At 45.9% G+C, this 144,179-nt stretch overlaps 1 protein-coding gene across 2 annotated transcripts; it reads left to right on the top strand.

Moving 5' to 3' along the window:
- The first annotated feature begins 57,289 nt into the window (after nucleotides 1-57,289).
- Nucleotides 57,290-130,646, top strand: SLC1A3 (solute carrier family 1 member 3). Of its 2 annotated transcripts, none has more exons than XM_059694925.1 (10): nucleotides 57,290-57,436; nucleotides 59,018-59,290; nucleotides 78,995-79,132; nucleotides 114,620-114,824; nucleotides 118,094-118,136; nucleotides 121,337-121,629; nucleotides 124,199-124,432; nucleotides 124,976-125,170; nucleotides 126,738-126,872; nucleotides 128,397-130,646. In XM_059694925.1, the coding sequence occupies exons 2-10, from the start codon at nucleotides 59,110-59,112 to the stop codon at nucleotides 128,599-128,601; spliced, it is 1,629 nt and encodes a 542-aa protein (XP_059550908.1). In that variant the 5' UTR covers nucleotides 57,290-57,436; nucleotides 59,018-59,109; the 3' UTR covers nucleotides 128,602-130,646. The 2 variants fall into 2 exon arrangements, with proteins under 2 accessions (XP_059550908.1, XP_059550909.1); XM_059694926.1 differs by lacking the exon at nucleotides 57,290-57,436 and adding an exon at nucleotides 57,961-57,980.
- The last annotated feature ends 13,533 nt before the right edge of the window (nucleotides 130,647-144,179 follow it).

The following is a 144,179-nucleotide window of genomic DNA, read 5'->3' as shown; positions in this document are numbered from 1 at the left end:
CTTACCCTGAATCTTATAATGGCCAACAAGCAAACCTGCCTGGCCTTGACTCCAGTGGGAAACACATTTTTTTATACCAGACAACAGGCAAACTTCACTTTGCTCTCGAAGGAGATGCTACCTCTATATGTTCTTATTGATACCAGAGAGGAAGGGAGAGGAAGAGAGAGAGAGAAACATCAATGACTGAGAGTGCAACATAGATCAGCTGCTTCTTGCATGCCCCCTACTGGGGATCAAGTCTGCAACCTGGGCATGTCCCTGACTGGGAACTGAACTGGCAACCTTTCAGTGAATAGGATGCTACCCAACCAACTGACCCACACCAGCCAGGGCTAGAAAGTGTTTTTAAGTGAAAAAAATATCAAAATGTGTGAGATGCAGCTAAAGCAGTACTTAAAGTTAAATGTATAGCAGTAACTGCCTATCCTATATAATAAAAGGCTAATATGCAAATAGACTGAACAGCCGAACAACCGAAAAACCAGTCGCTATGACATGCGCTGACCACCAGGGGGCATGTGCAAAACATGGCAGGAGTTGGCAGTGGTGGGATGGTGGAGCAGGTGAGCAAGGGCGCCAGACCAAGGCAGGGCACCGGTTGCTGTCATTGGGGTGAGCCTCTGGTGGTTACTGAAAATTCTTTGCTCCTGCGTGCTGCGGTCCTGCCCGGCGCTCGAACCTGCTGCCAGTGCCGGCCCTACTTGCACCCACTTATGGCGCAGGAGCTGCTGCTCGCACCCGCTGCCGATAACCAGCACCGGTCCTGATCACTTGGCGCCATCAGCAGGTGTGAGCAGTGGCTGCTGGCTCTGATTGCCCAAGGACTTCTCCACCTTGCCCTGCTCCTGAGAAGCAATTGGGGTAGCAGCTGCCACTCACACACTTGATGGTGCTGGCCCTGCTGGCACCAGCTGCTGGCGCTGGCCCCAATCACTCCACGCTGTCAGCTGGTGCGAACAGCGGAGGTGGGAGCAGAGCTACTGGCAGACAGGGGGGCCACAGTGGGAGGGGGCGGGCGGGGGCACGGAGGATGGGCCGAGACCCACCCCTGTGCCTACCGCAGCCTCGTGGCCCACCGTTCCTTTCAAGGTGCACGAATTCGTGCTCTGGGCCCCTAGTATTAGAAATAAGGAAGTTCTCAAATCAATGACTTCAGCTTCCACCTTAAGAAACAACAAAAATGAAAAGCAAATTAAACCAAGGAAATACAGTAAAGCAGTGGGAAGGAAGTAATAAATACCAGAGCAAAAATCAATGAATAGAAGAACATAAAAGCAATACCAAAATCAATGAAATCAAAACCTGCTTACTTGAGAAGATCAATAAAATTGATGCAACTCTAGGCACAGTTATCAGGAAAAACACCAGAGAAAACAAAAATTAATATTAAGAATGAGAGAGGTGACTGCATTTTAAATTTTACAGACATCAAAAGAATAATAAAGAAATATTATGAACAACTTCAGGCCAATAAATTCAAAACTTAGATAAAATGGACAATTCTTTAAAAGATACAAACCAATAAAGTTCATTCAACATAGATGAATCTAAAAATAATTATGCTTAGAGAAAGAAGACAGACAAAAGAATACATATGTGTGATTCCATGTATATAAATTTCCAGAAGATGAAAACAAATCTAATAAGAGTAGCTGCCTGAGGAGTAGAGGTGGGGGTGGGTGGGTAGGAGACAGGAAGAGGGTAGAGGGATGGATTACAAAGGGGCAAGAGGAAACTTTTTGCGGTGACAAATATGCTCACTATCTTGATTGCAGTGATGATTCTGTGTGTATATACGTATGTCTAGGCTTATGAAACTGTACACTTTATTTTATGTCAATTGGTAAACCAAATTTCATCAATCAAACTGGCTTGGTTGTGGGTTTTTTTGTTTGTTTGTTTTTGTTTCGGTTTGAAGGGTTGTTCTAGAAATCTCACCTCAACATACATGTTTTTAAAGTTTGAATTTGAAGGACCATCCAGCTATATTTAAAAATCCGAGGCCCATTTGAAACAAGGAGCGAAGTGCCTACTGTATGCATATATGTGTGCAGAAACAGAGTTCTGTTCTAAAGAGAAAACAGGGAGGGAGGCTGGATGGAAGAGAGAGGGAGGGTGTAGGCAGCAAGTTTTGCTGGAGCTGCCATAGTGCTACCAACACAGCAAACTGTTTACTTGCCCACCCTCTCCCTAGGCGATACACCGAGTACCGAGTCAGTGAAATCCATTTCCTTTACTCCTGGCTGGAAGCAGGAGGGCTTGTTCAGCGAGCTTGCTAGTTACACCATCCTGGCCAGGCCACACGCTCAGCAAACTCTAATTCAAGTCTGTGTCCCGGGGGCACTGCTTGGGATCTTGCTGTAGGCAGTCCAAAGATTTGCTTCTTTTTTTTTTTTTAATCTGGGGGAGTCCACTGAGGGGATCAGTTCCGGTGTCTGGAGCACACAATGAAGTTTCGTTTGATCTACTAAGGCAATTGAGATGTTGTAATTCATTTATAAGTGATTTGATTTTACTCCAAAAGTATTTCCCTCCAGCCTAGACTTGGCTTAGGTGTCCTGGAAAGTAGTAGGACTGTACGTGGATAAAAAGTAAAGAGGTTCGATGGGTGACAAGAACCTAAGGAATATTTTAATTGCTTGGGAAATCACGCCTCCCTCCATTATGGTCCGAGAAGATGTTTCCTTCCCCTGGGGTGGGGAACGGAGCTGCTGGGAGAGCTGCCGGGGCTCCCAGAAATGCCACCCTGGTTGCCGTTGGCAATCCCTCATTGTGCAAAGGCCTTTCTCAGGAAGATGAATACAAGCTGTACATACCAAGCGTCAGTCAAGCACTCAGCAACCACCCATCTCATTAAGCAGAAACTGAAAGGACACAGGAAAGAAAATACGACTGAGTCTGGAGTTCAGGGGACAAGGGAGTAAGGAAAAGAAACTTCTTGCAATGTGGGGGCCATTTCCAGGCAGAAACCCCAAGCTGGGCAGAGTGCATTGTCCCCTTCCAAGGGCAAAGGATTGTTTTCACACCCCCTCGCTGCGGCCAGGGCAGCAGTTGCTGCTGCTGGTTGAGAACACTGACTAGAAAACCCCTGCTTTGGGGCAAGTCCTTCTCAGCAACTCAGGGACACAGGGATCAGCTCAAGTCAAGAGCATAATACATTAAAGAAACGGAAACAGCGGAGAGAATATTTTATATTGTTTTCCAGGTGCTTATTCTATATTTTATATTTTTATACATATGTATAGACCATAATAATTTGACATTATACATTTATGCTCCTTTATGCTTTATAGCAACACTAAAGGCCCGGTGCACATATTCGTGCACCGGTGGGGTCCCTCGGCCTGGCTTGCAGGGATCAGGCAAAAACCAGCTCTCCAACATCCCCTGAGGGGTTCCAAATTGGGAGAGGGCACAGGCCAGGCCGAGGGACCCCACCGGTGCACAGTTGGGGCTGGCGAGGGACTGCGGGAGGGCTTCAGAGAATTCCAGCCCGTCTCGCCCAGTCCCCATCGGCTGGACCCCAGCAGCTAGCTAACCTACTGGTCAGAGCATCTGCCCCCTGGTGGTCAGTGCACATCATAGCGACTGGTCGAACGGTCAAACGAACGGTCGGACACTTAGCATATTAGGCTTTTATGATATAGGATGACATGACAGCCACTTCATAGATTTTAATTGCACAGTTTATTAGGAGATTTTTTTTAATCTCCCATATCTTATCTACCATTCCTAACAGCTCTGGAATAATAATAATAATAGTGGTAATGGTAATCACTTTTCCATCCTTATAGAGGTAACATATAGCATGGTGGAGGAGCACAATGCTCTGGAGTCAGACTGCCTAGGTTGGTTGGTTGGTTGGTTGTTTGGTTGTTTGGTTGGTTGATTTCCCAAAAAAACAAATAATTTACTTCTATAGCTTACTCTTTTCTTCCTTTTCACCCCCATCTCCCTCCCCTTGACAACCATCAGCTTGCTCTCTGTATCTGTGGGTCTGTTTCTGTTTTGTTTATGCATTTGTTTTGTTTTCTTAGATTACACAAATAAGTGAACTCATATAATACTTGTCTTTCAGCCTGACTTATTTCATTTAGCACAATGCCCTCTAACATCATCCATGTTGTCACAAATGGCAAGGTCTCATTCTTTTCATGGCTGAGTAATACTCTATTATATGTGTACATCACTTCTTCTTTATCCATTCATCTATGGACACTTAGGTTGCTTTCATACTTTGGCTGTTGTAATTAATGCTACAATGAACATAGGAGTACAAAGATCTTTTCAAATTAATGTTTTAATTTTTTCCCAAAAAATACACACAAGTGGTATTACTGGGTCATATCATTGGCTCTATTTTTAATTTTTTGAGGAAACTCCATACTGTTTTCCATTGTGGCTGCACCAATTTACAATCTCACTAACAGTGTACAAGTGTTCCCTTTTCTCCACATCCTCACTAGCACATGTTATTTGTTGGTTTTTTAATGATAGGCTTTCTGACAGGTATAACATGGTATCTCATTGTGGTTTTAATTTAAATTTCCCTGATGATTAGTGATGTTGAGCATATTTTCATGTATGTTGGCCATTTTTGGAGAAATGTCTATTCAGGTCCTCTGTCCATTGTTTTTTGGAATTAAGTTGTATGAGTTTCTTATACATTTTAAATATTAACCCCTTATTGGATATATCATTTATGAATACGACATAATGATGAATCTAAAAATAATTATGCTTAGAGAAAGCAGACAAAAAAGAGTACATATGTATGATTCCGTGTATATAAATTTCCAGAAGGTGAAAACAAATCTAATATGAGATAAAGAAGATACGTGGTTGCCCGGGGAGTGGCAGTGGGGGTGGGTGGGTAGGGAACAGGAAGAGGGTAGAGGGATGGATTACGAAGGGGCAGGAGGAAACTTTTTAAGGTGACAAATATGCTATGTGCCTACATGTCTTTTTCTGGCAGTACCATAGTGGTTTGGTCTCTTTCATTGTTCTTTCCCCAGGCTTTTTTTTTTTTTTTTTTTTTTTTTGGATACTCAAGGTCTTTTGTGGTTTCATACAAATTTTAGATTTAGCTGTTCTAGTTCTGAGTAGAATACCATTGATATTTTAATAGGGATCGAATTGAATCTGTCTACTGCTTTAGGCAGTAAGGACGTTTTAACAGTATTAATCCTTTCAATCCATGAGCATAGTATATCCTTCCAAAGGCCGTTTTTAATTCTCTTTGTCAACCTGTTTCCTTGGTAAAACTCCTCATTTGGGAGCTACAGGTAGAAAGACTTGCCATAGGGAAAGGTCCCCTATGCTGAACAGGACAGCAATTGCTTCTCTTAGAACAGAAGATGTTTCTGTGGAAAGAATGATGCACCAGGGTTTTTCTAAACTAGATCTGCCTTGTAGGGTACAAGGTCGTTTTCCCTCTATCCTGAGCTCTTAGCTGAGATCCCTGTAATCAAAGACAGATTCACAAGAAAAGAAACACAGAAGTTTATTCACATATATACCTCATGCATTCATGGGAGATACCCAGGGAAAATAAGTAAATCAAAGAGACGGCTTTAGAATTCCAGATTAAATACCATCTTAATACGGGAATGGGAGAGGGAATGCAGGCCTCTTAGGGGAAAGTAAATGAATTTGGGGAAAGGTGAATGGGCCCTTGGAAGAAGAGCTGAGAGGTATGAGAGTCTGTGACAAAGCTTGTCGGAGTGTCGGGTGGACTCCTCGTCTCAGCTCCTGTAATAAGAGCCCATCCCTCCTGGTTGATGGGACTCCCCCAAGGAGAGGATTTATGAAGACGGAGTTCCTTCTGGGGGATCTGCCTCCTGGCAAATAGGGGGTATCAGAGAAAGCCTCTTCCTGCATGTCCTGCTCTTCAAATGCCTACAGTTTAAAGTAATCAATATTCTAAAGCAGCATGTTTTGGAGTGGGGTGTCCTGGACTCCTGCAGTCACATTTGGGGTGGCATGGTCTGCTGCCCTTCAGCCTTGAATCAGCTGTGAAACCTCAAGCAAGTCACTGTACTTCCCTGGAGCTCTGTTTCTCCATCTGCAAAACGAGGTTGCACTCTCGTGTTCAATGGGTAAGTTTCTATAATCAAAGATTCAATAATAAAACCCACTTCTGGTTGCTCTCTGGAACCCTGAACTCTTAGAAAAGGAGCCAGAATTCAGCAGAAAATGAAAGTCCTCTAAGGAGAGCCATTGTGCCTTGATTTGTTTTTGAAGCATTTCACCTTTTGTGTAATGTACTTGGCACATACCAACAAGTGAAACAATCAACCTGAGCTACAAGGAGCCAAAATTGTGAGAGCAGAAATGATTTAATAGGAAAGACTTTTCTTGGGCCTGTGTCCTAAGAACTCCTTCCAGTGATCAATCAGGCCGCCTTTTCAGACTCTTAGTAGAAGGAAAGAAACACTTATTGTGAATGCTTCATGCAGTACTCAATTACTATTATGAGGCCCTATTCATAATCTTAAAAGTTGATTGATATAGCATTGATTGATCTGGTTTCTTGTAATAACGTAAGCCAAGTATCATATAGCAAAGCATCACTTACCCAGCGTCATGGACGTTCTATCACTCAATGTTTTCAGTCACACACCACAGAGCCAACTCAAGCTAGTTTGAGCTACAGAGGAATGTCATCCTCGAAGGATATCACTGTGGGAAGGATTTTTTACCTGTGACCTTGTGATCAGGGACATTATCCAAATTATACCACCAGCCTTCTGCTGCTGCTACCTGGGTAACCCAGTCAGTGGCACATCAGTTAACCTTCCCTCTTTTTAATTTATTTTTTCCAATTTTATTAAGATATAACATGGACATACCACATCTACGCTGAAGGTAGACAACAATTTGACATAAGTATATACATATAGTAAAATGAGTGTCACAATAAGCTTAGTTAACATTCATCACCCTCTGCTTCTCTTCTTTCCTTTTCAGAACCACTGTAACTACACTGGGTTCATCCAGATAATCTAGGCTAATCTCCCTACCTCAACGCCATCTGCAGTTTTAATCCCTCTTTACCATTTAAGGTAACATTCAAAGGTTCTGAATATTTGCACAGGGGTGCTTTGGGGGATCTTTATTCTGTCTACCACATGTCCGCAGGCTCCCAAACCACTTGATCTAATGTACATCATAGTCCTCACCACCATCCAAGTCACTCTTAATTCCCTCCATATGATTTATCATTTTCTGAGATAATTCCCATCAATTTTTGGTCTGCCTCCCCCTAGGAGGTCATGAGGACGGGAGCCTTTTCCAGCTTATCACTAATGGGCCGAATGTTAGCTTAGCACATAACGGGGACTCCATAAGTATGGAATGAATGAATTAGAAATATGAGGTTTCCTTCAGTAATATTAAAATAATAATATCTAGCAAATAAGTACTTCATACACACCTTCTTATGTAAAATTCACAACCATTGTATTGCTTAAGTTTTAGAATCAGAGCTGGTGAGAGAAACCACACTCCTTAACTCACAAGTTGTAAAACTTTCAGCAGGTTACTTAACTCCCACTAAGCCTCAATTTCTTCATCAACAAAATTAGTGTATAACAGTACTTACCTCCGAATTTTTATAAAGATCAAATGAGATGTGTAAAGTGCATGACACAGTGCCTTACATAGCTCGCTACTTTTTTTTTTTACTATTTTTTCCTTGCAGATGAGGAAACTCAGTGGTAGAAATGGGAATTTCATCCTTCTGTTTGACAAAAAACAACAACCTAAAGGCATTTTAGCTCCTGTTTGTCCACACTGTCCTGCTGGAATAGGGCCCAGAGTTGGGTCCCTGGAAGGGGGCACAGTTTGTCCCCAGAGCTGTAGGGACAATTCAACAAAATCTAAAAGTGTCTTTGGTTTGGATCAGTTTGTGGAAAATACTAAACATGTAGGGAGCTAATATAAGATAAAGGTCAGCAAAAAAGGGTGGAGGAAATATAACATTGGCAAACTGAGCTGTAACAATCCCAAGAAAACTCTACAAAACCAATTTGAGACAAGTACAGAGAGAGGCCTGGAGACATCAGTGTGCTGAGGACAAAGTCCTTCACAGAAAGCTAGGCCTGCACCCAGGGCGGGGAGGAAGCTGAGAAGGGCACTAACGCAATGTAGACTCTGTTCTGGCCCAACCTCCCCACCATCTGGACCATCATGCCCTTGGAAGTCACACCACCCCCTGCAGACGGAACTTCCTCCCGGCCTACGGGATTGGGTCTCCTGCCTCAGTGTCTGTCTCATCCTGAGGCTCAGGGCCTCTCAGCCCCCAGAATCCTGACCATAATGGATGACAACCCTTTTCCAATAATAATTCCAATGTAAGAGCTTCCTGATATTTCGCATTAACAGTGCTTGGCTTATATTTTCCTTCAGGTGTTTATTGAGTGGCACCTCTCAAGCTAGACAACCTGGTGCCGGCTTAGAATACGCACAGACGAAGAGAAACCCATGTGTGCCCTCAAATATTAAATTCTGGAATAGGTACACCTTTTTATGGCTTGAGTCATGCAGTGTTTTTCTTCTTACCGAGGAATCTGAAGCAGATATTGTCCACTGTGGCAGGAACATAAAAAGGGCTTTGGAAGAACCCCGGCTTCTTTTAGTAGACACCCGCCACGCCACTGCCTGGATAAAATTCCTCAGCCCCTTCCCTGTTGCATGCCTCTAATCCTTCTTTCTTCAACTGTATCAAAAGAACTGCACTTTTCAGCATCTCCACTCTACTCTTGGCATCACTTCTTTCTTTTCCTTTTATTTTTGGTTGAAGAAAATTTCTGATACAAATGTGCATCGACTCTTTAAGAGTTCGAATAAAGATTCTCCTTCTCTAAAAGATGGCCAGGCTATGGCCACTGAGGAGCACCTTGTCTTATGTTTTGTGAAGTAAAAACAAAATAGGATATCATCACCCATGTCAAAGAAAAGTGGCAGATTTTCTAAAGGACTCACTCATTTGTTCATTCGTTCAACAATGATCATGTGCCTCCATGCTCCATTTACTATTCTAGATACTGAACATAGTAGTGAGTACAGCAGACACCCAGTCCTGGCAGATGTAAAGTTTAAAATCTAGTTGGACAAATGCATATTGTGAAGAGAGCTTCCAAAAACACCATGAGAGCATGAAACAGTGAAATTAATCAACATAGATAATTCAGAATTTCAATTTCAAAAAGAAAAAAAATGCTGCCTGGTTTGTGTGGCTCAGTGGATTGAGCGTCACCCCATGAACCAGAAGGTCCCAGATCTGCCTCCCAGTCAGGGCACATGCCCGGGTTGCAGGCTCCACTCCCAGTAGGGGGTGCGCAGGAGGCAGATAATTAAAGTGAGTCTCTCACTGATTTCTCTCTCCCGCTCCCTTCCTCTCTAAAATCAATAAAAATATTTTTTTTTAAATGCTGCATTTCCGAAGGACAACTTTGCAGCCAGAAACCATAGCAGTCCTATTAGAGGCATGAGTCAGAGGCTCTTCGGGGAATGAACTGCTTCTGGCAGGAGGACTGTTCTGGAAGCAGGTCCAGTGCCATGCACAGCCTCACTCTTTGGGGCTATAACACGAAACCTGTCCCCAATCTCTCCCAACCCTTCCTAGCCATCCCTTCAGCTGCCATTCTAACTGAATGCGCATACACCTTTCTTTGTGCAACTGGGGAAAGGTGTGGCTAGCTGAGGGGGTTGGATTTGCATCCACAGCCGCTGCACAGGGCTGGAGGAAGGTGCCGTGACACAGGCTTCCCCTGCAAGGGGTTGTGGGAGTCAGCCAGGGAGCCTGCTTTCAAGAGCAAACAAAGCGGGAGAGAGAGGCACAGAGCCCTTTCTGAACGCTTTCAGATTTGAAGACACAGAAAAGAAAGAGAAGTATGAACATTTGCATGAGGTGAGTATCACGGTCACTGGTAGAAACATCAAGTTTGCCATTTAGTTTAGGAAAATCTGAAGCAGTATTTCTATTCTTCTTTCCTTACAGTTCTGAATTTTGTGCCAGCAAAGTGAAGGGCCCTAGTCCCCGACCCCAGCACCTCCCCAAACCTCCCACTTTGTGTTTATTTGTGAAAAGAATAGAAGTTGGCTGTCTCTAAGGACTCTTGACAGTAAGCAGTGCAATGGTCTCTAAATTACTTAAAACTTTTTTAAAATCTGGAAAAACATTTAACAAGCTGGCTGGTGGTTTCTGATGTGTTTCAAAATGAGAGGATTTAAAAAGAAGGCTGGCCCTCTCTGCTTCCTATTCAAGAAGGAACTCAAGATATCAAATCCCAAACCAGGGCCCCCAGAGCACTAAGATGAGGTCACTGCTGACCACATGAGTGGACCGCATCCAAGAAAAGTTTTTGAAGGTATCCCTTCTGGTGACTGCTGAACAGACTGTCCCCTGAGGTTGAAGCAAACACAGACTTTTTTAAAAAGAAAGAAAAGAAAACACTCGGGAAAAGCCACTGGGCATGGCACAGGGATGATAACATGCCTGCTGATGTCAGCCGCTGACCGCAGGCTCCAGGTCATATCTCGTTAACTAATTCCTACGCTTACCCCAAACTCCAGAACCTTCCATGAAGAAGCTGATGAATGTCATCTGAGTTGGCTTATCAGAAAAATGATATGAAAGCTTCCTTCCACGTCATAAGAACCCAGGAGTTGAAAATGTATATACATAATCAAACACTCCCAGGTCTCCATCCATCAGAATATTTCCTAAGTCACTTCCACTACCAATGCTCAGAAGCCTACAGTGTCTACACACACACACACTGGATATAAGTGCTTTATAAGTGGCCTTTCTGACATGAGCTTGTGCTGAACATAAAGTTCTGTTCATCAGAGGCCAGTTTCACGCTCTCCCACCAAAGCATCTTGTTGGTGTTGACACCTGTGCCTGAACATGAACGTTCTCTGCTCCTCCCTACTTATTCTCAAGGTGAACTGGGGTCCGATCTTTTTCTTGAGGTCCTCTCTCCCACAAATGACAAACACTTTATTTCTACCCAGTGTTTCCTGGGTACTTTACTGCAGCAGGGAGCTGGGAACCTCTGAGGCCCACGAACACCAAAGTCATGGTGTCTGTGACCTAGCAACCCGTAGGAAGCCAGTTGCCTGAAGCCCTGTCCAAACTCCAGGGTCAGGAGAAAAGGAGGGTATTCACTTCCAAACTCTTCACTCATATCTAATATTCTCACCCCTCCCAGAATCTGTGGGACATAAGAGATCATTTACAAGGCTAGGGCCGCACAGGTGTCAGCAATCCAGATGATCCTACCACTGAATGAGGCAGTCTGTGAGTTCCCTCCCTTGCCCAGCCTCCCTGGCCTGTCTTTGACAAGTTTCCATAGGGATGGTGATAATGTCCATCTTTCCACCTGGGTCTCCTTCTATGAGGGGTTTAACCTTGGTGACATCTTTTACACCAACATATATCCATGCTGTTACCTGATGTTACCTGATATATCCAAGCTTTTGTTCTCGCTCTTCCAATACTTGGAACCTCTTTGCCTCCTTTCCTACCTGGGGAAGGTCTCCTTAGCCTTTTCAAGTTTCAGCTCAAATGCAAAGCCTTTCTTCATCTTCTCTTTACTGAACTCTTAGACAATATTAACTATTCTTTCTGCCCTATACCCAAGGCATATTATTCTTTACTTTGTTTTTAAATTAACAGGTGTGTATACAGTAGTCACCCCTTATTGTGGGGGATATGTTCCAGGATCTACAATGGATGCCTGAAACCACAGTCAGTACCCAACCCTATATATGCTGTGCTTTTCCCCATACACACATCCCTTCTCACTTAAAGGAAGCAGTTTACAGTTTCTCTTTGGCATATCTGAATTACTCTTGCCATGATTAAGTAAAATGAAAGTTACTTGTGTGCCAAGCCAGCTCAGCCAGGTTCCATGAGCCTGAGAAGGGGCGGTGAAGGATTGAGAAAAGACAGACAAGAGAAGAAAGCTGGGTCTGGGTGGGACGCTGTCCTCTCTGATGCAGAGCTAGTGACCCGCGCCACAGCCTGTAAGCCGTCTCTATTTTATAGCCAGATTCCATGAGGCAAAGTAAGGGCATGGTTACAATGTTCGCACGGGTTCCAAATCTACTCAATTACATGCACCTGATCAAGCTTTGTTTACTTGCTGCACCTCCCACAGCCCACATCACTCAGCCACGTGGGACCACAGGTTCGGACCATAGGTTCAAGCTCAGCCTTTGTCCAAACACTGTAGCCGCTGTCCCACATACTTGAACACAAGCACTGTGGTACTGCAATAGTTGTTCTGATAACCAAGACAGCTACTAGGTAACTAATGGGTTGGGGGATGTATATGGTGTGGAGATGCTGGAAAAAGGGGTGATTCACATCCTGGGCAGGATGGAGCAGGACTGTGTGAGATTTCATCACCTACTCAGAATGGCATGCAATTTACAATTTCTGAATTGTTGCCTGGCCAGCATGGTTGAGCACTGACCTATGAACCAGGAGATCATAGATCAATTCCCACTCAGGGCACATGCCCAGGTTATGGGCTCGATCCCCAGTGTGGGGCACGCTGGAGGCAGCAGATCAATGATTATCTCCCATCATTGATGTTTCTATATCTCTCTCCCTCCCCCTTCCTCTCTGAAATCAATTTTAAAAAAATTTGTTTATTATTTTCTGAATTGTTATGTAAATGTACCACAGCTTTTTTATCCACTCATCTACTGATGAACATGTGGGCTGCTTCCAAATCCTGGCTACTGTAAATAATGCTGCAATGAACGTAGAGGTGGAGGGAGACTCCACTTGGAGTAGTGAACACATAATACAGTGTACAGATGATGTGTTGTATAACTGTGCACTTGAAACCTATATAACATTGTTGACCAGTGTCACCCCAATACATTTAATAAAAAAGAAAATAAAATAAATTTATGAATTGTTCATTTTTGGAATTTCCCATTTAATATGTTCAGACCAAGGTTGACCATGGCTAAGTAAAACCACACAAAGTGAAACTACGGCTAAGAGGGGGCTACTGTAGTCAAATGCTTAGACATATGTCCTTCCCAGCCCCTGGCGGGGAAGGTCTGTCTCATGTAGCCTACAGAGCCCTGGTTTCTAGCCAAACACAGAGGACACGTTCCATTCATATGTGGGAGTGAATGTGAACAGCCAAGAGGTTGTCAAAATGGACCCAGTGCCACACAGTCCCACGCAGTCCCACAGTCCCCCACAGGTAGAAGTCCAGCCTGGGGCAATACTCTGATGCTTCTGACGCTTACTAGTGAGCCCATATCAATAGGCTATTCTTCCTCTTAGCTCTGATAGTCACTCTGCTATGTTTACTCTGCAGGCCTGTTGCAGGCCCACTTCCCTGGCTTTATTTATTTATTTTTTTAACTCTGCACAAGCCTAAATATTTGCCTGCTCCCTCTGAGCCTCAGTTTCTTCATCTGAGCATCGCTGTACAAAGGAAAATGAGATGTGTATATACTAGTAAAAAGTGTTTTGTATTGAAATATCAATAATGCAAACAAGCCCTGGCCGATTTGGCTCAGTGGATGGAGCGTCAGCCTGCGGACTGAGGGGTCCTGGGTTCGATTCCGGTCAAGGGCATGTGCCTTGGTTGCGGGCACATCCCCAGTAGGGGATGTGCAAGAGGCAGCTGATCAATGTTTCTCTCTCATCGATGTTCCTGGCTAGCTATCCCTCTCCCTTCCTCTCTGTAAAAAAATCAATAAAATATATATTTTTTAAAAATAATGCAAACAAAAGAAACTTTAAGTGTGTATTTTAAAGTAAAATACATTTCCATACAGGCAGCCAGTCTCCCCAACAGGACCACTAGAAAAAGCAACTGACTAGATAAGCTTGCTTGATGGGTATGGATTAATTTCAAAGCACAAATGTTTCGTCAATTGCCTTGACCACATGCCAACAGGTGATTGCATTTAAAGAACCACACAGGTTTTTAAAGAGTTTCTTAAAATGCTCTCATCACTGAAATCTCCAAGGGCAGATAAACATTTCAAAATCAACACACTGACCCAAACAGAGTAAAAACAGATCACAAAAACAACTCCTAGTAAATGTAACTATTAAATTTAGTTCTCAGTGTTCCTCTCTACACACAACCATCCTTATCATTGGTGGCAACATCTAACCAAGTCCAAATTTATACCAGGAAAAATAAGGCATTTTAAAACTCTACCTTCTTCAAGAAGACTTATACAAATGAAATGAGAATTGCATCCACTTGGTAAGTATATTCTCAACAAAACTTTCTGCCCTAAAATCACCAAAATTGAGAGAGCACATAACATAGGCAATAGTGCTAGTGTTCCCGTTGACTCTGTTGCCTGCAGTGTGGGGAAAATCTCTTAGCTTTTTTTGTGTGATTGATATGTTCTTCTTTCCCAACATGGGGTATAAAATTGGGCTGTCTTTTTTAACATTCACATTAAACAACTATGCCTCTCCTGTGAGAAAGTATGCCTCCACCTTCAGAATGTCTCACCTCCCACTCGAAGAGAGAAAAAACCAACGAGTCTGACTCACCCAAGGGGTTGGTCCTGGTTATTATCCTCGCGATGGAAGAAAGCTGGGAACTATGAGGAGTCCATCCACTGACAGGTGCCAGGATCTGTGGCAGTTGCTGCTGACCGAGTATCTGTGGAAAGCGGGTGGTTTGATAGTTAAGCCATAATACTTGGTCACTGTTGTGAGAACAGTGGTAACGTGTGACACCTGTGCTGGCCAGCAATCGGTCCACTGAAGAAAAGTACCTGGATAGCAATCCACAGCTATGCCACTAGTCTGGCAGGAGTTCTGCAAGGTAGAACATGGAAAAATAGAAATGTTAAGGTCGGCAGTACTCAACTACACAGCAAGGGCACACCTGTCGGTTACCTGGCTTGTTCTACATGACTGTACACAGCTGTTTTGTGGAGGTATGTCATGGTGCCAGGAAGGCTGCATCGGGAAGAACCTGCAGCCTTGACCACATGCTGTGCTCCAAGCCAACCCTTTTCCTGACTTTGGTTCCTGTCCCTCACGGTGAATGTCCCTACCCACCAGTTGACCCCCTCAATTTACCAGAGAAGTGGTCTATTAACATTAACCTGTGAAACAGAAGGCCCTGGAAGTCTCCATTATAATTCTCCTAGAAGACTCCTTGGATCTTTGCAACTTGCTCACTATTACAACCCATACACACATCCTAACTGAGAAGGGTGTCTCTGTCAGAGTCCTGACAGCAAAGAGATGGCACACAGGTCACTTGAAAACAGTCAATAAAGGGACTATTTGAAGTTTTATAGGCAAGAAAATGCAATACCATAAGAGTAACAGCGGCCTAAAGGGCAAGGAAATGGAGTAGATACCAGAACCTAAAGAAAGTCTCCGAATGAGAGGGCTACCCACCAGGAGCTGTGGCCTTTGGTAGAGAGCAATCCTCAGTGTCCCATTAAGAAAGAGCTGCAGGAATAAATGCCCCAACCTCACTCTTCTCCTGCCCTTCCACTTCCTGCTGGTTATACCCATCAGCCAAATGCCACAAGAAGCCAGAGGCTAGAGGCCTTGTTAAATGTATCCCTAGGTATTTTATGTATTTTGATGCTAATAAGTGGGACAGAGCGGAGTGGAAAGGATGAAGAATAGCACTGAGGTGGGGCAGGGGAGAGATCCAGCCCCAAGAGCTAGGGGGAGAATGTCACATGTATCGGTGTCTTCATAGTGCTTTTGGGGACTGGTGCCAGTCTGTGAAATGCTTGTGGCTGAACTGCCATGAGCTAAGTACAGACGTGGGAGAGCATGCATTTGGAAGCCTTGAGAGCAATTTGGTGTTGCCACAACATTCAAGTACATAATCGTAGACTCCGCTCATTAAGTAGCAAAGAGAACAGTTCAGGGCTGTTGACTCAGGAGTTGCACTGCATGTGGCAGGAGCTACATTCTCATGATGCACAAATAGGCTCAGGCCAACACATGAGATATTTTAGATATGTTTGTCAACTGGTACCCAAATATTTATTTAAAATATTTTAAATGTTTTTATTTTTACAACTTATTATTCTATCATTTTAATTGTTAAATATAACATATATTTCCCCTAAATTAGGTAAACTAAGAAATAGTATCTGTTAACATTTTCATATCTGATGTTGGTAAAGTAGCTTGTATTTTCTGCAGACAATGCTGGGAAAGTATTTTAAAACATCCATTTGAAGGCTCTGGAGAGCAATCAAAAGCAACAGAAACTGGAGTTGTCAATCTCTGAAAGAAAATTATATTGGATGAAATATTTATATATAGGGTGTCCCCAAAAATGTACATACACACTCTGAATAATTATAAAGGCAGTGTTTATTAAAATACATTTCATTTTCAAAATTGAGCTGGTAGCTGTTAAAATATGTATACATTTTTGCGGCCACTCGATATACTGTTCGTTTGTCTAAGGGTACTCCCCAGTCCACACAAGCATAAGGCAACTAGACCTTAAGCAGAAAGTCCCCGTCTTACTGGTTTGAGGTTTACTCCAAGTATGGCTTTGAAGAAAGCATCAATGAGTTTATTAATACATCAATAGGCATTATCCAACATAAAAGGATAAAAAGATTGAAAGAAAATGAACAATACACTTATAATTAGAGTTCCAGCAGAAGAGAAAGAATAAGAAAGAAAAACTATTTGAAAAAATAGTAGCCAAACATTTTCCAAATTTTGTGAAAAACAACATACAGATTCAAAAATCTCAGCCAATCCCCAACAAAATAAATACAAAGAAAAATCACATGCAGGTACATCATAATCCAACAACTGGAAACCAAAACCAAAAAGAAACTCTTGAAAACATTAGGAGAAAAGAGACATAAAACTCAAAGGAGAACAATGACATGGATGATAGTGAACTATTCATCAAAACAATAAAGATAATAATATCAGCTCTACACACGTTCTATCAAAAACTATATAATCATCTAGCAGCTGCAATAAGGCAAATAAAAGAAATAAAAGGCAAGAGATTAAAAAATAGAAATAAAACTAAGACCATCCATCACCAATCACAGACATCATAAATGTTAAGTTGGAAATCCTTAGGAATTAATACAATTATAGAACTAACTAGAGGTCCAGTGCACAAAATTCATGAATCGGGGGTGGCCCTCAGCACAGCCTCCACCCTCTTCAATCCAGGACCCCTCGTCTCACAATCCAAGACCGCTGGCTCCTAACTGCTCACCTGCCTGCCTGTCTGATCACCCCTAACTGCCTCTGCCTGCTGGCCTGATTGCTCTTAACTGGCCCCTCTGCCGGCCTGGTTGCCCCCAATTGCCCCCCCTGCCAGCCTGGTCGCCCCCTAACTGCCCTCCTGCTGGCCTGATCACCTCATGCAGCCTGCTGTTCAGTCATTTGGTCGTTCCTCACTAACCCTCCTGCCAGCCTTGTCGTCCCAGGCAGCCTGCTGGTGGTTACTGTGACGGCATCCCAGACAATTTGCATATTCCTCTATTATTAGTATAGACAAGTGATTTTCTCAAAACCACAGGATAAAAAGTCAATATAAAAAATTATTATATAGCATTCTGATATACTAGGAGCAAACAATTGAAAAATAACATTTAAAAATAATTTAATTTACAATGGTATCAAAAAACATAAAATACCTAGGAATGCATTTAACAAAAATGTACAAGGCCTCTACAGTCAAAACTACAAAATGCTAGGATAAAAATGAAAGGCCTAAGTAAATGCAAAGATATGCCATGTCAATGGATGAGAAAACTCAATACTGTTAAAATGTCAACTTTCCACAAATTGATAATTCCTGCAGTTATTTTTACAGACACTGACGAGATGATTCTAAATGTGTATGAGGGAGAAATGACCCTCAATTTCTATCTCACCATTCACAAAAACTAATTTTATACAGATCACAGACCTAGCAATAAAAGCTAAAACTGTGAAGCATCCAGGAGAATATCTTCATGACCTGCATATGAAGTTCTAAAACAGGTCAAACTAAATTAAGGTGGGTTTTTTTTTTTAAAAAAAAAAAAATCAGAAATAAAAAGAAAACGTTGAGTATGCATACAGTAAATCCTCACTTAACATTGTTGATAGGTTCTGTGACTTTAATAAATGGCATATAATGAAACCAGTTTTACCATAGGCTAATCGATATAAACAAGAGTTAAATTCCTAGGGCATTTCATCGACATTTGAATGAAGCAGAGAATGAAACAACATTATTAGAGGACTTGCTGTATTGTAGGAGGGACTTAGGGAGTGCAAGGAACTTGCTGCAGTGACAGAAATGCTGTCTTGATAAGGGCTGTGTCACACAGGTATACCCATTTGAAAAGTCCCTTCACATTGTACACTTAAGATTCTACAATTCACTATACACTGAGTGGCCAGATTATTATGACCACACCATCAGTACTTCATTGGGCCACCTTTTGCCTTCAATACTACAACGATTCTTCTTGGCATTGACTCCACGAGATGTTGAAAGGTGATGCGAGGAATCTGACACCATGCCTGATGAATAGCACTGTCCAGTTCTGTGAAATTTGATGGTTGTGGAACCAGCTGCCTGATGGCTCTTTTAACTTCATCCCACAAATGCTCAATTGGATTGAAATCTGGTGATTGTGGGGGCCACCTAAGCAAGGTAAAGTCTCCTTCACGTTCTTGAAACCACTCCTGTACAATATGAGCGCCGTGGCATGGCGTATTGTCTTGTTGGAAGAAGCCATCTCCATTGGGATACGCCATCGACATGATAGGATGAACTTGATCAGCAACAATACTTAGGTATGTTGTGCTATTCAGACGTTGTTCCACATGAATTAAAGGGTCCAAATCATGCCAGGAAAACATGCCCCAAACCAAAACACTGCCCCCACCAGCTTGAAGGGTTGTACTCACTCTGCCATCTGCATGATGCAACTGGAAACATGATTCATCGGACCACATGACTTTTTTCCAATGCTCGACTGTCCAATCCTTGTGTTCCTATGCAAATTGGAGACTTTTTATCTTGGTAACTGCAGACAGCAAAGGTGTTCAAACAGGCCTTTGGCTTCCATATCCCATACGACGCAATGTACGGCTAATTTGCCTACAAATGTCAGGTGGTCATAATAATCTGGCCACTCAGTGTATGTCATTTTTAACTAATGAAACTGCAAATATAGGTTAAACTCTAGTAAGTTTGTTTTTCACAGTAGTATGATTGAACAATTCTGAAGCTACTTTCTGTATGTTGTAGGCATGGGCAAATGAGTAATTATCCTATTAATAAAAGCCTATGTGGTCGTCACATTCTCACACCATGAGGCCACAATGAGTGATCACCAGTAGGCTGCGTGCACAGCGGGCGCACACGGGTGGGCGGGGGCTTGACGCTGTGTGCACGGTGCAGAGGCAGGGCCCGTGGTGCGGAGGCGGGACCCCCAGCTCCGGCCTACCTCTTTGGGGCAATCCATCAAGGAGCCCCAGATGGGTGGGCGGGGCCTACCCCTTTGGGGCGATCGATCGCAGGGCTCCCACACTGTGAGAGGGCACAGGCCAGGCTGGGGGACCCCCCAACCCCTAGTGCATGAATTTCATGCACCGGGCCTCTAGTGTATTATAGAGGAGGCACTAAAATGTATCCTGTGGTGTTGGATTGAACTGGATATATCTGCATAATTCTTAGAGATAGAGAGAGCTTTGTTGTTTCTTTTTAAGAGCTACAAATTTTATTTTTATTTTTTAATTTTAATTTATTTTTTAATCTTTATTGTTGACAATATTACATAAGTCCCCTTTTTCCCCCATTTTCCTCCTCCCGCCCACCCCTGCACCCCACCCCATCATCTGTGTCCAGGGGTTATGCAAATATGCATACAAGTTCATTGGTTGATCTCTTCCCACCCACCCTCCCCAAGCCTTCCTCTGAGGCTGGACAGAGAGAGAGCTTCATATATGTACATGTGTGTATGAGTGTGAGTTAGCGCTACCACTAAGAAGGCCTACAAACAATGACACGTATGTAACAGCAAGCACACTTGGATCTTAGATCTTGGTTTATAAATACCTTTATTTACTAAAAAGCCAGGGTTGCTTAGAGAAAAGGCCGATTCCAGGCTTGGAGCAATAAGATTACAAAAGGATTTTGTAATATACCTTGTGATGAAAATTAAGGAAATGCTTAAAGAATAAGAGATCATATCAAAAGAACAAAGACCAGTTTGAAGGAATTTCCATCCGTCGATATTTAAGGCAAATGATAAAAATCAGCTGATGTTAAATATAATGGGTAAAAATTTGATTTACATAATCTCCAAGTAATTCTCACAAAATGTGTCTCCCCCTTTCAGGGGAGAGAGCTGGTGAACACACCTGCCAGCAGATCTAAGTCAACATCACTAATATTGGGACAAACTGTACCCTGGGCCTGCAGTGTGATGCACTGAGAGGGACCTATCACTTCACCCCTGCCGACAGGGCAGGGCCTGAAATTAATCATCCCCCACGATGATTCTACCGAACAACTGCCTGTCCTCTTAAGAAATGTCAAGGTGAAGCGACACAGGACAAACCGAGGAGCCCTTTCAGGTCGCAGGGACCAAAGGGACCTGGCAAGTACTGCTCCCGGTGAGGGCGGGACGGGCCCTGAACATCGCTGCGGAGAGAGGAGATCTGGATATGAGCTACGGATTAGTCCTAGTGTCACAGCAACGTTACGTTTTCTGAACTTCATATCCGTCTTTTCAGATAACCCCCATGAAATGATTTAGTACAAAAGGGGCTGTGTTGTCTTGAACTCATGCTCAACTGGTCCAGAAAAAAAGAAAAACTGTTTATACATAAGCACATTGATCTGAGCGAGAGAAGGGAAAATGCTAAAGTAAATGAACCAAGGCAGTGCCCTCGGCGGGCCCGGCTCTGTCCCTGCTTCCAGGTTCGGACGGAACCGACCAGGGGCCCCGGCCTCCAGCCCCAACCACGCCTGCGTCTCGTCCCGTCTCCACCTGCAGAGCCACCTGGGAGAGCGGCCACACGCGGGTTTCCTGCCTCCACGCCTATTGCCCGACAACCACGAGCTCCCACGCGGGTCACAGTCACCCCGCCTGGCCCGCCCCTGCGCCCCACACCCACCTCTCTCGGGGCTGCCATTGCCCCCCAGGACCGGGCTCTGCAGGGCGGGCCGCTTCCTCCCCTCGGAGGAGGAGCTGGAAGGTTCTGGGCGAAGGTTCTGCTCCTGGAGGCGCCAAGCAGCGCGTGGCCGGTTCCCTCCAGGACGCGTGGAGCCTCCCCGGTGAGTGGGCGACGCTGGGCCGCCAGGGGGCCGCCCCGGCCTGGGAGGAAGCCCGACCCGGGCCTCCTGGAGCTGCCGCCCTGGTTCCCCGCCGACCCTCAGGGCCGTGACTTCCGGGAGAACCACTTCCGGGGCAGGAGGTGACCCTCATCCAGAAGACCGGCGACACCTGCCTCCCCTCTGCAGACCCCTGCCCGGCTGGGCTGGCCGAGCGTCTCCTCCAAAGGCGCCCCCCAAGCGGACCAGGCGCCTTTCGGGGCCCAGAGGCCTGTGCGGGGCCCTCTGCACCCCCTGGTGTCTGGCTCTTACCCGGGCTTCTCCCCAAAACGCCCGCCATTCTTCTAGCCACCCGAGCCCTCTCCCGTGCATCGGGCCAAATGCAACAATAAAGCTGTTTGCAGAAAAAAAACACAAAAAATAAATACATAAAATAAAGTAAGTGGACCCCAAATGAAAACTGGTGAAGGAATATGGAGGCTTCTTATAAAATTCTTGAAACGTTTCTCTAAGTTTGAAATTGTATAAAAGTAAAAACTGAACACGAATGACTAAAATTATAAAATCTTTTAAATATGTATTAAGTGACCAACAAATCAGTGTCACTTTACTGGAGAACTTGTAAATTATTTTATCAAAAATTATTTTCAAAAATAAAATTCTTCTTGAGAAGTTAAAATGATAAATCTGAGTATTTTATGACAAAACTTTTAAATCTTTATATTAGTTATCTGAATATTAAAATAAAAGTGAATTATTCATGGCACAAATTCAATTATTGAATAATTTTTATCTTTGTTTATAATACCACTAAGGGCCTGGTGCACAAAATTCATGCACTGGGGCAGGGGGGGGTGGGGGGGAGTGGGGTGTCCCTCAGCCCAGCCTTCACCCACCTGTGCCCTCTCGCAGTCCAGGAGCCTTCGAGGGATGTGCGACTGATGGCTTATGCCCACTCAGACCTAAGCCGGCAGTCAGACATCCTTAGTGCTGCCATGGAGGCGGGAGAGGCTCCCGCGCTTGTCAACCATGAGCCTGGCTTCTGGCTGAGTAGTACTTCCCCTGTGGGAGCACACTGACCACCAGGGGGGCAGCTCCTGCATTAAGCGTCTGCCCCCTGGTGGTCAGTGTGCATCATAGTGACTGGTCATTCCACCATTTGGTCTATTTTCATATTAGCCTTTTATTATATAGGATGTCACTGGTGTTTTTGTGAAGAATTTTTAAAATATGAAATTATTATTTTTAATTTTCTCATAAAATTGCCCAAAATGTCTTCATTGTTGAATTATATGATTAATAAATTTGAAATTCATGACAGCTTCAATTGACCCTCTTTCTTTTGACCATAATATTTTTATTCAAGAAATCACTTTCTCTCTAGAGGTGCTGGAGGCTCTGAGCAAAGTCTGCTACACAGAGCCTACCCCAAATTTTAATTTTTAAATTGAGATCTGGAAATTTTTCAATCCAAATACTTTTACAGGCATTTTCTTTTACCCCAGAGTGCTTTTTTCAACAAATATTTTTATGAGGTAAAATTTATTTTAAAAGTTGTCCTTTATAATTCTTCTGTTTCATTAAATTTAGATTATGCAATATCACAGACCTTCTCAATTTCAATCCATTCCAAAATGGAATATAAAAGTATCAAATTAAAAATAAAATCTTGCCCTGACTGGTTTGGCTCGGTGGATAGAGCGTCGGCCTGCGGACTGGAGGGTCCCAGGTTCGATTCCAGTCAAGGGCATGTACCTGGGTTGCGGGCACATCCCCAGTCGGGGTTGTGCAGGATGCACCTGATCGATGTTTCTCTCTCATCGATGTTTCTAACTCTCTATCCCTCTCCCTTCCTCTCTGTAAAAAATCAATAAAATATCCTATCTAAAAGAGAAACATGGTAATTGGCGTATGACCGCTACCCTTCCCATTGGCTAATCAGGGCGATATGCAAATTAACTGCCAGCCAAGATGGCGGCCGGCAGCCAGGCAGCTTGAAACTAACACGAGGCTTGCTTGCTTCAGTGACGGAGGAAACCAACATTCCCCGCCTGCCGCTGCAGGCCTCTGAGCTACAACTCTAAGCAACTATGTAACAAATATAGAAGCTAAACAAAACCCCAGAAACCTGCTTTAGTCCACCGGGCTTCAGCCAGCAGGATCGCAACATTGTAAGCAAAGGCCAGAAACCTACTTTCAGCAGTGGAGGCCTAAGAGCTGGAGCCAGGCCTCAAAGCTAAAGCTGGCCCAGAATAAAAAAAAAAAAAAGAAAGAAAGAAAGAAAGAAAAAAAAGGAGCGGTTGGGAACTTCAGTCACGCCCAGCCTGAAAACAGCCCTCAGCCCCTCACCCAGACTGGCCAGGCACCCCAGTGGGGACCCCCACCCTGAAGGGTGTGTGACCAGCTGCAAACAGCCATCATCCCCTCACCCAGGCTGGCCAGGCACCCCAGTGGGGACCCCCACCCTGATCCAGGACACCCTTCAGGGCAAACCAGCCGGCCCCCACCCGTGCACCAGGCCTCTACCCTATATAGTAAAAGGGTAATATGCCTCCCGGCACCAGGATCAGCATGATAGGGGGCAGCGCCCAAACCCCCTGATCGCCCTGCAGCTCTGTGTGTGACAGGGTGTGGCGCCCCAACCCTCCCCCCCGCATGGGCCCTGCTCTGTGTGTGACAGGGTAGAGCCATAACCTCCCCATCGGCCCTGCTCTGAGTGTGAGAGTGGCGGCGCCCCAACCCCCTGATTGGCCCTGCTCTGTGCATGACAGGGTACAGAGCCCCAACCTCCCTGATGGGCCCTGCTCTGTGAGTGACAGGGGGCAGTGCCCCAACCCCTGATTGGCCCTGCTCTGTGCGTGACAGGGGGTGGCACCGCAACCTCCCCATTGACCCTGCCTTGAGTGTGACAGGGGACGGTGCCCCAACCCCCCAATCGGCCCTACCCTGAGCGTGACTAAGGGTGGCATCACAACCTCCCGATCGCCCTGCTCTGTGCATGACAGGGGGCGGTGCCCCAACTCCCCAATCAGCCCTGCTCTGAGCCCGACCAGGGGCTACACCTAGGGATTGGGCCTGCCCTCTGCCACCTGGGAGCAGGCCTAAGCCAGCAGGTCGTTATCTCCCAAGGGGTCCCAGACTGTGAGAAGGCACAGGCCGTGCTGAGGGACCCCCCTCACCCCCGAGTGCACAAATTTTTGTGCACCGGGCCTCTAGTATTTAAAATAAAATCTTTAGGGGAAAAGGAGACATATGTAAAACTTTAGACAATAAAAAAATAAAAAGTAAATAAAAATCTTTATCGAAAGTTTTTTTTTCCACATGTTGAGCTGTTTCACCATTTGAGTTCTCATTAATTTTGTTCACTTCTTCCCTTGCTTTTATATGGATAACTATCATTTAGCCAAAAATATTTATTTTTTATTTTTTTAATTGTTGAAAGTATTACAGATGTCTCCAATTTTCTCTTCCTTTACCCCCCTCTACTAACCCCTACCCACCTCCACCCCCAGGTCTTCACCACCCTACTGTTCATGTCCATGGGCTATGTGCCATAAACTCTAAAGGCTAAAGAATTTGGTTGTTTCCTTTATTGAATAATTTGACTGAATATTTCCAACTAACTTTTAACAAAATGCAATAAAAATGTAGAGGATTTATTTCCCATGGTTGGTGTTTTTGATTTTCCATATAATTCTTCAAAAAGCTCAGACATTTATAAGATTTAATTGATGATGCAGACTAAGAGAAAGTACATGCTGTCGTGCTAGAGTTTTTGTTTGCTTTTTAACATCAGCTTCATCACACATACACACACAAAATTATAATGCAGTTATTCTGTGTACATACAAAAATATTTGCAATATTAAACCACTCTCAGTTTCTATTTCAATTGATAAAAATACAGAAATTTGTTTGGATGCAATTAGGAGTTGTATGTGCAACAAAATTAACTCTAAGTATATATAGGGTGTCCCCAAAAATTGTACATTCACTTTTTTTCTGATATTTCAATTGATGTTTTTTTTCTTTTCAGATTTAAACTACTGGAAATAATAATTATTCAAAGTGTGTATACATTTTTGGGGACACCCCCTATAATTCTGCCCCAGTTATGATTAGAACATAGTTTTTACCATGTATCCAGGCTCTGTCAAAATTTATATTCATAATATCATCACAGCAGCAAATAATTTCATCGTCAATGTTGCGTTTTAACTGAATTTATCACAGTATTACAATGATGTCAGATGTTTCACCATCAACAGATGTTCTGAAAGCTTTACTTTGACTTCATGAATTGTCAGATGGAAAAAGAATTGAATCATTCACTGGAATTAACTTGACTGATTTCTTATTTGAAGTATCTGATGACCTTGACATAAAACTGGAATTATTTAACTCTTTGCAAAATTATTCTATTGCTAATGAAGGCAACACTATATATTGCTTGGGACATGCGCAAGAAATCTTGAAATGGAAAACGACTGTAATTAATTTAGAAGAACAGACACTCGATCTAAATGAAAAGTCACACTTCAAAGAGTGAAGTGTAAATGGTACCTTTCCACGGCTGCACATGTGGTTTCCTTTGGCCACAATCCTCTTAAAATAATGCTTAACTTTGAAGTAGCTGCTGTTGCTTCTTCGGCAGATGTGTGTCTCTGCTTTTTATATGTTTGGTGATATCACTAAAACCTGGGGTGTCAACAAACATTTGTGCAAGTTTTGTATTTGTTACCAACTTTCTTGAGAAAGGAACATTCGGGACCTTATTTTTCAGTAAATATGCTCTTTCAAGTCTTTGGCTTTACTTTGTTGCCGTGGCTTTCCTTTTGAGCTTGTTGATGCTAAAAGTACTTGTTGCACAATTTTTAAGTAGCATTACCATTACTTCTTTCTGCATATCGATCTGTCTCAGGCCTGATCAACCTTCAAATCCAACACCTAACCTGTAATTTCCTGTGTTCACTAATGAACAGCCTCATGGCTTTGTGACTCTCTCTGTCCATGGTACATGCCTGGGCACCACTGGCTGGTTGACCAAGTGGCCAGCAGAGGCAGCCACTTGTCAAAGACCAAAAGGAGTTAGCTCAAGTGGGATGCATTTCCTTTTAACAGCTACCCCTCGGCATGCTATTCTTGAAAACGAGGGGTTAATAATACATTGCACCTGGAAACATCTCGGAAAGAGTTATCCGTTATCATTAGTCCTCTTTTAGATGTAACCACATGTTAACATAAAAACTGTCCACCGTGCATGTCTTACAATATGACAGATGCTAAAAGCACAAGGTAAAGGGTTACTACACTTGTTAGCTATGCTGCATAACAAATGTTCCTCATCTATAAAATGGGGGAAATAACAGATCTATGTGCCGGGAGTCGGTCCATGCTTGCTGTTTCAAGGGACCTGGCATATATAGCATACGGTTCTTAATATGTTTGCTCACCTTCTTGGCGCTGTGTTTTAACCAAGGTCACCTCTCCGAGAAAGGTTGAATCCCCAGGTAGGGATTTTCCCCTGAAGTTAGGGAGGGAATAAAACCCCTTAACTAAGTGCCAGGCGGGTAATTAATCACTTTAACTACGAACAATCATGCTTAAGCTACATAATCTTTACTCCCTGGAATGGAGATAAGAAACGCCCTAACCTTTGGAATAGAAATTGATGGGATTGAATCAACTGGTATAAATACAGATGTAACAAGACAGAAAGAGACAGAGCTTAGAAGAGAACCAAGAAGACAGAACCTACACAGAACCTACAGACAGAAGAACTTCGCTGGAGAGAACATGGCAAAAGATCCTGGACTGAACCTGACTACAGAAATTGGCAAGAGAACCTGACTAGAACCTGGTGACTGAACCTGGCTGGAGAACCTGGACAGAACCTGGCTGGAGAACCTAGCGAGGGAACATGGCCACAGAACCTGGCTGGAGATCCGAAGCAGAACCTCTCTGGAGATCCAGACCAGAACTTGGCTGGAGATCCGGGCTAGAGATCCTGGCTAGGCTGCTGATCAACTGAACGCTGTCTCCATGTCATTCCTTCTTCGCCGACTCCGTCCACACCTTTGGGGACCCCTGGACCTGCTGGGGTTGGACCCCGGCATCTATGCATGAAGGTGTTTGTAAGAAATAAAAGAGTTAATACGTATAAACATGCCTGGATCAAGGGAACTGTTTTACCAGAATTAGATATAATTATTATGATTATTACTGCTTTCCAGGAAAAACAAAAACAACACTATGATCTCTTCAACAATTCCTCATTGTTGAAATAGTTAGAAACCAACATATTTCCAGACCCTTCACTGTAATGAGTGCTCTCCTAGTGTTATATCGGCCAATTCCTGCCCCTTTATGGTAGGATTTCTGCAGATACTTCCATTGCTGCAACCGCGGGAATTAGCTTTGATGGGGAGCCATGTTACATATTTGTTGGCTCACATTAAACTTAAATCTAAAAAAAAAAGAAAGAAGTAAACCTAAGTGTATTTCACATAAACCCTTACTCAGCCATAGTTTCTCCATTTCAAACACAAACAGCTGGTTTTATGAAGGTACACTCAGAATTTCCCATCTATCTCTATTTTATCTAATCTTGTTAGTTTTAGTCCAGAGCTCTATTTCTGTTTAGATCTTTTTGATCATCCAATTATTAGCTTTGGATTCTTTGTCATCAAGAACATTGGTTTCAATTCAAATCGTTGTAGACTTAAATACCAGCTCTACCTTTTTATTAACTACACTAGAGGCCCGGTGCACAAAATTCGTGCAAGGGACTTGGCCCCCCGCCGCCGTGGCGGCCACCTCAGTCCTCGCAGCCCCAGCTTCGTCCAGAAGGTTGTCCAGGAGGACATCTGGAAGGATGTCTGGTCTAATTAGTATATTACACTTTTATTATTATAGATGGACTTGGGCGATTTCAACCTATGTTTCAGTTTTCTCATCTGTCAAATGAGAATAATAATATTTTTGCATCAGAGGATTCTTGGGATGACTAAGTGCCAAAAAAGCTGGTATATCTCTCAATAGCTTATTATAGAAATAAAATACTGCTATAAATGTACTATTACATTATAACAGTAAGTATTGTATCATTTATTACAGTGATTAATAAAATATTATTATGGAACACTGCAGCAGGATAAGGATGACTGCGGTGATGTCCTAATGGAGACCTTCTCCCAGGTGGGCCTATGACTGTTTAACTACTGTGAATTGACCTTTCAACCAATTTCAAAACCCAACCAGTAAGAAATAAGATTATTATGAGAGTCAACACAAATTTGGGTTGGCTTCTTATGCTCAGATCTTTCACATGTGATGTGTTATTTTTCATGCCTTACTCCCATTTTATTCTCCAACTCTGTGTGTGTGTCCAAATCAGTGTATCCACCTCAAAAAGTAAGTTCCTGGGCAGAAAACGTGTCTTCCGTCCCCACCGTAAGCGCGCATAGAATGGGTGTTGGGGAAGCATTTGATGGGATGATCTTCCCGACAACAGTTACACGTATTGAATACCATCTGAGAGCCAGACGCTTCATCACAATGACAGCGGGCACATCACCGTTCTTGCCATGTGCCAGGCCACCTTGTCGGTGCTTCACCTGAGTCAACCCATCTGATCCGGTACCAATCCTACCCCTGACACTGCTATTCCCCCATTTTACAAACAAGGAAACTAAATTCCAGGAAGGTTCGGTTTTGTCCAAGGGGCAGAGCCAGGTCACAAGCCAGAGAAGGTGGCTCCAGAGTCCATGATTTCAGCATCTAGCCATGCTGCCCCTACTGCAGGCTCCAGCCTCACAGCGCCTCCCCCAGGGGTCTCACCAGGCGCCTCCGCTGCCCTGGGGCAGAAAGAAAGCTGCTGTGTGGACAGCAGGCACATATACACATCCCAAAACAACACATCGCAAGGACTGCTGATACCATTCCATTCAAAAAACGCCACCTATTCTCCTCCACGCTTAGCAGGCGCTCCCTACACAGGAGATGCCAGCCACTGCCCTGCTGTGTGGCAGACCCCTGTCCCGCCCTGGGGCCCTGGGAAAGAGAGTACCCTAGACCAGCCTGCGTGTTCCCTCGCTCTGAGCCCACTTCTCTCTTCTAGGTGGTTTTCAAAGCACCTACACCAAAGGAGTCCCCTCTCTGTGTCTGGGTGGCAGGAGGGAGGGGTGCTGGGAGGTTCACCTTGATCTTGTACATGAGGCCTGAAGGCTGACCAAAGCCCAGCACTTCTCTGGGCACTCTCTTCCCACTCTCCACCGGCCCAGACCCAAACGCTGCGCAGCTGTCCCAGTCACCATCGTCCTGACAACCCCCGCCTGGTTTCTCTTTCCCTTGCCCTACTTTATTTTTCAAGCCCTTTCAACACAGCTTTTCCCTTTGGAATATAGCAAGGAGGGACAGAAGGGGAGTGATGGCAGCTCCTGGTCCCATTCTCGCCGGGACGCGGTGGCCTGCACTCCAGAAGCGGTCACCCCCATCCCTAGACCCCATGCTGCCTGAGCGCCCACCCCGCACCCCGCCAGTACTTGGGCGGGTTGGACCCAATGTGGTCAGCTGACACTGTCCCCCTTCCCCTTTGCTCCATTTCCCTTCCTCAGAGAGCTTTCGCCGCGGCCACCACAGCTCCAGGCCCTGTTCCAGCAGCTGCTGCAGGACCGTACCCTCCAGCCAACGGGCCACAGCTCCCTGGTGAGTGCCAGAACCTTCCGTAAAAAGCCTCCTGGAGAAGTCTGTTCCTTATGATCCCAGCTCATATCCTCCTCCTTCCAGAACCACAGTAATGCTCTGGCAGAGCCAAAACCTCCCTACTCAGGACTGCACCTGTGCTCCCTCCGGGAGAAATACAATGCACACCCTCAGGGGGAGTAACCTGAGGCTAAAAGACTAGTGGCTGGAGGGAGGGAGAAGGGACCATCTTCTTCAGTGTCTGAGAGCTACTCCAGCTCTTCCTGCATGATCCCCCGGCAAGTGTGACTTGGCTGTTTACTGAAGCTCACAGCTATGAACCTGGCCCCTCCGACTCCAAACCCAGTATTCTTTCCACCCAGCCAGAAAGAACACTTTCCGAGATCTCTTGGGAATCAGGACTCCTCCTCACTTTCCCACACACATTGTGGAAACACTCCCACCTCCCACAGTCCCAGTTACTATCATAGCTGCCTTTCTTCATGACTGTCTGGGAGGGTGAGGCCAATGTCTTGCTCCTCTTTATAGACAACGCCCCCTCTCCCATCTTGGAGGTTCTCAACACTATGTGCTTTAAGGATATATATTAAGACAGACAGGAGAGCGCTCATTAGTATTCAGGACCAGGCTTATACATAAAGGGGACCCACTGCTAATATGACCCACCCACCCAGCACCATTGAAAACATAACAGCTATCCCCTTCTGTCGTTCCATGGGGTTCAGTAACAGCCTCTATTACAGCACTTGTCACAATATGGCAATACAACTTTTTGTCCTATTTCCCTACAGACTGTGATTTCATCAAGGATAGGAGGCCATGAAAAATATTAACATTAGCTAATAGCTAATGAGTGCTAAGCATATGCCAGGCACAAACTAAGAAAGACATCCACACTAATAAAAGAGAAAAATGGTAATTGGCATACGAGCTACCCTTTTCATTGGCTAATCAGGGCTATATGCAAATTAACTGCCAACTAAGATTGGCAGTTAACTGTCAACAAGATGGCAGTTAATTTGCATATGTAGGCACAATGCAGGGAGGCGAAAGGGAAAGCAGGAAGAAGCCCCTGCCACTGACAGTGATCAGAAACCCAGGGGGGAGCTAAGAGCTGGGGGGCAGGGCAAAGGCGGCCCTGGGGCCGCCTTTGCCCTGCCCCCCAGCCATGATCAGAGAATCAGGTGCCTTTTCCACCCTGGCCAGTGATAGCAGGAAGTAGGGGTGGAGCCAGCGATGGGAGCTGGGCACGGTCGAAGCTGGCAGTCCCAGGAGCTAGGGGTCCCTTGCCTAGGCCTAAAGCGAAGCCCACGATCGTGGGGCCGCTGCCACTGCGGGTCCCTGCTGCCCGGGCCGGACGCCTCAGCCAGAGGCGTCCTGCAGGGGCAGGGGCGGAGCCCGCGCAATCGCGGCGCCCCCCCCCCCCCCCCCCCCCCCCGCTGCCACTGCAGGTCCCCGCTGCCCGGGCCGAACGCCTAGGCCAGAGGCGTCAGGCCTGGGCAAGGGGCCAATCCTGCGATTGGAGGGTGATGGGGGTCAACGCCTGAGGGCTCCCAGTATGTGAGAGGGGGCAGGCTGGGTTGAGGGACACTCCCCCCCACACACACACATTGCACGAATTTTGTGCACTGGGCCCCTAGTAGATTATAAAGATAGATATAGATATAGATATAGATAGAGATATAGAGATATAGACATTTATATATAATTTTATGTATGTGTATTATATACAGAAATATATCATCTTATTTAGTCCTGACAGAAATCTTATGGAGGTACTATTTTTATTATCTCCATTTTATAGATGAAGATACTGAGGTTTACAGGGGTTAACTAACTTGCCCAAGTAAAAGCAGAGCCGGAAATTCTAGAAAAAATGTTTTTATTATGTCAGGTTTTTAAAATCAGATGCACAATTTTATGTATTATATTATTCCAACTAGCTATTTTATTAAAAGGAAATACCATCCGGGTCATTGTCCGTGGCTAGCGGAAGTATGCATAGCTTTTGTTTTCTAAGGATGCTCAATATTTTTCAAGTGCTCTACACTGAATACATATTTCTATTGTTTATTTTGTTTATTTACTTAGAGACACAATAAAAGCTTTTGTAAAAGTATTGCTCCTAGGAAAATGGCAGATGCATCGCCAGAATTTTTTTAAAAAGAGAAAATACCTCAGATAAACCACATAGGAAAGTGAGAGAGGCTGAGCCATTCTGGCTGCCTGCACCCCAGTCTCGCCTCCTCAGAACTTCCTTCCCAAAATCTAGTTCAGGTCCTGCCTTCACCAGTAAGAACTACTCCAACTCGGGGACCTGGGATAAAAAAATAAACAGGAAAACTACACAAATAATGAGTAGTGTCATAAGTGGTAAATATGAAGATAAACATAAAAGGCATTTCCTGCCCTAACCGGTTTGGCTCAGTGGATACAGCGTCAGCCTACAGAATGAAGGGTCCCAGGTTCGATTCCAGTCAAGGGCATGTACCTTGGCTGCAGGCACATCCCCAGTGGGGAGTGTGCAGGAGGCAGCTGATCAATGTTTCTCTCTCATCAATGTTTCTAACTCTCTATCCCTCTCCCTCCCTCTCTGTAAAAAATCAATAAAATATATTTTTTAAAAGACATTTCCTTCTTAATATTTAGAGTTTTTAAATGATACTGGCTTTTGAAACAAACCAAAAACAAAAAAAGGACTCTGAGGTTTATACCATATGGAGTAAAATCCATCACAATAATAAAATAAAGAAAGGAAGGGGGAAAGGAAGTATACTGCTATAAAGTTTTAAAATGGGAAGTAGTATAAAATCGACTTCCTACCTAACCTTCTTACCCTTATACTTTCTTATTCCATCAAATCCTAATGAACCCAGCCTTTGTCCTCATCATGAGTCCTAGTCCCTATGCTTCAACTCTACTAGCATTGCTCCCTTGCCTTCCAGCTCAGCAGGGCTCCAGGCCACAACATAGAACCATAGATACGACAGTGCTAAGGGTTGGACATTATCCATTGCAAAGCCTCCCTCTATAGATAAAGAAAGAGTTCAGGCTTCCCCTACTTTCCCTGAAATGATGCTCTTTCTGTGGTCCTTCGCCTCCATGGCCAACGCTCTGCTTGCCTTGCCAAGCCCTGTGCTGTGCAAACATCTCCACGCAATTTCTCCATCTCTTTATGTTCATCGCTGCAGTGAATTGCTTAATAAATTAATTAATAACATCAAGAACCTCATTGATATTTTCGGCATCTAACCTCAGCCAAGATTTCAAACACTGCTTTGCATTCCTTTTGTTCATCTCTACTTAATTTCTTACTGGAATTCATAACTTCAGTCTCAGATGCGTACCTTTAGTTTTCCTGTATCTTCACATGCCCTCTGTCCTCCTGGGGTGAGCGTCTGTAAAGTATTGTGTTCTGGCATTGGAACCATCCACATGCCTTTTTCGTTGGGGATTTTCCCACTGTGGAAGGCAGACTTCGAAAATAGCCTCTGAGGTTCCTGGCCGCTGCTGCACACACACCTTCTCCCAGTTATTCAGACACTCACACTTGAACTCCCAGTTATTCAAACACCGATTTCAGATATAATTAAATTCCTAAGTCAACTGACTTTAAATAGGGAGATTACCCAGGTGAGCCTGCCCTACTCGTGGTAACCCTTTAAATCTAGGTCTAGAGATCAGGGACAGAGAAAGTCCAAGACATTTAAATCACTAAGAAAGGTAATCAATGAGAAAGTCTCTATCTCTGGCTTTGAAGATGGAGGGGCCACATAGCGAAGTATGCAGGCAGTCTCTAGTCTGAGTGGTGACGAGCTGAGAGCCAGCAAGGAAGTGAAGCCCTCAGTATTATCACCACAAGGTACTGGATTTTTCCACAACCACGTGAGTTTGGAAGAGGACCCCAAGCTCTAGGTGAGAGATCGGACTGACCAACACCTTGATCTGAGTCTTGTAAAACCCTAAGCAGAGAACCCAAGGCTTCTGACCTGCGGAACTCTGAGTGCTGTTTTAAGCCATTAAACTTGTGGTGGTTGGTTATGCAGCAGAAAAAAGCTATCCCACGGTTTGCCTTTGGGTACGAGCAGAAAACAGTCCCCTGCAGGAATATGACTTTTTCCTAAGCGTTAACAATATCGTGGCTTTAAAAACGACAGGTCAGGCCCCAGTCACTCCCAGAGTATGGTGGCTTACACATGCCCACAAATTCTTGAACATTCCGCCCTCCCTGGAATACAGGCGGACCACGGTGACTCACTTCTAACGAACTGAATGCAGTAGAAATGCCACGTGTGGCTCCGCAGTAAACAGCAGCACAGCTTCTCGTTGGCTTCCCCTCGGACGCCTGTTCTTGGAACCCAGGCCCCGGGCTGTAAAGACCAGGCCACAGGGAGAGGAAACGCACCGGTGTCCTGGCCAACAGTCCCAGCTGAAGTCTCAGTCGATAGTCACCGGCAAGTACCAGACACGTGAGTTTTTGAGATGATTCCAATTCTAAGCCTTTGGCCATAACTGAATGAGAGCACCTGACTGATAATCACCTCATTTAGCTCAGACAACCCTCTGAGCCAAGAGCAATAATAATAATAATAAATGACTATGTGGGTCTGTTTTATGCCACAAAGTTTGAGATGGTTTGTCATGCAGCAATAGATGGGTTTATAGTCTACTGGAGAAGAGCAGCCATTAAGCAATCATCCAAAAACATAAATTCAATCATAAGGGTACCATGCAAATCTCTCTGCCCCTGGGTCACAAGACACTCCCCCATTCCGGCTCTTCTTCCTTTTCCCAGCTTCCCTGTCTTTTTTTAATGGTGTCCCTGTCCTGACAAAAACCAAGATTGCTGAATTTGAGTCATTCTTGACCCATTTTCTTCATATCCAAACTCAATCAATGATCACATCTTGTGGATTCTATTCTCAAAGGTGCCTCCCCTCTGGCTGTGTCTTACTGACCCCACCACCAGTTCAAGCCCTCAAAATCTCATCCCCGGTTTAGCAAAATGACTTCCCCGATTGGTCATTCATCTCCTTACCAATTCAGCGCTGTCTTTTCCTCCCCTGCTTCAGAACAAAACAAAACAAAACAAAAAAACTGTGCTATCTCGGCAGTGGCTGAAACATACCGTCCAGGTATCTCAGGCCCTTCCTGGCCACTGCTGACCCAGGCTCTGGCTTCCTTCCTACACGGTTCTGCTATTGCCGCTGCACTCGGAGAATCTGGACTCTCTGATGCCTCTGAGCTCCCTATCCCTCTACTGCAAATGCCTTTTTCCTACCCCATGTGTCCAGGAGTCCACCTCCTATGAACTGCCACGGCTCCTCTGGCAGTGGTCGCACTAGACCTATGGCTAAGAAATAATGATAGTTGCTGCCGAGTTGGTTTGTGGCTCACTATTTCATACAGCACATGTTAGGAGTTTCAGCTGAGCTCATGGCCAGCTAGACCACCCTTCTAACACATCATATGCGTAAGTTCTGGAAGAAGGAATATAACCAGAAAGGTATGTGCCCTCTGGTTATATCCTTAAAGGAACAAGAATGCCCTCCCCTGGCCTTTTGTCTTTCTTGCTGGCGGGGACATGGTAAGGGCTAGAGCACTATCTTGGTTTTAGAGATGGAGCTACATGTTGAAAATGAACGAGAGTCTGACCTTTTACCTCTGGACAGAGAAAATGAGCTTCTATTATGCTTGGGCGACTGGATGTGGGGGTCTCTTTGCTACAGCAGCTTCGTCCAGACCCTATCTAACATCATAGCTAATCTTTCTATCGAGAGTTTGTTATGTGGAAGACATTGTAGTCACATCATTTGAACCTTACAATATTATGAGGAAGAGACTATGAGAGATGAGAAAACTGGAGCTCGGAAAGGGTCTGCAGTTTGCCCACGGCCACACAGCTAGTAGGTAGTGAAGTTCGAGCTCAAATGTCGTCCACTTGATTTTAGAAACTGTACTTTTAATCACTACTTGTCCCTTTGCTTGGATCCACAGCCGTAAGGCATAGGCAGACCTCACTGAGATTTGCTAAGGGTCCACATAAACACTTCGAAAAAAATGCATTGTATGTAGTGGATACTCAATATACGTTTGTTGAATGAATGATTGATGGGGTTTAGGGAAACAGTCTTTCTGAAAGTCCCTCACTATAATAATACGATACAGTTGTCTCTGGCTAGTTAGCAGTCCTGCATCCGGTTTTACACAGAACACTCTCCAAAGGGCTTATTACCAGGCAGTTTTCTCTCTGACCATATATCGCAGCACCTCCAGTCCGCGTCTGTATCCACTCTATACACAACCCACGGAGAGCCTCCGGGAGTATAGCAGGCAGTTGGGCGAAGCGGCCAGCCGGCTGCAGTCACCTGCATTTATTTACACAGCTGCTCTTCCCCGTGTCCAAGCAGAAGACTCTGGCCCAGAAATTAGAGATGGAAATAAAATTAGGGGCCTTTTTGAAGACTGCTGTGCAGCATCCTGCATCCTGGGCTCTCAGCGGGCATGTGGGGTGCAGGGGCTTTCAAAGTCTTCCTTTGTGCTGTGTTAAGGGTCTTGGTACAAAGTGAGTAGTGCTGAGAGCTCGGGGCTGTGGGAGAGGTTATTCTAAAGCACTCATGTCCTGCTGGGAGGGCTGAATGCGTTCCCTTCTTCAGGGCTCTTATCTGGAGCCCTTCGATAGAAAAGGAATAGAACAGAACGCTTGAACTGTTCTGGGGTTGCCGTCAGCCCTCTCCTGGGAAAACTTGTAGCAATAAACACAAATCAAGAGGAAACTAAAGAATGGTTTTTTTTAAAAGGGTCTTCAAACAGCCAGGCTTTATTTTTTCAAGTGGGGGGGACTAAAAGCCGAAATCAGAGCCAACTTTCTTTCTAATTAAGTTCTACAGACCTCCCAAAATATAGCCCAGATGCTGGGATGAGCATGAATGCTCTCTTCCATGGAGTATGCTTGAACTTGGTCGCACTCAAGATAGAGAATGACTCTTAAAACTAAAAAAGAAAACATAAAAACCATCACACAGAGACAGAGAGAGACCATAAAAACTTGTTGTAATCTCATGACTTGCATTAGTTCTTTGGGGGAGGTTATGCAATAAAGCTGAATTCCTTTTCATCAGTACACTCAAAGATTAATTCACTCTTCCCTTTTGATTGCAATAATGATGTACATTGAAGATTATTCTTTCTTTTCTATGAGCACCTACTGTATTAAAAGTCAGCACCGAACGACATAAACTGATGAACAAAAATAGATCCAAGACACGGAAGCATGGAACAGACCGTCAAACCTCAGAGGGAAGGGGGGGCAGGGGTGGGGGTGGTAAGAGATCAACTAAAGGACTTGTATCCATGCATATGAGCATGACCAATAACACAGACAATAGCGGGTGGGGGCAGGTGGGGAGAGGTCAATGGGGAAAAAAGGAGACATGTGCAAAACTTGCAACAATAAAGTTTTTTTTTAAGTCAGCATTATTTTTATATATATATATTTTATTGATTTTTTACAGAGAGAAAGGGAGAGAGATAGTTAGAAACATCGATGAGATAGAAACATCGATCAGCTGCCTCCTGCACACCCCCCACTGGGGATGTGCCCACAACCCAGGTACATGCCCTTGACCGGAATCGAACCCGGGACCTTTCAGTCCGCAGGCTGACGCTCTATCCACTGAGCCAAACCGGTTTTGGCAAAGTCAGCATTATTTTGTTTCAGAACATGTTTGAGAAGAATGCCCCTGCCCTGGAGTTCCCTGGGGCCCTGTGTCTCAGGGCTGAGGTGCGAGGGCTGGAGAGGTTAGATGGACCGACCACCTCGAGGAACATGTGGATTAGGAGGAGCTAGATGATATCCAAGAGGCATGTTTGACTGACTGGCGGTCGGTTTTCTGCAGCCAGATCTCATGGGCTAGAAGTAGAATGGATGTAGAGTAGACGATTGTCCCTGGCCTCAAGGTCAAAAACTCAGGGAGGATGCTGGGTCTTTCTCCTCACCAATTTTAGGGTCCACAGCAATAATCCCATCGATACCATCACAGACATGAAAAACACCCTGTGTAGAGGGAACCAGGCATGGTGTCACTTTGTCGTTAATTCATTTGCGGTGAGAGAGTCAGGCAGAGCCGAGCTACGTAATAGTTGCCAGGAAAGATGGATGATGCTGTCTTGAAATAAGCAGCATTGGAAAGAGTTGAACTCAGTGTCAGGATTTTAACTGGAAGCAGTTGAAGTTTGGGCTGGAGATTATTTATCTGTGAGACTGTGTTAAGGATTATTTGAAAATCATTTTAGTGTAGGGGAAACACCAATGAAAAAAATGCGTCTTTACGAGCTTTTTCGTGTTTACATTGGGTGAGAGAATATACCATCATTAATGTCAGGGATTTGTTGAAGGCAAGATAGGCTTTGCATATGGAATGAACTGAGGTAGAAGATGAACGTTTCAGTGTCTCTTCTTAACATCTCTGTGTACTATGCCTCTCATCTTGAAAAGTGAAATAATAATTTAATCCTACCACCATCGAATCATCAGAAGGGAAAATCTGTTTCCTTTCCTATGAAGGGTAACTTCCAAGGGCTCTTTCCAACCCCTCACTCACTCCTCTTCAACAGCAAAATTCCCTAATACATCCGTTCTATAAAACAGTGTGGGGGCTCAAAAACATATTAGTACTTTTTCTCCCACTTTCTGAGTTCTTCTAGCTGGGCTACTCATCAAATTCACAAAGACAGATTAACAGGAGAAAATCAAGGTTTTCATACATGATTACAGGAATCCACATGGGCATGAAAATGCCAAAGGCAGTGAGGCAGCTTTGGGTATAGAAGGCATTTTGCACGAAGGAGGAAAGGCAAGGTGGGACAGAGTAATCGTTTTCAGAAGTGAAAATGGGTGATTCACAGGTGGTTGAGGAAGAAGGGACCACACATGGCAAGAAAATCCTTACTAGTCACCTCAGAAACCATGGTACGCAGGGGGTATCTAGCCAACAGGTGCCTGCCTGAAGCCCTCTATTTCAAATTAGGCTCAGGCAGCATCCTAAAGTCTCCTTCCTGGAGCAGAGTTCTCTGTCTGAATCTCTTGGGCAGTAATAAAGAAAAGGTCAAAGGTCCTTTTTGACTCTTGTTTCTTAATAAACAACTTAAAATCCGTATCCCAAAAAGGCAGCTTCAGGGTGGCAAAACTTTGGTTCTCTTCAATAGCAAAAGCAAACAAACAAAACCCTTAACAATTCAATAAACAGGCAAGTGATATGAAATAGAAATAGCTCTTACAGGTAGGAAAAGATGCCCCATATAATTCATCAAGAGAAACATGAAAATAACTCTACAATTACTTTTCTCTTTTTTTTTGCCTATCGCTATGGCAAAAATAAAACACCTACATAGAACAATACGTGGAGGAACCAGTGCTATCAATATATTATTGGCAGGAGTAAAGTGGATACATTCTCCACTGAGAAGAATTTGACCATATCAGTTATAAGTGTGTATACTCTTTGACCCAGAAATTCCTCTTCTAGAATTGTATTCTACCAATATATTTGCATATGTGCAAAATATATGATATTGCGCTGTGTTATAATAACTGCAGCACTGTTTATAATAGCAGAAAATTGAAAACCATGCTATTGCGCTCAATTAATATTTGACCAAGGAGGCAAGAACATACAATGGATTCAAGACAGTCTCTTCAATAAATGGGGAAACTGGACAGATACACGCAAAAAAAAAAAAAAAGAAAGAAAGAAAGAAAGAAAAAAGAAACTAGACCAACAACTTACATAATACACAAGAATAAACTCAACATGGATAAAAGACTTAAATGTAAGTCATGAAAACAGAAAAATCCTAAAGGAATCCATAGGCAGCAAAATCTCAGACATCTCTCATAGCAATATGTTTACAGATACATCTCCTAGGGCAACGGAAACTAAGGAGAAAGTAAACAAGTGGGACTACTTCAAAATAAAAAGCTTCTGCACAACAAAAGAATCCATCCACAAAACGAAAAGGGACCCCACTGTGTGGGAGAACATATCTGGCAATGATACATCTGATAAATGTTAATATCCAAACTATATAAGGAATTCATACAACTTAACAAAAGGAAGACAAACAATTCAATTTAAAAATGGGCAAAGGACCTAAATAGACACTTCTCCAAAGTGGACATACAGATGGCCAAGAGACATATGAAAAAATGCTTAAAAGGCCCAGCCGGTGTGGCTAAGTGGTTGAGGGTCAACCTATGAATCAGGAAGTCATGATTCCTGGTCAGGGCACATACCCGGGCTGCGGGCTTCATCCCCAGTGAGAGGCATGCAGGAAGCAGCTGATCAATAATTCTCTCTCATCATTGATGTTTCTATCTCTCTCCCCCTCTCTGAAATCAATAAAAAAAATATATATGTATATATTTTTATGGCCAAAAATACTGTATTTTTAACAAAAATATATATTTTTAAATGCTCAGAGTCACTGATCATATGAGAGATGCAAATTAAAATGACAATGAGGTATTACTCACACCAGTCAGAATGGCTACCATCAACAAATCAAATGACAAGTCTGGTGAGGATGTGGAGAAAAGGGAACCCTAGTGTGCTGCTGGTGGGAATGCAAACTGTGCAGCCACTATGGGAAACAGTATGAAGTTTCCTCAGAAAATCAAATATGGAACTGCCATTTGACCTAGTGATCCCACTTCTAGGAATATATCGAAATCAGAAACACCAATCAGAAAGAATGTATGCACCCTTATGTTCACAGCAGCGCAATCTACAATAGCTAAGGTCTGGAAACACTGCAAGTGCTCATCAGCAGATGAGTGAATAAAAAAAGCTGTGGTACATTTACACCATGGATTATTATGCAGCAGTAAAAAAGAAGGATCTCTTATCTTATGAGGCAGCATGGAGGGACCTGGAGAGTATTATGCTAATAAGCAAAATAAGCCAGCCAGAGAAAGACAAGTATCACATGATCTCACTCATATGTGGAATCTAATGAACATAATAAAATGATTAACAAAATAGAACCAGAGACATAGAAGCATGGAACAGACTGCAGAACTCAGAAGGAAATCGGGGGAGGGTGGGAGGAGATCAACCAAAGAACTTGCGTATATGCATAACCCATGGACAGACAATAGGATGGAAAAGGACTGGGGTGGGGGTGGGACGGGCTAGAAGGGGTCCATGGGAGAAAAAGGGACATGTGTAATACTTTCAACAATAAAGACTTAATTTGAAAAAATAAAATTAAAATCAATGAAAAATTATCCTCTCGTGAGGATTAATAAAGGATATTAGATTACATTTAGACATTATGTATACTAGTAAAATGTAGATGTAAGTTTTGTTGCATTGCAATTGAGAGAAATGTTACCAAAACCATGAATTATTTTGTTTTACAAAAATAAATGTTTTATTGCATTAAAATTGAGAAAAAATACTACTATAAAAAATAAAACTAAATATTCATTATTAGGGAAGTAATTAAATAAAATATGATAAATCTTATAAAAATATATGCTCTAGCCCTAACCGGTTTGACTCAGTGGATAGAGCATTGGCCTGCGGACGCAGGGTCCCAGGTTCGATTCCAGTCAAGGGCATGTACCTTGGTTGTGGGCACATACCCAGTAGGGAGTGTGCAGGAGGCAGCTGATCAATGTTTCTCTCTTATCGATGTTTCTAACTCTCTATCCTTCTCCCTTCCTCTCTGTAAAAAATCAATAAAATATATTTATATATATATATATAAGCTCTATGAGGAAAGGTATTTTTATTTGTTTTGTTCACTGCTATATCAGAGCTTAGAAAAGTGCTTCACACATGGTATTTCAATAAGTATTTGTGGGCTATATCCATACAATAGAATTCTAAGTAGAAATAAAGGAGAATAAAGAACCTTTTAAATACAGATGTGAAATGATGTCCAAAATATATTAGGGAAAAATAGGACGGTGAAAAACAACGTGTACTATATACTATTGTGTGTGTGAACAGTACATATATTTGCTTATATATATAAATATTTCTATTTTTGAATAGTCAACCTTTTGTTTACCGTATTTCAGCAGCTTTGCGTCTTTAAATTTTGACCCATGTGAATGTATTCACTATTCAAAAGATAAGTATATAAAATTTAAACTATTAAAAAATAAAATATAGTTCACTATCTTGATTGTGGACATATATCAAAGCATCAAATTGTACTCTTTAAATATGAAGAATTTATGGTATATCAACTATACTTCAGTAAAGCTGCTTTAAAAATACGGTAAAAGAGGAAAACACTGACTACTCAATAAACGGTGTTGGAATATTTGCCTACCATTTTAGGAGAAACAAATTAAAATTAGATCCTTACATCACAGCAGACATGAAAACAATTCCAATTGGATTAAAGTGCTAAGTGAAAAATAAAATAAAACAAAACCCTATAAAAATGTTGGAAACCTCCAAACCTGTAAGAATTTTTATGAGTTTAATTGAGCCAAACTGATGGCAATTGCCTGGAAGCAAAATCTCAAGGGGTTGAGAACATGCTCCAGAGAATGGCAGTTTGGCGCCTTATTTTATACATTACATTCAAGGGAGGAGGCTGAAGGGGGTTATAGGAAATTCACTGGGGATAGATTATGGAAGCAGAAGAAAGCAAAGAGGGGAAATCTCTGGAATTGGATTAAAAAACCCCCACAAACAGACACATACTTCTTTTACATAGGTGGGGTTAGGGTAGTTAACCGTCAACAATTAACCTGATAACAATAACAATGAGGGGCTCTGTGGGCTCCTGCTCGGTTGGAGGATGGTGCCCTGAGGGGTCTGGGAAAGGAAATTACCCTGACCTTTCAAAAAGGTATGTAGTCACAGATGCAAAATGACAGTAGACAGGCTCAAGTTACGGTAAAGAGTGACCTTTGTCAAGAAAGAGGCCTGCCCAGGAGGTGACCACCTGCCATGACCTCCTCTTAGTTATGTTGCCAGTGGAAATGGGGTCTTCCCTTGGAGCCCCAAGAAAAGCACTTCTGGGGACCCACGCAGGGGAGGATGAGGTGTGGGGGTAAGGTTTCTTGAAGCTGGAGCAAACACAAGGGACTGTCCCCAGGTGCCTGGCGTCTGGGTCCCATCCACGGCCAGGTGGTTCAGTTCCAGCTGCTGTGGAAGAACTCCAGCCCTGTCTTCAGCAAGCCCAGAAGGGCCAGGGCCCAGAACTTCTGTGCCATCGGTTCAGTCCACGCCAAAGCCGAGTCCGGTTCAGTCTCCGTTCCCATCCGGCTAGCTTGCCTGTCCCCCCAGACTCTCGCTTAGAGCCTGCACGTGGGCCTGTGCTGCTGCTAGGCCCGCGTGGCTGCTACGGGGAGAGAACAAGTGAAAAAAAACAGGCGAATGAGCACAGTTACCAAGAGAGAAGCCTTTGTTAAGCTTTGACTATATTACCTCAGGCTTTCAAATTGGCCAATCTCTTTTCCAATCCTTCTGCGGGTTTGTGCTAGGCCCTCCCCCTAATTAATCCGGTCTCTTTCCCAGATTGGACTCCTCTCCTTTATGATCTCCTACTTGGTTCCCACTGAGCATGCCTCAAAGCCAGCGGTTCTCAACCCTCTGGCCCTTTAAATACAGTTCCTCATGTTGTGACCCAACCATAAAATTATTTTCGTTGCTACTTCACAACTGTCATGTTGCTACTGTGATGAATCGTCATGTAAATATCTGATATGCAGGATGGTCTTAGGCGACCCCAGTGAAAGGGTCGTTCGACCGCCAAAGGGGTCGCGACCCACAGGTTGAGAACCGCTGCTCAAAGCAGAAAGTAAGCGAACCTCCCTCCCCCTGTGCCATGTTGGCTTCTACTAGGCAAGCGCCCAGCAGAGGAAACCCCTCCCCCATCTCCAGGGGAGTGAACGGGTTGGGCTCCAGGTAGACTGGAAAGCCAGTCCTTCCTCCCTACCCGTGGGGGTGGGCAATGCTGCTATCCCCTGGAGTTTGTGAAGCTGTAGCTTCCGACCTAACTAGGCTTGGCCAGCTGTGCTCCCCTCTCTTTTATTAATGCCTACGCGAACAGAAAGCTTCCATTGCAGACCATCCTATGTGGTTACTTTAGGTCCTAAACTTGTAAGGCTGCCCTGCAGGCCTCCCCTAAATTGGTCAGGTCTAGTATGTGTCCCTTGTGTTGGAGAATGTAGTACTTTTATACCTTTAAACAGGGAAAGGTCTTTCCAATAAAGGGGATTCACACTCCTCCGTCACCCTGTGTACGGAGGACGGACTGGCGTTCCAATCTCCCCCGGGGAACAACCAGTTCAGTTCACAGAGGCCATGGAGAAAAAAGTAACAGTATCAGGTGTCACCGTCTAAAATTTAAAACCTCAGATGAGAAAAGACACCATGAACAAAGGTAATGTCTTTGACCAAAGCCTCAAGATATTCAGCAGACTATCATCCCATCTTAATGGTGCTGAGAAGGGAAGCGTGTGGAAACCATCGGAGACAGCAAGGGTTCTCCACCTTTCTGTGCCATTGTTCCTTTAGACCAGCGGTTCTCAACCTGTGGGTCGCGACCCCTTTGGGGGTCAAACGACCCTTTCACAGGGGTCGCCTAAGACCATCGGAAAACACATATATAATTACATATTGTTTTTGTGATTAATCACTATGCTTTAATTATGTTCAATTTGTCACAATGAAATTGGGGGTCACCACAACACGAGGAACTGTATTAAAGGGTCAAAGCATTAGGAAGGTTGAGAAACACTGCTTTAGACAATTTAATGAGGTCTTTTCTCAGAATAGAATAAAACATATAAGTACATAAAATCAAACACACAGACATTTGAAGGACTTGTCATGTTTAAGATAATTTGACATATTAGGCAACACTTCTGCTTTTTCCTCCCTTACCTCACTGTCTCTCTTCCAATTCCTCCTTTTCTTCTCCATGTATAGGCATTGGAGAGCTCCCTGGGCCAGTCCTTGATGATCTATTCTTGATTATCTATTCTCTGGCTACACTCACTGTGGTTAAGATGACACCCACCTCATTAACATTAAACTACAATCGTTTTAAACACTATCTAGATGCTGATTAAGGAAGGAACCTCTCCCTGAGTTCCTTCCTTACATCTGACAGCCTATTTCACAGCTTTACTTGATTATCTCAAGTTTTGATTTCCTGCCCTGACCACACCCCACACATATCTGTCCCAGACCTTCCCCAAATCAGTAAATTAAAACTACAGTCTTACAGTTTATCAGGCAAAAAAAAACCTTACTGTTTTTTTTGAGCCCCCCCCCCCCCAAAAAAAAAGCCTAAAAAAATTTGGCTAATTTAGCAATTCCATTCAATATAATTCCAGTCTTTGTAATGATGTCATAGTACCCTTTGCAATAGTGTACTAGCATCTACTAGTATATATATATATATAAAAGCCTAAGCGACCCTTAAGACCGAACAACTGGATTGACCAGTAGACCAGTTGTTATGGCGTGCACTGACCACCAGGGGATAGATGCTCAATGCAGGAGTTTCCCCCTGGTGGTCAGTGCACTCCCACAGCCAACCTCCCACAGCCAGCCAACCTTCCCCAGTCCCTCCCTCTGGCCAGCAAACCTCTCTCAGTCCCTCCCCCGGTTCACCAGCCAGGCCTAAGGATCCCACCTGTGCATGACTTTCACGCACCGGGCCTCTAGTGCAGTGGTCGGCAAACTGCGGCTCTCGAGCCACATGCGGCTCTTTGGCCCCTTGAGTGTGGCTCTTCCACAAAACACCGACTTCTGCACATGGGCCACGACGTTTCAGTTGCACAGTATGTGCGCAACCGCACGTGGTATTTTGTGGAAGAGCCACACTCAAGGGGCCAAAGAGCCGCATGTGGCTCGAGAGCCGCAGTTTGCCGACACTGCTCTAGTGTATAATGTTAAACAAAATAACCATGACTCTTTAAGTTTTAGTTATTCCATTCCATTTCCATTATGCATCTTCTGCCTTCATGCACTCTCAAGCATGTACTCTCTCAGTGCTCTCATGCAGAGCTGTAGCTTTTAATTCCATGTGTGTGAAAAGTCCCACGTGTGGGATTCCAGCTTCCTCTCTATCTAGAAGGCCATTGCCACCTGGGCATCTCCACTTGGAGATCTGAGAGGATCCAAAACAGAACTCTTCATTCACCAACCTCTTCCCCGAGCCTTTGGCTCTCCACCTCATTTCAGTTTAACTCTATTTACCCAGTTGCTCAAGTCCAAAATCTTAATTTTATCTTCACCATTCTCTTTCTTTTATACCCTTTGCTCAACTTATTACCAATTCCTCACAAATGTCTTTCAAAATACTTGCCCAAATGGGGCCACTTCTCACATCTCTCTGGTTAGTCACCTTAAGCCCAACCACCATCACCTTTCACTGATGCTTTTTCGGGAGCCTCCTAACGCATCTCTCACCCTCCTAAGCACTCAACGGCCCAGAATAGGCCTCACCTGCTAACTCCAATTTCCTGGAAGAATTTGAAAACAGAACCAGCAGTAAAAGTTCTGAGTCCTCGTGGATTTGGTAGAGAAAAGATGCAAGTATAAGCAGCCCGTAAGAAAGGGGAAACTCCATCCACGTGTCCAGGACAAGAGGAGTGAGCTCTGTCTTAAATATTGCATTTTAAAAACATGGAAGACGTCTAAAAAGGGATCCCAGTCTTCACCTCTTCTGTGTCTGGTGAAAACTGCTTTTTCTCATCTTTTCCACCTGCCTCGTACGTGTTAGCAATTGTTATCCCTCGGTGAATCTATTGCCCTGAAACAGGTTTTCCTCTGATGGAATAGAAGGATGCCAGGATTTTGACCCGAGGGTGGATTGGGGTGGGGGTGAAGGGGGGGTGGGGTAAGAAGGCTTCTGTTCCAGCCGATGGAGATGCAGGAATGTGGAAGAATGTTGGCCACCAGGAACTTGCTCCCCTAATGTCTTTGTGACATTTGGGTATATTCCTTTTGGTTCATGAAGAGTGGGTAGTTCTTGGAAGATTTTAGGGGCTGAATTGTTTGTGGTTGGTGTTATTGCTTGTTAGGACAGATTCTAGAAAAAAAGAATTTAGCATTCTACAAAAACACATTAAAATACGGCTACCTTTGGTTTTGAAAGTCCCACCTCAAGATTTTTTTTTTTCAACTGAAGAAATGCTGTTTCCAGCTTCTCTACTTGTCCAAAACATGGCATGCTCTGTCTCCTCCGTCCTTCCTCTCACCTTTGCCACGTGTTACTAGCCAACCTGGAGTCCTCGCTGGTCCCTCACACAGCTCTGCGTCTCTGCTCAGGCTGCTTCCTCCACCTGCAATGACTCTCCCTCGCTATTTTCAACTGTGGAAAAGCTCCCTCGTTTTCAGAGTTCTTTTTGAAATGCTGCCTCTTCCATGAACCCCTGCCTTTTCCCCACAACTGAAATTAATCTTTCTCCTATCCGCCTAGAGAACTTTAGTTTTTAATCTCTCATCGGGTCTTGTTTTGTCACATATTTCACATATGTTTTCCCGACGATGCTTAAAGATTGCAACTATTTGGCTCCTCTCTGTGTATTCCACCTCCCTCTAGGCCTTCAAAGATAGTGGGAATTTGTAGAATCCTGAGGGCAGTGTCTTCATTGGGAGTGGGACTTGCAGCAAAGCAGGTTTGTGTGGCACTCAAGTGCCTGAGCTTTCAATGCAAGGGGCCCGGGGTGGCGTCCCAGTCCAACCACTTAACCAGCTTGTGACCTTGGCTGGTTGCTCAGAACCCCAATTCCTTCATTGGCAAACTGGGAATAATAAAACGTAGTAGCAATAGGGTTGTTGTGACAAGTAAATGAAGCAAGTGTAAAGCACTTGGCATAGTGCCTGGCACATGAAAAAGACAATAAATGGTAGCCGTTTTTATTGTTATTGTTGCTATTACCATTAGCATTCAATCTCTGTGCAGAAACAAAAATATTCTCACCACATATGACTCTGTTTAAACAAATTGGGAGAGAATTTACTGGAGAGGGATTGTGCTAGCTCTGTTAATTCCAAGGATTCCCCTATAACAGTGATGGCGAACCTATGACACGCGTGTCAGAGGTGACACGCGAACTCATTTTTTTGGTTGATTTTTCTTCGTTAAATGGCATTTAAATATGTAAAATAAATATCAAAAATGTAAGTCTTTGTTTTATATCTTTGGTTGCAAATATCAAAAAATTTCTATATGTGACACGGCCCCAGAGTTAAGTTAGGGTTTTTCAAAATGCTGACACGCCGAGCTCAAAAGGTTCATCATCACTGCCCATAAAGAGCAAAGGCCTCTACACTAGTAAAGAGTAGTCGCTATAGAACAATGCTATTCCATAGAAATATGAGTTCTATGTAATTTAAAATGTCCTATTAGTCCCATTAAAAGAGGCAAAAGAGCCTTAGCCGGTTTGGCTCAGTGGATATAGCATCAGCCTATGAACAGAAGGGTCCCGGGTTCAATTCCGGTCAAGGGCACATGCCCAGGTTGTGGGCTGGATCCCCAGTAGACAGAGTGCAGGAGGGAGCCATTCAATGCTTCTCATCATTGATGTTTCTCTCTCTCTCTTCCTCTCCCTTCCTCTCTGAAATCAATAAAAAACATATTTTAAAAACTAAATTTAAAAAAGGAGCAAGAAGAACAGACAAAATTGATTTTATTATATTTTAAGAATATATTTTATTTAAACAATATCTGAAATATTGTCACTATAGCATGTAATCAATATAAATAATTATTAATGAGATGCTTTACTTTTTTTTATTAACCCTTCAAAATCCCTTGTGTACTTTACACTTACAGCACATCTCAGTCTGCACTGGCCACATGCAGGAGCTCACTAGCGACACATAGCTAGTGACTACCATGTTGGACAGCACGGCTTTATGGTACTAGATTTAAAAACATCTGTGCCGAAACCGGTTTGGCTCAGTGGATAGAGCGTCGGCCTGCGGACTGAAGGGTCCCAGGTTCGATTCAGGTCAAGGGCATGTACCTGGGTTGCGGGCACATCCCCAGTAGGAGATGTGCAGGAGGCAGCTGATCGATGTTTCTCTCTCATCGATGTTTCTAACTCTCTATCTCTCTCCCTTCTTCTCTGTAAAAAATCAATAAAATATATTTTAAAAACAAACAAACAAACAAAAAAAAAAACATCTGTCTCAAAAAAAAAAAACACACAAAAAAAACATCTGTCTCATAACTGACTCAAAGCATTCCAGGCTTTCACTGAATATAATTGGTGTTATCGGGCAATATGTGTCTCTGAAAGTGATTGGGGCTGCAAGTGAACACTGGGCTCTGGTCTTGACTTGGACATTCACTTGTTTGACTTTGGACAAACCATTAATTTGTCCTGTGGCTTAGCTAGGTCACAAGGTCATTAAAAATGTGACTGGTCCCTCAGTCCAGTCTGTCTTATCACCACCACCATCCCCACACTCCCAGGCCTAGTCGTGAGGCCTGCACATACACCCACACAGGTTACCTGTGGTTGAATATTCTAAAACAACTCATACCTCTATAAGATTTATTAATTGAGGCAGCACCAATACTGTGGGGTCTTGAGAGTATACTTTACACCTTTTGTCTTTTCCTCAGAGGTTCTTCCAGCTTATGAGAGTGTTATTCTTAGAATTTGAAGACTTTGAGTTACCTGATCTAGTGGTTTCCATCTTGCTCTGGGCACCCACTCTAGAGGGAGGCCCAGATGCTGGCAGGGAAGGGAAGGGTAAGAGAAGAGGGACAGGGAAGGGAAGGTAGAGGAAGGGACAATCTGGAGGCTCTGGGCTCCCTGGCCTAGGCTTATCTGTGATATGCCACATTGTTGTTCGTTTCATCATGAGATTTTATTTGAACAGACTAGAGGCCTGGTGCACGAAATGCATGGGGATTGGGGGTGGTGGTGTTCCTCAGCCTGGTCTGCACCCTCTCCAATCTGGCACCCCTGGCTCCTAACCACTCGCCTGCCTGCCTGATCATCCCTAACTGCCTCTGCCTGCCTGCCTAATTGCCCTTAACTGCCTCTGCCTGACAGCTTGATCACCCCCAGCTACCCTCCCCTGCTGGCCTGATTGCCTCCAGCTGCCCTCCCCTGCCGGCCTGATCGCCCCTAATTCCTTGCTCCCCTAATGGCCTCTGCCTTGGCCCCCGCCATTGTGGCTTTGTCTGGAAGGAAGTCGGACATCCGGAAGATGTCCGGTCGACCCGGTCTAATTAGCATATTACCCTTTTATTAGTATAGATGGTTTAAAAAAAAGTTTGAAACCCAGGTCTTATTTCACCTTTATTTAGATGGGAGGACCACAACATTTGCCCAAACTTACACAACTCAATCTTAGTGTATTTTTCTTCAAAATCCCATTACCTCCTACATTCACCTATTAAGAGATTTAGAAAAACTTACTGGACTTACTAATAGAAATACCCTTTGACAACTGAGGCCTGTTGACAGGAATGAACTGGTCACCTTGAGTTCATTTCAAGTGAGCAGGTGTGAACTTGTGTGGGAAGGCAGGTGGGTGAGGAAGAGGCCTGCCTTTGCCTCCTCTGTGACCCAGAGGTGACCTGCCTCTGCCCCACCAGGGAACGTGGCATCTATATAGAGGCTGGAGGCTGTCTTCCCTGGTCTTTCTCCTGCAAATCAGTCCATCAACACATTAGCAGAAGGAGGACTTAACTCAGGAGCACAACACAAATCTCAAATGTATGTTTTAAAGCATACACTAACTTTATTCTGACCTTACCCCAGATTATTATAATAACATCCCATGACCAAAAGTTATTTCAACCACTAAGGTTGATTTGTGTTCAAGGCCCAGTCTCTACCATTCACCCTGTTTTCTCAACTCAAAGCTGCATTTTCTCTTGCTTAAAAAATTTGCATATTTTCTCAGTGCCTGTTTCTGACTCACAATAAACAATGCCCAGACCTCCTGCCAAAAAAATGTCCAAATGCGAAATAGTTGCTATAATGGTCGTTTTTGTGATGGCAACTTTGCGCTGTGTGCTTTTAAATTGTAATTACTTTTTCCCTTACAAAAGCTGTGTATCTGTCGTGATTGCTGTAATTATGATTCTATATGAGCAAGCGCTTATGAAAGATTCATGTCATCGCTGTGCTTCAGAAAACCCGTGCCCTTCGGTAAGCTTCCTCTGGTGACTGTGTATGTGTTTGTGTTTAATTTGTGGCAGAGGAATCTAATGAGAAGCCATTAATCATTGAGTGCATAGAAAAATCCGTGTCTTTAACTAAATAGACCGAAGTGAATAGGGCAAGCCCGTTATTAGCATGACTTGATTTAGAATCATAGGATGCTAATAGGGAAAGCGACTTGAGAAAAATAATCTATCCCACCTCATTTTACAGATGATGTTCAAAATTAGGAGGGAGGAACGTGTGGTTTAGTGATTGAAAACCCAAGCTCGAAGCCTGAACCTGGCACTAAGGAATCATGGCATGAAACAGCTTGACTCCTCATTCATGCTCGTTTTCAAGGCAGATGGGTTGAGTCCACAAATGGATGAAATGCCCAGCAGTGGTTCTCAACCTTCCTAATGCTGCGACCCTTTAATATAGTTCTTCAGGTTATGGTGACCCCCAACCATAAAATTATTTTCATTGCTACTTCATAACTGTAATTTTGCTACTGTTAGGAATCGTAATGTAAATATCTGACATGCAGGATGTATTTTCAGGGGTCGCGACCCACAGGTTGAGAACCGCTGCTTAGAGGCTTACCTGAGGGAAGAAGGAAGGGAACCCTGAGACAGGCTCTGATCCCACCTCCCACCCATTCAATTAGAGCAGCCCCACTTGGGCCTATTTTAACTTGTAATAATTGAAAAGGGAATTCCTTGGCTTTCTTCACTATCCCCCTTTTTTAAAAAATATGTTTTTATTGAGTTTAGTGAGAGAGGTAAAGAAAGGGAGAGAGAGAAACATCGATTGGGATTGAGCCATAACCCGGGCATAGGACCTGACTGGGACTAGAACCGGTGACCTCTCAGTGCATGGGACCATATTCAACCAACTGAGCCACACCGGCCAGGGCTTTCTTCCCCCTTTTTAAAGTTGATGTTCACTGAGGTCATTTCTCCAAGTCTTAGGATTGGAGATGGATTGATGAACTCTCGTAGTTGTGGCTCATACAGCAACTCTTTACTGAGCACCTTTTGTACTGGTAACTGAGTTTACAGTGTTTATAAGCACAGGCTCTGCTCTCAAAGATCCCACCGTCCAGAAATGGAGAGTCACAGATCAGGGTGGTAGCCACTCTGGGAACTTAAGCCCCAGAGCGAGCCTTGGGTGCACATAGGAGGGGCAGTCAACCTGTCAGGGAAAATAAGTTTAGCATTGACTTCCCAGAAGAAATATCTGATGCTAGACCTTCCTTTTAATGTTCTTTACTTTCTTTTCTATCTGTCTTTAACAAAAGCTACCAGGACTTCTTTTGGGAAAAGATGAGAAACCAAAGATCCAAAAACTGTTAACGTTTGTCACTCCCTGACTGGAATCCTGGGCAAATTCCTTAATCTCTGTAAAGCTCCATGTCAATGTCAGGATTTACTGACCTAGGAAATAATAGAGTGTACCTCAAAGCATTGTCACACAGAGTAAATTAGATGACACGAGTACAAGTGCTTATCCTATATAATAAAAGGCTAATATGCAAATTAGCCTTGACCAGGAGTTGGACCAGAAGTTCAACCAGGGGGCGGGGCCAGTCCGCCAACCGCCTGTGGCCCCTGCCCCGGGCCAGCTCCGACCCTGATTGCCCCCCAACCCTCTGATTGGGGCGGGCCAGCCGGACCCCAGCCATGCCCAAATTTGTGCACCAGGCCTCTAGTAAAACTATAAATTCTTATAAAAGTGTTGATTATTATTGTTGCTAGCACTCTGCTGAAGACTTTAATTCCAATTAACTTACACAATCTTTTCCAATTAAACCAAAAGTCTAGTCCTTCTAAGGCAGTGGTTCTCAACCTCGGCTGCACATTAGAATCACCTGGGAATCTTTTTAAAATCCTGATTTCTGGGCCTCATCCTCTGGAAATTCTGTTTCTTTGTTACTAATGTCCCACCCCATCACAAAGAAACAGAATTTCCATAGGATGAGGCCCAGAAATCAGGATTTTAAAAAGATTCCCAGGTGATTCTAATGTGCAGCCGAGGTTGAGAAGCACTGTTCTATAAGGTTTGGCTCATGTTGAGTAACTGGGGAAAATGCCACTTCCCAATATAAGTCATAATTAACACCAATGACAACTTCATTAAAAAGTAGACCCATTTAGTTTTAATATGGAGAAAATGTGTTCAATTTCTTTAAACCACCATTATGTCCAACTCTTAGCTAACTTGCGATAACATGGTTGGTATAACTTCTCGTGATTTGCAGATCTATTTAGGGGTTCCTCTTGTTCTTCTTCCCTTTTATGTTAGGGTTCCCCAGGCCTCTGCCCTTGCTCGGATTGCTTCTTAAACCCCATCAGAGGTCAAAACATTAGAATGTACTAGGAGGTCATGCTGGTGACTATAACGAATGAAGTGGGCAGGCCAGGTGACCTGGAGAGTACACACCTCATGTCCTGGAAGCAGTCTGGACTCCATGCCAGCTTGTCCCTTGAAGGGCCTCAATATTGTGAGATTGTCTGCATTTTCCAATGGGGTTTATTTTTTTAAATGTGTGTGTGAACTACCCCAGTTCAAAAGCTCCTCCTCTCTCTTGCCTACCAGTAAAATCACTCCTGTGCTTAAGTCCTCTGACTCCCTCTTGCCTTGACTAGGAGTTCAAGTTCTTTACTTTGGTGTTTTGGGTCCGCTGCACATATAATGTTGAGCCAAGCACAGTTCCTTGGAGGAGTGCGCAGTCTTGTAGGGAGACCTGGTAAATAGGCCCCCACGCAGAGTGCCATGACTCCCTGTGGGCCCTCCCCTTGCACACTGCACAACAAGATGTGTTTGTGGGCTCCATGAGGAGAGGGACTGGTGTTTGGAGCTTAAAGTTTGTTGAATGAATGAATGAATGAATGAATGAAATAAAAGTTCATTATAGTTCACCTCTATTGGGGTTTTCCAGGCTTCACACAGGCTAAAATAAACCCAGTCAGTTAAAAATCCAACTAACCACAGTTCACTACAGATTCTTCTGTTGTTTGTTTGTTTGTTTTTACATTCAAATCCAGAAAGGAAAACATTTTTAAGACAAAAAACGAAAGACCAACTATCACAAGTGCCACTTTGAGTCCTACTACTTTTAGTACTTCCATGCCGTTAAACCCGGTCCCACCCACTGTCATCACATTCTGTAATTTCCAGCTCCTGGAAGGAGAATCGACACACTTGGTGATGATCCTAAACACAAGCTATTTGAACAAGGAATGACAAAATCTCTTATGAAATGAAAAGTAAAAATGAAAAATATTCGATAAACTTTAAAAGGTTTGCCAACTCATTTTCTTTCTCAACTTCCAGAATTCCCTTATCTTGAATGTCGAAATTGGACTGTTCTGTACTATATTACAGCACTTACTTGTTAATTATGATCCCTCACACTTAAAACGAATGAGTGGGAGGGTCCATCTAAGGTTAGGTTGGATTTGGTTGTATCTTGTTATAATGACATTTTTTCTCAAAAAAGAACTTACCTATAACATGCTTAATAATAGTATATTCAAAGGAAATCCTTGAGAGGTTTTTAAAAAGGAGCAGCATTGCCAACATGAGTTTTTCTCCACTGAAATACCAAAATTAATATGACTTCCTGGCTGTCTCCTACCCAGAGAAGCTTTAAATGGCATGCAGCCTACAGAGGCTTGTTATCATTTCTTGATCTTTCGCTCCTTCAGTATTTCTGTGAAGGGAAAGAAAATGTTTTACACCCAGGGGTTTTAGTTATAAAGTAGGGGAAAGGTAGAAATGTGTGCTGAGTAAGCCCAGGCCGCCCCGAGGGCACTATCGTTATAGCTTTTCAAAAGGGCAAGCGGTGCTTAAAAGAAGTCATTCCCAATATTTCCCCTAGACCAGTGGCCGGCAAACTGCGGCTCTTTGGCCCCTTGAGTGTGGCTCTTCCACAAAATACCACGTGCGGGCGCACACATACAGTGCGATTGAAACTTCGTGGCCCATGCGCAGAAGTCAATATTTTGTGGAAGAGCCACACTCAAGGGGCCAAAGAGCCACATGTGGCTCGGGAGCCGCAGTTTGCCGACCACTGCCCTAGACCCTTGTAATTCAGATGAACTCTGAACTGAGACTCTTTGCATCTCATTTTCTCATTAGGTTTTATTACAGCCAACAAAACTTTCCGGAGCGAATTACTTCCCTTCTCAAGGGTACACCAGACTCCCATAATGTCTGTGCAGACCAAAATAATGAAATGGTTTTTAATCAAGCTTTAGGGATTAGAAAGAAAAGTGAGAAACTTGGGGGGCGGGGGGGGGGGAACTTGGACCTTCTCATCTCTATGCTAACCAAAGTGTGTTTTTTCTGGTCCCTTTTCTTCCTTAGGGTTCTAGTGGGGTGGGGGTGGGGTGCAGGGAGGGGGAAACCAGGATTAAAAATCGGAAATGTCCCTTGGCTTGAAATTCCACTTAAAATCATTTAAAGATTTCTCTTTAAATTCCCTGGAAATACAGGCCACTTCCGCAAGAAATGCGGATAGATTAGCCTTAAACCCATGGCCCAGGAAGGATTTAGTATAGTAAATACACGCTTTAAAATGAAGTCACTGTATGGAGAAATGGCATCTGCTCCCCACACTTAGACCAGAAGTGCCAACATCAAATCCAGTAGCCGTGTTTTAACCCGGAAGGTTGAAAAGCATTGTTTCCGACCCTTACAACCTGCCATCCATTTGTGAGTTATTTAATGTTTACTATGCATCAAGCATAAGACTGGCTCTTGTCCTCCAAGAACTTATACTTTAGTTGAGGAGCCGAAATTTAACAGGATTGTTAAAAGAAAGGAGCAGAAGACAGTATAATTAAGTGTTAAACAATGTGGTACAGATGCTAAGGGACCTGGGCTGTTAGTGGAAGAGAAAGATTGCTGAGGCCCGAGACTCTCAAGAGTATGTTTTTTCAATAAACTCTTCAAATGATGCCAAATTTAAGAGTTGTTATACTCCCTGCTAATTTGTCCTTTGAAAGCATGTATGCGATTCACCATTGCTCTGTAGCCAGCAGCTGTGTGGAAGGGACGTGGGAGCAGGCAGGGGACAGATCTTCAGAATCTCCTCCTGAATTTACTAAGGAGGGAAAAAGACATCCTTTCTTCTTGGGTAACAGGCAAAAAATTTAAGCAGAGTTTGCATGGTGAATATGAGATTTAATGAGCAGGAATACAGACCTCTGGCTGTAAGTTTTGGTGTGGGTTTTTACTCCTATTAAACTTTTCATGTTAAACAACGTCTAAGCTTTGGAGATGAGTCAGTCTTAAAATCTATGTCCACAATCTATTTTCCTTCTTAAGAAAAGTGCACTAAACGTGCCAGATATATTCTCAAGGCAATGAGAAATTTCTCGTTCCTAAAAATGATGGGGGGCGGGGAAGGCGGACACTTAGCATCCTTTAAAGTTGAGGCACCTATCTGCACAGCAACTTACCTTTTGAGGTCACAAAACTTCAAGTGTGTACTTTTTACTCTGTAGTTTAGCAAATATCCTGGACTCCTTGTGTCACCATTTTAATCTCTGCGAGGCAGGCACTTTGAGCTAAATTAGGTTTGTTATAATAGAGTTTAACTTGCTTAAATAGAGGCATGTCTCAGCTTGTGTTTTGGGTAACTTTAGGCAAGTTTGGAGAACTGTAGCAAGCATCCCTCCCACCCCACCGCCACCCCCACGAGACAGCGTCCAGAATCTTCCCAAGAAATGCCAGTTATGTCCCCAATTCTAAAGAGAGGGACTCTTTCCTAACACGGTACAAGCAGGCCAAAGAGCACGCTCTCGCGTTTCTCCAAGGACAGGGAGCCTGCGAGAATAAAGCCAGATCTTTCAATGCAGCCTCGGAAAGGCTCCCTGGACACGCTCGGACCAGACCTCCAGCCCGCGGCGCGCGGCGCGCTGCCTCCTCCCGGCCTTCCTGCCCCCGGTGGCATTTCCAATGAAAGCGGACCGGCCGCGCCAGAAAGGGGTCTCGGGAGCAAAACAAAGCCGGCCCGCCTGCTGCCGGGGCGCCCAGAGCCATGGATATTCCAGAAGCCCGGGCTTCCCGCCCCGGCCGGGTGTCCCCCGCCCCGCCCCGCGCCCGCGCCGGCTCCGCCCCTTTCCTTAAGTTGCAGGCGCGGCGCTCGGTCCCAGAGCACATGCCCGCCGGCTCCCCGCGCGCCCCTCCGCTCCGACCTGCTGGGCTCCCCGGGCACAGCCGGGCTCCCTCCCACCCGGCAGAGTCGGGGAAGGTAAGTCGGGCGCCGGGACTTCTCCTGCGGGCGGGATGCCTCTGTTCCCCGCGGAGGGCTGGCGAGGGGAACGCTAGCCATTTGGGTCGATCAAGTCCACGCTGGTCACTGAATGTCACGAGCGCGGGGTGTGTCCCTGTGCCGGGGCTTGCGTGGATTTGGCGTTTAGTCCCTCGCGGAGACGCGGGGCAGGTTGTGGCTGGGGATCTGGGTAGGATCAGGCTGGGCGGCTCTACTGAGCAGTGACTGGCGGGTGGAGGCAATCAGATCAGGAGGAAAAAAATCTGGTCTTGGCGTCTCCTCTTCATCACTCCTCCCTACACGGTTCGTCTGCTGGGAGGTGTTTAGACAACGTGTAGGTCTTACTATCGCTGACGCCACCTTGTAATTGTATTTAAAAGTCAACACTGTGAAGCAAGTCTTTTTTTTTTTTTTTTCTCCACACTGGGATTTGCCAGAAGCGCCCGAGGGTTTGCCAGTGACCTCCCCCGCGGTCGCACACGCAGGCTGCTGGTGCTGCCAGACACACACGTCCACGGGCACGGTTGGTTGGTTGGTTGGTTTTTTGTTTTGTTTTGTTTTTTCTTGGCTTGATCCGTGGTAAAGATTAGGGATTAGAAATCTTGTAAAGCAGCAGGAGGTATCCCTTGATTTTTCAAAAACGATTTCCACCTCTGCAAAGATTTACTTCGATTTTAATAACCTGGGAACCCTTTAGAGAAACTAGAAACCACACGCTGTAACGTTTGGAATGAAAATTGGATTCATCTCCTCTGTTCTAGAAATCCTAACATTTAAAATACTTAGAAGTTGGGAGAGCTTCCTCAGAAGACCTCGGTGTGTTTGCCACAAAGACAAATGCTGCTTTGCACTCCTCTTTGTAAGAAAAGTGGAAGTTAATTATGACTTCAGGTGGTGTATAGAGGTGCCTGGAAGACTTTTCTTATTTTACAGGGGGGAAAAAATTCAGAAGTTGCCTTGTGAAATAGGCAAATGTAGTTGCCAAGTCCTGTGGCTACTTGTGTTCTTTTCATGGCCATATGTCCTAGTTGATATTCTGATGATTTTTTTTTTTTAATGAAGAAAATACTCGCTTCATTGTTTATAACAGGAAGCTCCAACTGTGAAATATCAATACCTCAGTTCACTTGATTGACCTGGTTATGCCTTCACCACGCTTACAACATAAGCCAGCAAGTAATTATTGAGTGTTTCCTGTGCATTCAATTCAATTGGACATTTATTGAGGGCGGACATTGTGCAAAGCTCTCAGCTAGGTTCTGGGAAATAGGGTGGGAGTAAGAGTGTTCAGTCATCCCAGCTCTGATCAACCCTTTTGTAGCCTCCATGGAGGGGGGAAGACAGATTTCTAAAAGTAGAACACAGGTTTCTGTTCACGTATTCTGACTGTATGCACATTTCCCACACGTGGCCCGGCAGATAGGCCCAGTGGAGGCGTTCATTGCACCTCCATGGTGAGTCCTACTGAGAGCATGCGGTTTGCCCCCAGTGCCTCCTGGTGTGGAGCTCACTGACCTCTCCCCGCTGGAGATGTAACCCCTGTCTCTTTCTTCGCTCTAGGTGTGTTCTCAAACACCGAAGGGGCCTGGCTCTCTGGGGGTGATTCCGAGACGTTGAGGGGCAGAGAAGAGACCCTCCTAGAGAAGTAAAGGATGACCAAAAGCAACGGAGAGGAGCCCAGGGCAGGCGGCAGGATGCAGAGGTTCCAGCAAGGCGTCCGGAAGCGCACGCTCTTGGCCAAGAAGAAAGTGCAGAACATCACCAAGGAGGATGTTAAAAATTACCTGTTTCGGAATGCTTTTGTGCTGCTCACCGTCACCGCAGTCATTGTGGGTAAGTCATTTGATAACAACCGAGAAGACTCGCTCTTGTTTCTCAGGGGCCTCCGGCTGCCTGGGAATATTATCAGATGGACTGAATGTAGGTATTCAGAATGATCGCCCAGGCTCTCTTCTGGCTTTGAAGATCCCCCCCCCGAGCCCCCGCCTCTGTTCCCCAGTAAATGACAGTCCCTTGGCATGTTTGGAGCAATAAACGCATGGGAATCTGAAAGAAGCAGCATTAGGCATTCTGCAAATCAATTGATTGATTGTGTGGAAAGGGAAGTAAATCAAATGTTTTCCCAACTCATAGAAGGACAAAGAGTAATCATTTAATCATCAGTCCTGAGCAGTTGATTAACAAACAAAAAAAAGGCAAGCCTGTTAGATTTGGCGAAAATGTAATCATTATACAATGTCACTTTCACTTAAAACTAATTTATACAATTAGTACACCCAAAATGAGATACACGTCTCTTCAGAGTAATTATATTCTAACTGGTGCTGATTTGAGTAGCCAACTTTTAGATGTAAAGGCCAAATCTTTAAATGTGTTTGCACGCTCTCATAAAGTGACTGGGAAGGGTAAATGGGGGAAGTGTTAACACAGATCTCTTTCATTCATTGCCCTGAAGCGTGGGCCACAAATAGCTACACCTTTTTTCTTTTTCTTTTTTAAATTTTTTAAAAAAATATATTTTATTGATTTTCTACAGAGAGGAAGGGAGAGGGATAGAGAGTCAGAAACATCGATGAGAGAGAAACATCAATCAGCTGCCTCCAGCACATCTCCTACTGGGGATGTGCCCGCAACCAAGGTACATGCCCTTCACTGGAATCGAACCTGGGACCCTTGAGTCTGCAGGCTGACGCTCTATCCACTGAGCCAAACCGGTTAGGGCAGCTATACCTTTTTGAAACATTTCAGCCTCTTACAAATTTAGGATGGTTGATAGCAATCTGTAGTAATAAAACATTGTTGTCTTGTTTGATGTATTGACATCTGAAATAGTAGTTTCTTACTTATGGGTGGCATTGATCCTACTTTAAAATATAGCTGAGAAAACTACTTGCCTAGTTGGAACTTTTGACTGACCCCAAATAGAAATCCTTTGGCTAATAAACACGTAAGTCAGTGCCATGCTGTAAAAAAAATTATTTTTAATGCTTTAACTTAAATTTCTAATAATGTGTCAACATAAAAAGGGCATTTTTTACAATTTCAATCTCTACCTTGGTGTTTGCCAAGATCTCCCATCAAATATAAAGAGATAATGACAAAAAGAGCTAAGAAAATTTTGTAGCATGTAAATATAATTATAGCTTCCCCCTCCCCTCCCAATATTGGATTCTTAAATTGCAGATAAGTAGGAATACAGCGCAAGAGTAGTTTGTCACAAGACCTTAGACATATTCCATTTCAGCATCGTTGGCTCCTGTGAGTAATAGTTGGTGATTAATGACTTTAGTTCAAAGACAGTGTCCAGATTGAGGCAGGGAAGTAATGGCTTTCTTTAGTAGGCTCCCAGCTTCGAATGTGTTCCTGGAAGAAGTATTCCAGCACTGTGTCACTGCCTTGGAAGTTGATGTAAAATGCTGTATGCTCACCTCGTTTTTTGCTTTGAATTACGGTCATTGTCAAGACAAGCAATAGCTGCGGACTAATAGAGACCAGCTATATATAGTACCGTTGCACCTACTTTCTAGGCGCTTTGTATATATTAGCTTACTTATTCCTTAAACAAGCCTCTGAAGTGAGTGGGTAGGGATGAGGACTGTGATCCTTACTTTATAGATGAGGAGACTGAACAAGGAGACATCAAGTCACTTGACCCAAAACATGCAGCTAGTAAATGCTAGAGCTGGAAGTCAGACTCAGGCTGTCTCCTACAGAGGCCGTTCTCCTCGCCACTCTGCCAGCCCACCTTCCTCCTCTGCGGACTTTCTGACATCTTGTTAGGGATGCCAGGCGGGGAAATGTTGCTGATCTGGTGGAGGCCAAGCAAGCAGTGCCAATGCATTCATATAGCACTGTCATTTAGATTCGGCAGAAAACTTCTAAACCTCCTACAAATCATTAAACCACATCCCTCTCAGTCATTTAACAAACACCCATTTATTTTGCAATCCTATACGTGTAATAATAGAGCTCAGTGATGCGGGAGTATGTTTGGAAAAGATGCAGAAACGCTTATTCCAAACGGTATGCTAAACACCAGAAGAGTTCAGTTTCTAGGACAGAAATGTTTCAGTTAAAGAACGGAAAGTAATAAAACCTGAGCATAGAAAGCAGACTGATGGAGAAGTAAGTTCACGATTACAAACAAATAACGTATCTAATAGGAAGAAGAAAATGCCAGAATTAGGGAATCCATTTTCTCTGGGAGCCCTGGGATCGTTTCCGAGCCCACGGAGGACTCTCCTCAGATGGGTGAGAACTGCAGTGAGTTGGCTGAGCCGGCGGAGATAGGTTGGCAGGGTGCCCTGGTGGTTGGCTTTTCGAATGGAAACTGAGGAGGTAGACGTAACAAGAAGAAGGCACTAACAAAGAAGCACATAAAAAGAGCTCATTGACAGTCAGAGCGACCACTGAGTCTACACCAAAGACTTGGAATCACAAATGGACAACTTGGTAGCAAGCAGAGTTCGGAGAGAAGGAAGAGCCCTTCCGTTATCTCTGGGTGCATCTCCCGTGGACGGCCCCGTGCAAACAAAGGCTCCGTTTAGCTTGTCACTGGGCACCACGTCTACATCAGCCCTAAAAGAAATAATAGGGAAAGAACACGTCTAAACATCAATCCTTAAAGTCATATTGAAACAACAAAAATAAATTTTAAAATAAAAAATGAGTAAACATCAACTCTCTAGTTTATTTGCTGTCGTATAGAAACAAACTGGAAAGAAACTAGCGAGGAAGAAGAAAATAGTTGCTTTCCCCAAAGATGAGATGAGAAGAACTATAGCTGTTACTTAGTTTTCAAATTCTTATGTTTTAATCACTTAAACATAAAAAAGACAAAACCTATATATTGAGGTAATTTTTTTTTGTTCAGTCTGTTTTGTTTTGTCTTTTAGAAATAAAATGAATGTACCTTTAGTATGTAGAAGTGGAAACTAGAAAATATTATGGAGTAGAGACATGCGACTTTTTTATTCAGAATAAAGCAGAGAGTTGAACATATTTCCCGCCAATTCCTCTGCAAGCACAGGCATAGGCCCACTGGTGTGATGTCATTTCTAAGCAATGACATTTCTGATGTCATTTCTAAGTGATGTCCAAGTCTGAGTGTGCCATGCCATGTGACACAGCCATGTAAAAGGAGCAGGCTAGCAACCCGAGAGAAGGCAACGCCAAGTGCTAAGTCCCTTTCAGAGTTCATTGCTAAAGTGTTAGATAGGTGCCTTCCAGTGAGTGCCATTGCAGACCTTGGTCTGACGAAAACCACGCTGGGAACAGTGATTTCTGTCTTTCTCCCACCGGGAAGCACTTTTCTTGCTTCAAATTGTAGTAAGTTAGAGTAACCGCAGACATCTCGCTGAAAGACATGGAAAGTCCTGTGTCGTGTTCATGTCACAGAGTGCCTACTCTTTCCATGTCTACGGAACGAACGGCACAATAAAAATGAAATCTTGGGCCAAAGAAATGGATCATAAGCTCAGCTCGGAGGGGAGGGAATCTGTAAATAGAATTGCATAGAATTGGATGGTGGTTTTACAACTAGCACCTTCCTTTGCTCTTGGCGCGCACATGTGTGCGCACGTGCGTGCATACACACACACACACAGAGTTTATGTTTGGGTTGTCCTTTTGTGGGTTTGAGAGAAATTGGTGTCTTTTTAGAAAAGAAAACGTACTGCTTACATGTGCATAAAGCATCTTTGGCAAGAAATTTAAATTGCACTAAAATTCAATGCAATTCCCTAATATCGCTGAAGAATCCCATATAATAAAAGGCTAATGTGCAAATAAACTGAGCAGCGGAATGATCAGTCGCTATGACACACACACCACCAGGGGGCAGATGCTCAATGCAGGAGCTGTCCCCTGGTGGTCAGTGCGCTCCCACAGAGGGAGCGCCGCTCAGCCAGAAGCCGGGCTCACGACTGGCAAGTGCAGCGATGGTGGTAGGAGCCTCTCCCGCCTCCACAGCAGCACAAGACATCCCTTGGGGGATGTCTGCCTGCCCGCAGGAAGTGGGCCTAAGCTGGCAGGCGGACATCCCCCAAGCGGTCCTGGATTGGGAGAGGGCACAGGCTGGGCTGAGGGACCCTCCCCCCCCCCCCACAGTGCACAAATGTCGTGCACCAGGCCTCTAGTATATGTATAATAAACTAGTCACCATGGATGCCTCTTGAGATAGAAGCTGGGTGTCTGGGGAATGGGATGGAAGAAATAGTACTTTCCTCTAAGTAACTTTTTGAAAGTTTGACTATGTTAACCACATTCATATATTATCTCCTAGTACTATTATCTGCTAAATAAGTAAGTTTCTTTTTTATAAGAAGATTCCATGCTTTTCAGCAATCTAACAAATATTAAGTGCCGCATAGCTGGCCCTGTGCTGCTATGCAATGGGGAGTCTGCCCTCAGGTAGTTTAGCAGGAGAGATGGATGAAATGAGATGACAAAGGAATAGACAAGGTTCCTAGGTAATATTAGGGAAGTTTGTCATTAACTCTAAATGTTTTTAATGAGATCATAGTTTGCATGCCGTTCTAGAGCACTCTAGAGGCTCCACTTTCTTATTAACAACCCAGATGTGCCATGTGGAAGAGAATAAGAATGTTGCTTTCGACCCAGATTCATGGGCCGGCAGTGTTATTTAGTAGCTGTGTGATCCTGAAGGAGGAGTTTTACTGCTCCGACCTCGGTTTCCTCACCTACCATTGCTCGGATAATATGCACTGCACACTTCCACCGTGGGCCAGCCACTGTTGTCAGTGTTGTTAGTATGTTAGCTTTATTTCGTCCTCACAGCATACCAGGGAGGGAGGTATTCGTAATCTCGGTTTACAGATGAGAAAACTGAAGCTCAGATTCTTATCCCACAGTTGAAGCATATTGACTGGGATTCCAATCCACCATTCTGGCTCCAAGTTCACACTCAGTCACCACAGTGTCCTGGGCGCTGGTGGCTGTCCTCAGGGAATGTCCACGATTGTTTTATTGCAGCAATTAGCTAAGGGTGTGCATGGACATATGAGCAGGAGGGAGGGAGAGGAGAGGATGAATGGAGCCCTCTTGACGAGGATCGTCCTGAGTCCTGGTGATTGGTTGTCAGGGAGTGTTGACAGGAAAGGTGGACTGTAAGCCGATGGTCCAACTCCTGGCTGGGGTGACTGAGGTGTGATGGTGCCGTCAGTAGAGATAGAATAGAGGAAGACACGGGAGGGGGTGATGATACGATCAGGTAGGGGTGTGTTGACTTTGAGATGCGGGATGCCACGGCAGTGGAGACACAGTGCAAGAGGCTCCCCATAAGGATTTGGAAGGTATTCTTACCATCTATCTCCAGCCGGAGCGAGGACTGGAGCTGTCTGAATGTTAAATAAATAAGGATCCATGAATCGGGTTCTACTGCAAACACTACTGTAAGTGAGTCTATTCGCAGAACAGTGTGAACTCCATGCCCTTCTTTATGACTAAAAGCAATCATCTCCCCGCAATGCCACTGTGGAATTGTGTCTCTCCGACGCATGAACTATCTAGGGAGGCAGGCAGTTCAGCCACACGGGCCCAGGGATTGGCCAGCCATCAGCGACTGCACCGAAGCGACTGGTGGTGGGACCAACAGGCCAACTCCTTGAGTCAGTGGTGTGGGCACAGCCTGGTACCCACGCTGACATCCCCTCTGCTAACGGAGAAAAGGCATCACCATACAGTTCGAAAAACAGGAATCCAGTGAACGGATTCCGGGTTCGGATTTCTGGTTTCTTCAACACTCTCTGGGAATGGGAAGGGAGAGAGGGAGATTCAGGAGCCGGGAGGGAAGGGTTAGGCCCTCAGAGCCGGGAAGCGGGGATTGCAATGCCCTGCTCTGCAGAAGTGACACAGGAATAGGGTGTAAGGCCAGAGCCTGATGTTCCTCTGCTGCTTCTGCAGGGGCAGAACCCCGAAAAGCTGTCGGGGGAGCAGTCCCTGCCATGTGCTCATGGCAGGCATGGATCCCAGCCTCTCTCCCACCTTCTCATAAAGCGTTGGGGGGGGTTGGGGGGGGTGCCTCCTATGGTGGGTGCAGTCTGTGCAGCCTGGCGGAGAGGATCAGAGCTACGGACTCCGGACACTTAGGTTCATGTCCCATTTCTGGAACTGCGCCTGTTGCTTCGTGGGAAACAGAGTAATTCTAACACCTCTGCCAAGATATGTATCTCAGCGCGGCCACTTACAGCCACGGAACCTTACACACTGTCTTCAGCGCCAGGCAGGCAAAGTGTCCATAGAAACTGGAGATCCCTGGTCCTGGGTTTCCGTCTTTGCTCTGGTGTCAAGTGAGAACACTGATTTGATGAGGCTGGTCTGCAGGGAACGGAGACCCAGGGACGGGGTGGTGGGGGCGGGGTCTGGCGGTGAAGTGGGAGCAGGAAGGGGACAGGCAGGTCCCCTGGTTTAGGTCGAGGTGGCTTCTGTTTCCTTGGCTAAGAAGAGAGCCAAGAGGGTTGTAGGAAGAGACTTAATAGTTGTAAAGGGCTCTGAGAGGCAGAGATGAAAGGCTCTTAGTAAGTGATACCGTGATACCATCATTTTCAATCCCTCACCTACCCGCCTCCTGAGCCAAGGCAGAAAGTGATCGCAGGCCGCACCTCCGACAGCTCAGGGGAGGGGGTGACAGCTCAGGGGAGGGGGTGCTGGACAGCAGGCGCCTCTCAGGACAACGGGGAGTTATTGAGAAAATGTTTCCTGCTCCACAGTGCATGTTCTTACCATCTGGGACAGGGGAGAGGGCACCTCCCTGGCCTCCTTTCCTCCAGTTTTGGTGTTTCCTGCTCATTCACTGCTTCCGGGCGAGAGAAGGGATTCGGGAACTTTAGGAGAAACGTTGCTGGTTTCTAACAGGGTTGGTAAAGGTTATGTGAAGGCGTGGTGTTCCGAGAGTCCCTCTGGATTTTATTTTGCTGTGTTTTCTTCCTGTTCATACAGATAATGAGCAAACTGAGCAGGCGATTTCAAATGTGTTTCTCTTTCGAGTAGGTAATCAAATAGGCAGGTGTGTCCAGAGCAACTGCCTGCAGTACTAATGCCTCTCCCTGTGGCGGTGTGGCGGCCGGCAAAGCCCTGTGTCCCACCCGCTCACAGCAGCGTGCGCCCAGGGCCAGCCCTCCCCCTGCTGATCGGTACCTACACCTGCGCGTGTCCTGATGCGGCTGAGAAAGCACCGAGAGCCTTCAGTCCTGGAGACAGACCCGGCTCTGCCATCAACTAACTCACCTTACGATTTAAGACAAATCTCTGGGCCTCTTTATCTTTTCAACAGCAAAGACATTGACACCAATGTCGGCTTCCAACTGCAGAACTCTGTCGTTAAAAGTCCGATTTGCCGTCCTCTTCAGCAGAATGTGTGGGATGGATCGACAAGTGTTTTCTAGTCCAGGACACTGTGCAGTTGGAAGGACCTTCTTCCGACACTGACCACCCCCCAATCCGTCCTGTCCAATCTAACCAGCAGCCTCTTTGTCTGGCCTTGACTTCCGAGGACCTCTGGGTGTGATGCCAAGGCCAGAGGACACAAGTGAGGCACACCTCCGCGCGGCCACGGCTGCCTCCCGCCCTCGGCCCGGCCCCCATAAATCAGAGGGAAGCCGTGGGCCCCTGTTTGCGCTCGAGAGTAAACAGGCCGGGGAAGAGCCTAGCTGTTTGGAAGCGGCGACTGGAATGTAAGCACCGTCTCCAAACCGTACATTCCAGGTGCCGGGCACTCGGTATTTATGCAACACGGACATGCTGTCATTCATCAAGCATTTGGCCTGGCAGCTCGGTGAGCAGTATCATTGCCGTGAGATGAGGAAACACACCAAGAACTTCAGGACACAAAGTTCCATCATTGCGCTCATCCAGGAAAGAAATTAAGAGTTTATGTCAAGCGCTGGTGCTGTCAAAATTGCCCAGAGTTTATTCCCTAGGGCAGGGGTCGGCAAACTCATTAGTCAACAGAGCCAAATATCAATGGTACAACGATTGAAATTTCTTTTGAGAGCCACATTTTTTAAACTTAAACTATATAGGTAGGTACATTGTTATTAACTTAATTAGGGTCCTCCTAAGCTGGCCTTTGCTAAAAACGTTCTCAATCTGATTGAGGTACATTTGCTGAGGTCGACCCCTTCCAACTCTCCCATCCACACTCATCTTGTATACTTGTTTCGTCCATCTCCTTTCGCTCATCCTCTCTATATGTCCAAACCATCTCAACATACCTTTCTCAATCCTCGACACTACATCTTCTTTCACTCCACAACGTTCCCTAAAATTAACTTAATAAACTTTACTTAAAGTTTTAAGTCAACTTCACACTGTACGTGTGCACCTGCACGTGGTATTTTGTGGAAGAGCCACACTCAAGGGGCCAAAGAGCCCCATGTGGCTCGGGAGCCGCGGTTTGCCGACCACTGCCCTAGGGAAACCAAGACTCTTCCCCACCACGATGCCCCATCAAGAGGTGCACTCCAGTGGCTTTGAAACCAAACGGAGAAGAAGAGCAAAGCGCCAGAACTAGATAAAGGAAGGCGCACCCTGGATGGATTAAGATAAGGTGGGGACGGGCACTCCGTTTTCTCACTGGGCATCATATCAAAGATTCGTAGGTAAATTGAGGAGCCGCGAGCTGAAAGGCACACTTGAGTTTTGAATTTCAAGGCTGAGTTTCTGTCTCCAGAGAGGGCAACTCCATTCTTCCTGTCCCCGAAGAGACTTCTCCGGTTCTCCGGCGATGATGCCAGGCCGCAGCCTGCCGCCTCCCGGGGGAAGGCAGTGGGCTGTTAGTGAGCGGCTTTGTGTTCGGAATCTTGTAAGAGGAAGCTCATTTATCCCTAATGAGAGTAGCGATGGACAGTTGCTGCCCTTCTCACCCCAAAAAGATGGCCCCTGCTTTTAGCATCACTCGAAATTCCATCTTTAAAGCGAGGAAGGCAAAACCCCAGGGATAGATAGATATATATATGCTTGCCGGTGTCTTCAGCTCGTTGCCGAAAGTGAAGGTGAAGGCATCAAGAAGGAAATGACGAGTCCTTTAAGATTCTGCTTCTGGCCCAAGCTGTCTGTATCGATTTATTTATTTTTGTGCTCTGAGATTTGCTTTTTTAAGGCAAATGAAGTAGTCGTGTAAACAAAGCTGAGAGTCAATAAACTTCCCAGGGCTTTGTAAGTTCTGGCGTTGCGGTGCTTTGCACAACATGATGGATGATGAGCCAGCGTGTCACCTCTGCCGCGTGGCTTGCCACGTGAGTTTGCAGCCCTGGTACCCTTGCAACTCCAACGGCTGACAGCCCATGAGCCTATCTATAACGATTGAGTTCAAAGGTTTTTTTACAGTCACTTCCTGGTCTCCGGAAAAAGAAGCTGTTTGGTCAGAAAGTGATCCACGCACCACAGATCTGCGCACCGGTGGCTTTCCTCGGCGTCGGCGTGGCCCCAATTAAGTAAACTCCCTGTGGAAGCAAATTCAAGCAGCGTCGAGGAGCAGCCAACCCAGACGCAAAGCGACGCTTTAGGACGATCGAAGCGTCTAACAGAAAAGATGTAGGAGACACTTCAGTCAGATTTTTAAAAAAATTGTGGGCCATTTCTTTTTGCTTATTTCTTTTGTTATGTTACCTGTGAAATGCATACATGCATACTGCCCCAAATCAAAAGGTACAAAACGGCATAGAACGAAAGAGTGGGAGTATTCCACCACCCATGTCCCCAGGTGTTCTGTGTACCCTCTTATCAGTTTCTTCTGTGCCTTTAGCGTTCTTTTATGAGCATAAAAATGCACACTTTTTTTTTTTTTTTTTTTGCCTTTCGTATACAAATGGTAGCATGGTGTACACAGCCCCCTTCACACCTGCTTTTTTCACTTTGCATTGTTTCTTGGCTCTTTTTCCTTGTTAACACAGAAAACGCCTCCTGTTCTGCCCTGGGGCTGCACTGTAGGGGTGCACCATGTTGTTTAAGCAGTTCCCAGTGGACGGACTCTTAGGTTGGTTCCAGATTCTAGATACGATCTTTTTAATGGTGTAGTGAACAATTTTGTATCATAGTAATCTCACCCAGGTGACTGTGAGCCACATCCCTAGAAATGAGATTGCTGAGACCGAGGGCATACACATTGGGGGTTTTGATAAATATTGCTAATTTATACCCCATAGAGGTTGCAATTTACTCCCCCAGATGGTGGGATTTAGAAAGCAGTTTGGCCCACGGTTGCCGCTGCAGGGGTAAGGATGAGTGTGCTTTGTCATGTGCGGGCTGGCAAGCCCATGGCACACGAGCCGAAGGTACAGGGCAACTTGGAAACTTTACATATCTCCCATTTCCAGTTTCTACCCCTTGGAACAATATTTTTGCCCGGAAAGGAAGATAATGGGTTCCAAGGATTTTATTTCTGATGATTATTATTTCTCAAATAGAATATTTTAAAAATATGTTCGTTTTTATTGATTTCACAGAGGAAGGGAGAGGGGGAGAGAGAGAATGAGAGAGAATCATTGATCGGCTGTCTCCTGCACGCCCCACTGTGGGGATAGAGCTGCAACCCAGTCATGTGCCCTGACCGGGAATTGAACTATGACCTCCTAGTTCATAGGTTGAGCCCTCATTTTGCCAGCATCACTCAGTGGCCACGTAACCTTGGACAAATGGCTTATTCTTCCTAGGCCCCAGTCTCCTCATCTGCAAGATGATGATATTAAATCCTGTAGGTTGGATATGAAGGTTAAATCACTTAAGTAAAGTATTTACTGGCATAATTTACTGGCAGTATCAGGTCCAGAAACCTCCTCTGTGACTCTCAGTCCATGATCTTTCACACCTACTGGCCTTCATTTTCAAAAACAAACAAACAAACAAACAAACAAAAACTGCCTGTGAGAGATTGAGGGACCAGGACCTATCACTCCTCGTTTGTGAATCTAGAAATATAAGCATGAGTCGTCATAGTTCAGTCAAGATCCAGTGTCACAGATCATGAGAGAGGAATGACAGTTTGGCAGAGGGTCGTTCCTGCGAGTAGGCTGCTATGCTCACGGAGGGCAGTGCGGAATAAGACTTACTGTGTAACACAATGATCCCTCCACCCGGGACACTGTTCAGCACCAGCTGGGGGCCAGGCGCTCATGAATTCTGGTCATCTGAACAGCAACAGTCATCCTGAGTGTTCATTCATTCAACAAAAAATTGAGCACCTACCGTGCCAGGAACTGTTGTGAGGGCTTAATATACAGTGAACAAAACTGAAAAATAATAAACAAAGAAAATCTCTGTTCTCATGGAGCTTATATTTCAGCAGACAGATAATAATAAACAATAAGCATAATAAATTAGAAAATTATATTGTGTTTTGGAAGGTGATAACGACTGAAAGAAGTAAAGCGATTTAAGGGAAAAGAAAGTTCAGGGCAGACCTTTTGAAGAAAGATGACATTGGAACTAAATCTTAAATGAGGAAAGTTTGTGACTATCTGGGAAGAGTTCTAGGCTTAGAGAAGAGCTAGTACAAAGGCCATAAAGTGGGATCGTGTGAACAAGGAGGCAGACGTTGAAACAGAGGTGAAGGGAGGAGATGAGATCTGAGCGTAGTGGGGCTAGGGAGGCAGGTCAGGTACAGACATTGCATGGCCTAGGCTTTCACTCCCAGGGGATGGGGAGCCCGTGGAGGGAGCAGAGAGGAGGTCTTAAAGGGTCCCTCTGGGGGTTATGCTGGGAATAGACTGTGGGGATCCAAAGTGGAAGCAGGAAAACCAGTTAGAAGGTACCACAGTAGTCCAGGCTAAAAAGAGGGTGATGTTTAAACCCTTCTTTGTTTATAAATTGGGGAGGAGGGGATCTGAGGCATACAGAAGATCACATGAGAAGTAAAGGCAGGGCTGGAGCTAAAATCCCAACATCACTCATTCACAAACATCTTGAAAGCATCTTCTCTACGAGTTTGTCTACATCACAGGAGAAGTAGCTTGGTGAATAGGCGTAGAGATTTTGCAGGTTACACAGACCCCTAACCACTCCATGCAGCTCATCTGTCAGAGCAAGTGGGACCTGTGACCTTGCTTCTAACCAAGAGAATATGGCAAAGGTGATGGGTGTCACTCTGGCGATTTTGCTACATCAGACAGCGTGTCTAATACATTGCCTCTCATGATAGTTGTAATCTTGAGACAGAGTAGTGCTAGGTTTGTTTTGTTGTTGTTACAAAAATGGAAAAAAAAAAATTCCTAACTGAGAAATAGTAGTACTTTGTCATGTGAAACCAGTGATCCACTATCAACAAAAATGTTTGATACTTTTATTTCCTTGCTGTCTTGCATACTAGTGGACAGCATGGCCCCTTTCTGGCTAAAGATCAATAGGCCAAGGTTTGCTGAGTCAGAGTTTGGATGCCCGTTGACTGGTGGGCGGTGTAAGGCTGGCAGAGTGAGTGGGCCCATCTCAGGTGGGCGTTTGGCGGTTTTCTTATGGCCAGCCTCGGAACGTGAGGCCTCTCAAAATCAATATCATGTTACTTTTAGATTCTCTGCTGGCATCTGAGCAGCCTGGGGGCGCCCTCTCGTTTTCTGGAGAATTTTGCATTCTGAATAATTACTCTAGAAGGCACTGGTCTGCCAATCTGTTCATGACCCAGTTTGGAGAGGAGGGAGAAACTTTACTAATATTTCACTATTTCAAACTCCAGCGTTTACCAAAAGATAAACTGGGTGATTTGCTCCAAATTTTACTTCAAACTGCCCTCATTTTTTAACTCTTAAATATTTTCTGGCTTTCTAATATTTTCAGTGTATTTTTTTTTGGTTTGTTTTTGTTTTTCAGATTAAATATGGACCAAATTCTTAAAATAGGTCTTTGGCTTTTAACTTGTGTGTGTGGCTTTCAGACCCACGATGTCCTCTCTCTGGGGCTCCAGGCTGCACATTGTGTCTTATTTAGAAAGCAGAGTGACATTTAATCTCCCAAAGAAGTGTTTGTTGTGTAGACTCCCCGGGGGAAACAGGAGACCCCTGATGGACTCTCTTCTTGAGCTTTCCACAGTAGGAGGGAGAAAGTACTTAAATAAAAAGGCATCTTTTTTCGCAGCATTCAACCAGCAGAGTTTGTTTTGATCACTTAAGCGGTCCAGTTATTTCCTAGATTCTAGAAATCTTGTTAAAATGTGAAAACAGGAATGAGAGTGAGCAGTCTGGACATTGCTTGTGACATCTGTGTGTTGCATAATGACACCAAGGTGGGAACTTAGAAGAGTTTGCTTCAGCTCTCACTAATCCTGTTGGGAAGTCGTTCTGATTATTACTGTTATTTCTGCAGAGTAATCAATAATAAGCATCCATTCTTTCGCACTAAAGGTCGGGTGGCCGCAAAGGGCTTTATTGGCTCTGGGAACTTCAATCAATGTGCTGCACCTAAGTGCCCACTAATGGGGCTCCGCCCTGCAGGGGCCATGAGCTGCTTTCCCCCGGAAGCAGGCCTCCCGCCCTGCCCCTTGAATTGGTACGAAGGTGGAGGGGGGACGCTGAGAACAGCCTGAGCATCAGGCTGTGAGAACGTGTTTCAGGGAAAGCTTTTTGTTGCTGGGGTAGAATGTGATCAGAAACCTGAAGTGCTCACCCCAAAAAGCAGATTCGCATTCAGAGCATTTTCTCTTGATTGGATGCTGCTAGCCAGCCAACCTCATCACACCGACTTCACCCTCATGCTGCGGTGGGAGCAGAAAGCCCAAGAAAAAGGTTTTTTTAAAAAAATGTGTATTTTTATTGATTTCAGAGAGGTAGGGAGAGGGAGAGAGAGATAGAAACATCAATGATGAGAGAGAATCATTGATCGGCTGCCTCCTGCGTGCCCCACACTGGGGAACAAGCCCACAACATGGGCATGTGCCCTAACCAGGAATTGAACCGTGACCTCCTGATTCATAGGTCAATGCTCAACCACTGAGCCACGCCAGCCAGGCAAGAAAAAGGTATCTTGTTTGAAATTGGTATTTTGTTTGAATTGAAAAATGCTAGGTGTTGACTTCATTAAGTAAGATCAACAAAACCTTTTCCCAGCTTAAGCTCTACAATGAGTTAACCTAATTCAAAATAGAACAAAAACCCAATCATTATATCGTGTACTCACTTGGGCCCTTTAAGTTAGTAGCATGACCATAGTGAGTCTGGGGCCTGGAGTGGGATAAGTGGGTGTGAAGACTCCCTGGGCACTCACCTGGCCTTGGGGAAGCAGGTTGACCCCTCTCTACATGGACCACCGCTCCAACCTGTGCCCTCTGGGAGGTTCCGGCAGTTTACCTGGCCTCTCAGTGACTCTGGTCCTTCCTCTACTAGTCGTCCCGGCCTCCACTGATCTGTGAGGCAGTGTCCTTGTAAGGACCTGGCATCTTGCAGGTGCTGAGGACTGTTAGCTGTTGTCATTACCCACGGGAACCTGAAGCAGGTCATGTCCTTTCCACCTTTGCTGCGGATGCTTTCCAAGAATTTAAGTGTGTGCTGTGGAGGGAAAAGTGGGCTATTTTCATTAATAAATTTCATACAAGTTAATTCATGCCACAGAAGGGGATTTAGTGTAGCCCTTTTAAACAGTGACATGGCACAAATAGCCACATGTTGAGGTCCTCATGTGTAGGACCTGTAATGGGTTTCAAGATGTGCTGGGTGCCCCCAGGACACCTCTAGCAGATCCAAGATTATCACTCCAATGTTCCCACAGTTTAGAGGCTAGAGATGCTGAACACCCAGGAGCTAGACTCAGGCTTCCAGGCTGTGTTTGTGTTGAAGAGGCATTATAGGTAGTAGAAGGCTTTGTTTAGAATCCCTCACTTCCTAGCTCTGTAACCTTTAGTAAGATGAATTAGTGTATTCATCTTGAAAATAGACATGATAATATCTACTTCATACAGCTGCGATGAGGATCATGCCACCATTAACACACAGTAAGGGCTCAATAAATCTTCCCCTTCCACATCATGTTCTCTTCCCCAAGAGTAGACCTGGCTCGCTTGGGAAACCCAGAGATAGTAAACAGATCAGAGCGTGGTAAGGAACAAAACGGATTTAAAGTATTAACAATCTTTATTAGTCTAAACAACTCCTGTTTTCAAAGCATTTCACTTAAAACTAGCCCTTATAAATAAGTGATATCTCCTCTGGTGTCCCTACTATAAACAGGAGCTTTTAGAAAATGCGGTTCTTGCATTGGAGAATGTAAAGAAACTGAGACAGACTAGAGTTGTTGATGTCAGGACTGTACTTCCAAGCACACCGGCTTGTTGACTGGAAGAAGACAGAAGGAAAAAATCTCACCACCTCTTGAGATGTTGGCTCCTTGACTGTCTTGCTGTTGTCTGTTAGATATTTATTTGGCAGACTGGGGAGTTAAGAGACTTTATCATTCACGCGGTGCCCAGAATCCATTCACTGAGCTGGCTGGCTTTGCCTCCTAACACCTAGACGAAAACCAGTTGCACTGAGTAAATGTGGGGTTTGATGGAGGAAGAGGAGAGAAGGTACTTGAAGCACCCAGGAGAGAAAGAGGCGGGAAGCGTGCCCCTGGTGTGGTTGTAGAGAGGGGAGTAGCATCCGTGTTGGCAAAGATTGGACCTTGGGGGTTGGGATCAAGTGCCCCTAGTGTTTAGAAAGAATAATCTCTTCCTCCATCTACACTGACTTGTCCCTTGCTCCTAGAATCTGTGTCATTTGTATAGCAGCTATTCTACCCATTTTTTCTAACTTATAACTTAAATAGATTTTCTGGACTAGCGTGGGTCCTACTGACCCTTGGAAATATTGTTGTATATGATAGAGACATTTCTAGTAACAGCCAGCTTAGAGATGTCCTTGTAAACCCAAACCTGGTCTTAAATAGTTACTTGGAGGATATAGAAAAATTCTCTTAGCTTGATATGTTCAAATTCCAAATGACCAAAACAAGTTTCCTGTGTTTACTGTGTATATATTTTTTTTGTTATAATTGAATGACAAAAGTTTTAATGCATTTAAATAAAGGCCAGCAAACAGAATTCCAGTGAAATTACATTTGACTTAGAAGTAAAGTAAAAAGAATAAATTTTTATTGATTTACTTTCTTATTAGGAGATAAAGTCTTGGTATGAATAAGCAGGGAAGACCCAGGTTTAACCAGAGTCTTGTACTGAAACTCCGAAGTCAATGCCTTACCCCAAACCAAATTCAGGAAGATGAAAAGTTCAATATCTTAAAACAAAGCAAGCAAGCAAACAAAGAAGCAAAACTGAATTAAAGATGTATTAAAATTAGGAGAGGAAGGGAAGTGAAAGTTTATAACTCTTGAAGAAATCACCTAATAAAAAATGTACACAGACATTATTTTATAAAGTGCCGGGAGCCGGTCCATCCTTGCTGTTTCAAGGGACCTGGCATATATGGCATACTGTTCTTAATATGTTTGCTCACCTTCTTGGCACTATGGGTTTTAACCAAGGTCACCTCTCTGAGAAAGGTTGTTTCCCCAGGTAGGGATTTTCCCCTGAAGTTAGGGAGGGAATAAAACCCCTTAACTAAGTGTCAGGCGGGTAATTAATCACTTTAACTACGAACAATCATGCTTAAGCTACATAATCTTTACTCCCTGGAATGGAGATAAGAAACGCCCTAACCTTTGGAATAGAGATTGATAGGATTGGAATCAACTGGTATAAATACAGATGTAACAAGACAACAGGACACAGAACCTAGACACAGAACCTACACAGAACCTAGAGACAGAAGAACTTCGCTGGAGAGAACATGGCAAAAGATCCTGGACAGAAACTGGAGACAGAACCTAGAGACAGAACCTAGCGAGAGAACATGGCAAAAGATCCTGGACAGAAACTGGCCACAGAACCTAGAGACAGAACCTGGCTACAGAACCTGGATAGAACATGGCAAGAGAACCTGACTAGAACCTGGTGACTGAACCTGGCAACAGAACCTGGACAGAACCTGGCGACCAAACCTGGCAGAAGAACCTGGCAATAGAACCAGGCAAGAGAACCCAACCATGCTGATCAACTGAAGGCTGACTCCGAGTCTTTCCCTCTTCGCCAACTCCGTCCACACCTTTGGGGACCCCTGGACCTGCTGATGTTGGACCCCGGCAATAAAGTGCAAAACACCTGTATATATTAAAGTAGTAATATATGGCAAGCAAATTAGAAAAATAATTTTAGCAAATATTTTATAGGCAAAGTGTAATTATCTTGATTAGGTAAAGAATCTATATCAAATACATATGTACATATATAAACTCTTAAACTAGTAGGATTTAGAAAACACTTGGAGAAAATACAATTAGGAGAAAGGATCAGCATCTTCAGATATTAAGTAAATTCAAAGGAAATAATACCATTTACTCAGCACATTTATAATTTTTGCTTGTTTTAACCATTTTTTATGATAATACTCTCAGCTCCTGAGGTATAGAAAATAAAGCGTCCTCATTCAAAGGAAGTATTAAGGAAGTTTTAACACAATCATTGGATTTGATATCATGAGACCTAAAATTGAAGTTTATCGTGACCATATCTGGAAAAATATCTCCTGCTTGCTTTCCATTTATTTAACTCTTCTGGAAAGAAGCTCAAGGAAGCACTAACAGGGGTTGTCTTTCCCCTAAGTGGAGAGGCAGGAAGTATGTGAGGTGTGAGATCTGCTCGGCCGGCGTGGCTCAGTGGTTGATCGTTGACCTAGGATCCAAGAGGTCACAGTTCCGTTCCTGGTCAGTGCCTGGGTTTGTGGGCTTGATCCCCAGCAGGGAGTGTGCAGGAGGCAGCCAATCGATGATGTTTCTCTCTCATCAATGTTTCTCTCTCTCTATCCTTCTCCCTTCCTCTCTCTCTCTCAAGTCAATTACACACACACACACACACACACACACACACAGAGAGAGAGAGAGAGAGAGAGAGAGAGAGAGAGAGAGAGAGAGAGAGAGAAATCAAAGGATGTGAGATCTGAGCCCAAACTGCCTGGACTTCACTCCCAGCTCTGCCACTTGAGTAGCTACTTGACTTTGCGATTGAGTAGCTGTGGGAATTGGACAAGTTTTAAGTTCCCTGTGTTTAGATTTCTCCATCAGTGAATTAGTGGTTAAGCCGCACCTACCTCCTGGGGGTTTAGTGAGAACTACACTTTCTAACACAGGTAAAGCACAGCCCACAATGCCGGCGTATACTGAGAGCTCAGTAAAGCATGAGCTATGTGCTGTTTAAGTGGTGGAACCAATATGGCCAGACTTTTGCTGACACTTTTCTACATTTTCCAAATCAACGTTTCTCTCTCGAATATATTACTGTTACACTAGAAAATAAGCAATAAATGTTTTCCCGAGGACCCAGAAAACTGAGTGAAACAGATGATTTTTTTTAGTCACATAGATACAGACTCCTAATTGGAGTATCAGAGTATGTCATCAAAGAATAGATGCTTCGTGGCTGCTGAGACCCAAGAGTTGAAATTGGAGTTGCAGTGACACTTGAAATGAACTTTGTGCCCCATCTCATAAGAAGTTAGGACCGTGCAGCTTCCTGGAAAGACTGCTTGCATCCTTTGGAAAAGCTTGTGTCTACCCCGTATTCTCTCCCAACCCCCTAACCAATAGCTTACATGAATAGCTACATCTCTATAAGACACATTTTAGTAATAGTGGGCAAAAGAAAAAAATTTACAATGATGGAGTAATTAAATTTTGGGGGCAAAGAACGTGAATTAGGGGAAGGGAGAAGTAGTCAAATTTATTCACTACCTTTGTCAATTTCCAAATATTTCAAAAGGTAGCATGGGCAATTGGATTTACACATAAAGTTATTATTTTAAACATATGTTTTAAAGTTTCAGGAGCGGAACGAAAATTAAGGAGAAAATTGCCGTCTCCTTCCCTTAATTTCCTCTAAGTTTAAGGGGAAAATGGTTGAGAAAAAAGTCTCCGCGCACTTTGCCGTCTTCTCTTGCCAGGAGCTAACAAGTCTGTACAATACGGTTGCCCAGGCGATGCCAAGACCGTGTAGAAAGAGTGGTGTGCGGGGACAGGAATGATGCAAATGGGTTAGCAGCGTGAACGGGAGGAGGTGTTTGGTTCCTTTTGGAAAAAATAAAATTATACCACCCGCTATAGGCCGTTATGCTAGCCGTCCTAAACATCTGCTGTACGAAGGGACTTCATTATATTGCCTTGTTTGGGGATACATCATTTGTCTCCTAGCTATGCCCCCATCTTTGTACCTCTGTACTGAGCCATGTCCAAATGGATTCCACCGCATTTAAGTCCGACAAAGAACTTTTCCAGAACGTCTACCTGAAGCCCTGGGTTCTGCCATTCCCCCCCGCCCCCCCCCCCCCGACCGACTGAAAAGCTGGGCACAGCCCTTGCTCTCAAAAGAGCACAAATATTTGTTGCTTAAATAAAGTTACTCTTGTCCGGACAGGCGTGATCACCGGCCAAATCCTTATTCCGTTTTCTAGGACTGTTCCTTCAGTTTCAAAAAGACTCCCTTTTTCTCTTTCTTCTCTTCTCCCCCCGCCTTAGGGACAATCCTTGGATTCACACTCCGGCCGTACAGAATGACCTACCGGGAGGTCAAGTACTTCTCCTTCCCCGGGGAGCTGCTCATGCGGATGCTGCAGATGCTGGTGCTGCCGCTGATCATCTCCAGTCTCGTCACAGGTACGGAGGCGGGGCCGTGAAAGCGCCCCCAGGGTTGCTTAGGAAACACGCTCTTTGGGGTTCTGCCGGATGCGGGCTCTGTTCTAGGGGAGAAAAAAAACAAAACAAAAAAAGTTCCTTCAACATGATGGAAAGGTGCTTTGGGAATGCATGACTGATAGCACCTGGTATGCTCCCAATCACAAGAGGAAACACGGAAACAGGCACGCAGTCTGGTCTGCCTCCCACGGAGGAGGGGCCCTGCTAAACAAACGGCACCGGCAGCCCCTCTGACCGCGGCAACAGGTGGACAAGAGCGTACACAGGTCTGCTTTCTCACCCTCTCATCCCACCAGAGAGCGTCTGGTTGGACAACCTGTTAGCTATTGATGCAGGATGCTTGTTCTCAGAGCCACCGGGACGTGAGCGGGAGCCTTCTGGGGAGCCCCGTCAAGAGGTAATGCTCACCACGCGCTCACCATCGCAGCCGCCAGCGCTGCCTTTCCCTGGTGAACCCGCACAGTTCCGCTGCCTTCTCCGATCATCCCCTCACTGTCACCCTTTAGCTTGTGGGAGAAGTGGGGGGCGGGGCGTGAGAGAGTGGTCCCCATCCTGGTATTTTGTCAGCTGACACTTGGATTTCCAGCGAGGGCAACTCTACAGGGTAGCATCCTCTTCCCATGACAGCGAGACAGCCATGCACTCCTGCGTGGGAATGGTTAGCCTCGCGTGTGTCTGTGGTTGCTGAGTGCAAACGGAGCCAAGACGCCGCAGGGAAGCATCGCTCTTCCTTTCTGCCCACTCTTCTCTTTCCCCACCGCCCATCTCTGACTTGGAGGGGAAGTGTCCATAGACCCTGCCCAGCAGGATGGTTTCTGGGCGGGGAGCTAAAGCCCAGAGCTCGGGTATCACTCACCCTGTTCTCGCTTCCACCCTTGGCTCACGGTCCCCTCTTAGGCAAGTCACTCCACCTAGGTGAGCTGGCCCTGCGCATCTCTCCCCTCCCAGGGCATTCTCAAGGGCATTTACACTCTCCTCGCAAGCTATCTGTGTCATGGGAACTTCACAGGACAGCTCAAAGGTCCTGGAGCACAAGTCCAACCACTTCATGCCTCGGGGGGTTGGCCATTACGTGGACAGAAACTATGTCAGATTCCTCCTCAACGCCTGGCAGATCGATGCTGGCTCCCACTTGCCCAGGTATTTCAACAAGTGGTTGCACGCACAGGGAGCTCCCATTGGCGGGAGAATGGCCCATAAAACGATCACGCGGATAGGATAGGATGACTTGGGAGGCTTGTTTTTGAAACTGGCCTGGCCCACTGCTGACCGGGGGTAATCATTGCAGCCTTATCACAGAGGCTAGATCGGTGCTGACAGGCGGGCACAGCCTCACTTTGTTATCCACGTGCCACTGTTATCTGGGAAACAAGTTCTTTGCAGCAATGAGTGGACAGAACCCACCTCCGCCATCGTATTTTCTGGTGCGGGGAGTCCCTCCTCCCCATCCCACTGGCTGGCACCTGAATTGAGTACCTGCCGTTTTCCTGGACACAAACGGAGGCGTCCTGATTACTTTATCCTCTCTCTTCAAGGGTGGGATCAGTGTTTCGAGGTTTCTGCTTTCTGGTAATTGTGCTAATCACCCCATGTTACCCTTTATAAGGGGAAAGCCCTCACTAGGAAGCATTTGAGGAAATGCTACTTCCCCTCGGCAGCAATCCTAGTTGATGGTTAACTTGAAGTGGCATTTCCTAGTATTTTCTAATACTTACCACGTCAAATCTATGGAAGGAATAAGAGTCTTCACTGAGTAATTGTGCTGGGAAAAATATGATGATGCAATCCCTTTTGCATGGTTAACGGGACATTTGTGGGTAAACCTCAGTGAATCCATCAATCTGTATAATGCTGTTGTTAAAGAGACAGGCATGCTAAGCTGCAAACAACCCATATGAAATGAACTTTTAAAATGTAATAAATAGATCCCAGTCAAGAGGCTGTTACGTTCCTTTATGAATTCATTAAGGGGGCTTGTCCTAAAAGGTTTAATGCAGCAAGGCTTGCTCATTTCCCAGAGGAGGTTATTCAAAAGGGACATAGAAAAGCAAGAGAATTTGAGAAGACGACTCATTCACTAAGATTATTTCGGGAAGTTTGCCTGGCTAGTGAAAGGTCGACTATAGATGCTGAAGCTGTCCGTAAGTTGCTGACTTTGATTGAGGAATTATAGACTCTATCGGAAGCTTTGAGTTGGCTTTTTTGACAAAGGTGGTAAATTCAGACAACATTATGATCTAATAAATTTTATTTTTTTAAAAAAAGTAAGTTAATGGCCCGTTGGGGATGCTGTCACTTGGGCCATTAAGAAAGAAGTGGCAGCTCTCTTTCCAGGCCTGTGTGAAGACAAGGGCCATAATTATTTCGTTTGCCAAAGATCCTTTTAAGGTGTCAGTCTCAAATAAGTCATTTCCAAGCAACACAGTAACTTAGATACTTAGGATTCATTGGAATGCCTGATTGATTCGATGAGAGTTTCCTTCAGTTTTATTTTATTTATTTATATTTTTTAAATATATTTTATTGATTTTTTTACAGAGAGGAAGGGAGAGAGAGAGAGAGAGCTAGAAACATCGATGAGAGAGAAACATCGATCAGCTGCCTCCTGCACATCTCCCACTGGGGATGTGCCTGCAACCCAGGTACATGCCCCTGACCGGAATCGAACCTGGGACCCTTCAGTCCGCAGGCCGACGCTCTATCCACTGAGCCAAATGGGTTTCGGCTCCTTTAGTTTTAAGTGCAATGATTCTACCCCAAAGTGGGGTATGATCTGGCGAGAAGGAGAGGGAGGAGGTATTTCTGCAATTTACACACCCCCTGGAGAGTCCCCGGGTGTGTTGGGCGATGTCACTAGGGAACGTGTTGCTGAGGAGGGAAGAGAGTCAGGGTCCACTCTTTTAAATGGGAAAAGCAGGCTCCAATGCCTCCAGCGGCCACGCCGGTGACCTCCACTGAGGAAACTGCCATTTCCGGCCACCATTCGGTTTCCTACTCCGCTGGGGTCATGGATTCAGAGGAATGTTTCTGTTCGACAGGAGAAGCGGCATGGACCGGTGCGATGATCAGTAGCAAGGGGCCCGCCTGCAGAGCAGTGTAGGCAGGGGGAGGCCAGGAGACTTGGGACCTGAAAATTACCAGCTCCAGCCGATCGTTTCCAGGTGTCAACAGGGACCGATCTTCTAGGTTTTCAAGAGGATCCCAAATCCTGAATGTTCTAAGAACCTCTAGAGCAGTGGTTCTCAACCTTCTGGCCCTTTAAATACAGTTCCTCATGTTGTGACCCAACCATAACATTATTTTCGTTGCTACTTCATAACTGTAATGTTGCTACTGTGATGAATCGTCATGTAAATATCTGATATGCAGGATGGTCTTAGGCGACCCCTGTGGAAGGGTCGTTCGACCGCCAAAGGGGTCGCGACCCACAGGTTGAGAACCGCTGCTCTAGAGTTGTATGTGTTCATACAACTAACAGAACAAAACACTGCCAGGCAACGGTTCGCCTGCAGACCCAGTGTAACCCTTGGGGCTTGAGTGTCTGAGATAAAGCAGAGATGCACTGATTAGCTCGTGCATCCGTGGGGTCACGCTGAGTCTCATATGTCACCTTATTCCACTGTTGACAGTTCCATATCAAAGCTTAATTAACATGAAATCAGCTGCTCAGCACCACGTTCACTGGCCACAGAACAAATGGCCGTTGGGAAATCCCTCCACTCCATCCTCTGGGGTTCGCCTCCTTGTGTCCTCGCTGTGCTGGTCTTTTCGGCTCCTGACAGGAACCCAAGAATAAGGACTCAGAGGCCACCCTTTCACGGAAAGCACTTCCCAATAGGAAAGGGCTTGACAGGCTTAGTGCTCGTAAGGTCCAACGTGCCAGGGTCTGTGCGGGCAGAGATGGCAATGCGGGAGGCCCTTGCATCTCTGGGATCAGCATCTTGGAGAAGATGCTGCACATTTGATTGTACTTACCTCGCATTTCGACTCTGGGGAATCTGGGTGGGTTTTTGTCCTTGGAACCTCATGTTTGAGTTGTGGCCCTAGAGCCCCTGCCAGTCGTGTCCTCTTCCTCCTGAAGTTGAGGGTCCAGTCCTTCCCAGCATCGTTGGTGTGTGTCAGCGTTCCAGAAGCTGCTGGATTTGTACTCAAGTACCTTTTTTATTTAGTTTATTTTTCTTTTAACAAGAAGAGTATGTCTGTGCCAATACACCAGAATAAAACAGGAGTTTGGCACCGGTTTCTGTTGATTTGGTTGGGATGGACAGCCAAACTAGATATTTCATGCCAGAAATATGAGTTGGTTTGGCTGGCTTCGTCTGATTGAATTCACGAGATAATAATTAAATTCCTTTTCAGGTTGTGCTATGTAGACGGAACTATCGCCTCCTCTTTACTCCTGAATCTTTTCGGAAAACTAGTGTTCTCTTTCTTTCTTGTTCTAAGTGTCCATTCCTCCTCAGTCACTTACCTAAAAGGAAATCTTCCGTGTCACCGGTTTCCTGGGAGGGGGGATCATCCCTTTTGACTAGCAATCACTGTGGAGTTGGGCAAATTGTCAGTAAAAGGTTGCTGGGGGGCTGTCAACAGCGCCAGTAAAAGCAGCAGCAGCGATGTCTGGGGCCTGTGGAAGGCACGCCGGAAGCAGGGTTATGAAATGCAGGAAGTTGACTTTTGAACATTCACTCATTCATTAACAGCTACGTTGTGAGCTCTTACTACATTGAGCACTGAGCTGGGCACAGAGGGTACATGAGTACAAAGGGCTAGGACCCAGCATGATGTGTGCTGGGCGGGGAGGGAGGGTTTCCCTGCCCTGCTTAAATCACACAAGTTATGTAAATTCCAATTTCAGCTATCAGGGAGGGAGGGAGGGAGGCTGGGCCTCTACTCCCATCAAGAAAGAGACAATTTGATTGATTTTAAGGAATTGATCTCAAATCTGATTTTTCGAGTCATGGCAATCTCCATCATTTACTGAAAATGTTCTTTAAATCAGCATACTTTTCTTCTAATGCCTCAAATCATTGTGGAAGAGGGACACTCCTGTTACTCGTCTGATGAAGGAGATAATAGATTACAGTGTAACGGGAGTGTAGATGATGCTGTTGGCTGCCAAAGACTCTCAGGGCCCGAGACCTGGGGGCGAAATTGCGAATGTGAATGAGGCGTGAAATACATATGAGCACCAAATTAAGACGCTGTTTTACCTGTAACCCAAAGGAGCGAATGAGAATTAAGAGTGACTTTCTCACTGTGTGGTTTTCAATTAAGGAGGGGTTTCTGCACCAACCAGAATCAATAAATGCCGTTGTATTCACTCCATTTTGGGAAACGGATGCAGCCCAGTCATCCCTTCGAAGTCACTGTCCGGCTTCTGCCTCAGCATTTCCAAGGACAAGAGCTCTTTAGAACCCATCTGTCCTTGGGAAACTCCAACAGTTCTTTTTCGCATCCAAAATGAAGCAAGCACATTTTTTAAAAAATCGAACAAAACGGAACACCTGCCTGCCTGTAATCCCTCCTCCAGTGACAGGCTCTGGGATGGGCCACATATCCCTTAGCAGCTTCCTTCCGAGTCTGTAACGTGGGGCTTCACCGTGATGGAAGCCAGCGAGCCGCAGTCGCCGGCCCAGGGCTCTTCCCCGAGAAAATAAAACTAGAGGCAATAAAGGCACCTCAAAGGATGGCCCTTGGCTTCACACAAACACCATTTGCCACAAGAGAGTCATTTCGTTTAACACGAGAGGGCAAAACATGAGCTGGACAGTTCTTAATTGGTGCACATGTGGAGGGTTTGTTAAGGACTTGCCAAAACTGAAGAAACATTTAATAAACTGCTCATCGCCATGACTCTGCTGATGGCGGAGGCCTGTTTGAAATACTCCAGCACTTATGTACAAGGAAAGGAATTGTCAGTTTATTCCCTCTCCCCACACGTACATTGGGGGGGAGGGGGGTTATCTCTCTTGCGCAGGGAGGAGGTTCTTTGAGCCTCCCTTTCATTCTCTGTAAAATGAAGGTGGAAACTGCCTATGTCGTGGGGTTGTGAGGATGTGAGGACTTACACGGGGCACATACCATCTGCTCAGGTGGCGGTGGCTACTGGCAGTCAGAGTCCTGCAGTAGGAGCCGCCCTGTGGCCCGCATCGTCTAAACGAAAATGCTAGAGCAAGAAGAGAGAGCTCACTTCAGGGGCGTGTGACTGAGCCTCCAGATTCCACACATGTCATTGGCCTGTGATCCCTGCAGCGATCACTTTCCTATGAAAGGGAAATTGAAGACACCATGAAGCTCAGCCAGTAACAACACGGGAGCCAGAGAATTCCTTCCTCCCCACTGGAGGCATTGGTTTCTGCCCTGCAGCCGGGGGTGTGATTCCCTCGTCACAGCTGCCTCGCCCTAAATACTATCACTGGTTACACAACGCCCCAGTCTCTCCTGAGAAACTCCAGCCCCCGTGTGTGGCCCCCGGAATCCACGCGGCAGGCGGCGAATTCCACGCGCTGCCTCCAGGCTGGGCGCAGAGCCCTCCGGCTCACCAACGCTTTCGACAAGCCCAGTCTCAGCGTGCCGGCGCTTGTCATGGCGCCTGGACACAGCCAGGAAGCAGCTGGGCCCCCAGGCTGGTCCGCTTTCTGTTCTCTCTCGGGCTGATCAGGAGCACAGGAGAGGGGGCCCAATGATGGCCATCGGAGAGGGAGGTTGTGGGGTAAAATGGGAAGACCCGTCTGAGGGGTAAAGAGGTCACCTGGCCTTTTTATATCATATAGAAAGGAAATCTGGGGGATTCAATGCCTTTATTTTTTTTATTTTATTTTTTTAAGTGGATTTGGGCTTTGGTGAGGTGTAGACAAAGCCATTGAAGTCTAGCTGTCCCAGAAAATGTCTACCTTTCCATTGCAGACGGTCTCATTCAACAAGCATTTGCTGAGTTGTTTTATGAACCAGCCACTTCTGCAGGACTCAGAGTACCAAAAGGAAGAAGGCGAGGTCCCTGGCCTCCAGAAGTTGAACGCGTGGTTGGGAGAGAGACTTGTGATTCTATAGCACAGGGTCATGTGACCGAGGCAGGGCAGGCCCAGTGGGGGAGCCAAGTAGGGAAGAGGCAATGCCGCCATCCCTCTTCCTGACCCTCCAGTGTTCCGGCTCCCTAGTCAGGAAACAACGCTGTTAGCAGACAAAAAGCTTTGGTGTGTTTGGTTGGTTTTGGTTTTTTGGGTGCTGCCTTGTTTTTCTCACACCTGACTCTTTCACCATCAAACACAGCAAGAGCTGGGGTTCCCTGTGAGGTTCCCACAAAGTCACCTCAGGAGATGTGGCCTCAGAGATGAGGAGTCAGAGAGAAGAGGCGCCCGACAGGGTTTCAACCACAGAAACTTTCCCTTTCAGAGGGGAGCCCCTCAGCTTCCAGGGGGCGAGCTTCCTGAGGCTGTGTGAGCCGGAGGGCAGGTGGGGGGAACCTGGCGCCTAGCGTGGGAATCCCCTCTCCAGCCTGGAAGGTGGCCGTCAGCCGCCTCCTGAACATTCCATCCTTAGATGGCCCAGGCTCCTGAGCTGGAGTCTTTGTCCTATAAGGCCCACCATTGGTCCTAATTGCCCCTCGGGAGCAATAGACAATGAGGTTCTTTGGATGGTTTCGGGGGCACACACCTGAGCACAGCCGAGGTGTCCCAGTTCTTCTCATGTGCCCAGGTCTTCCAGGCCCTTCACCGCCCTGGTTGCCCTCCCCTGCGCCCTTTCATTCCCAGAATTGAACCCAGTGCCCAGAGGTCACATGACTGAGTAGGGACAGTGACCTGGACCAACCCTCTGGGATACCAGCTGGGGTTGGGTCGGCGGTTGCATTAGCCGCCACACACCACTGGCTCAGAGGATTCAGCCTGTGGTCACCTAATCCCTCAGAAATGAATGTTGATGGAAAAAATAATTGTGGCAAAAATGGAACTGGTCTTGATTTAAAAGATCAGAAGCCCCGGGCTCAAGGCTCTGTGTGAGATGAGACTTTCCAGAGAGCGTGGGCCTGTGTGAGCCGGGATTTCTTATCTCTGATGGTCAGCGGCTTCAAGTTTGCCTGTGGTTTTGATTGGTTCTGGTTTGAAAGAAATTTCTCAAAGTTTCTTTTTAAAAAATTAAAAAGAAAAATTGAAGGTTTTCTTTAAAAAGGAATTATTCTCTAAGACAGATAAGATTTTAGCAATTTGATCATTCAAACCACTGTTGGAACCGCAGGTCTGCGGGAAGTGATGGGAAGGGGTGCTCTCCTTCTGTGGACATAGAAGGGTTTCCAGGAGAGCGTGTTGCCTGAGGAACTCCCTGGAGATCTGGGCTTAGGGCTAGAAGAGGTGGCGGGGAGGGAGGCGGTGGAGGGAGGCGGATGCTTCTGCATGAGCCACCCGCTGGTGCGCCTCTCACTTCTGGCATCCACATGAGAATTTGTACCGTCCGATTCCTTTTGGTTACTCTACATGGGATATAGCCCCCAGACTCCACCTCCCACCCCACCCAACCCCAGAATTCTTCAATTACTTGGTCTGAAATGAGGCTTGGGAATCGATGTTTCTTTACAGTTCTCCAGGTGACTGTACTGTGCACCCGGGGTTGAGAATCAGCATTTTCCAGTTTTTCTAGAATTGTTCTTTGGAAGGTTCAGGTCCTTATTCATTCAGATACCCCCTCTCTTCCAGGAAGGCTTCCCTGGCTTTCCCCTGGCCCCTGCTAACACATGCTCCCAAAGGAGTAGCTTCATTATGTATTCCATACGGTTTTATTTAAAATCACTTAAATAAAGTGAATGCTTACCACTTGTATAAATGAAATAATATAGAAAAACACAGACCAAACCACAGGATTGCACACACATGCCAGTCTGTTGACTCAGAGTTAAATGGATTTCTGCTAGGTGAACTGCTTATCCTGGAAGTTATTGGGAACCTGTATTCCATTATAAAAGGCTTCTCTGTGTCTCATAAAGTCAGGTAAAAAGATGCTGGTGTTTCTACCAGCAGAAAGACAGAGAGATAGACCCGGGGGGCGGGGGGCAGAGGAGGTCTTCTTCTAAGCCAGACAGGCTTTCTGGGACAATGTCATGCATTATATGTTTCCGGGACACAGTGCCTGCCCTGTCTTCCCTGTGTTCCATATGTAGTGGGCATTTCATGATAAGCAGCAAGAAGGTTTTGGTGGTAGAATTCTCTGCTGGAGGATTGATCTGCCGAAATGACCCAGCCATTGTTGAGTCTGGATAGACTCTAGGTTCCCAAGTCTTACGTAAGTTTTTGCAAATTCATTTCTCCAGGCAGGATAAACTTCTTGTTAGCTTCTTCCTGGAGAAGATCTTTGCAATAATCTCAGGTCCCCAGGCTGCGAGCCAGTATGACCTGCTTTCAGGTGTTCGTGTCCTGGACTTCCTCCTGAAGGAAAGAGGTGTGGCCACCATTGTATTTATTTAATTTTTTTAAACAAGTGCTTGAATTGCCATCTGAGTTTTCTTCAGAGGGAAGAAACTTCCCCTAAATTACTAAGGAGGGTTCCTCTCCCAGGCCATTGGATTCAGATTGGCTAGTTAGTACCGGAGCTCTGATTCTGGGGCAAGTGAAACAGTCAGAAGGAGCTGCTGGCTCATCTTTTTGGAGGATTCTATAAGAAGAGCAGGATGATTCATGGCCTCCAGCCTGTTAAAATGACATCCATATTAGCAGGACTTGTCAGTACTGGTGGGGGAAAAAAACTGTATATATAGATGTACACACACACACACACACACACACACACACACACACACACACGGTCCCAACAGCTGTCTGTCACTTGAGGAAAGTGTTGCCAACCAAGTTCTTTACTTTCCTTCCACTCAGGGCACAAGCTTCTCTACCAGCACTTTATATCAAGTGCCCAAGCTCCCCTGCAGCCAGAGCATGCTAGGCCTTTATAGGAAATAATGCGATAAAATGCTTAGGCTATGAAGCTTTGGGACAGGTTTTCATTATGGCACAACATGAGTGTGTATGTACACACATAGCTTTGCATGTTTGTTCTTTTCTCCAGAGTCCCCCCAAACCTAAGAAGTAGTCTGATTGTACCTCTAATGTTGGAAATTCTGTTTTAATTTACAACTTTTCCAGGATTTGTTTCTGTGCTTTATAAAGTTTCTCAACTAGATTATTTCTATTTAAGTGGTAATTTGAATGCATTGTCCTCAGAGGTGTTTGTGCTAAGAGCTCAAGTTTTATTATTTTTAAAGCCATCTTCCTGGATGTATATTGCAAAATTTCCCCAAATTGTAATATAGTGATATGTACAAAAAAATTCTTAATATCAGCATACCTAACCTACACACGCTAAGTACTTAAGAAAAAATGGAAACATTGGTAGCTTCTATACTGGAATCTTGGGATCCATGCTTCATGACATATCTGAAAGCATTCCTTTGGTAAGATTCCAAGGGTAATCTTAGAGCCAGACATTCATGTAGTAGTTCTTAAACATGTTTAGGAATAAAACTAAAAATTCATAACACTCTTATAGGTACATAAAAATGTTTGCGTATTGGATTCTGTGTGACATAGGAACACATTTACTGTGAGAGGATATGGCTCTTATGCGGAATAAGAGCAGGACTATAAGCACATTTCATGAACAGTATATGCTGCTACATCTAAGCATGAGTGACAATTTCAATTTTTCTACTATCATTTAGGTATAATATTTCATAGTTTTCAACCCCTTATTCTGCTGTCACTCAGGTGAAGAGAAAGCAAGAATCGTTTAAAATGTTTTTACAGTGGAAAATCTTTAAATTGAGAGAATTCATTCTATTGACTTTAATCTATTCATAATTTCCCTCTGAATTGGACACCTAGTGTCAATGTTTGTTTTAGCAGAAAACATCTGGGTTGAGCTTCCAGAGCACAGATGTTCCTTGGGAACATGGCTTGAAGTCACTGTGTAATTTCCCATTAAATAAACATCTGAGCACCACCAAGCGAGGCCAAGTGCCTGGAAAGTGCTGTTCACATCACATAAGCACAGTGTTCCTTCTGTGAGAGGCGAAGGCACAGCCACGCGCATCGGACTTCCCACTTCTGCGGACGTACTCATGCTACTAACGTTTGCCATTCACCACTACGCTCCTTTGTTCCTTAGAATGATAGAGATCTATTTCACAACAGAGAGACTCGTTTTGTTTATACAAATTCCCTTGTTATTTCTCGGAATTGGTTAAGAAGACAGATTTATCTTATTTCAAGATTGCACTTATTTTTTAATAGCTTTATTGAGAAATAATTCGCATGCATACAATTTACACATATTAAGTGTATAATTCAGTGGCTTTTAGTGTATTCAAAGTTGTGCCTCTATCACCACAATCAATTTTAGAACATTTTTATTACCCTAAAAAGAAACCCAAACATCTTAGTTATCAGTCCCTAAGAATCTCATTCCCCCAGCACTAGGCAAACACCAATCTATTTTCTTTCTCTTTAGATCTGTCTGTTTAAGACTTCATATAAAGAGAATCATACAATACCAGTATACGGTTCTTTGTGATGGCTTCTTTCACTTAGCATAATGTTTTCAAGGATCACCCATGCGGTCGCATTTATGGGTATTTCATTCCTTTTTATGGTCGATTGTATTCCACTGTATGGACATACCATATTTTATTCATCCATCAGTTAGTGGGCATTTGGGTTGTTCACTTTTCTCCTTTTGGCTATTATGAGTAATGCTGCTATGAACATTCATGCACATGTGCTTTTATTGCTCTTGGGTATATACTTTGGAGTGGAATTGCTGCATCCTATAGTAACTCTGCTTAATCTTTGAAGAACTGCCAGACTATTTTCCAAAGTGGCTGCAATATTTACATTCCCACCAGCGGTCTATGGGGTTCTAATTTCTCCACATTCCCACCAACACTTGTTTTTAATCTGTCTTTTTTGGTTATAGTCACCTCATTGTGGTTCTAATTTGCATTTCCCTGATAGCTAAAGGCGTTGAGGGTCTTTTCATGTGCTTATTGACTATTTTTATGTGATCTTTGGAGAAACATCTGTTCAGATCCTTTGCCTGTTTTTCAATTGGGTTGTCTTTTTATTATTGAGTATTATCTGTGAAAATTGAACTTCTTAAAAGCTCTGGACACTAGACTATATACAGAGATGACTATAAGCTTATCATAAATCATAGTTATGGTCATTCTTGAGGAAGATTCTTTACTGTGATTAATTCCAGTATAAATAAGCAGTTTTAAGTTCTTGTTACAAAGTATAAAGCAAATGATAAAACAATGGTAAAAATGACTAGTTCTATAATAATATGTTCTTTTGAAATAAAACTTCCTCCAGAAAAGGAAATAGTTGAATGGCATTGTCTAAAAGAGTGGCATTTTATTTGTCTTAGGTGTAGGAGCACTCTTGCTTTTCCCTATAAAAATCTGTGTTTTTGCTAAAACTTTTGAAGTCATAAGATATGTAGTCTGGATATTACAATTGCATTTTATGTTTCAAAATGGTAAAATTCAAATATTAAGTCCTTGGCTGTCCGAAAATAGTTGTTGTAATCCTTTAAAATATAGACATAGATGCATAAATTAGAACTTTTGGGTACATTAAAATACAATGTGTTAATTTTTGTAGTTATAGTGAATAAAAGTTAAAAATAAGGCAGTGACAAAACAATGTGAATACACTTAACACTTCTAAACTGTACATTTACAAATGATTAATATGGTAAATTTTATATTTTTTACCACAATTAAAAGTTTTTTCAATAAGTTGGGTGTAAATTTTTAATGTCACTTCTTTTGAAATGGGCATTCTAAATGACTGCTTATCAAGCTAGAGTTCCTACACTAAGCCTTGGAAGGACATCAGTTACCTTTCTCCCCATTTTCTCTCTAATTTTACTTTTGGGAATGTATATACCGATATTTGGGGTTATCCAGAATGTTCGTTCTGGAAGGCAGTGATCAGATTATCTCTAGAAACTGAGACAGTTCTCAGCTGCCCCCGTGGTTGCCTCAGGAGGTATGTGGGGGTGGCAGTGGGGGAGAGACACTGGGAAGCAAGAGGACCTCTGGATTTCATGCTCAAATTCCCTCCAAAGAATGTGGATGCTGAGACCGGAGTGCGGATACAAATCTCACTGGAATGAAGTGGATTTTATGAGCGGTTCAGGGGTCTGGTACAGCTCAGCTTACAGAAAGGCCCCGGGGCTGAAAGTTGTGTTCAGGTCTTCTGCAATGCTGTTGGGTTGTCTGTATTTCTTATGCCGTTGTATTTTGAGCTATAATTCCAGGTCGGTTATTTCCAATTCAGACAGAAGGTAAATGTTCGCTTTCCTTAGCTGTCTGCACCTGGGTGACGGCAAGAAGGGCCCTGCCAGTTGCTCGTTAGGACACCCAAGGCCGTTGAAAGCGCTAGCAAGGCCTCGAATTCCATCCTTCAACTCCGCATCTTTGAAGAATGACTTCTACTTCCTTTGTCACTAACCAAAATGTACCTATTTGGATAAAAGATGGATCCCATATGACACCACACTGTAAAATACCCACTTGTAAGAGCTGTAATGGAATTGGCCTCTGCCCGCCTCATACTCCCACACTGACCATGAGTTAGAGCCACAGTGAAGCTTGCTCCTGACCATTCTCAGTGATTTGGGTGTTGTTGTTTTTTGTTTGTTTGTTTGTTTGTTTCATTCTGCTTCTATCTCATGTCTGGGATTCCCAGCAGTGAGTTTTGCTTTTACTTGATGGGCTATTTTATCATGGTACTAATTATTGCTAATTTTTATACCTAAATATGGCTACCGCCAAGCAATTCGTGCATTGATGTTGACGTCCTCTTACAGATATAGAAGTAATGCACCAGCTACTTACAAGTCATTTCTTTGTGTTCATTAAAGAAAACCCCTAAAGACTCTTTGGTGTAAGCTAAACTTAAGCCACTGAATAGTATTTAAATTAACAAAACTATACTGGTAAGGAAAACTAAAGATGGTTGCGTCTTCTGAATTTGATGCCAAGGTGGGCAATGGTGGTGCTGGTGCCGGAGTCAGGATGGGTTATTGGTCTGGCCAAGAGAACTCTGGAATTTTAAAGAACACCAATAAAGTAGAACAGATGACCTTCGATAACAAGGGCTGGCTTTTTTTCACTAACAATTGGTTTCCACTGTTTATTTTGCTGTTTCAGATTATCCTTTCTGTGTGGAAATCCACACAAGGATCCTAACATTAAAACCCTCAAAAAATAAACAAAATAGCCCACGCTTTTTGGAAAACTAAATATTACTAGTAAACATTATTCAGTAATGTCCACCCTCCCACTGGACAGAGGCCCATCTGGTATGTGCGTTGGCTGTGCTTCCGCCTGTGACTTGCTGGGGTGGCTCGGGGCCAGAGTCCACTCCAAGTGCAAGCTGCGTGAGGGCAGACGGCGCGTCCCCCTCTGATTGGGTTTTGCGGCCAGCTCCTCAGTAGGTGGCGCACTGGCCCGGAGCTGGTGCAGAGCAATGCAGCTGTGTGTACCTCGACAGTGTCCATTTAGCCTCCCTCCGGGGAGATGGGGTTTGGGTGTTAGACGGAAAATAATTTTCAGCATCATATCTGTGGTCTCTTTAAGGAGAAAATTACAAGTGGCTTCCAAGTCTTTGAAAACTTTCTGATTCAATATTTCTATTTCATGAGTACTCACAAATCATGCTCAATGGGGTGTTTTTTGAGAAAAGAAAAGATCCCCTGGAACTTTGCGAGTGTAAGTAATTCCTGCCTCAGTGGGGTACAGTGGCACTGTGTGAGGAGGGCAGAGGCATGTGCAGGAGTTTAAAAGTGCGCTGTACCCACCCTTCTACCCGCTGGATGTGAGGTCAGAGATAGAATTGGTCCCATGGGATGTTTCTCGTTGAAATCATCTCTGTCCACAGGCCTGATGTCACTCGCCAAAACGTATCTACTCTGAAAATATGGATCCCATCTGACACCACATTATAAACTACCCACTTGTAAGGATTGTAATGGAATTGGCCTCCGCCCACCTCGTCTCCCACCCCAGCGATGCAGAGAATGCTTTGTGATTCTGAGGAATTACGTTTTAGGTTTTCATTTGTTTTTCTTTGATTACCCTATTGGGAATGTGTAGTTCTTCTTTTGTAGCTTCAAGTAAGAGTCTAATTTAAAAATGTTCCTCTTAAAATACTCTAGGAGCCCTACACAGCAAACACTCAGAGTTGACCAGTTTCTGTTTTCAGCTACATGCCAGTCATAATGCAACTTATTAAGACAACTGAATGAGATAATTTAATTATTTTCAATGTACAAAAGGCAAAATTAGCTGCCATGAATTTCTCTGGAGCAAACTATAACTAATCTTTCCAAATATTTTCATTTTTGACATTCAATCAAGATACACTCAAATTGTTAAGTAGGATAGATATTTCCTTTGGCATTCAGAATGATTCCAAACTTTGCTCAGAAAAGAAAGGAGGGAGATCAAATGTATTAAAGCAAACTGAATCAATTTTACTTTTGTACATTATTCCTCTCTATCTACCATAGGTCTACTCACACCAAAGAGTACATATAAAAATTAAGGTAGAATCAGTAAGTCTTTCATGGAAATAGATTTTAGCACCAGAAAAAGGCAGATTTGGGTCAAATTTTGACTGAAAGACTATTATTTTCTTAACAAACATCCAGACTCCAGTCATTCCTTTTATCTTATTTTTACAACTGAAATCAGTTTTAGAGAAAAGGCAGCAGTCTTACTTATGATACTTTAAAAGAGAGCAGTTTCTTTTATTGCAATTTATCACGTTAACTTCATGGCTTTTCTTGTTTCTTGTTTTTAATTTATCTCAAACTTTATGTGGAGGAGGCTAAAATAGGCTCTGATTGCTGTAGTGAGTATTTTGGGATTCTGTTATTTGGATCATCCATTATTTTCTGTAGCATTATAAATATATTTTTTATTGATTTCAGAGAGGAAGGGAGAGGGGAAAGAGAAATAGAAACATCAATGATGAGGGAGAGAAAAAAAATGATGAGGGAGAATCATTGATTGGCTGCCTCCTGCAAGCCCCACAATGGGGATCGAGCCCACAACCCAGGCATATTCCCTAACTGGGAATCCAACCTCCTGGTTCTTAGGTCGATGCTCAACCACTGAGCCACGTGGGCCAGGCTCTGTAGCATTATAGTAGAGAAGGGGTTAATAAGCTATTCTGGCCGAAACCGGTTTGGCTCAGTGGATAGAGCGTCGGCCTGCGGACTGAAGGGTCCCAGGTTCGATTCCGGTCAAGGGCATGTACCTGGGTTGCGGGCACATCCCCAGTAGGAGATGTGCAGGAGGCAGCTAATAGATATTCCTCTCTCATCGATTTTTCTAACTCTCCATCTCTCTCCCTTCCTCTCTGTAAAAAATCAATAAAATATATTTAAAAAAAATAAGCTATTCTGCATTTCTATGTGATCACTTAGAAGTTTTGTGTTTGTCTTTTTTTAATTAAGTCATTACTTAGCATTAAGCTTACCATTGGTTAATATTTATCCTTTTTTTCTTTATAGGGCCAAGCACATAGGTGTGCAAGAAATAGTATTTTATTTTTCTGAATACTCTTCTGTTATTGTTTTTGAAAATGATTTTAACTTAGGAACTTTTCAAGGAAATTTGAGGCTCGTTTTAATATACCTTCCTTACTGATGAGTAGCATAATTTGGAACAAAAATTAATATTATGATGACTAGTATATTTGGAACACAAATTAATTTGAGCCTGCAGAAATCTACCATTTTCACTCCCATAATTAGTCAGATCTTGGACTAGCTCCACATGCTTTCTGCACCGCACCTCATCCTGTCGGCGCGGCCTCCTGTGAAAGTTTGGCTTTTGCACCCTTTTGCTGCCCTCGGGAGGTATTCAAGACTTCGATAGGCTTCGTTTACAACCCGAGTGGTCTTGTAGGATAAACCCTCTGGCCTCCCGGGACACTGAGCTGCTGATAGAAACTTCCCGCATGTGCAGACAGTCCAAATCCACATTCAAACAGTGCCGCCTCGTTGGAGAGTCCTGAGAAGCGCTTGTTTAGGCATGAACAGGCCCAGTGTGTGACGGCCCTTAGAGGTAGCGATTCTCTCTGTTTTTCCCTTCGGCCATATACATTATGAAGAGTCAAGGCAGGAATGTATGGGATTGAATGTCTTATGACTGTGTTAAAAACCTGTGGTTCAAGGGTTACTAAGATTTCGATAGAAAAAGAAAATACACACATACAAAAAAAAACCCCACACAGCATAAATATACACTTCAATACGATATAAAATGAACAGTCCCAATTGTACAGTTCAGCTCTTATGTTATTTACTAGAGGCCCAATGCATGAAATTCATGCAAGGGGCCCGGCCCTCACAGCCCCGGCTTCGTCGGCTTCGTCGGAAGGTCGTCCGGCTGTTCGGTCTAATTAGCATATAAGCTCTTTATTATGTAGGATGTGTGTCTAAGTACGGAAGTCACAAGTCTGCCCTAGCTGAATGAGTTTATCTGATTGGCTTGTGGGTAAAAGATTATCTGAAAAGTTAATTATGTCTATCACAAAAATGGACAATTGGCTTAAATTCCTATTTTTAGCCTTCCCAAAGAAAAACACAATCTTACCCTCTGTTGGTTGACAAGATCAAGTCTGAAAAGTGAGCAGGGTTCTAGCCTTTTCTAGTCTATTAAAAAGAAACATATTTCTACCTCTTTCAGGAACTCTTTTTACCCAACAAATTTGTTCTAAAACAGTCCTTGCCTGTGTTGAAAGACAAGGTATAGTTCACTTAGAGCAAATGCCCCAAAGAAAAGTCTAGATCAATGGTTCTCAACATTTTTCTAGTCCCAGCATTCTTGCGTCATAAAATCACTCTGCCTGGTAATTAATGGTAGCTAATAGAATCTCTTAATTTTGTCTTTACCGGTGTAGGGAGGACAGAATCTATATGGTTTCAAAGAACTCTAAAGATTTTTCTGGTACCCTGATACTCATGCCCCCCACTCTGCAATCCTTGAGGGAGAAGTACCTTTCCAATTGAGGATAATTGTGTGAGTTTTCCAAAAATAAAGACTTATAAGATGTTCCACATGGATTACTTCAGTGCATTTAAAATTTGGCTCAAACTTTGACTGACTTTCTGTTCACTTTCAGGAATAAACTGCGAGGCAGACTTGAGAGTGGAGTTTGGGAATGTCCGTCTACCTTACTGTTACCTGGGGCACCCAGCTCTCAGTGTAGAGGCAGATGGGGAAGCCAGATTAAATGTTGGGTGAACTTGTCTGCTGCTTCTACCTTGACCTCTAGCTCCGGATGAGAGTGAGTGAAAGCCTTCTCTCCTAGATTCAGGATAGGGATTTTCTGTAGTCGTTGGGAAAGACTGGTTTCTGTTACAGTCATTTGTGTCTAAAAGATAGGGATTCTTTTCCCTAAACATAACCATAATCCCCATTATCAGTTGTTTGAAAATGAACAATAATCCCTTCGTAATACCCAGTCAGTTTTCAAAAATCCCCATTTCTTTCTCTCTCTCTCTCTCTTTAGTTTGTTGGTTTGAATTAAGCCACATTTGTACGTTGGGTTTGTTTTACATATCCTTTAAGTCTCCTAATCTATGGGCCTTTTCTCTTTCTCTCTCTCTCTCTCTCTCTCTCTCTCTCTCTCTCTCTCTCTCTCTCTCTCTTTCTCCCTCCCCCCCCTCTCTCCATCTCTATCTCTATCTCTTTTCTTTTGCAATTTGTTCTCCACAATCTGGATTTTGCTAATTCCATTTCTCTAGTGTTGCTTAACATTGTTCTCTACTCTGGGACCAACTTCTCTAGACTCACAAAAATCCTTTCTTTTGTTTCCAAATGGGCAGAGCTACATGATGAGTCCCAGGTGAATGCATAACCAGAATTGTCTGCAAAACAGGCATAAAGACACACTTAAGGCTTCATAATTCTAGACCCGTCTCCCTTCCTAGAAAGGACCCACTGGTGTCTGGAAAGGTGCGGATTTTACCGAGCTGGTTCAATATTATGAAGACGATGAGTGCATGTAGAATAAACGTATTCCTGGTGAAGGAGCACAAATATGGAGGAGAATTCGGCGTTTTTAGTTTACAGAGAGAGTAGAAAAATATTAAAAGTTGATTTTACAAAATCAAAGGAAATGTAGAAACTAGGGACTCAGCTCGAACTTAGCCCCCCACTCGGCCTCCTCCCCCACCCCCAGGCTTGTTGACTGGCCCTCCTAACTCTGACTTCTGACTATGGCACCGCCTCCACCTGGTCCAGACAGCATCTCAGTCCAAGTCTACAGCAGCAACGCCCGTGCCAGTCTCCCTGCCTTCCCCCACTCCCCCGAGAAACTTGCCCCTTTCCGAACTGCGTTTTCCCATGAAAACAGTATCATCTTCCTAAGACTCAACTCTGAGCTTATCCCCACATTGCTTTTGGAATACAGGTCACATCTTGTATGGCTCCTGCTTTTCTCTTTCATCTCATTTCTCACCCCCTCCCCTCATGTCTTCCTCTTCCCTGGAACCCCCTTACCTCCCGTCTTACCTTGGACGTCACTTCCTCCAGGAAACCTTCCAGCCCAGTAATTAGGTGGCCCCATTGGCATTCTCCACCTCCTCTGGCTAACTGTAAGTTTCATGAAAGTAAAGGACCATTTTGTTGGGCACTTCACCCAATCATTTTCTGAGACCCCAGAGAGTCTTCGGTTATTTTATCTTATTTTTTTTAAAAATATATTTTTATTAATTTTAGAGAGGGAGGGAGAGAATCATCGATGAGCAAGAACCACGAATCGGCTGCCTCCTGCCCCCCCCCACCCCCCCCAGGATCAAGCCCACAATCCGGGCATGTGCTCTGACCAGGAATCGAACCAGCAACCTCTTGGTGCATGGGGTGATGCTCAACCAACTGAGCCACACTGGCCAAGGCCACCCTCAGTTAATTTAGAATCATGAAAGCCTCCACTTTCGCGTAAAAACATACGATACGCTGCATAACACTTTTCAGAGAGGTTAGCAGAGCAGAGAAGAGTTCAAGTTCCAGGTGACCCAGCTTCTCCTGGAACTGTGACCCGCTTCCTTGAGCAGAATCAGACCAGAGGAGCCAACATTTGGACTCTTGACGTAGAGAACGCTTGTGCCCTGCTGCCGATGGATGCGGTTGGCTTATTATTTTTTCTTTTTGAACAGCCAGAGAGAGCTTTGCCGTGCTTTTTCTGGAAAGATTCCCTGATTCAGTCTTTCCGCTCATATTTGGTGGAGTGCCTACTAATGCCTGAGGGCATGTGAGCGGTGGAAAGCGGAGCCTTGCACAGGAGGGGTCTGGGTGCCAGCTTTTCGCTTCCCCGGTGGGCATTTCTGGATGTGAGGGAAGGTGAGCTTCGGCACCCCAGCTCCGACGGGTATGCGCACACACACACTTACATACACACTCACACACACACACTCACTCCACACTTTCTCCCTCCGGCCGCAGATCAGTTGTTGGAAGTTGGGCCACTGCGCTTACAGCTGGCTCTCGGTCGCTTTCAAGGAGAGAAAGGGCATCGCTGCCTGCCCTGGGCCTGAGCGCCCTCCTTAAAAATAGAACAACGCGTGTTGCCGGTTTCTTCTCCTCCCGGGCATCAGCAGCAGGTGTGCGGTTACACACACAGAGCGAGATTCACTCCAGCACCGCCGCCCCCCCCCCCCCCCCCCACGGAGTCCCGGAGCTGCCCAGGGCGCTGCATGGCCTCCGCTCTGAGTTACAAGAAAGAAACCCGATCCCGCGCTGTGTTGCTGACACGCTGAGTCACATGCTCCCCTGTTCTCCCCGGGGGGACCGGGGCGTCCGCGCGAGGGGAAGAAAATGTCACCGACAATGCTCCTGGGCACCGGGCAACACTACAGCTCCCACCCCGAGAAGCTGAGCCTGAACGAGAGGCACTCGCCCGCCCTCCGCAGGCTTCAGAATGGCGAGGGCGGGGCCTGGGGATGGAAATGCGTCCTGGGAGCTGCTTCCCAGGGCCCCTCCCGGAGGGACGTGCCGTGACCTCCTACAAACCCTGGCCTCCCTGCGCTGCGGAGTCCTGGGGAGTCCGTTCCGCCCCGGTTGGGCGGGGCTGCGGGGGGGGGGGGGTCTGCACGCTCCTCGCTTCTCGGCAGCTGCTTGCAATAATAAATGTGACCAGATGCGAGGTGTTGGGCGGCCTGGCGAAGGGCACTCGTCTTCGAATTTGGGGCTATTTCGTGATTCATCATGGAAGCTTCACCAGCCTTCATGCCCTCGACATGTCCCGGTGTTCGCGTACATGCCCAACCTCTGACCCACGCTTCCCCCACAGCTCTCCCAGCCTGTTGACTGGCTCTGACGCCACCGCCGCTCAAACCTTGGCTCGCAGAGTCCGGTCTGGTAGCCATGCTCGGGCAGGTCCAACCTGGCACTGCTGTGGGCTCCTTCCTTCTCTGCCGTGGCTTTTCCATCGCCCCTGACCGCCAAGCCCAGGGTTGCCGGAACTTGTGTTTATAGGTTATTCCCTTTCCCCACGCTCCCTCTCTTCTCCTGCCCCCACGCCCCCGAGTGTGGCTCACCCCACACCGCGGTGCCTGCCCAACACTGTGCTCCTCACGGGCCCAGCATGGAAAGCAAGCACCAGGTTGTAGTTCCAGCCACAGCCCTGGGCCTGGCATATAGTAAGTGCTCAATAAATCTGTCTCAAATGAGCCAAGTGTGATGACCGAAGAAAAATGCAAAAAGTTCCTGTTTTCTTATTCATCAAATCAGCTCCACCGACAGAAGACAGTCACTTCTGAAGGGGCCTTACACCCCTGCAGGGCTGCTGGGAACATGCAGAACCCTGTGCAAACAGCAAGCCCAGTGAGTGGTTATGAGAAGCCGGGGGAAATGCTCTCAGGCCTCACTCACAGCACGAGGAGGGGGGTGGGGGTGCAGCTTGCGTACTTCTCCCATTCATCTCACTCTTACCCAGTTTATCTCCCTACTTGAAATACTTGACATTTCTGCTCATGTGAGAGTTAGTCCACCGCATTCCTGGGGCAGTCACGTGGGCTCTGGCTTCCTAAGACTGTGGATGCACTTCTCAGGGGCACTTCCTTTATTTTCCCGGTCAGACCTTGCACAGCTCTGCTTTCCCTGACGGCATCTGCCGTGTGTTTTCATGCTTCGTTCCCTTCCGTGTCCTCACTGCACGGGGCTCTGGGTCACGCCCGGTCACTGTTGCCTGTTGTCACTCATTCATTCATGCATTCAGTATGGCGCCCCTCCAGGCAGGGTGCTGGGTGCTGAGGAAAGGGGTCTCAAATCTCTTAAACATGGACTCCAGCCCCGGATCTTCCATTTCTGCGGGGAGACGAGATGTTTCCCTCTGAAATAGAAGAGGGCCAGCCTGGTCGTGCAGAGCGTGTGACCAAAGAAGCAGAGGCTCGCTCCGGCTGCATTTGCCTGTGCTAATCCCTGTTTGGGTCAAGAACACAGACTTTCCAGATCCGTTTCTGTACAGTTGCAGCACTGACTAGCTCTGGGGGAAGGCGCTCCGGCATTCAAGGTTCATTTATGGGGTGGAAATAACAGTCGTTGTCTCAATAGAGACTTGCCATCCATGCCAAATGGGGGACCCCAGAGGGAGCTCATGGCAATCACGGCAGTGGGTGGTAGGTGGACGGTAGGCGCTGCCCCAATGTGAGCGATGGCTGCCACTCTCACTCCACTTCAGTGCTGTCAACATCAAGTTCAAAGACCTTTGGCTTCCCTGCGGGAGAGTATCGGGTGTGAGGCCTTTCTCGCTTGGGCATCTGGGGTCCATCTAGGGAGGATCATTTCCTCACCTTGGCCAGGTCAGCTGATGGCATTCTCCTTGACCAAGCCTTGGCTCTGTACTAATTGGTGGCCTGTTTCGGGGATCATATTGCTTGCCCGTCCACCTCCTTTTAGCCGACTTGCTCCTTCCTAAGTCATGCTCACTGCAGTTTGTCAGTGATTCTAGACAAGAAAACTGCTTGGAGATGACCCCGAGTAAACAATCGAAGTCACTATATTTTTCTGTGTAAGAACAAAAAAATCCATTTGCCAAGAAAGCTTGTGACCTTCCAAGATTGGGAGAACTTCATTTGTCATAAACGGAACCAGTTTCGAGTTAGTGAGTTAGAGCAGCGCTTGAAACTGCTTCGCAAAAGACCGTGGGGAAGCTTTCATTCTGCCAAGCCTCACCACAGCGACTGGTGTCATTCCGTACATCACTGAACTTCTTGGTTCCGTGGCCTTCCTCTCCAAACCTGGAGCTCCTCCGCCATGGCTAAGCCCCAGTTTTAGGCATTTAATTGTGGCTTTTTGATGACAGACTTGGTTTCCAAGGGTGTTTGCAGGTCCCCTGTGGGATCATGGTCTCTACAGTCAAGATTCCCTAGCAGTCAGATGTGTCCAAGTTAGAAACAACGCCACATGGTTCACTGAGCCTGGGACAGAGCCTGGCACACAATCACTCTCAATAATTCGCTGTCAGTGTATGAGAACGTTGGTGTTGCCATTCAGATTGTGTTACTCTCTTCCACCTTAAAGTAGCAAAATGATCGTCTTGCTTGCACATTTATTCTTTGGTCAGTGACATTTTTTTCTTTCACCTGCATGATAATTGCTAGCAGTTATTAATTATAAAAGACAGGCCGGTCATTGAACAGACATTCAGACATACTTGTTATCCCTTCTGCTACATCATTGTTATCTGTGTTTTACAGATGAGGAAACTTCCCAAGGCCACCCGCCCCCGCCCCCCCCCCCCCCCCAGCAAGTGCTGAGTCAGCATTCATACTCAGATCTGTTTGTCACTAAAGCCCCCTCTCTCTGTAAGGCCATGCAACCCCTAATGTGGTGTGGCCTCTGCACCATTTGTATAGAATCAGTTTATAATGCGCAAGTGCATCTGTTGCCTTAATTTCCGCCTGTGATAAAAAGCCTGTTCTCCACATGAACAGAGTATGATCCACAATTTTCTCATACTTGTGCACTTAACTTATGCCGTGTGTGGTTGGACATTTGGTTATTTGGTGAGAATATGACTTCTTTACTCAACAAAAGAACTTTCTGAGGTTATCCCAGCACTAGTGGCGGTGATGAGCTCTTGTTGTAGTACATGTTACATAAAAGCCATGGATGTGTGGGTTAGGTACAGTTGCTTAATTAGTCTCACCCACTGAATCTGCAGACTTTGTCATTCATGCTCTATTCTCAATAGCTATTGAGTCTCTACTGTGATAGCCACTGGGCATATAGAAATAGAGACCATCACGTGTATTTATAGTTGAAGAACTAGACCCTGGAAAGTCATAAGCTGATAGGGTATTGCGGAAGGAGTAAAGATGAATGAAAGGCATTACTTTTTTTCCGAGTTCAGCTTTTTATTGAACGTGTTACAAAAGAGGTTTGGTCAAAAAGACCAAAAGCCTATGTCATCATCAGATTCCTCAGATTCTTCTTTCTTTGCTTCCACTTTGTCCTCCTCAGCTAGGACGGCCGGGGTGGAGGGGACAGAACCTCCTGCTGGGGCAGCCCCAGCTGCTGGGCAGGTCCACCAGCCCCTACATCGCAGAGGAGGCTCCTGATGTTGACATTGGCCAGAGCCTTTGCAGACAAGCTTGGCCAGAAAGGCTCCACATTTACCCTGGCTGCTTTAACTAGGGCATGGACCTCATTCTCCCCGACCCTCACCTCATCATCCTGAAGGATGAGGGCTGAGTAGAAGCAGGTGAGCTCCCAGACCATGGGCTACAAGGAATCTCTTTGTGTTTTTAAAATACTTCCTATAATGACATTTTGCTGTAGAATCCCTGATACAGTTTGTTTTCATTATTCTGAAAATATTCGAGTCTTCGGTAATACCTTTGACAATAAAATAGAACCTAATAAAACAGTGAAGGAGATTTTTCAACTGGCTGAACATGTGGACCTAGTGAGGGCTTAAGGCTCCATGTCAACTTGGGAAGATGCCTGGTAAAGTACCTGGTGGATTTTTAAAAAATCCTGTTCTGTTCCTTTTTTTTCTTTTTTTTTAAAACAACAACTTTAAGACCTAGCTCCTTATAACCCTTATACATGGTGCTTTTAGATGACGTAAGTCCCCCCAAGGTAGTTTCTACCACGTGTCTATGGTCATGATTAAAAATTACTTCAATAGGCTGCGATGCTGGACGGAAACCAACAAGATGAAATTGAGCAGGGAATAAACGTTCATTCCTGCTTTTAGACGCACAAGGCAATTTCGCAATTGCAGGATGGGGAGCAACTGGGCTTGGCAGCAGTTCCTGGGACTAAAAGCTCAATATGAACCAACAGTGGGATGTGGTGGCTAACAAGAATACAGACAGTCGTGTGCTTCCTCCGTAGAATTAATAGCTCACTGTACCGGTCACGCTGCATCGGGAGTCATTTGTTCAGTTCCGAGAACGTTCGGGAGCAACTTTGACAAAGCAGAGGAGCTGCTAGGAGGGTGTTGAATCCAATCCAAGACACATTTATTGGACCCCTGTGTGGGGCAGGCCGTTTGCTAACCAGTGTGGAGAAGAATGATGGGAAGAGACTGCCAGTCTCTAGCCTCAAGGAGTTGAACATTTAAATAGAGAGGCCGGCAGGTACATACATGACTGTAAAACGAAGCAGACTATGAAGCCAAGAAGCACCAAAGAAGTGCTGTGGGAATTCGGGACCAGCGGCAGAATGTCCACAGGACAGAGGAAGCCCTGAAAGCAACGATGCAGAGACAGGGAAACCGAGGCAGGTCTAGACTGCCTGGAAGGGTAGGGGAGGACTCCGTAGGAAATGGAGCTGAGGAGGAAGGTGTGGACCGGAGCACAAGGCCCTGACTGGCAGGCAGCGGGAGGGATTATGAATGGGTGAGCATCTGGAAATAACGATAGGTGAGGACCAGGTGAAGAAATGAGGTGTGCTCAGTCTGAAGAAAAGAACGCCCTGGGAATGGGGACCAGACTTGCTCTGTGTTCCTCCAGAAGCAAACATGTTTTATCTCAGGGCAAGAGGGTTATAAGGAACCAGATTTCGGTTCTTTTTAAGAAATCAAAGCTGCCCAACAACGACTAGCTAGTCTCGGCGAAGGTGAGTGCCATCGTGGGTAGGCTGAGCGAGAGTTTGAAGGCGACGCTCTGCAGGGAATGTGGGGAGGGGTGCTGTGGCTTCCGCAAGAGGCCTGGGGGTTCTAGGAATGACCCACGGCCTCCCCCAACATGTGGTGACCCATTGTTGAGTTTTCTTTCTTCTTCCTTAGGTTACCCATGAGTATATCAGCCCCTGAATAAAGCTGGCAGGTCTTGACTCTCAGTTCAGTGAGATGTCAGACTACCTCAACCCGGGCAGCCCAGTGCTTTGCCGTAGCGACGCCTCATCATCGCTTTGCTTTCTAGCACATGTGCTATCCTTTCCTAGTGTGATATGTGGCGGCCCTTTCAAATAGGAACTTAACAGGTTTTTGCGAGTCTTCCCCACTAGTTGAATGAAATGCAAATCAACAACTGATACAGGTCCCGTGCAAAGAAGACTTAATTTATAAAGAATCTCCCGCCCTAACCGGTTTGGCTTAGTGGATAGAGCGTTGGCCTGCGGACTGGAGGGTCCCAGGTTCGATTCCGGTCAAGGGCATGTACCTTGGTTGCGGGCACATCCCCAGTAGGGGGTGTGCAGGAGGCAGCTGATCAGTGGTTCTCTCTCATTGATGTTCCTCTCCCTTCCTCTCTGTAAAAAATCAATAAAATATTTTTTTTTTAAAAAAAGAATCTCCGGGGCAGTAGGTGTAGAGTTTACACAGTGGGTTCTGGAGGCGGAAAGACTTTAGTTCAAATGCCAGCCATGCCAGTTATAGCTGTGTGGGGTCGTGACCCCTTTGGCGGTCGAACTACCCTTTCACAGGGGTCACCTAAGACCATCTTGCATATCAGATATTTACATTATGATTCATAACAGTAGCAACATTATAGTTATGAAGTAGCAATGAAAATAATTTTATGGTTGGGTCACAACATGAGGAACTGTATTTAAACGGCCAAAAGGTTGAGAACCACTGACTTAGCCGGTGCCTGGCAGTATCAGATCCAGTTACACGTACTGAGTTCTCACATTTTGCAGTGGTGTTCCAAGGAGCCCTTCAGAGCTAAAAGAATTCTTCACAAAACGGAAACATCACCATCGTCATGGCTAACGTATATGTGCCAAGTATTGTTCTGAGGCATCACACGTTGAACTCATTTAATCCTCAGAACAACCCTATAAAGTAAATACTGTTATGATCCCTCATTTACTGGGATACTGAGAAGTTACCTATCTTGACCAGTCCACGCTAATACATGAGGGAGCCAGGGTTCACACCAAGCAAACTATCGAGTTATTTCAACCACTTCCTAACAGTTTCAAATTTGGGAAACAAGCAAATATTCCTACTTTCTTCCCAGTTTCATTCCAAATACTCTGCTGTATAAATTTCAAGTAGTTTTATTTGTTCAGGGCTGTTTCACATTAATATCTTTTTAAGTCTGTCTTACTACACTAAAACACAAGGGCCCTAATGACCATGTCTTGGGCCAGAGCATTGAGAAGGTCCGTAATAAAAGTAGAGTGATGCATAAATAAGTGAAAAAAATTAATTAGAGAAACAGTTAATATAGCCACTTTTAAACAATATATTTTTATTGATTTCAGAGAGGAAGGGAGAAATAGAAACATCAATGATGAGAGAGAATCATTGATTGGCTGCCTCCTGCATACCCCCTACTGGGGATCGAGCCCAAAACCCAGGCATGTGCCCTGACTGGGAATCGAACCGTGACCTCCTGGTTCATAGGTCAACACTCAACCACTGAGACACACCAGCTGACCTCTCTTTCTCTGTCTTATCATTTAGTGTTTCCAGATATCCCTCAAATGTACCCACCCACTAGTTGTTGTCAAACACTGGTGGCTGCATCCTTACCCACCCTACCCATAAATTCCAAGTTAAAGAATAATCTTACCAATCCAATCCATGCTACCTCAGTCTCACATCAACCAAACGCCATTCCCACATCCTTGCTCTGGCACCCTCCTAGATCCCTGAAGAATATTCAGGGTAAGTGAAGTTTGATGTAAGGGACTGCCTCTAATTTTTTTTTTTGGAGAATTTTTGGGAATTCCTAAATACCGCTGGGGGAAAAAATCAAGATATGAAGCTGAGACTCACATAGAAACTATGTACATAAGTGTTACAAAACTAAAGGAGAATGTGTGAAAACACTCCTGTCTATAGAAGGGAAAGTCCTCTGGGTGTTGTGCTATTGCTGGTGGAATATACCAGGAGTAATCCAGTCCATTGTTGGGGCCAAAAATGCAGCTTTTCCTGTTCTAGCGGGAGAGTGTTCTCTCACCTTCAGTGAGGCCGAGGTGAGGGGGAAGGGGGGACCAACCGAGTTTACCATGGTCCTTTCCACTCTGTGAAGCGATACTGTGTTCATTGTTTGGGTCAGGTGGCTGGGAATGTAACCTCTCGCTTTGTGGGTGCAACTATTCCTTTATAGATTAGATAAGAACAACTGATGAACTTTTAAATATTGAGAAAGCTAATCAGAACTGAAAGGGGGAGGGCTCTTGGCCACAGCCCAGTAAATATGCCGACTGAGATAAAAGCACCTACTGAACTTTTTCTCCGTCCCATACCTCTTGCTCTTTAGTCTCCCCCTCTTCTCTTTCTCCTTCCTCTCTCCTCCTGCCTGTCAATGTATCGCCACAATCTTCTCTTCCTTCTCGTATCAACTCCAACTCTATCCTCAAAGACTTAATTTTGCACACTCCCTTAACTGGCCAAAATGTGGACTTAAATTTTGTAAATTTTATTCTTTTATACTAATACTTTCTGGATTTAATTTGGAAAATAGCTGTGGGGAGCCCATTTTATTCTCACTTGTCTCTTTTTATATAAGAAACGAGAGGCTCGGTGCACGACATTCATGCACTTGGGGGGGGGGCGGGGGTCCCTCAGCCCGGCCCGCGCCCTCTGGCAGTCCAGGACCCCTCAGGGGATGTCTGCCTGCCAGCTTAGGCCCACTCCAGAAGCCTGGCTCACTGTTCCTTAGCTCTGCCTTGGAGGCAGGAGAGGCTCCCGCCACCATCACTATGCTCTCCAGCCGTAAGCCCAGCTTCTGGCTGAGTGGTGCTCCCCCTGTGGGAGCACACTGACCACCAGGGGACAGCTCCTGCGTTGAGCATCTGCCACCTGGTGGTCAGTGCACATCATAGTGACCGGTCGTTCCACCATTCGGTCTATTTGCATATTAGAGTTTATTATATAGGATAGGATATGTCTTTTAAAAATATCTCCATTTCAGTTTCAGGCAACAATCTTAGCCTCAATCCATTCAGAGTTGTCAGGTTGGTTCTGCTTCCAGAATCTTTTGGTGGCAAAGAATTGGGGGTGGAGGTGGACATAGGGTCACACAGTTTGTGCACCTCCTTTGGCCCCAGGAATCTCTGCTTCAGCTCTTCTGGGAATCAGGGCCAGGCTGCATTGGGGTGTGTGTGTGTGTGTGTGTGTGTGTGTGTGTGTGTGTCATTTTTTTATTTTTATTGATTTCAGGGAGCAAGGGTGAGGGAGAGAGAGATAGAAACATCAATGAGAGAATCATGGATCGGCTGCCTCCTGCACACCCCCTACCAGGGATCGAACCTACAACCTGGGCATGTGCCCTCACTGGGAATCGAACTGTGACCTCCTGGTTCATAGATCGACACTCAACCACTGAGCCACACCAGCCGGGCCTCATGGGTTTTTAATGTCCATCTGTTGCTTTGAGTTGCTAGGAGGCTTTTCTTCTGTGACAGACAGACCTTCCGCAGGAAGAACAGGCACCCCCAGAGGCTGCCAGGCTCTGCAGTCCACTTGCGGCGCCTTTTGCTGAGCTCCGAGCAGGTCGGCCCAGTGGGAGAGTCCGGTCCCGTCGGCATTCTGCGGCTGGGCCGTGCTGTCTCCGTCAGCCTCTCCCTCAGGTTCCTCAGGACCCAGCGCATAAAGGCCTTTTCCCCAGCAAGGAGCACATTGCAGAGCCAAAGGGGCTCTTCAGGAGATGACACACTCCTCCCGCCTTGGCTGGTTGTAAATCATGATTCTTTGGGGGAGAGAGGAGGAGGGGGTTCGGTCCCTGGCCCTCCAAGAACCTCCTCTCATTAAATCAAAGCAATTTGCTGCTCTCCACGCGCTCTTCCTCCTGTGGAGGAAGTCAGCTCACGGTCCCATGGCGGTCCTGCCCCGCGGGTGCTGGTGGCTGGCCCACCGCACGTCGGCGTGTCTCCCCGTAGATTTCCCCTTCCAGAGCCAGGCTTCCCAGGTACAACCAGGAGGTGGTCTGCTGGGCCCCTTGTCCCCGCTGCCCAGGCCGCACTTCTAGCTGCTGTTCTCCGTGGCCCCGGGCTCCTCCGTGTTGGCAGGAGGACAGCGATCCTTTGTGCGGGGCTGCTACCATGAGGTGACCGAAGAAAGGGCCTTGGTCCGGCTGGCAGCTGTTGCGAACCGGGACTGCCAGCTCCTCCTGGCCCGCCGCCTCTCCCTCTTGCTCCGCTGAGCGCACATAAAGGAGGCGGATTGCCCCGGGCTCCTCTGCAGAAAAGCATCTTGTGCAGCGCATTCCGATGCCCTGAGCGAAGGACGGGCTCTGTGCGGGCCCACGGGCATCTAAGCCCCCGCTCAGCGGGCTTGCGGGCAGCGTGGCCGGCGAGAGGGCATTTCAGAGCGGGCCTCCTGCGCGGGGCGGGGCGCTGGCTGCGAGGAAGAGGAAGGAGGAGGAAGGCCTGTGGCGGCCTGTCTGGCAGGCCCACTGCTGGACCGATGGCTGGGCCGGTTGCAAGGCTCCGGTGGGCTGTGATGAGGGCTGCCGGATGAAGGCTGGTGTGGATAAGAGCAAAGCCGGGCGCTCAGAGGGCCTCAGCGGCCGGTCACCCCAAGAAGCAGTCCCACCCCGGAGGTTAGGGCAAAGCTCCTTGTTTTGGAGGTACCAGCAGTTGACTTGGGGCCGCAGCCGCCCTGTAGGAGAGTTCATGTTCAGGGGGTGCCTGTAACCAGGGAAAAGGGATCGTCTGCCTGGTCCTACCAGAGTGAGGGTCAAAGGTGATCGATGGGACTTGTTCTGCCACGAATACGACTGTCCGCTCCAGTGCTGTTTTCATTGAACTGTCTTCCAAAAGAGAACGTTTCCCTTCCCCTTCCCCACCCCTTCCTTTCACTAGCGAACACTAGCGCTGGAGGGAAGACTTTTGTTGACAAGTTTGAAGGGTCAGATTTAAAAATCAATTTGCCTGACAAACTCAAGCAGTGAGTCTGTAAGGAGGCCTCCCGGTCATTGCAGTATAACCTCATAAAACAAGAGGTGTTAGAGGCCGACGAAATGTCGAGGTCTGTGATGCTAGAAGCAGCCACGGCGGAAGGAAGCCTGGGACAGTGTGAAAGGGTTTGTGTTTAATTGGCTGTGAATGCCACAGCACCGTGCTCAACTCTGTGGAGATGGTTTCAACTCTTCACTAAGCATCACCCATTACCCGCAGTTCCAGGAAGCAAACCTTTTCTAAAACTTGTTCCCTTGTTACAACGTTCATGGAATTTCTGCTCACGTGAATTGACCAGGTGCCAGAGGTCAGCACACTCATCCTTGGTCTGTATGAGTGAGACACAAGAAGGCGGCTTCTTGGGGGCGGTGGGCACCCGAGGTCATAGGAAGAGAAGATGCTAGAAGACCAGAGCGCATGGTTCCTTTTGAAAGTCTCTACCATTACCTGATGGGGTATATATCAGTGTTTGCAAGCTTTTCATTTTGTTTGCCAGAACCGATAAATAAAATATAAATGTATTTACACTGTGACCTGGCCACACTCCACACACACACACACACACACACACACACACACAGCTTAAATAATGTTTCACAGAACTGAGGCTTACGGAGGTCATACAGTACCAGGGCCAAAAGCGGGAACCAGGTGGTCTAACCTCAGAGCCTGAACTCTTTATCACTGTGGCATAATTTTTTTTTTTTTTTTAAAGAATGTGCTTCTAAAATAGCCAGCGATTGGCTGTAAGTAATTTGAAATACTGCCTTTTAGGTTAAGCCCAGGGGCTATAACCTGCTTATAAATTGTGATTCAATATTCCCAACAACTTCTAACCTAGCTTTTAAAGATTTGCCTTGTGTACCAGACACATAGAATCATAGAACTTTACTTTTGTATTTTTTTTACAATCTAGTCTAGAAGGAGTCCAGAAGGAGATACTTTAGTGAAAAGAATACACTATAGCTATAGGCAGAGACTCCAAGGGGTTTGTTTCATGCCCACCCCCAGCCCCTCACTGCCTTTCCTCTGAGCTCTTGGGCCCTCTGGCTCACTCACCTTCCAGAAAGGTCCCGTGTGCACTTGCTCCAGCATTGGGCTGCTGCTGTAGGACACAAGACCCCAGTTTTCGATCTGTAGCTATAAAGTGTACTGTATTTTCAGAGTTCACCTTTCTGACTTAAAAGGGAAAAAAAGACACCACCTTATATTCAGATGAATATGGTCCATGCTAGAGCTCAGCCTTGAGTCCCCTTGCTGTGAGTTTGCCTATCTTGAAATTCTAGGAGGGTTGAGAGCAGGCGGCTTTCATCAGATGAGTGTTTGAGAAGCCCACCGTGGAGAAAGGGTACATCTAAAATAAAATAAAAACGGAAACAACAATATTCTGGAACCAGCAGCTGCCATCCCCCCTCTTCCGTTGTTTCTGGGCCCGATCCAATGGCCCTGCACGAGCGCTGGAACGCAGTGAGGATGAGAAAGACGGTTCATAACAGAGGGCGCCTTCATTAGAGTTCATGTTTCAAAGCCAGGGACAGGAAGCATCGGACGACACGCTGTGAGACACATTGATGTGTGGGACATAGGTTTTTTAGCAGAGGGAGAATAAAGTCCATACAAATCATAGAGCCTGGGGAACTTGACATTATTTATGTATTATTCTGTAATTCTTGGCTGAATACATATTTTATTTATCCAAGAAACTATGCTAAATATTATGTCAGAAGAAATCTGACTTAAAATATAGACTTGCAGACTTCCACATATATATTTATGAAACACTTTCCCCATCTCCGCCCAAAAAAACCCATGAATTTGGTGTACATATGTTGTGCCGAACTGATTGCCAAAAGACTGTCTTCATACATAAAAAGGCAAATGCATATGAACCCATTTGCATCAAGAAACTCTCTTCCACTCCTGTCTTCTCAAAGTGACTGCGGCCTACAATACCCAGCTCTCTGAGTAGCTCTAGGTCAGGAACAGAGGGCAGGAGCGTCAGGGAAGAGATGGTGTGAGGGGGGACCGGCACACAGAGGAGAAGGTGGGAGGGAAAGAAGCATCTCGGAGGAAGAAAGTACTGCTGCCTGGTACTCCTAGCAGAGATGCGCAGCTTATTGCGTCCGTGCCGCCCACTGGCCGAAGAAGCGCAGGCTTCGGTGGTGACAAGCTCAGCCAGTGATGGGAAGGAGAGAGGCCCCTCCTGAAGAAAAGTATTTGAAGCAGAGCGAAGTCAAGATGTTTTTGAGACGTGGTTCAGACGAGGATGAAACAGGGCATGGGATACTCAGAAAACAGATTAGCTCATTTTTAATGCTGAAGTGTTGAAGTAGCGTCATCCCAATAAATGGATACTTACCCCTAGGGCAAAGACTCAAGAAGCCAAGTTCATACACTAAAGCCAGAGTTGGCCTCCTGGTTCGTGGGAGCTGTAATTAGTTTTTTCAGGGGCAGAGGGTACAGTAAACTCAGTCACATAAGATCTGGGTTCACGTTCCCACTCCATTTTACTTGGTGTGAACTAGGGCCTCAGAGAGTTACTTAATTGTCTTTTAATCTGCCTTATAGGTTGTGGTTAGAAATAAGAATATATCAGGTACTAAGCAAGTGCTTACTATGAAAAGGATAAGTGATATGATTCAAATACAAATGAAATTATAAATGGAAGTTCATGGCTTCGATTCCCACATAAGCTCATTACCATTGTATTAAGATTTGAGGGCAAATCCAGCCAGTTATCTGGCAGTCATGGACATGATTTTTTCATACTTTACCTTACTCTAAATATTTTGGTATGAACAGGTCACTACCTAAATGTTAAGCCACTATTAGAATCTGATACTGATCATTTAATTATAATATAACCTTTTCATGTACTATTTCTAGAAACACCATTTTAAATAGTACAATAAACTATAATTGGATTATCCTGTGATTTTACTGTTTTCATGGGAGGAAAAAGAGGGAAGGCAGAAACTAGCTAATGAAACAGAAGAGCCCATAATCTTATCTTTTGAGATTTTTGTGTCCTTTGCATGGTTTTTTCCATCCAGAGAGGCATTAAGACCTGATCCATTTGACAGGAAACCTTAAAGGTCATGCCTCCTAAGATAACACCTTGCCTGAGGTAATCTGTGAGCCTGTCCTGAAAGTGAGGAGAAGAATGTTTAACATGACATGAGGTACTCCAGGCCTGTGGAACAAGGTGATGGGAAGCAGGGTCCAAAAATGAGGACCCCACCCAAATACTTCTTTATAAAAGGTTTTGAATAGATGAGATTAAATGAAACAGCAGAGAAGCAATTGGAGAACTTAGGCCTTATAATTCCATTGTACTTTAAATACAAATTGAAGAACTCTAGCTGGTTTGGCTCAGTGGGTAGAGTGTTGGCCTGTGGACTGAAAGGTCCCAGGTTCGATTCTGGTCAAGGGCACATGCCTGGGTTGCAGGCTCAATCCCCAGCAGGGGACATACAGGGGGCAGACAATCCATGATTCTCTCTCATCATTGATGTTTCTATTTCTCTCTCCCTCTCCCTTCCTCTCTGAAATCAATGAAAATATATTTTAAAAATAATAATAATAATTCAATGGCAGTTAATCTGTGTGAGTCACCACAGTGCTTGGATTTGAGATATGCTTAGATTATCTTGCCTGAAAATGTTTGTAAGTCTCTCTCTCTCTCTTCATCCACGAACACATACATGTACACACACACACACACACACACACACACAACATACTACTTACTATTCACACTCATAGCTTCTCCAACTACTGGTAGTGGTAACCGAGGAAAGAACTTTATAGCTTTTTTAAATCTTCAAGAGACACGTGAAATCAACTCTTGAGGCAGAAAACGGGTGATTGTGTGTTTGCGGGGCAGCTGGTGCTTGGCGTTTCCCCTTCACCTGAGATGCCCTAATTAAATTTGGCGCCAAGTTCTCATACATGTATGAAATCCCATTGTCAGGTGGGATGAGCGTAGGGAAGTGTAGAAGGAGATACTGTTCCCACTCCCTTTTGCTGGAGAATTCCCTGGACTGACTTCCTGAAAATCTTCTGTTTGCCTTCACCAGGAATGGCGGCTCTGGATAGAAAGGCATCGGGGAAGATGGGAATGCGCGCTGTAGTCTATTACATGACTACGACCATCATTGCCGTGGTGATTGGCATAATCATTGTCATCATCATCCATCCTGGGAAGGGCACAAAGGAGCACATGCACAGAGAAGGCAAGGTTATACAAGTGACAGCTGCAGATGCCTTCCTGGACTTGATCAGGTACGTCCTCGCAAGCCCGTCCCGTCGGGTGCATTTTGACCACCCAACCCCTCTTATTTGGGGGAGCTAATCAAGCCCTGAAAGTGGGATCCAACTGAACCCGCCTTGCTGGGCTTAAAATGGCCACATCTTTACTTCGTTCTAACAGAAATTAAAGTTAGGATCCATTTCAGTCTTATGTAGAAGAGGTCAGAAGAGCAAGGAGTGGACATAGATGGATTTTGAGAGCCCTGCTTTTAGGATTTAAATCTGATCCCCTCTCAGCCCTGCAGCTCACCTTGGAATATTAATAATTCTTTACTTACTTTTCTCAAGTCTTGCTTTTTAAGGCTAGTTTTTTTACTCAAGTGTAGCCTGTTTACTGGACTCTTCTAATTCAGAACCCGTGATCTGTATTATCATTCATTATACATAACATTTCTTTCCAAAAGGGACTTTAGAGATCATCTAGTCATTCCTATTTCAAAGTTTTTGTTGTTGTTGTTGTTGTTGTTGTTTGTACTGTTTATGAGAAAGGAGTAGGCCGATCAGTAATAAAAGGTTAAAGGATGACTTCTTTCGCATTAGTTTCTGTACAAAACACACACTGATTACAATTGAGTCTTATTTAATATTGAAACAGACTTGGTGATAGAGTTGTTCTTACATGGAACTATGACATATGTCAAAGTTTGATCCTGGAACCTCCTGCTTGCTCTCTCTACCCTTGCATCAGTCAGGTCCTGGCAGGAAGCATATTGCATTTTCAAAAGGATCATTGAAAGGGGCTTGCACCCGTGCAGGCAGAGTTAAGGGAACTTATAAGGGATGGTGGGGCCCCAGGGGACTAACAGCAATAGGAAACTGTTCTGTTACTACCTCTAGTCTGAGGGATAAAGGCAGGAGCTGTTACTGGAACTCAGGAAGAGCTGTGGCCTTGGGAAAGGCCCTGGGGAGAGGAGCTATGGCTCTAGTGTAGAGGGAGGGAGCTGCTGCCCAACCTGGTAGAGAGAGAGCTGGAAGAATATGAACATCCACTTCTCCCTCTCCTACTCTGTGATCTTTCAGAGCGTCCCCCTAGACCAGTGATGGCGAACCTATGACACGCGTGTCAGAGGTGACACGCGAACTCATTTTTTTGGTTGATTTTTCTTTGTTAAATGGCATTTAAATATATAAAATAAATATCAAAAATATAAGTCTTTGTTTTACTATGGTTGCAAATATCAAAAAATTTCTAGATGTGACACGGCACCAGAGTTAAGTTAGGGTTTTTCAAAATGCTGACACACCAAGCTCAAAAGGTTTGCCATCATTGATCTAGACAAACCCAACAGGAAGCCATAGGCAAGAGAACCCACATGCTGTAGTCCTGTGTCAGCCTCCCAGGGCACAGAGCAGCATGGAGGGTGGATCTAGAAGGGCAAATGGAAGATATCCCAGCACAGGCCTCTAAATTCCCACCTGCTTGGCATCCCCACCCACCATGTAGCCCCACCCAGACTGTCAACCCCAAATCTAGCCCTTCCCTCCCTTCCTTACAAACTTATTGGCAACGTGACTGGTGTACCAATCCTAGATACCAACCCTATGGGGATCCCCATTGATCATCTGAAAAAAACTCCTCCTAGAGATTGTATTTCATATGCCAACTCAGCAACCGGGTCTGTGACAGGTGGATTCAACAGGGAGTTGGGGAGCAAAGGGCCTCTTTGGCCACACTTCTCAATTCCTGCTGTGGGTGACTTTGTACCGTCTGTATGTAAGCATGACCCAGCCCCACAGGGCCTCTTCTTGAAAGTCTTGTTCAGGGAGTTAATTGCAAAGATCTGGAGATAAAAAGCTACCCTATAAAATTTCATGTCATCCAATAGCTATCTCTTATTCTGTTCATACAGTTAATTAAGGCTTTTCACCATTTTTTTTTTCATAACTATTTATCCTCAGGTAGTTTGAATTAGAAGTATTTTATATAATCTTTTTCAGTACAATTTCTATTCCTTGTTTGAAGAGTTGGGATCTTGTCATTCCCACTCTGGCTGACCCATCAGAGTACCATATGTTCTGCCCTTCCTTGCTACAGTGATACCTATGTGACTAACCTACCCCCACCCAATCACGTGGCTTAAACATTCATCCTAGAATCTCCTGAACTCACATTTCTCTTGAGGTTTATAGAAGCAGAGCCGTAGAGTGTAGATGGGATAGGAAACAGGATGGTGTAGGCCAGCGGTTCTCAACCTGTGGGTCGCGACCCCTTTGGCGGTCGAACGACCCTTTCACAGGGGTCACCTATGACCATCCTGCATATCAGGTATTTACATGACAATTCATCACAGTAGCAACATTCCAGTGATGAAGTAGCAAAGAAAATAATGTTATGGTTGGGTCACAACATGAGGAACTGTATTTAAAGGGCCAGAAGGTTGAGAGCCACTGGTCTAGGCAGTAGGAAGAAAGGGATAAGAATTTATAAACTTCAAATATGACTTTGACAGTGTACCACTGCTACAATGTCAGACTCTACAACTGCCCGGGCCATGTCTCCTTTCCCCACAGTCTTCACTCTTGGAGCTCTTATCAGAGTGTAAGGCCATTTCCTCATGAAATAGATGAGTCACTGAGACCTAAATGGGTGCCATGACTTGACCAAGGTCACGCATCTGGTTAGAGACTCCTCAGCTAGAGTGTGGCTCCTTATCTTCTCCCTGCCATAAATTCAAACACTGCTCGGAGGAAGTGACAGATCTTACCACAGAGGCCTCAAGGTCAAATGGTGTGGTCCTTCCTCCCATTAGTCAACAGAAGAGCCTCAGAAGCTCCAGCAATTCAGTGTCAACGTCCCATCCCCCAGCGGACCTCCAGGAGGAACTCTTGGAGAACAAAATCCCACAGTCTGACCATGACATGGCACCATAACACAGTGGCCTTTACTGAATAATAACTGCAGTTAACCAGAATGCTTTTGACAAGAGGCATTTCTATTCTCGCTTTGATTCTTCCAAGGAACAGGGTTTTGATAATATAATGTCTGAACGAAGAACCCCATTGTCTGACAAGAGGACAGGTGAGTTAAATTTGGGACTTCCCTGAAAAATATGAACTACATGGGCCACACTTAGGGATGATCATATGCCGCATTTTAAGTCATAAAAGCTGCCAAAATCTTTCTCTGTTTCCATTTGCTGCTTAGCTCAATGCAGTTTTCCCTTAGGCAGAATGAAAAGGTAGTTAAGGCGTTAACTTATTATTTGGGAAAAATTTCCAAGTGACTGTTATCTTCTTTGCAGGAATATGTTCCCTCCAAATCTGGTGGAAGCCTGCTTTAAACAGGTAAACACTCTACAGCTACTAACAACCTTAGCAATTCCTCTGTGGCACACCAACACAGTGAGGCCCTCTTTTATATTTTACTAGGGGCCCGGTGCACAAAATTCGTGCACTGGGTGGGGGGGGGGGAGTGTCCCTCAGCCCAGCCTGCCCCCTCTCACATACTGGGAGCCCTCAGGCGTTGACCTCCATCTCCCTCCAATTGCAGGATCAGCCCCTTGCCCAGGCCTGACGCCTCTGGCCTAGGCGTCCGGCCTGGGCAGCGGGGACCCGCAGCTGCAGCGGCCCCACGATCGTGGGCTTCGCTTTAGGCCCAGGCAAGGGACCCCTAGCTCCCGGGACTGCCGGCTTCGACCATGCCCAGCTCCCATCGCTGGCTCCACCCCTACTTCCTGCTATCACTGGCCAGGGCGGAAAAGGCACCTGATTCTCCGATCATGGCTGGGGGGCAGGGCAAAGGCGGCCCCAGGGCCGCCTTTGCCCTGCCCCCCCAGCTCTTAGCTCCCCCCTGGGTTTCCAATCACTGTCAGTGGCAGGGGGCTTCTTCCTGCTTTCCCTTTCGCCTCCCTGCATTGTGCCTACATATGCAAATTAACCGCCATCTTGTTGGCAGTTAACTGCCAATCTTAGTTGGCAGTTAATTTGCATATAGCCCTGATTAGCCAATGAAAAGGGTAGCTCGTACGCCAATTACCATTTTTCTCTTTTATTAGTGTTGATTTTTGTCCATATCTCTGCAATAAGAAACAACGTCTCAACCAGATGGGAAAGTACTAGAGTTTTCTAATGAGTTTAGGAAGCAGGGGTGGGTCTTACCTTACACTGAATGCTTATTAGTTGTCAAATGCTGCATGTCTTACCTACAAAGAGCTTAATGAATCTCTGTTATTTATAAGAAGGCTAATCAGGACACTCCCTCTCTCTTCCCACCCCCACCTCCCACACACACAAGCCCACCAAGCAGGCAAACTCCAACATGAAATGCATTTCCAAGCTGTTTTAAAGGTTAGGGAGATTATTCAAGTTTCTGGATTTGATTTTTTAAAAATCAGTGGGCCATTTTTTAAAAAGTCTGCTAGAGGCTTATGGAGTCTAAAGGAGCAACCATATCAGAAGGAAATGGAATCTTTATGAACTGGACGCCACATAAGTATGACGGATGTCCTTGTCTTCATTTCATTGATGAGGCAGCTCATCTAGGATAACTCGGGGGTTATATGTATAACGGGCACAAGCTCTCACCAGTAGTAAATGACAGGCCCAGATTCACATCCATTGTATTAACTCCAAATTCTATCATCTTCCTGCTCCAACAATCTGCTCCCTAGGAAGGGATACCCCACCTGGAGGCTGTAGTGAGCTCCAGTTCCTGTTAGCCTCGGATATCCAAGCAACCCTTGGCCCTCTGTGTTTTGAATACAAATATATTTTACTGTGAGGGGAGAAACTCCGTAAAGTTCATTCTAACCTCACTTGAATAAAAAAAGCTTTGTTGTCCAGATATTAAAAGGGAAATAATTAGACTTTCTGGGTTCGATAATAGTTCCCAAACAGTTTTCCAGATGGCGTCAGTTTGCCCTCTGCTTATAGGGTTATAAGACCCTAACCCCTCTGCTTAGGATCAGTAAAGCAAACAAAACAAACTCCCAACTTCATGAAGGACCAAGTTTTAGACTTACAAGCCACCCTTTGTTTTCCTCCCCCTTTTTAAAAATTCTATTGACTATTTTTAATAGGTAATGCATGCGCACACTGCAAAATTCTAACAGAACCCTTTCTTTAAAAAAAAGAAAAGAAGAAGAAGAAGAAGAGAAGACCATGAGGCCAAAATCTAATTCCTTTTATTCAAAAACAACTGTAACCATAAATAAAAAACCCCTTTTCAATCTGACCAGCCAAACCCAGTACTCTGGGTCTGGCTCTTCTAGTTAGTCAGCTGGCACTGGGCGACATCAAAAATGCTGGTTTCTGGCAGCACTGGGGAAAGTGCTGATGACTCGTGGAGATTTCTTGCACTTGGTTTTGGATTCCCTTTACAGGATTTTGAAGGGGAAGCAAGTATATTTTCCCAGAAATTGCCTGTGGCTGCAATTTCTTCATCAACATGAAGGCCAGGAATTCTGCTCACATTAAAATCATAGAAGGATAGGGGCTTTATTTGGCAATACATTTTATTTAGTAATATACTTTATATCTCCTGTCTGGAACGTTTATGTGGAATTTATGGGGAAAGACCACCTTCTGAATAAAAGCAGAAATACCACTACGGACTTGAGAAGTGGGTTCAACTATTAATCAAGCACCTGTTCTTAAGAATTGATATTCTCAGGGATGCTTTAAAGACTGTTGTTTGGAGATTTAAGAATTTTAATACCCACTGAAATCTCCAACTGAGTCTAGTCAGTGAAGGGCTCTGTTATTGAGCACCATTAGCCACCATTAATTTAGTACTTTAAAATTTACGAGGTGTTCTCATATATTCTATTTAATTTGATCATCATAACAACCCTGTGAGCTAGAACCAGCACAGTTATCCCTGTTCCACAGCTGAGGAACATGAGCAAAAAGACGTTAGGTGATTTGTCCATAATCCCATAGCATGAACCCATTGAGGGTAAAGGGATATTGTGAATATTTGGGTTTATAGTTTTTTTTAAAGCTGTTATACTCATTTTATTAGGGCTTCAGAATAAAGCAAAAGCACATCTGTATATTTAGTTAAACATCTTCAACCAGATATGTCTTTCCTATGATGGTTTGTTATGTGTATGAGTGTGTGTGTGTGTGTGTGCACTGAGGAAGTAGGGGTTTGTCAGAGATTAGATAGATAGATAGATAGATAGATCATAGATACTTTCTTTTAAAAAATATTTTTATTGATTTCAGAGAGGAGGGAAGAGGGAGAGAGAAATAGAAACATTAATGATGAGAGAAAAATCATTGATCGGCTGCCTCCTGCATGCCCCACACTGGGGATCAAGCTCACAACCCTGGCATGTGCCCTAACCAGGGATTGAACCGTGACCTCCTGGTTCATAGGCCCACAGTCAACCACTGAGCCCCACCAGCCAGGCAATAGATACTTTCTATAACACTATTATTAGACTGCAGAGTAATGTGTATAATATAAAATTTGGACAACAGAAAAGTATAAAGCAGAAAAAATACCACCTTTAATCCCTGTTGTGCCTTTTCCTTTTAAGTTTAAAACCAACTATGAGAAGAGAAGCATTAAAGTGCCCGTGCCGTCTAACGAAACGCTCCTGGGCGCCGTGATCAACAACGTGTCGGAGGCCATGGAGACGCTTTCCAAGATCACGGAGGAGATGGTCCCGGTCCCGGGCTCCGTGAACGGGGTCAACGCGCTGGGCCTGGTCGTCTTCTCCATGTGCTTTGGCTTCGTGATTGGAAACATGAAGGAGCAGGGCCAAGCCCTGAGGGACTTCTTCGACTCTCTCAACGAGGCCATCATGAGGCTGGTGGCAGTGATCATGTGGTGCGTATTTCCACTTGCTGAATATGCCATGTTCAAGATGCGTGTGGCCGTCAGCACGGGTTCTGTTCTGAGGACGACGCCATCAGGCAGGGTGGCCATTGCAATGATCTCATCCTGATAAGCACAAGAAAAGCAATGACTCCCCCCTACTCCCCCCGGAAAGGAAGATAGAAATATCAATGATGAGAGAGAATCATTGATCGGCTGCCTCCTGCACACCTCCCTCCCACTGGGTATCGAGCCCACAACCTGGGCGTGGGCCCTGACCAGGAGTCAAACCATGATCTCCTGGTCTACACTCAACCACTAAGCCACACCAGCCGGGCAAATCAGTGATTTTCTGGGCGTGCAGTGGCCTTGAACCCATCTGTAAGCTTCTCTTAATAGCTTTGCTTCCCTGTTTTTGAAAGGCGTCAACTCCTTTATCCCGTGCTGATGGGATCCCCTCTCTCATTCCCCAATTTTAAATCTCCTTAGTTATTCATGTAGGGCATATTTATCGAGTGTCTACTATATACCAAGCATATCCTGCCAGGCACTATGGATATAGCCATGAAGAAAACATAAGAATATCCTGGATCTTACATTCTTTTAAGGGAGACAGAAGATAAACAAACAAATCAACCATATGCTTCCGTCACAGGTGCTGTGAATAAAAAATAAAGCAGCAGCTTTTGTTTTATGTGATGTGATGTGATGTGATGTGATTAAAAAGTGACTGGGAAGGAGGCATCAAACTTGCCTTGAAAAGGCCTCTGAGGAGGTGACCTTTTTTGCTAAGACCTGAGGGACCAGGCGAAGACAACCATGCCAGGTACCAGGGGAAGAGCATTCCCAGTAGCAGGAGAAACAAACATAGAGGCCCCTGGGCCCCCAGAAAAACTCTGATCCCCCGCTCTGTTTGAGCCCTAAGAAAGAAACCCAGTGTCTGCTGATGCCTGAGGCGCTCCTGGGCAGTAGTAGAGAGGGCCAAGCCACAACTTATCACAAACGCCCTTCAAATGAAGTGGGGAGCAAGGGACAAAGGAAAAGACTAAATCCAAAGAGGAACATTGACCTTGAAAAGTAAATTCTCTCCAGTGGGGAGAAAGCCCTTTGATTGCTTTAACCTTTATTTTTTAACCCAGACGCCTGCTTGGCACCTGAGGCAGGAAGCCATCCATTTCTAAGACAAATACCAACAGGATTAGAAATATTCTTTGTCTTTATTGCCACCAAAGCCTGGAGACGTTCATTTTTCAGGGGTTTCCACAAGATGGGAATGAAACCTCGGGCACAAAGACCGGTCAGAATGTGGTCTCCACAGGAGCCCCCAGATGAAATCCTGGGGGCCCTCCTTTGAAATCCTGGCAGGGCTGAAAGTGGGCATTTGTCTTCATATTATTAAAATGCCTGCACCTTTCACCTCTTTTATGAAAGAAGCTCATTCAGGGCCGCTGAATGAACCTCACAGGGCGCGTTTCTTGCTGTGCATTTTGCCTGCACAGTCAACGTCAAGTTATTCAACATTTCTGCAAGCAGGTTATCTCGTAATTCCCTGGCCTGTGTATTCAAAGGACTTCTAAAGGCAGCATTGTATTTTTCTATCTGAAATGTGTTGCCCCCACTTCCCAGCAGCCCCCTCTCCTTCGGAGCACTGGCCTCTCAGGTGCGGGTCATGTGAGTTTGGTTGTCCTTGGCTGCCCACGTCGGAGGAGGTCGAGTGCCGGGCAGCGGGTCCTTTAAGCAGCCGGGCTGTTTGAACACGTACAAGCCATTCTTTGTCTCCATCGTTCATTCTTGCTGAGTCTACGGGGGAAGGATCGCAAGGGGCAGTAGCCGCCTGTGGTTAATCATTACTTAATGAGAACACCTGCAACCTGGTTGCGGCGGATACATGCATGTTATTCATTTCAATAGCCCTGAATTTAGTTTATGATTGCCTTCTACACGTGGCAAGTGGTACTGGTTTTCCGTTGGCACTGTAACAAAATCTCCTCTTAGGAGAACTTTGAGTAAAAGAGTTGAAGACGAATATGAAGTATTATTGTGAGTCGGGTGTAAGGCGGGAAGAACTTAGAACGGCGTCCTGGAATGAGAGAGCTGCCTGCCAGTCCAAGACACTGACGGGCACCGTGCGCCTCTTGCTGTCGCTTGGGGCTTGGGCTCTGCGGGGGGGAAATGTGTCCTAAAGTCTGGGGTTGGGTGGGTTCTGGCGGTTCAGAGCACCTAGCAGGTCAGCAGGAGGCAGCGGAGTGGGTGGCATCTGAGGACCCAAAAAGGGACCCAGGTGTAGAGAGAATTATCTAGGAGAAAAGAGGTGGGTAACCAAACCTCTGTCCTTGTCTTTTCTTACCAATGAACCTAGAGAAATTCTGGGTGAGAGGAAGGCCTAATTCCGCAGTGTTTATATTTAAATTTATATTTAAAAAAGAAAAGAGAGAAGCTCACAGTTTCTCCGAGGGCCAACAGCGGTCCTGGTGGGAAGGTTTGGCTAGAACTCGGTGCCACTTTCCCTCCTCCCCGGGTCCCTTCTGCAGCAGGGCCTGTCGGCAACCAGACTCCCGACTGTCCCGTGTCCTCCACACAGGTACGCCCCCCTGGGCATCCTCTTCCTGATTGCAGGCAAAATAGTCGAGATGGAGGACATGGGCGTGATCGGGGGCCAGCTGGCCATGTACACCATGACGGTCATCATCGGCCTGCTCATCCACGCCGTCATCGTCCTGCCCCTCCTCTACTTCTTGGTGACGCGGAAAAACCCTTGGGTTTTCATCGGAGGGCTGCTGCAGGCGCTCATCACGGCGCTGGGAACCTCCTCCAGGTGTGTGTGTGGCTTACTCCCGTCGGAACATGGACCTCAGACTTGACTGTGAGCCAGAATCCTGGGGTTCAGGTGGAGGACCTGAATCCTGGGGACCCTGGTGGGGAGGGCGGGTTTAAACCTCCAGGCGTAGGAATTGGCTTTTTCACTCCGGACGCTAATCAGACTCCCTTTGGGATTCAAGGGCTGGCTGGCTGTATACCTGGTGGGGGCACAAAATGGAATCGGCTCTCCTTCCTGGTCCACTGTCACCTCCCTCTTCCCGTTGAGCTGGCCTGAGGGAGAGACGGCAGTCACCTGCCACAGGCTGTGGTGACGGGAAATGATGACAAGTGAGGCCTCACAGAGGATCCAGAGGCGGGAGAGTTGCCAGGGGACCCGATAAGAGGACCCCCACTGTTCCTGACCAGGCTCCCCTAATTCGATGGGCGCTGACTCGCTTCCTTGAACAGGAAGGAACTCTGTGTCCAAAACACCAAACACTCAGGCCCGGTCCGCACAATCAGGACAGTCAGCTGACATGCCCTGTGTTACTGTCCTCAGCTCGGCCACCCTGCCCATCACCTTCAAGTGCCTGGAAGAGAACAACGGCGTGGACAAACGCGTCACCAGATTCGTGCTCCCAGTGGGGGCCACCATTAACATGGATGGGACCGCCCTCTACGAGGCTCTGGCTGCCATTTTCATCGCTCAAGTTAACAACTTTGACCTGAACTTTGGACAGATTATTACGATCAGGTACAAGGAAAGTTCTACACATTTTCTTAAGAGTCACTTTCAATGATGAGGCAGTGATCAGGGATCAGGTGAAGAAACTGGTGAGAAGGGACGCACACGTAAATGGGAGGTCAAGGTTTGTGGGAATAGGTTTATTTTTGATATTTAGTTATTTTTACTTATTGTTTCTTTTTAATTACAGATGTGCATATTCATTAATAATGAAAGTCTAATAATATAGAAATGTATAAGGTCAACATGAAGCTTGCCTGCCACCATCACTCCCCATCGTGCTGTAGGTGGCACTGTTCATGTCTGGTGTATGAAGAATTTTGCTTATGCGGAGACATACACACCCTTTTATTTGTGGTTAATGGAATCACACCACACATAGCACTTGCCACTTGATTGATCTACTTATTAGTATATCATCTATAAATATACCTAGCTCTTTCTCTTTGAAGAAATAAACAGAAATATGTAATACATAGAAATAGAAAAATACATCTTTCTACAGAATAGATAGTATGGATATTTCTCACTCCAGTTTTAAAAGGCATTAAAAAAATGAAGTAACAGTGACTTCAGTAAGACAGAACTGCGTTTCTCTCTTTGGGCTCTGCTCCACAAGCCCTCGTGGCTGGGAGGTGCTCCATGTGTACCAGGCCCAGGCCTGTGGTTCCATCGTCCCTGGGGCGTCACCCTCACCCAGATGGTCCAAGGTGGCTCATCACCACCTCCAAATGTTAGCCATAGGGAAGAAAAGGCGGTGCACAGTCTGCTTGATCACTTTCATGCATGTCTCATTGGCCAGAACTGTGTCTAAAGGAGTCCAAGGGAGGCTGGGAAATGTAGTCTTCACTCCCAGCAGCCATACACCAGCTACAAATCCCAATACCATGGAAGGGGACCAATGTGGGGGATCCATGAACAGTCTCATTACTTTATCAATACTTTACATGTAGGCAAGACTTAACTACTTTTAAAACATGTTCACATTCTCATACCCGCCTATCAAGTAGGCATTTGACAAACCAAGCCCCAGACAAGGGTATGTGCCTTACAAACTGGGTCCACACTGTCTCCATACAAAATATTTGTAGTGCTACAGAACTTAGTTCATAATCATTTTGCTTTTTCATTGATAAATCTGATTTTTTTCTGACCTCATTAACCATGCAAGCTCCATCTGTTTATAGCTCTCCTCTTGGACAGAGAAATTCTTAGACACAATTTGTTATTGAACCATGCAGTATTTTAGACCGTACAAAATATTTTCAGGTACGTGAGAAGTCTATAGCCACCAGTTTCTTCATTTAGACATGGCAATCATAATAGGACCGACTCCCTGAGGGTGGTTGAGGATCAAATGAGCTAAGCCATGTCTAGCGTATCCGATGGCACACAGTAAGCCATTCGTAAATGTTCGTGAACATGACGGTTCGTTCAATGGGTTTTCTACAGGCTCTCGGTTTTCTAAAGCACATCCTCGTCTGTTCGCTTGGCAAGTCAGATGTTGCGCTGGGTGTTTGCAGGGCACCGGGGGAGATTCGTACAAATGGTTTCTGTTTGGGAACTTCTTTTGCAGCATCACAGCCACGGCGGCCAGCATCGGGGCCGCCGGGATCCCTCAGGCAGGCCTGGTCACCATGGTCATCGTGCTGACCTCTGTGGGCCTGCCCACCGACGACATCACACTCATCATCGCGGTGGACTGGTTCCTGTGAGTAAGCTCGGGCTGTGCCGGCTGCTGCCGTAGGGCGCCCCTCTGCCAGCCTAGGGCATAGGGCACCTGGCACGCCTGCCGGAAGGGCTCCCCAGGGAGGGGCAGCCAGGCCAGCTATTAAATTGTCTTTATTGCTTGAGCCCGAGCCCCAGACGCCATGTGGGTTCAGTCCCTCACCAGCCTGGGTGCACATGTGGCTGCTACACTTCTCACTCCATAAAGCCACTCGGGGATTGGGAAACCCGCCGTCCGCAGAGCCAGCACAAGCCAGCAAGGCCCTTTCTGAATTGCACAACCTTCCCGCGGCGGACAGAGCGGCAGGCCTCCACGCTGGCCGGGCCCGTCCTCCTTTGCTGCCCATTCCAGTGGCGTGATGCGGCACAGAGGGTCCCCTCTGAGCCCCGCAGGGAGCGGGCAGCCCGGCAGGCACTGGGGAGAGAGCCAGCATCCTTACATGGAATTGACTTTGGCTCTGGGGAAGGGTCCAACAAGTACCCTCCAGGCCCCACCCCTCACCCTTCCAGCTGACTCCTCCGCCTGTTTTCTCTCCTAAGTTCCCATCCACTTGCAGCAATATCTCCCCAGGGTTTCCAAAGTGAATGCCTGCAAGGACACAGTCTGTGCGGCGTCAACACAGGTTGACGTCACCAGGTCTAAGGATCCCAGAGCCCCACCGTGTGCCCACGGCAGGACGGGTTCGGGGGTGGGGGGAGATCAGCTGCAAGCATGAGTTCCACGTCACTTGGATCTGTGTTCACATCCTGGCTCTGTGACACGGGGCATTTTACCCAGCCACCCTGGCTTCTCCTCTCATCTACGTGGGTCATCTGTATCAACACGTAGCAGATTAGAAAAACAGAAAGTCTTAAAATGTGGACTTCATCTAAAGGTTACAATAATAAATCCGCTACATGTGAACATACGTCACATTTTTATGAGAAAAATCATTTTCCAAACCAAAAATGTAGTGGAAAGAATGATATCATTTTACATTTCTGCAAATCACCTTAATGTCTGGCTTTAATGCAAGACGGCTGGGGTCTCCCGGCTGCTTCTGTATTCAGTCGGTTGCATCTTTTGTTGTAGTCTTTGCAAAACTCCGCTAGACATGCTTGAGGAGATGAGAGTAAAAAGGACAAATGACCTCCTAGCATTATTATGAAAATAGTTTTGGCCTCAGGGACACCCAGGGGGTCTCTGGACTATACTTTGAGAACCGCTGGGTGTAAAGAAAGGTGAGTTGTAGGAAAGAGAATCAAAGAGAAATTTTAAATAAAAGGAGAAAGGGAAGGATCATTCCCCACTGTTGGTACTCTAGTAACTGAAAATTAATCATCTAAAGGTCCTTATAACTTGTAATAACTGCTATTATAAAGGTGATGTATAGATTATGTAATGAGGTGGTTGGGGGATACACCAAGCAGAATTTTAAGAGATGCTTCAAAACTTCCTGGGGGGTTCAAAACACGAGCTGGGGTCACCTGATGGAGCCTCATTGTTCCTTCTCCCCGCCTTCCCCAGGGACCGCCTCCGCACCACCACCAACGTGCTGGGAGACTCCCTGGGGGCCGGCATTGTGGAGCACTTGTCTCGACATGAACTGAAGAACCCAGATGTGGAGATGGGTAACTCAGTGATCGAAGAGAACGAAATGAAGAAACCCTATCAGCTGATTGCCCAGGAGAGCGACACTGAGAAACCCATCGACAGTGAAACCAAGATGTAGACTAACAGAAAGAAATGCTCTCTTGAGCACCAGGGTTTGAAAACCATGACAAAATGTTTCCATCTCGTTACAGCTTATCCTCTCCAGGAAGCCCCTTACTCCCTGTCCTCCCAACTCTGGTAGGATTTGCAAGTGTGCATCCAAACACGAGGGAGGGTGTGGCAGCGGCCGACATGTGTAGTGTTCATCCCGCATTCGAAGGTTTCAGGTCATTTCATGTTAGTCTTCTCTAAGAAGGTACCGAGATTTAAAAAAAAAAAAAAAAAAATAGCCTTGATCAGATTTTGCAAGTTTATGTGACACACAATCCTGTAAATGTGATTTTTTTTATAAGTTAGAGTCAAACAAATAGTAGGCTAAACATGTGCTTAAATCAACTTTCAAACTTTGAAAGTCCTTCAGAACACACTTCAACTTTAGGATCAAAACAGAACAACTTGATAAACTGCACTTGGTTTTTAGTTGGACAGAAGGCTTGTCTCCCCTTTCTGCCCTGATTTGTGTGTTTGTTTTATTAGCAGCAGGACCATATGAACCCACACCTAGCACAGCTGTGAGGAGGTGCATAAAGTGAAATTTCCATGTGGCCATGGGCAAGTTACGTGTTATCTCTAGGCCTCAGTGTCCTCATTTGTAAAATGGGTGAGTGCCCTAAACGCCTTCGTGGTCACTTGTAACCCAAATATCCTGTCCTCCCTTCCCCTGGGAACATCCAGTAGCAAGCATCATCCCATGGATGTTGATGGGGAATGAATGCTTCTGAGTAGGAGCAGGATGTGGTGTGGGTGGCCAGGTCCTGTATACAAAATGTCAGCTGTACACGTCACCAGGCCAGAGGAGGCGTGGAATTATTCACAATCTCTTCACTCAGTTCTTCCCGACGGGGAGTTTTCCCTTCTTCTTACCCTTCCCTGGACTGGTCTGGGAAGGATATTTCCCACCACTCCTCAACTGACGGTAGACTTTTAGAAACTAAAATGTAAGACTAGCAACTAGCAAGGGTGCTCATGGTCTTACTGTGGAACATGAAATAGCCAGCTAGGGAAGAACGAAGCACAGTTGACATTCGAAAGAGGATTTTTAAATATCAAGGTTACATAGAGGTCATCTTTAAGGAAGAATTTTTTAATGAAAGAGGTTCTTTTTTTTTTTTAACCAGAAACACTTTTTCTCTTCAGTTCAGAAACATTCCTCAAGGAAGTCTGCATATCAGAATATGAGATTCCTTGTTATATATTTTAAACAAGTCAAACGAATGAGCGCTCTCTCTAATAGAGGTCTGTGAGCTGGGTGGGTGGTCTCCCATTTGAAAAGGTTTTGGACTATAATCAAAAGTCCTTGGAATGAGGGAAACAAGATATGTCTTTGTGTTGGAATTCCACCTAACCATTCAAAACCTTCCGCTGGAGTGGGGTTTTGCTTGGTTTTATTTGTGTCCCTGAGAGAAATGGTAGGCGAGGAATCAGTATAAAGACATGGTCAATGTGGTTCCAAGAAAAAAACGGCCGGGGCATTGGTTCAGGCAAGGCAGCTCCCAGTTTAGAGATTAATTCCCCCCCCCCCCGCCCCCCCCAAGGAACATCCGGCCACACACATGGAGTGGGAGCTGTCGGACGGTGCCAGCCAGCGGAGTTTGAGTTTCTGACTGAACATGGTGGAGGGTGGACTTAATGATGCTAACAGATTGAGGATCTAGACATGCGTCCTCCGGTTTGCAATTAGAGAGATTTTTATATAGACTCCGAGCATTATGTATGCGTAAAAGTTAACATTAGGCCGGTGTGGAGTAACCCTTAAATGTCGAGGCTCTATTTGGGGAACACGCTTCAGAAGTTCCTGTACGCAGATGTCATCTTACACTGGTAGAGCAAAAATTAATCGTGTCAAGTGACTTGTTACGCGATGTGATCACTTTTATACACTAACCATTTCTTACGGAGCCTCTCGCCCGCCCATCACAGGCTCTGCGGGGTCACGCACCCAGGTGGGCGGGGAGCCTTACCTTGTAGAAGTATTTTCAATAAAGAAAAACTAGTTTTACATGACACCTTTGCACATTGTTGTTGTTATTCTCCCTGAAGGAAAACAAGCTTTCCTTTCAGGAAAGTCTCGCAGAGAGCTCTGAGCAATGTTTTATTTCTCTTACAAGGTAAAATCTATGCAGGACCAGGTGGGGGAGCCGGGCACAAGGAAATAAGTTTAAAAAAAAAATCAAAACCCTCTCCCTGCCCACCTCTGAGACCTGGACTGGGAACAGGAGGGCGGGGAGGGAAGCATTTCTCAGACAAACCAAACCATTTCCACGTTGGCATGAGAAAAGCCGAATGCCACCATCGGTTCTTCTGAAAAAAGTGATTTCCTGTCTGATCTTGAGATCAGGGAGGTTTATCTATGTGATTACGGCCGCCACTTGTGAAAGCTGCATGCCGTCCTCACGGAACAGGTCAGACACAGCCATTGTGCTGGTGAGTTCTCGTCGTGAGGACGGACTTGGGATGCCTGGTGCTTTCCCATCATGCCTTTTAATAGATAACTGGCAGGCGGTGTCCTGAAGGCCCAGGCCGGGCTTGCATCTGGAGACCGGTTAATCTGACCCGCTGCCTTCAGGACAGACCCCTGAGGAAGGGCCGCTAACCTCTAGTCAGTGATGGCGAACCTTTTGAGCTCGGTGTGTCAGCATTTTGAAAAACCCTAACTGAACTCTGGTGCCGTGTCACATATAGAAATTTTTTGATCTCTGCAACCATAGTAAAACAAAGACTTATATTTTTGACATTTATTTTATATATTTAAATGCCATTTAACAAAGAAAAATCAACCCAAAAAATGAGTTCGCATGTCACCTCTGACACGCGTGTCATAGGTTCGCCATCACTGCCCTAGGTCATCCGCGGGAAGACTTCCCTGAGTTCCCCGAGCCCTTGAAATCATGGGAGAGTTTTGTGCGTTTGCCTTTGTCTGGGGTAGAAATGTTTCATTTTCACCCATTTCTCTAAAGGAACTTTTGACCCACAAATGAACAAACCACTGTTTGATTGGTACACCCTGACTTTCCTCCGGCATCTGTGCTGTTGGAAAGGCCGATGGGGGCCCTGGGAGGACGCTGCTCCGCTCAGGGAGCTGCTCCCCCTAAGGGAGCCACACGGGCACAGCTGCGCACACCTGGGTCGTCCTGGACACGGGCGTCAGGGGCGCAGGAAGAGACGGACCGGCCGCTAGGAGGCTTCCCACTGCGGCCACGGTTTCCTTCTCTGCCTGCAGCTGGTTGCCTGGTTGCCGCCGGCACCGCCTCTGAAGCTGATCGGAGGGGAAGATGGTGGAGGCCTTGCTGCCCTGAAGGGACAGGGCAGCCGTCAGTGTGACTTAGATGCTGGGGGAGCAGCACCGATCTCTCTCTGCGGGTGATAGGACAGGTCTGTTCCCAGGTGGAGCCATGGACACCTCTTAGATTAACGTGTTTCTGATAAGAAAATGCAATCCTGCCGAAACCGGTGTGGCTCAGTGGATAGAGCGTCGGCCTGCGGACTGAAGGGTCCCCGGTTCGGTTCCGGTCAGGGCCACGTACCTGGGTTGCGGGCACATCCCCAGTGGGAGACGTGCAGGAGGCAGCTGATCGACGTTTCTCTCTCATCGATGTTTCTAACTCTCTCTCCCTTCCTCTCTGTAAAAAATCAATAAAATATATTTTAAAAAAATGAAAAGAAAATGCATTCCTACCAGATGTTTTAAATCCTGCACTTTGAGGCGCTGGGGCCCTGCCCATGTTTTCCCTTTCAGCACCACTGTCCCCCCACCCCCAGCAGGATCTCTTCCCAGGCTGACAAGTCTCACTTTCCCAGGAAAAGCCTTTCTGTAAGTTTTCATTCGCACACACCACGCAGTGAATGGCGTGGGTCCGAGGAGCGCTTGGAGCAAGGGCTGGCTTCCGCGGGATGGGAGCGGATGGAGGAGGGTCCTGCAGTCCTGCGGGGAAGCGGGCCCGGGCCCTCCCTCCGGGCGCCCGCGGGGCGCTGTGACCCGACGCTGCTGTCAGTCATCCGACCTTCTCCCAGCCGGGTGGTCCCAGCACTGGGGCAACAATGACCCGCTCTGTGTGGCCTCTTCCGGGGCCAGAGCAGCTGGGGGATGTCACCCCGGAGGCAGGCTCCGAGGAACGAGCCCACGGAGAGTGAGGAAGGAAGAGCGGAGGAAGCCGATGGGCAGTCAGGCTTCGGAATGGAAAGGGTGGTGAGAAATCGGGGGTGATCGAGGGCGGTTGGGGGCGATTCCTACCATGGCCACCAGGGGGCGCTCCGAGCCCTTCCAGCGGAGGGACTATTTCCTCCGAAAGGGAACTGGCTTTAAGTGCCTAAGGCAGTGGTTCTCAACCTTCCTAATGCCCCGACCCTTTAATACAGTTCCTCATACTGTGGTGACCCCCCAACCATAAAATTATTTTCGTTGCTACTTCATAACTGTCATGTTGCTACTGTTATGAATCGTCATGTAAATATCTGATATGCAGGATGGTCTTAGGCGACCCCTGTGAAAGGGTCCTTCCACCCCCAAAGGGGTCGCGACCCACAGGTTGAGAACCGCTGGCCTATGGAATTCCAAGGTCTGCAGAGCCCAGGGCGGGTGGATTTGTGAAAGCCATCAAGGGTTTAAACTTCTCCACTGTCCCCTTCTGTTTCCCGGTTCCTTCTGGTCACCTGCTTCCCCAATGGTCTCCGTCGGGAGCCCCTTCCTTTCTGTTTCCCAGACACAGGTTCTCAGGCAGCAGCTTGGTAACACCTTCAGCTGGTCTTCCCCCGTCAGCCTCAGAGAACTGCTGGCTCAGCCTTCGATTTGGAAACAGTGGCCTTTTAGCGACCTTACGCATAGGAGTAGGGGTGTCGATAAAATACAAGACACCCGGTTAAATTTGGATTTCAGATAAGTGACAAGTAGTCTTTTAGCATAAGGATTCAATGACAGATAATGTTTTCGTGTCTTTCCCCACATATTGCATGGGGCAACCTGGCATGTTATCTGTTAATCTGGCCACACCTCATAAAGTGAAGTGAAGATTCAAGACAATATCCAATGACGTGAGCATTATAGATGGAAGAGTTTGTGTGGCATTATTTAAAATAATCATCCTAATTTTTAATTTCTCTCTGCAGGTAAAAAAAAAAAGAAAAGAAAAGAAAAAAAAAAGAAAGAAAGAAAGAGAAAAGGTAGGCTTTAAAAGGCAGTCCAGACCTGGGACATGCCCTACCATTTACTTGTTCTGGAGCCGTTATCGCTCATTATGTGCTTATAAATGTTGTGGCTGCATTTTAAACGCCTGATTACTTACCCTTAAGACTTTGCAGAACTGCCTTCAATACACTGAACAGTGCCCGTTGCCCGCGCTGGAAATACTTTAAGACTCACATCTGTTTTCTTCTCTTTTCTTGTTTCCTCCTTTCCTTCTCTCACTCCTTCCTCCTGCCCCCTTTCCCACTTCAAGCGTAAAATACCTTCTGTGACCCATTACAAGGCTGGAAACTCTGGCATTCCTATTGTTTCCCATAGTGAACACATTTTTTTTTTTCCATTTGGGGTTCTCCCTGTAGAAGAGTGCCCGTGTTTTTTCACACTTTGCTATTCAAATACCATCCTTTACCAGTCGTTGTAAAGTTGGGAATGAGACTTTTTTAGAGTTTCTTTGAGGAACCCCAGCCTCCAAGGGTGGGTGCCACTCTCTCCAAAGCCCCTTCTTAAAGCCAGAGCTCACGGATATGAAAAGCAGAGCCCAACTGGTACTGCAGAGGGATACCAGATGCCCCTTCAATCATAAACACTTGCCCTGCCCGGGGGCCTCTGTTGGTTGCGCATCATCTGTACACTAAAAGGTTTCAGGTCCAATTCCCGCTCAGGGTACATACCTAGGTTGTGGGTTCAATTGGCTATCGGGGCACATATGGCACTCAAACAATCAATGTTTCTCTCTCCCTTGCTCTCACTCTAAAAAGTCAATTAAAAAAAACAACCCACACATATCCTCGGGTGAGGATAAAAAAATGAAAGTATAAACTTCCAGTAACGGTGACTGTGCAGCCATATTAAGGAGAGTGGTGAGTCTCGTAGAAGATTTCTTTTCCAGCTCAGTAGGTTGAGGGCATCCTGCAGTGCCCTGAGGGAGCTCGCAGACAGACGGACAGGAGAAAACAGAACCTTCCAGGCCCCCGACAGCCCCCGAAGGCACTGAGCATGGGTGTCCGCCCGGGAGCACTTCACATGCAGAGGCCCCGTCAGCAGCACACGTCTGAAAACCGTCACCACGTCCCCCCGCCTGGGCACACAGTGTCTCTGTGAGGTGTTGTTAGAAAGCAGTGGGAACCTCGAGAAAGTCTGCATGTCTGTTAGAAAACTGACACAGCCAGAGAACAGCTCCCTGCATCCTCAAACCCAGGGGCCCTCGCTAGGGGGGGGAGGGGGAAGGAATGCAAACTTGTGCACAGCGCTGGGCTGCAGCCACACCTGCTCCCACCTGAGTCCTCCAGAAGTTCCATCAGGCTCCTGGACCGTCTTGGCTCAGTTTGAACACAGTCTTTTGACCTCGTGGGAAAGGTCGTTTCACTGGGCAGAGTGGGAAGCAGACCTGGTGAGCAAGTGTGAGCTCTGGTCCCTGACTTTGCTTTGAATCAATGGTGGTACCTTGACCGGCTCATTCAGTTTCCCCGGACCTCAGCGTCCTCACCTGCACATGTGGGGTTGGCTGAACCCCCAGTCTCTAAGCTAATTTCATGTCGGGGCCCCGTACACAATAGGAGGTGGCGTCCAAGTGGGTTCTGGGGTCAACCACGCGTGGCCGATGGGAGCGGAATCCACTTCCTCAGCGAAGGGAGCTAATGACACCTTCGCACGGGGCTGCGATGTGAGCTAAACAGATGAAAGTATAGGATTCTCCGCTCGGTTCCTGTCCCCTGGGAAGATGTTTAGCACAAAAGGGCCTCATGAGGGAGGAGAGGCGTGGAGGTGGCACTGGGGCGGGAGGGGTTCCGGCTCCATCGGGGTCCAGTGAGCAAACAGGACGGAACTCCCGAGGAGGCCCCAGCTGAGCGGGAGGCTTTGCAGACTGTCCCCCTGGAAACGGGCCTCGTGGGGCCCTGCCAGGCCGGCCGAGGCCTTTGTCAGGCCGGCTCCCGCATGGAGGCTTTGTGAGGGCACAGTTCCATGCTCACAGACCACCCAGCTTCCCCACGCCTCCCAGAGAACAAACCGGCCCCGCTGTGTGCCAGCACCTCCCCTGCCAGGCCCTCCCGCGCCCTCCCTGCCAAGGGGAGGGGAGGGGCAGGGAGGCCTGTGGGAACCTGGGGGGGGGGGGGCAGGGGGAGGGGGAGTGATGAGCTGCCCGCTCCAGGCCCTTCCACCTGGCACTGCTGCCACCATGTGGCCAGGGCCTTCCCCAGGCTCCTGGGGCCGTGCCGCCCAGACTCCAAGAGGACAGGGCATCTACAGGACGCTCACTGCTAGGAACTCAAGCAAAGGCCAGAGAGACGGGACATAGTTCAGAAGTCAGGAGAAAAGGTAGCTTGAAGCATCCTGTGTCCACAGCAGTGATTCTCAGGGTGTCTGCCTTCGAAATGTGCACTCTCAGCTCCCACCCTCCACCTCCCCAGCCAGCATGTGGGAGGGCAGCCTGGCCAGCGTGGCTCAGGGGTTGCGTGTGGACCTAGGAACCAGGAGGTCAAGGTTTGATTCCCCGTCAGGGCACAGGCCCAGGTTGTGTGGGCACCATCCCCAGGAGAGGGTGTGCAGGAGGCAGCTGATCGGTGATTCCCATCATTGATGTTTCTGTCTCTCTCTTCCTCTTCCTTTCTCTCTGACATCAATAAAAACATTTAAAAAAGAGAGAGGAGAGGAAAGTGGGAGGGGAGCCCAGCCATGGTTCTAGCAGCCCTCGGGGTGGCTCTGAAAGCCGCTGGTCCCCAGTGCCTTGCAGACCAGGGTGCGGACTTGGCATTCCCTCCAGGTGTGGTGGGATGGCTCTGGGAGGGAGACAGGAGGCCCGTTGATTTCTCTCTGACTCGCCTGTTCCTCCTCCGGGTGGCAACCCCAGTCTTAGCCCTCCTCATCCCCTTTGGATAACTTCCTATTGAGCTTTGGGTAGCTTTCTATTTAAATGCTCAGCATCTTTCGGTGCAATCCCCGACTTCCTGCTCCGCCCTCTTCTCCACACGCTTCCTCCAGCCCTGGAACATGCTCCCACCAAGGCAGGGTCCCGGGGAGACCTGCTGGCTCTGCACCTGACGTCCACAGGGCACAGGGCACGAGGGTCTCAGACACGCTCACCCTCGCCTGGCGCAGGGGCCCAGCGCAGCGAGGGCGACGGCAGGCCCCCTGCCCAAGGGGCTCGCCTCCTCAGCTGGGTGACACCTGCCCTCCTGGGCACGATACTTCTCTCCGCCCTGCCTGCCTTTTACAGCCACCCCTGCGGCTGTTTCCCGCTCCTCTTCCTACAGTGAGTTTCCCAGGGAACACCCCGTGGCCAGGCCTGGGCCTTGAAAGCTAAGGAAGAAAGAGGAGGAATTCAGAAGAGTCTCTCTTCACAATGCCTGCTCTCAAGTCCACGGCCTTGAAATAAGACCCTGTTTTTGAGAATCAGAGCCTGAATACTATCGATTCCCGTCTGCTGCCATTACCCTCGTTTCCTGAGGCAGATGAGTGCACCCGTGGCTGGCTGGGCAGGAAGTCCAAGGTGGGCAGCAGTAGGCTTACGGCTGTGAGTACACGAAACAGAGTTTATTCTTATGTTATTGTTCATTAATTATTGTATTATTTCCCATATGAACAACTGTAAACCTACCTTTGCTCCACCCTGTATACTCAGAAAAGCAAACGAGAAAATCATGTCAATTTTTCCCACCAAACGATTTTTATCATTTTTTATAGTAACTTTTGTTATAGAAAAATGAGGCCTAGTGGGAGAGAAATTTCACTGGGGTTCTTTTTCATTCAATGGATTTTCCCAGTGTCTTTGCATAGACTGACTTTTTTACTTTTGCTTAAGAAGTCCTTATGTCTCCCTTTGAGATTTATTCACTTAGGAAATGCAAACTACTCTGGGCTTCTATGTCTGGCCTAGGTCCCCCCCCCCAATTCCCTCCATCTATGGCCCCAGAGGCGGTGACTTGCCCCGGGGCGCGCTGCAGGTCTCATGGGCGCCTGGCTGATGTAGAGGGCCCAGGAGAGGAGAGGCCGAGGACCCACGTTGCAGAAGGAGCTGAGAGGTTGTCGAGCTTGGACCCCGTGAGGGAGCCCACACTGGGCCTTCGGACCTGCAGGGTCCTGCCTGATCCAAGTCCGGCCGTTTCCTTCAGGTCAAAGCCCTCTTGAAGGGGACAGGAGGCTTGAAGTAAAAATAATGGAAATGTTTTTCAGATCCACCCCCAAGAAGATCAAGGAAAACTTTGATGTGGGAACAAAGTCACCATTTACTATTTGTTTCCTGCCCAAACGGACATCAAAGGCCAGGATGGCACTAACGTCTTTCAGGGCCCTGGTCGGAAGAAATCAAGGCATCTATCTAAGCAGAACGGAAAAGATTCCCTCACTCATGGGCTCACGCTCCCAGACTCCACACCGATGCTTCCTGTGGCTGCCTGTCCCAGCTCTGAGCGTCTGAGGCGGTGAGTCACCCCGAGTGGGTGAGCCTGAGCAGGAGCTTTGCAGCAAGGAGCTCCTAGTCCAAGTCACACCCACCCCGCCCCCTGCACTCTAAGTTCATGGCTATAAACCTGTGTCCCCTCTGGCGAAGTATCACTGGGAGCATGACGTTTTCTGGGGATTTAATTAGGTAACACTTAACTCACGCCAGCACATACATGTGCTCAGTACACTGCAGCTATTCCCCGGGCTGAAATGCAGCCGCAGATCAGTGCAGGGGTTCAGCTACGCGGGGATTTACCGCCGTGGCCTTCCGACCGCTCAGCATCCACGCTTTAGCAATTGCATTTTTACTACCACCTCAGGCTACTGTAAGCACCAATGTTGTTATTGCTTTTGTTTTCACGCTATGGGTCCAGGGTGGCTTTTTTTTGGCGGGGGGGGGGGGGGGGGGAAAGAGAGATCTCACTACAGGATGGCAGCAAATAATCTCCCAAGTCTTTCCCAGCTCTAAAGTGTCATGAGCCCATGAAAAGGATGGAGTCAGGCGAGGGGACTGAGTAGTAAAAGCAGCCAATGTGGGAGCCAGAGGAGCCTCCTTCCCAGGAGTCTGTGGGCTCCCGAGAGTCTGGGGCTCCCGAGAGTCTGGGGCTCCCGAGAGTCTGGGGCTTTCTGAGGCTGCGAGGATTCTCCACCTCCCGCCTTCCTCCTCTTTACTCCCCCGCTCTCCCTTGATTACATGCGATCACTCGTTCTCTGCCTTTCTCTATCACTCTCTCTCCCCAGCCCTCAGGCCGAGGACTCAGAGCCCAGCGGCTTTCCCGTTCTCTCCCCGCTGTGGCACCCTCGCTGGCATCTCCAGCGCCCTGGCTCGGTGCTCTGAAGCAATGCCCCAGGGCCAGGCCAGGATCCTGGAACACCCAGTTCCAACCTGGGCACAGCGGTCAGGCTCCCACCTGTCTGCAGGGAGTCAGACTGCACCCTGGGATTCATGTTCACGACCTTGACCACTGACAAGCCAGTCTTCCAGCTCCTCCCTCGGCCCCACACGGGGCCTCTCGGCTAGAACTCTGCAGTGGGGACGTCCGCCCCACGGCCCCACTCATTCCTGATTGTGCACTCGTTCAGCAGTATTTCGAGTGTTTCCCAGCCAAGCACAGATCCTGCAGGGAAGATACTCAACGAGTGATGCTGTTGGTGACGTAAGTCCCTGGGGAGGGACAGACAGGGGATTCCCGTGACAGCATCGCTGGAAACTGGACAGACCTTCCGCCCGCAGCACGCGGCCTCGGTGCGATCGGGCCTGGACTGCACACGCAGGTGGCCTCTGTCCTGAGGATTGACCCCCTTCCACGTCCGAATGCCCTCGTTTAGTTAAGTGTAAAGCTCTCCGACCACAGAGCAGAGGAAGCCCGCCAAGTGTGGAGGGGAAGGCCTGGGTTGAAAGCTGCTACGTACCAGACCCCTCCCCACGGTCCCGTCAGGAGGACGATGTACCCGAGTTATACGAGAAGCTGCCGCTTCAGAGAACGAATAACTTACTCCAGGAAAAGGTGCAGTTGGAGCCAGGTCCATGTCCAAGGCCAGGGTGTCCCCCCTGCGGCGACTCTGATCCGGAATTAACCGCGATGAGGCATCGCAAGCCCAGGACTTCTGAGCCAAATTCTCTCCGAGGCCATGCTCTTCAACCTGTGGGTCATCAGTTGGGTGAGTCCCAACCAGCCTTTTTTTTTTTTAAATGAAAGAATAGAATAGACTTAGAATAGGGAATATCACAGTGCCTACATGTTGTCAAGTATTATTTCAGGGAATTTTTATTTTAATTGTGCATAGTTTTTTGCATTGTGAGTACATTACATTTCATGACTTAAAGAATTTAAAGCTACAGTCCCATACCTTTGCTGTTCAATCACCAATAACCAATCAATAACTTTTTCACTTCATGAATCCATGGGTTTGGGTGCCTTTCAGTTTCCACAACTGACCTCCCTCAAGGAACTGCCATCCCCCCAATACAAACTGTTCCTTAGGAAGCGATGATTTGGACTTTAAAGAGCCAACTGTCCTAGAACCACATTTTCCAAGTTCATTTGTGGGCCCCGCCAGCATAGGTCCTCAGCCCGGCCTCCAAAATGCCTCCGCATTCGGTGAATTTGCAGATGGGCTCCACCACCAGGTTAGAGCTTCCCTCGCACGGGGAACCTGCCGGCCCTGCTTGCCCAAGGAAGACGTCTGTGCTCCCTGGCAGTCGGCTCTGCAAACAGAAGCCAATTCGTTGTTCGCACTGACATCTGGTGGCCACCACGAGGCCAGCACCCCAGGATCTTGAACTTTGAGGAAAGCATTGCTGGTTCCCAGATCCCAACCCTAACTGCACATGAATTGATTCCTCATGTCCCCACACCCCTCCTGGGTCACATCCCTTCTCCTTGTAGCTGGACACAGCAGGGGGAGGGAAAGGGCTGGGACTTAGAGCCCACCACAGCCAGGGTCCATCACCTGTCACGTGATCCTGGATAAACTACTGAAACTCCTCGGGCCCGGCTGCAAAATCGGGATGAGAAAGCAATGACCTACAGTGGGCAAAGGGGTGTCTTATTTTAGTTGACCCTCAAAACAGCTCCTTTGATATTAAGCTCCAGATACTTATTAAGCATTTGAAAAACATCGGTTCTCAATTGGTGGTTGCCAGCGGGGAGGGGGTGTGGGGAACTGGGTGACAAGGTAAAGAGATTAAGACGCACAAATTGGTTGGTTCACCGAATGGTTTCAGTGAAATTGTAGAAGGTACAAGAAAACTGAACTAGATAATTTAGGCTGTCAGCACTGAAATTTGGCTGTATTATTATGATGATACTAGAGGCCTGGTACTCAAATTCATGCACAGGTGGGGTCCCGAGGGGGGTGGGGGGGCGAGCAGTGAGACGCCCTTGCCGGCCCAGGATCCACCCGGATGACATTCACCCTGGTTGTCAGAGCCACCTGGTGGCAGAGCCACTAGGGAGGGGAAGCAGCTGCAGTGCCCGAGGCCAACTTCCAGGAGGCGGGTGGCTTGTGCCTGGCCCGTTCTCAGGAGATTGGATCTGCAGGACTACTGAGGGAGGGAGTGGCTGCCGGCAGACTAGTGGGCCACCTGGACAGGTCTCAGCTGAGCGGCGCTCCCACTGTGGGAGCGCACTGACCACCAGGGGGCAGCTCCTGCGTTGAGCGTCTGCCCCCTGGTAGTCAGTGCGCGTCATAGCGACCGGTCATATCATTCCAGTCGCTTAGGCATAGATAGATAGATAGATAGGTAGATAGATAGATAGTCACAGGAGAAAAAAAAAAGTTTGCAGTTATAAAATAGCCATGGGATGTAAAGTACAGCATAGGGAATACAGTTAATAATTATATGATAACTATTATGGTATCAGATGGGTACTAGGCTTATGGAGGGGAGCACTTTGTAAGTTATAGAAATGTCTAATCAGTACATTGCACATCTGAAATTAATATAATATTGTATGTCCATTGTAATTGAGAAATGATACAAATTATTAAAAATGTATTGGTTTTCTTCCCCTCCCATAATTTTATGTCTGACACTCACTAGTTGTCCTTCAAAGTCTGGAGCCCTACTTCCTCCCATCTCTGCCTGGCTGGCTTGCTCCATTAGAACAATAATGAAGATTCATCGAGGCCTTCTATGTGCCAGGAGATTTCTCAGAGAAATCTAAGTGTGTTCTGAGAGGCTTACATAGTTAAAATCAAGTCGTGTCAGCCCTCTGGAAAAGGGACTATTATTGTTACCCATTTTCCAGAATTTAAGCAGTGAGTTTAATTCTGGGACTACATTTTAAACTGGAAAATGCCGTTATCATTTAGGTAAGACAGTTCCAGAGCTGGGACTGCCCTGGGAACCACAGTCACTGGACACCAAATGCTAGTCATTCCCCACCCCTCTACCTTCCCACCACCCCTCCCATTTTCCACCATCTCATTCCTGTTGCTATAGCAACCAACCCCCCCTCATATATTTCTATATGTTCCCTGGGAATACAGTCAATAATACTGTAATAACTATGTACCTTTCCCAGGTGGAGAACCCGTGTAGCTGAAAGGTGTTCTTGCTCTAGATGGAGTAAACATTTTCTAAATCAGGTATTCATGATGGCTGCCGAATTGTGATGTTCTAACACCTTGGCTTGTCAGGTACCTGCCAGTGAAGACTCCTCCCAGCCAGGCACTGTGTTCTGTCTGTTTCACGAGATACATGGTATTATGCAAGATCCCATTTTCATTTATGAAATCACAGAAACCCAACTCACTTAATTTTTCCTTTCGTCTGGGTCTTTCAACAGTGCAGTTCATACCGTGTGTATATATTTGTATACACACACACACACACACACACACACACATATATAATATATGTAACATATACATGTATGTATATATATACACACATACATGTATATATAATATCAACAAACATATTTAACACAAGAACAATCAACAACTCTTTTAAAATTGAGGCCTTCATGACCCTTTGGATATAAGTGGCCTTCCTGGCCCTGGTCGGTGTGGTTCAGTTGGTAGAGCACTATCCTGTACACCGAAAGGTCCTGGGTTCAATTCCTGTCAGGGCACATGCCCAGGTTGCAGTTTAGATCCCTGGTTGGGGTGCGTAGGTCAGGATGCTTACAGGAGGCAACAATTGATGTTTCCCTCTCACATTGGTGGGGTTTTTTTTTTCTCTCTCTCCCTTCCTCTTTCTCTAAAATCAATTTTTAAAAACCATATCTTCAGGTAAGGGTTAAAGAAAACAAAAGAGGTCTCCCTGGAGTGTTGTGAAGAGAGAGAGAAAGAAAGAAAGAAAGAAAGAAAGAAAGAAAGAAAGAAAGAAAGAAAGAAAGAAAGAAAGAAAGAAAGAAAGAAAGAAAGAAAGAAAGAAAGAGAAAGAAAGAAAGAGAAAGAAAGAAAAGATAGAAAAAGAGCAGGAATCATTGGCTCCAATGAGGACAGCAATTGTCCCACCCAATCTGTGGGTGACTGTCTCCTTTTGGTTAATAAGCTGTATCCTTTCCCTATGGCTGCTGCAACAAATAACCGCTGAGTGATGTAAGACAGCACACGTTTATTCTCTTAGCGTTTTTATTCTCTTACAGGCCTGTAGGTCAAAAGTCCAAAATCAAGGTAGGCGTTGGCCAGCCTGCATTCCTTCTGGGGCTTTTAGAGAAACCCTATTTCCCTGCCTTTGCAGTTTCTAGATGCCGCCCCCGTTCCTTGCCTGATGGCCCTTCCTCGTTTCTCTCCAACCTCGTGCTTCCACTGTCACATCTGCTACTCACATTAAGCCTCCTGCCTCCCTGGTATAAGCATCCTTGTGGTCCACCAGGTAACCTAGCATAATTTCCCCAGCTCAAGATCATGAAAGCATCCCTTTCACATGTCAGGGAACACATGCACAGGTTCCAGAGGTCGGGCACGGACATCGTTGGGTGACCACACGTCGGCCCACCTCATAAGCCTCGGCCAGGTCTCCTAACCTGAAGGAGTTTTCCCGGTTAGGGCTCTGCTTCTCCATGAGGCCCGGGCTCCACGTCCATGATGTGAACCTTCCTTCACTCTCCACAGCAGAGCAGCGGGCTGTGGTGCTTTAAAATCAAGGCTCCGTTCCGAGTTCAGCTCTTGTCACCTCTAATCAGCCGGACACAGGGAAGTCACTGTACCTCACTTAGCCTCAGTGTCCTCGTCTGTGAAATGAAAACGCCACCTACTCTCAGGGTGGACATGAGGACTGAAGGTCAGCTCCGGAAAGGGCCTGATCCAGAGCAGGATCTGCAGGAGACCCTCTGGATGACAATGAACGTGAGCTGCCCTGAGTAGCATTGTCATGATGACAGGGGTGGAGGGTCAAAAGAGGAGGAATCCAGAGAAAAGAAACGGCTGGTCCCGTTGCCAGGGGAAGAATGAGTAGCATT

The sequence above is a fragment of the Myotis daubentonii genome, chromosome 4, assembly GCF_963259705.1.
Source record: "Myotis daubentonii chromosome 4, mMyoDau2.1, whole genome shotgun sequence".
Classification (NCBI taxonomy): domain Eukaryota; kingdom Metazoa; phylum Chordata; class Mammalia; order Chiroptera; family Vespertilionidae; genus Myotis; species Myotis daubentonii.
The sequence above is the reverse complement of the archived record's forward strand: the minus strand, read 5'-3'. Positions and strand labels throughout refer to the sequence as shown.

Coding starts and splice junctions, on each gene's coding strand:
- SLC1A3 (XM_059694925.1), top strand. CDS start 59,110: ATGACCAAAAGCAACGGAGAGGAGCCCAGGGCAGGCGGCAGGATGCAG. Junction 59,291..78,994: donor CGTCACCGCAGTCATTGTGG/GTAAGTCATTTG, acceptor CCCCCGCCTTAG/GGACAATCCTTGGATTCACA. Junction 125,171..126,737: donor GGACAGATTATTACGATCAG/GTACAAGGAAAG, acceptor CTTCTTTTGCAG/CATCACAGCCACGGCGGCCA.